At 34.2% G+C, this 109,310-nt stretch overlaps 5 protein-coding genes across 10 annotated transcripts; 3 read left to right on the top strand and 2 right to left on the bottom strand.

Moving 5' to 3' along the window:
* The first annotated feature begins 11,905 nt into the window (after nt 1-11,905).
* LOC120330176 (podocan-like) lies at nt 11,906-19,459 on the top strand. Its single transcript, XM_039397031.2, has 5 exons — nt 11,906-12,342; nt 13,487-13,625; nt 14,609-14,770; nt 16,760-17,056; nt 17,527-19,459. The coding sequence occupies exons 1-5, from the start codon at nt 11,922-11,924 to the stop codon at nt 18,155-18,157; spliced, it is 1,650 nt and encodes a 549-aa protein (XP_039252965.2). The 5' UTR covers nt 11,906-11,921; the 3' UTR covers nt 18,158-19,459.
* A 1,108-nt stretch (nt 19,460-20,567) lies between these two features.
* LOC120330096 (uncharacterized) lies at nt 20,568-23,553 on the bottom strand. Its single transcript, XM_078118784.1, has 3 exons — nt 23,473-23,553; nt 23,112-23,196; nt 20,568-22,396 (listed from the first exon to the last, which is right to left on the bottom strand). Exons 2-3 carry the CDS (start codon nt 23,188-23,190, stop codon nt 21,300-21,302), a joined length of 1,176 nt encoding a protein of 391 aa, XP_077974910.1. The 5' UTR covers nt 23,191-23,196; nt 23,473-23,553; the 3' UTR covers nt 20,568-21,299.
* Nucleotides 23,554-26,192: 2,639 nt separating this feature from the next.
* LOC120330131 (prohibitin 1-like) lies at nt 26,193-29,702 on the top strand. Its single transcript, XM_039396972.2, has 6 exons — nt 26,193-26,360; nt 26,622-26,783; nt 27,030-27,226; nt 27,738-27,896; nt 27,975-28,053; nt 29,309-29,702. The coding sequence occupies exons 1-6, from the start codon at nt 26,276-26,278 to the stop codon at nt 29,446-29,448; spliced, it is 822 nt and encodes a 273-aa protein (XP_039252906.2). The 5' UTR covers nt 26,193-26,275; the 3' UTR covers nt 29,449-29,702.
* Nucleotides 29,703-30,072: 370 nt separating this feature from the next.
* Nucleotides 30,073-31,809, bottom strand: LOC120330132 (U6 snRNA-associated Sm-like protein LSm3). The gene is made up of 2 exons (XM_039396973.2): nt 31,648-31,809; nt 30,073-30,740 (listed from the first exon to the last, which is right to left on the bottom strand). Exons 1-2 carry the CDS (start codon nt 31,666-31,668, stop codon nt 30,447-30,449), a joined length of 315 nt encoding a protein of 104 aa, XP_039252907.1. The 5' UTR covers nt 31,669-31,809; the 3' UTR covers nt 30,073-30,446.
* A 252-nt stretch (nt 31,810-32,061) lies between these two features.
* Nucleotides 32,062-83,257, top strand: LOC120329225 (dmX-like protein 1). 6 transcript variants are annotated; one of them, XM_078118879.1, is made up of 60 exons: nt 32,062-32,269; nt 32,352-32,477; nt 33,084-33,158; nt 33,236-33,317; nt 33,772-33,882; nt 34,414-34,473; nt 34,982-35,190; nt 37,002-37,153; nt 37,697-37,895; nt 38,485-38,611; nt 39,193-39,396; nt 39,960-40,051; nt 40,418-40,525; nt 40,770-40,937; nt 41,374-41,516; nt 42,242-42,418; nt 43,018-43,261; nt 45,357-45,520; nt 46,192-46,300; nt 46,730-46,964; nt 47,702-47,850; nt 48,708-49,755; nt 49,915-50,155; nt 51,625-51,726; nt 52,184-52,313; nt 53,119-53,223; nt 53,961-54,096; nt 54,603-54,806; nt 55,162-55,387; nt 56,307-56,472; nt 57,318-57,678; nt 58,417-58,587; nt 59,245-59,303; nt 60,563-60,776; nt 61,875-61,982; nt 62,175-62,250; nt 62,541-62,610; nt 63,658-63,810; nt 64,235-64,390; nt 64,781-65,076; nt 66,052-66,173; nt 66,980-67,124; nt 67,284-67,375; nt 67,615-67,650; nt 68,396-68,528; nt 69,490-69,674; nt 70,245-70,401; nt 71,374-71,538; nt 72,396-72,510; nt 73,567-73,650; nt 74,423-74,548; nt 75,400-75,480; nt 76,007-76,143; nt 79,196-79,340; nt 79,840-79,900; nt 79,984-80,077; nt 80,647-80,752; nt 80,988-81,132; nt 81,757-81,980; nt 82,359-83,257. In XM_078118879.1, the coding sequence occupies exons 1-60, from the start codon at nt 32,183-32,185 to the stop codon at nt 82,650-82,652; spliced, it is 9,690 nt and encodes a 3,229-aa protein (XP_077975005.1). In that variant the 5' UTR covers nt 32,062-32,182; the 3' UTR covers nt 82,653-83,257. The 6 variants fall into 6 exon arrangements, with proteins under 6 accessions (XP_077975005.1, XP_077975006.1, XP_077975007.1 ...); XM_078118880.1 differs by lacking the exon at nt 67,615-67,650; XM_078118881.1 differs by lacking the exon at nt 73,567-73,650.
* The last annotated feature ends 26,053 nt before the right edge of the window (nt 83,258-109,310 follow it).

The following is a 109,310-nucleotide window of genomic DNA, read 5'->3' as shown; positions in this document are numbered from 1 at the left end:
TAATAATTACTTATATCAATACATACTGTTGGAACATAAGTAGTGTAACTGAAGTATTTATCATGAGAAGAATTGAAAGCTTGTTCCCTTCTGACCTGTGTGTATGTATTTTTCAATTAAATTATCGCCAACTTATTGCCGCTGTCGGTAAATGGAGGCTTGAACGTCAGTGAAAAATTACACAATATTTATGGATACAATTTTTTCTTTTTGCAATCTCCGAATATCAAACACACTAATATTGAATAACGCAAAGAAACAATATTTATTGAAGATTCTGTAAGTAGGCTAAATAAAACATTGAATACTTGAAACTCAGAACTCAGAACTCAGAAGTTTTATTTCGTCGTGCATGAAATATTGTACGCAATTAAACAATTATAATGATATTCATTTTTTCAAATTAAATGGTATTTCGCGGCCTTCCGAGTTCTCCCGGCAAATGATGTGTACTAGACGTCAGATGTTGAAACATCATTTGCGATCAGTTTAGAAGAATTTCTATTTTTTAGGACACACCGTTTCCGGAAATACAAAATTATATCGTAAAACAAAAATGCAATAAATCCAGTGGCGGCGCGTCAATAGGGCCAACCGGGGCAATGCCCCGGTTGTTTTTTCGGTATAATAAAAAATATTCGAAAAATACCTCAATATCGGTTGCACAGACTGTCTACACTAGCCATATTCTCCCGACATGGTTCATTTTTCGCTCGCAAAGCCTTTGCCGAACGTCGACGGGGCGACGCCGATTTTGCCCCGGTTGCTCATTGTATATCGTATTCTCTCTTTTATCTTCCACTCGCCGCGTTTGTCTCGTTTGTTTTCTGTTTCTTTTACTAAATCATCGGGGCTAGCCCCGAAATTATGACGACACAATGCCGACGTTTCTTACAACAACGTGTTGACATATTCACGCATTCCTTCTCGTTCGTTGGTTGCTTGAAGAGTTGATAGTTTCCTCGCCTTCGTTTTTGTCGCTTGTTCCGCTATTTGAATCAGTTAGAGACCTTTAGTCCATTTGCTTTCGATTTTCCACATTCCTTTTGAGCTCCTCACTTTTTTCCGGCTTCGCATTTCTTAGCCTTAGACCTCATAATGAATGAGGTTTATGCACTACTTCGCACTCCGTTTTCGCAGCTGCCGCTGGAACAAAAATTAGAGGTACAACGTCTTGGGCCTTATCAACCAAAAAATTGTTCACTGGAACAATCTCATGACGGAGGAAAGCGTCGGCGTACATTCTGCGCAGAAACTTGGTATAAAAAACACGAATGGTTGTGTTACAGCGAGGACAAAAATGCACTTTTTTGTTTTTATTGCCTACTTTTTGCTACCGCCCGTGACTCACGTTGGTGTAAATTTGGTTTTAGAGATCTTAAACATCTTTCCGAGCGTGCCAGGGATCATCAATCTTCTATGGAGCATCTAGACAATGCAGTAAAATACCGAACATTCGGAAATGTTAATATTGCAGCACAGTTGGTTTCTATTCGTCGGCACAACCAAAACGTCGAGAAAAACCGCCATGTTCTCGGTCGATTGATAGATGTTTTGAAGTTCATTGGTTGTCACGAGCTGTCCCTCCGTGGGTACGATGAATGGGCTGGCTCTTCTAATAGAGGGGTATTTTTGGATATGGTGGAATACACCGCATCCCTAGATACAGTATTGAGAGATCATCTTGATGCCGCAACTGTTTCGAAAGGGACATCTAAGGATATCCAAAATGATTTGCTCGACTCAATGTATAAAATTTATTTACAACATTTGGCTCTGGAAATTGAGAATTGCCAGTTCCTTTCGATTCAGTCTGACGAGACAACTGACATCACGTGCGTTTCCCAACTGGCTGTGATTTTTCGGTTTGTGAAAGATGGTAAACCTACCGAGAGATTTCACAGCTTTGTACCAATCGTTGATCGCACGGCTTGCGGGATATCGGCTGTACTGAAAGAAGTGTTACAGCCTTACAACGCGAAGTCAAAATTGATAGCTCAAACTTATGACGGCGCGGCAGTCATGAGTGGGTCGAAACATGGTGTTCAAGTTTATATAAAAGAAGATTTTCTTCATGCGCATTTTTTACATTGTTATGCACACCAATTTAACCTCGTTATTAAAAATATGTGTCTTGATACCCCTCTCGTCCGTATATTTTTTGCAAATGTTTCGGGGTTTTCTTCAATTTTTTCCGTTTCGCCGAAGCGCTCTGACCTCCTTCGCCAGATATGTAGCCGCCGTCTCCCAGCTTGTGCACCAACACGTTGGAACTTCCAATCACGCGTGGTGCAGGGCGTGTCCGAAATTAGGTCTGAGCTCATTGAGTGTTTCAATGGCATTCAGAGCTCTCCGGTTTGGGACGAACGCTCTGTGAGGGAGGCGGCAGGTCTAAAGCGTCTGCTAGAAGATGGTGAGTTTTCATTTTTTCTCCACAATATTCTATCACGTGGATGTATTATACGGCGCATTGCAGTCAAGGCTAATGGAAGGAGCGTCTGTGCAGTCGTGTATTTCAGACTTCTGCAATGCTGTATCTCGTATCCGGGAAACAATAAAATACGACGACACATGGAGTGCTTCTTTACGCCGCGGGCAAACAACGCAGCGTTTGATTTTGTTTGCAAAGGAATGCTGTGACATTCTGGTGAATCAAATAGGCGATCGCCTGCGCACTGAACACCTTGCCGCGTTCTCTTTGATGAACCCCAAAATTTTTTCAAAATTTGCACGTCAATTTCCCATCCATTTGTTGGCTACTGTCTCCAAATTTTACCCCATGATAAACGTGGGTAAATTGGAAAATGAATTGCGATGTATATACACCAATCAAACTTTTTTGAACATCACATCAACTTGCGCGCTCTATGGGTTCCTCATAGATAACACTCTAGTAACTACCTTTGCGGCGTCTGCAAAATTTCTGGACATCATTTTGACGACGCCTATTTCTTCCGCCGACGCAGAGCGAACATTCAGCACGCTGAAGCGTATTAAAACGTATCTCAGAAACACAATGAAGCAAGATAGATTAAATTCCTTGGCTGTTTATCCATTCACAGAGACGTTATTTCTGAGATGCATGACTTTAATGAGCGCGTTATTGAGCATTTTGCTTCCAAGAAACCGCGGCGTGTTGCATATATGTTCAAGCAGTAGAAGTCTAGCAGCATATATATCTATGAGTGAGCGACGCATGTCCTTATCTTTGCATTACCTTTCCTTTCTTCATAGTAACGTTTTAAACCTTATTTTAGGTTTTGTCTGCTTTCCCGAAGTTTCTGTTAATATGTCATTGTATTTATCTGGGTAAATATTGCCTTTCCTTTTGAAAGAGGTTTCAAAATGAACTATGTCTATATTTATTAATCCCTTGACTTGGACCGGTTTTAGAAACACTTTCTTATCGTTAAAAATTGTCGCTTTTGCCGATTGGTTGTTACCGATGGAATGGTTTTTATACCCATAAAATGATGGGAGAACTTACAGCGCTCATCCTGTCCCCGTAGATGGGGGTGACTTGGTCCCGCTGTAGCTTGCCCCGGTTGTCAAAATGACCACGCGCCGCCACTGAATAAATCCATTCCTATGGTCCAAGCTCAACACACGTTTGGTCGACGATAAATTTAAAGAAGTTGTCACACGTGGAGGGGGAGGCAGTTCTTCTATTCGGCCATTTAAGCAACATTATTATATAGCGATAATAACTGAAAACTTAGATTTTAGTACTAAAAAGTGTATAATACGCGATTTGTTTCAACACAGTATTTAGAGATCAAATAAATTTTGAACAATTCAAGGCAAGAGGCATTCGTTAAATTTCTTATATTCCACTGTTCAGACTGTTTGGTAACAAATAAATCCCAATTTTTTTTTTTAATTATAATCCATCAATATGGTGGGAGAATTTCCAAATTTGAATTACAATAAAAATAGAATAGGATTCGGTATTCTCAGATTCTGGATTTGATCTCAGATTCTAGATAACTGGAATAGTAAATTATTCTATATTGTCCATCCCTACTTATAGGGGTAAAATTAGTGAACAACAGTATTTCCTGATTTCAGATTTTCGCATAACAACAGCATTCAGTTCACGCCACTTTCAGAGTATTCAATACCTGACAATATTTTGGCTAACCTCTCTCATTGTTTTGAACACTATTAACAGATTAACCTTGATTGAAAGTCTTTCCTGTATTAAATCCAAAAATCTTTTCTCTTTAAATGTACTGTTAGGTACTAGTGAAATGCACTTCACTTCTTTGTCACTAAAGAACAATGCAAAATAACATTTGTCAAAATAATCTAAATATATCTAAATGAATGCTGAAATAATCCAGAAAATAATCTAACATCTAAATGAGTATTTCTTACATCTAAATCATACGAAAATAATCTAAATCTAGATTAAAATAATCCAAGTTGGCAACAATTTAATAAGCCACACCGCCGAATTATAAAACTATGGTTTTCCGTTCGTTTATATTTTCAAGTGACCTGGAATTTTATACATTTGCTTTTTTGAAACATACTCAACTTTTAATTCTACCATAGTTATGCAATTTTAATTTGTCGAATTTCAAGTCACTCACAAATTTTATGTAAATTCAGATTGCTCAGACGTCTTGCCAGACTTAAAGACGACTTTCAAGCATTGTTTCTGGTTTTCCAAACTTGTGATTCGAATTTATACTCAACAAAAATAAAATAAAATTGTCACCATTACAATTGAAACTCAATTTTGTGATCGGTAATGTGTGCTCTATTATGCCTTTTGAAGTTTGAGAACATATGGGCTTAAAGAATCTGTAAAATTATCAATCATATATTAGTTATGTTTGACGCAATTCTGTTAATTTTCGGGCGCACTTAGGAAATCGCCGCGGCGCACTAGTGGGTGCCACCTTTGAGAACCGCTTATGAGAAATAACTACAGCAGTTACGAGGCACGTCATTGGTATTCATTAAATTGTATGTATATGCATTCAAATTTTGGAGAATTCATGATAACTCGTAAATTTTTCGTGCGGATGGTTTAATTTTGCCGAAGTCTGGAGAGCAGCACAAATTATTTAGATAGCCGACCCAAATCCAAAAAAATTAGTTAATGAAAGATGCATATAATGAATCTGCAGATAACAATTTCGGATCTACTTTAAAAATAGTTTTATGGGATATCTGAATTTTATATCATTAGCTGCTTGAATGCGTTACTTCACTTCAAATCTACTGAAAATTTCTCAGTCTAACGACATATTGCAATTTGTAAGATAATGATAGAATAAGATAATGTGATGAGTGGTTAAAAAATAATGTCGTATACATTTCAATGCTGTAAAAGAACAAATCCAAGTATTTTATAACTTCATTAAACAATTACTCGCAAAGTTCAAAGTATCAATTAATGTGAATTGCAAAGGGGAAGGGCCTGTCAAATACGCGAGTCTGCGTTTGCTATATGCCCCAATTGGGTATGTGCTACTGTTTGTACCAAAGTACTTACAAACGGCATTACTGAAAAACAGCTTCTTTCGTATCGACGCCCAAAATAGTTATTGCTCAAATATATCTGAATATATTTTAGTTTATGAAAAATCACGCTTATCTAGACATGGCCTAATGTTCAGTGAATAACTCAGTTTGTATATTATTGTCAAGGTCGAATTATAGTTCATGCGACTTGCGCATACAATCTGATATAAACCGTGCAGTGCAGGTAGATAACTATATACAGTTGTGCCTTCAAAATATGGTTATCTACAATAACCTTTCCGAGGGTATGTGATCGCAAGCTAACTAAAGTATGTCGCGAACATGCTTTGTTATATTGTCACCTGTCAGTTTTGAATACAAAGTCTGTCGTCAATTACGTCATAAAATCTATCGTAGCTACCGTAGAATGTGCTAATGACCAACTCGTGCCACCTAAACTTTCTGAAGGTCGACGCGGCAATAATAATTTGATATGAGGTTAGGGTTAGCAATATCGATGCAAACGTGTAGTGCAATTACATTTTCAGCCAAGCAATATTTTACTCAAGAACAGTCAACAATGTAGAGTTGTGTCGAGGTATATCGAATATCGCGTTCACCCACTCAAAAATAACAACGATTCGAATAGATTGAGAATGCAATACTGTAGCGTTCAGTTAATTAGAGTAACTTGCGATCGGGATGTAGCGTGTACCAATATTTAATAATTTATATTTAAAACTAAGCGAAGAAGCAACCATTTTGGCAATCGCTGCTCTCTGAATTACAAAAATCTTTCGCTAAGCTTGACAGGTAGCTTTTTAAAAACATCTCAGAATATTCATCGTCGGTAAAGTGGGGATGGTGAATTTTAAGTGCTGACGATCCTTTTTAGCATTATTTCTACAGCACAGATGGGTAATTCAGGATATTATGACTGGGCTAGCACGGGCTACTGATTATCCGATTTCGTTTGCTTCAAAATATCACAATTAGCATGTGTTTCTTTTTAAAATATTAATGAATATGGTCGCGTAAATGAAAGGAATGTTATGTATATTTTACATCATGCGGTAGGCGAAGCACTCCATTACCCGATTGTGGTGCAGCGCGGGCATGTGGAATGGCGAAGCCCGGAATATACAACAAATAGTTGCAGCGCATGGGATGAAACATCGATTTTTCATTTCAGGCGATGTGAAATCTTATTTTAGTTACCAGTTTAGATCTACTAACGCGTGGATCAGCTTTTGTGGTGTCAATTCTAAATGGTTTAAACTGACTAATTCGTAGAATTTAATTGTTTAACGTTAGCAAAGCTCCTTCAATCTGTTTGTTGGTTGTTGTCATGTTGAGCATTAATAGCAATGAAAAAAAGATGTGTCGTCTGTCGTGTATGGTTACGGTGAAGTATTCAAAAAGATATCAAATCTGAAAAACGCGGCTCGAAATAATGTTGAAAATACCATTGTAGTTGTTCTATGCATCGTTCGTATAATACAGCAAACAATTCAAAGGCTAGCCTCTGATCTATTCGAATGAGAGTTAATCTTAAGAACCATATATCAGTTTGGGTTACTCGATACTATTTTACCTTTTCTTGCTCTGTGCCATTGCGCAAGTTGCAATCAGGAGTTACGGTATTTGTTGTTTTGCATGGTGAAGTTTAGTTCTTGGATACAGTTGCCTTAAAAGCTGAGAACATCAGATTTTGAGGGAATTTAGTTGAAGAGGAAAAATATGCGGAATCCCGTTACCCACCGTTTTAAGTAAAACATCATTATGGGCTTCATTACAGCAATATCTCCAATTTTTATTTTTTTGGGACATTTTTGAAATCCTTTTTATTGACATTCAAAATTTTAATCCTAGCAATTACAGAGTGCCCTAGGAATAAAAGCCTCTCATTTTTTATTCAAAGACACCAAGGGCTTGCAGATTATCTTACAAAATTTATGCGACCCGCTGTTATTTGCATTCGCCACATAATCTACAGTCAATCTCATCTATATTTTATTCCGTGTCACTATAGATAACATCCGTAAAGGTGCATTTGCTGCAATACTATACCATGCCACTAGTTTAGACAACCGTGTACCACAGAAAACCTTTTATAAAAGAAAATTGACATATGGTTCTGGCCTTAAGAATGATATTTAGTGCGGAAATAATTTGTCATAAATATATCATTCACTGTTCTAATATTTTTATCGTACTTTATTAACATCAAGATTTCGAGATATTGCAATGCCCGAGTCCAATAACGCTTATAATTATTACCCGTTAATTTGAAATTTACGATTAAGAGTTATCGTCTATTTCATAGTGGGATAATTCAGGTTAAATACGAGGCGCTCCCGTAGTATGTGCAACAAGATGGCGGACACCTGAACATAGTATGTGTACAAGGTTAGGGTTAGGCCATAATTTTATTTCAATTTGCCTCATTTTAGTTTTATTGCGAGTTCGGGGACTAGCCAAGTGACTCCCGTAGTATTTGTACCTGAAATTATGGCCTAACCCTAACCTGATAACATACTACGTTCCGGTGTCCGCCATCTTGTTGCACATACTACGGAAGTACCAAACATGTAATATCTATGATGTCATAAAAAAACTTCATTTGCTTATTTCAAAATCAATCCCAAACTGATCCCAATCCCGTTTCAGATAGAACGATATCCTATATTGTAAAGATAAAGTCGTCATTCACCCACTTGTAACGATTAGGGTAGCAGCTCCTTACATCAATGGTGAACGCCAATCAAGTGGCCTTATTGTCAAACAGAATATATGATTTTTATTTTAAAACTTTGTAAGCGACATGTGTGCGCGATTTCACTTTTATTTCATAGCTGTATAACATTTTATGTGGAAGAGGGTGCAAGCTGGAACCCAGCCCTTATTTTATCAAATTTATGTTGTATTATTACACAATATTCTAATCCAGGGCCCTTTTTATATGCGAGACCTTCTTCAAAAAATTCTTTCCTGGACTAATTGCTCTTGGACCAAAAGTACAACCAACACCTTATCTGACACCAATGAGTTCTTAAATGTAGCTTTAAAATAAATATTCCGACCGAATATTTTTTCGTAGCAAATTTTTATTCCCATCGGAATTCAATTTTTTGACTCCAAATCAATGGTAGACCTACAACGCATTGTTGATTACAGTCACCGCCATATTGAAATCATTTTCTTTGTCAGAAGTAGTACGTCTCTGGAGCAATTTTACTAATTTGTCGTGACCGTTGTATACCGATCTATCGATTTTGGATTTAAAAAGTGCATCCGGTCGAATCAATCTTATTAAGACTGAAGTTATATTTCCTATTCGCTGATATCGATCGGATGGAATGGAATACACATTTCGTCTTATTCTACGAAGATTTCTTTATAAAGCTTGTCGTATCACATATGGTAGTTATTGAAAATACGATGTCCGGGATTCGGTAAAAGTACCCGGTTGTCAATATCCTGATTCCGACAACGAAATGGAAATAATTGTAAGAAGCCAAATGTCGAGGAAACCCTTGCGAGTGTAATAATTCTGAAGCGTGGTATATATTCAGTGTTGTAGTATTAAAGTTTCCTTTGAACACGGAGTATAAGTTAAGGGATGAAGTCATTATAGAATTTGAAAATAAGTAAACGTTGCTTTCAATTAAAATGGCGCCATGTTCTAATTTTACATTGTAATTAGCAGAGAGGAAAGTTGTGAAAAATCGAGTAAATCTATTGTAGTGGGGGCTAAACGGTAACTAAAACGATTAAGAAAAAAAATCTTTGTTCATAGTGTTTGCAGTTTCTATTACTAGCAGTATAACTGATTCCAATTCATTCAGTTATTTCAGGTTGCTAAGTTCAGCTCGGTGCTAATTTTTAACATGAATCATTGTGACGTTAATGCTTTCTTTGTGCAATGCTATTCGCGTTCAGCGGATTGTCGCTTTTTGTTAAAATATCGTATTATGATGCATAAAAAGGTAAAATATATACAGACATTCTGCTGTTCAGTACGTAAAAACCGAACGCTTTAGATTTAGTACAATTAATGCGTTAGAGAATGCAGTTTGAAGAGTAATATTTACGAATGATTTGTATTCATATAAAAGTTATATGTATAAAATAAATCATGCAATACATGGAAATCGCTATTATGATTATAAATCGTATTATCGAATTGAAATGAATATGGATTGGATGAAATATATGTTCATAAGCGTGTATTAAAACATCAAGTTCAGTATTGAATAGACAGGCTGGGTTTTGTTAAAGGTACTTATCAAGATCTTTTTCCGCTCGATTACCTTATTCAATCCATGTTATAATCGCAAAACTGATTTTCGTTTTAGTACCAGTAAATCAAGCATGGTTTATATGTAAAGTTTTTCAAATAAAGTTATTTATCTATGGGGTATACATGGTTAAATATAATCTGATTTATTGTCCGAATTATCCGTGAAATTATCCTAGTTCCCTGGAGCCCGTTTACCTAAATTATGCAAAAAATCAATAAGTTTGATGGAGCTAAATGTATATGAACATTGAACAAATTGCGGGAGCGGATATAGCGTTTGTATTCATAACTGATGAGGGAAAGTTAAGCGACGTTTGGTAAATGCGTCGTTCTACTGAATGTTTCATGCTCAGTTATTTTGAATAAAGAACGGTTTCTAATTTTTGAAGGTATTGTTTTGTTAATATTCAGCGCTTGTGGACAGGCGTTCAAACGCGTCATTAGATATATCACTGCTATAGGATAAAATGCTAAAATTTGTCACAAAGCAGCTAAAAAATGTACTTTGAGAATTGGAGCAAAATATATGTTGTATTCACTTTTCATAAGAAGTGTTTGGATATTTATGTTGTGACTGAGATACGGAATATAGTCATAGTTACTTCATGACGTAAAAGTAAGCAAAAACTCTTGAATGTTGATCGTTATTGTAGATATTGCCTTTATCATTTGTTGCAAATAATACTTGGTTATCTTATCAAAGCTAGATTTGAATAACTATGAATAAACACTCTGCGAATAAAAATATTTGCATTTAGGCCATGTTTTTGTTTATATTTTCTTCCATGATTCTCCACGTTTTTTGTGCCACCACGTCATTAACGCTTGAAACCTCACCAAAGCAACTCGTTCTTGAAAATATTGTTAGTTTTAAAGATAGCCGCTGTCCTACTGATTTTCAAAACGATAATATCCCAAATTATGCCTCAGTGTTCACAGTCTATGTGGTGGAAGATGATAAACTAATGATGAAACACGCTGATCAGTTCATATCAGATTTTTCAATCTGGTGAGGTTATATATTGCTTTTTATGGCGTTTGCATAAAGCCATTTAGCACAGTATTCCGGGTAGTTGTTTGAATCAGGAAGTTGATTGGAGTACAAATGTTGTGACAAACAATGTCAATCTCTCATATCTCTCGTAAAAAAAAAACTATATAGACATCTGAACGAGTCAGTCAGTGTTCGCTTGCATCTCTTCTATCATCACACGTTTCGCTTTTTAGAGACGTGTAGCTTAATTTTACAAGTAAAAATGTACGTCCACCGCTGGCCGAAATCAGTTGAAGTTATCTCTGCTATTACAATTATTCTCGTTACAGCTGCCGAAAAAAATTGATATTTTTATGAGCAAATGGTTTATTTGGAATCCATAAACTCTCATTAATTCCTGAAACTAATGGTTGACCTACAGCGTAATTCGATAATCAATTTATTACATTGCTACAAATGTGCACTAACGCACGACCTTTCTTTTCTGTGTCGCATTGATTTTATAATTAGTGAAGCTTGATGAAGTCTGTCAGTATAGAAGAGACATAAAGATGAGAAAGATAGGAGGACTCAAGGCGCCCAAAATACCTCTGTCTCTGTCCCACACATTGAAGTATCAGTAGTAAATTAGACACGTCGTCGAGCATAAACACGTCTGGTGAACTCAGATGCGTGTTGGTTGATAAGAACAGAATAAGGTAGTCTCATTCTAAGAGTATTGTTTGCTAAACCCAGGGGCGTGCAACCTGTGGCCAGCGGGCCAAATGCGGCCCTCATGAAAAATTGTGCGGCCCGCGGAGAAGTGCTAATTTTGAATGATGTCCGGCCATCGAAACGAGTTTTTAATTCAATTTGGTACGTGCGGGTAATTCCAATACTTATTCGGCTGTGAATCAGTATCCACTGATGATATATAAGCTAAAATATAGTGTATATCCAGTATCTCTTATCCGATATGTAAACGGTTATCTACAATCTACGATAGGTCCATTGCGGAACACTGGTTCATGACTTATAAATTATTAAATTGCTTTGCGTCGCATATTATATCAACATTAGCATTGTCTTTACATGGATTTTTATTCTCTTTAAATAGAGACTCACGCAATATCGCCTTCATTTTATTTTTGTAGCATTTAATATAAAACTATGATGAAGTGTTCATCGATTAAATTTTGCCAAAAAAGCAAATGTATCATCAGCTGGAAAATACCGGTTTTCATCGATGTTGTTCTACTGACAACCACATTTCTACTCAGCGCGGGATCTTCATGTGGATATTCTTGTTACGAAGTCTGTACTTGTAATATATATTTTGGAAGTGAAATTGACTGTAAAGCAACTGGGATGGTACGTTTACCGAACCTTATTTCTTACCAGCAAGCAGCTCGAACTACTGTACTGGATTTTGGATGGAACGACTTAACTTTTTTACCGGATAAAGCTTTTTCTAATCTTCCCCTCTTACAAAGAGTTTTATTTAACTCGAACTACTTGGATTTTGTACACCAAGGAATATTTAACAGCAGTGGAATTGACTACTCTCCTGTGCAATACGTTGATTTTTCAGGTATGGAGTACGTAGTTTCCTACATCTCAAATTAAAAATCAATAATTTCCGCAATCATTCCAGATATCATTTTTCATAAAGTAATATCAGCATCGCGTTGGTAAAATTCAGTCATTCATTCCTACCTTATTTGATCGAATAAACAGTGCAGAGAGTCAGTATAATAAGTAAGCCGAGGCTAGTGAAGAGGTTAACAGTACCGTTTGATGCTCTAATATTACAAATATTATCATTTTGGCCTGTTTCTGTTTGTTATTTAGTAACCGGGCGGGGATCTAGAACTTGGTTGGTCACGGCGAAGTAAACCAGGCTGATAGTGATTAGTTTTTAATTATTTCCCTTACATATACCCAAAATCACCCTGAAATTTATTTGGAATATCTACTGCGAACTCAAAAGTTGAATCAACCTAACTAATTAACAGTAGGCCTATTACTCATTTAACATGTAACCCATCCGTTCTTCGAAAATAACTGACTCATAATGATGACGTATACATTATAAATAGTATATTCGTTAGTTTATTTTTATCTCTAGCCGAAAGTTACAGCCCTTTATAATTATATGATACTCGGCCTGGCACACACAAACGCCTGCCTAGGCATTTCGTCAAATTATAGCTGATGCCGTTCAGATTTTAAAATGCCGGTAGGATATTATCACACAGTACAAACACTAACGTACTTGTTGAAAACAAGTTCCAAGTATGCCCCTTGGTGAGGCAGTAGGTTTACTGAGACCGGATCTCCCTTACCTTTACTTTACCTCGAGATAGTTTTCTTTTCGCAAGAGCGCGAATGTCTACTAAACTCTAGAGCAGACACGGGCAAACTACGGCCCGTGGGCCAAATCCGGCTCGTTGGATAGTTCGATTTGGCTCGGCTGGTGGTGCCACAACCAAACCAAAACCGAATTTGGATGTTGAGCTAAAAATTGTTCATAAAATGTAACTTTGTAGGTCACACTTACATGGCCCGCTAGTCTGAGTAGGCAAAATTTATGACCCTTGGTCCAAACACCTTTCCCACCTCTGCTTTAGAGTCTAGACAAAACAACTTTAACCCCTGCATTTTGATGAAACTGATTGTAATATCATTATTGAGTTTACAACCCTGTTGCGAATAAGAAGTTTTTCTGCAAACAGACAACCATATATATATGATACCACAATGTTTTCAACAAATGAATGAATATTCTACCAAGCTGGATAATTTGACCGACTTGAATTTGGGAAGGAACGAAATCGGACCAAATATCGAAGAATATGCTTTCAATGGGGTCAGGTATGTTCTGCTGTTGCACATATCCGAATTTTTACTTACCACAATCTAACATAGGATTAAGCAAAATTAAAGAAAACAGACCATGTGTGAATAAAAGAATAGGGGTCTTATTTCAATTAAATTGATTATAATTGTCATGAATATTAATTAAATATTACAATAATCTACAATTTCAACTGTGATATATTTCTATAAGATTAGGTCTTTCGATATGATTTTGTTCGAAAATAGTTATAGTCGATGTACGTTGCTCTATTTGACTGTTTTTCGTTTTGATAGAATTGAAATGGAAGGCGAAACTCGTAACAAATTAACATCACGTTATAAGTTGTTTGCAAGTTGCTTTGACTGGCGACTAGGGTTTTCATGCCTTTCCATCGCTCCATTTTTCTCCCCGGACTGAGCCTACTTCGGGCGCAACACATTTAGGCGCACAATGTTTACGTAGAATATTTGATAAATTTAAAAGCCTATTTCTATGTTTTTGCTTTCGGGTTATGCTTGAAATACTATATATATTATTGCCAAGAGTCACCAATTAAATTTGCGTTGTTCTATTCATGGTAAATGTACAGTAACGACATAGGCCTATTTGAAACGAAATCAACCGCTCCCAGCGAATAACAAAAACCACATGATAAAATACCGATGTAACCCGTCCGTCACTCCCTTACAAAGCAACATAACATGCCACATTACTGAGTTCAACCAAAACACTTTTTTGAATAATACATTTTATTCGATTGATTGGTAAATGGAATGAATAAGATCTAGTTGTCATATTTTTTTATTATTAAAAGTGTCACGTTGGATAAACATATTCAGGACAAGATTAACATTAAAACTTGATTAAAAATGTATAACAAGAAAGCATATATCGTTCCAATTGCTATTTATATAAACTCCACAAAACTCTGCACTTCAGACGTTATGTTTGTTGTCAAAATAGCTATGTTTAAATGTTACTATACTTCTAATTTTAGGTTTCTCGAATCTCTCGATCTGTCTCATAACAGCATTCAAACAACTGAACCACGAACTTTCAAATATATGAGATATCTCAATTATCTGGATTTAAGATTCAATTACATAGAATCTCTTCCATCCAGCTTGTTCGGACGATCATCAGGGTTGAAGACGCTTCGGTAAGCAAGCTTTTGTATTTTGATTGCAATTTTTTGACGTTGATTATTTAAATCGATAGAAAAATGTTGTAAACTTTGTTCTCATGTTAAGGTATAATTTCAACTGCATATTTAATACTTATTGGATACGAGATGTACATATTAATCGTTTTGTTGTTGCTGTTACTGTTGTTAGTCATTATTTTCTTCTTGTAATTGTTATGAAATCATCGCCTTTCTCTTTATATTTTATTTTTGATTGAAATGAACTAGCGTGTGCGTGTATCGTAAAACTGTCTCAAACAGATGAATTATTTTATATTTATTACAAATTTTGTTCCGGACTTGAATGAAATATGAAGTGATTGTTACCGAAATTATTGTAGCTTGAATTCAAGGCAACTATAACTTGCAACGCATCAACCACTAGACGGTGTCACCCAACTTTTCTATTAAACGCCAAATGAGGCCAATCGGAACGTCAATAATTGAATTTCAGATCAAATCGATAAAGTTTTCCACAAGAAAAAAATCAATGCCATTTTGCAGCATTTAAAAGTTGGTGTTGTGTGCATTGTACCGTCGCCCGCCCGTTAACACAGAACAAATTGCCAGCTATGCTTGCAAGTTATATTTTAATCACAAACATAATACTGAATTGTGTAGTAGGATTATAGTGAAGCCTTCAGTTTCACAACTAAAAGTTTAATATGATGCAAGCAAATATCTTAAACTGGTATTATCTGGCAATATTTTCCGGTCATAATTTCAATTTTCCGCATTAAAAGGACATGTATCGATTTTTGGTGAACTTGACATTGCGTGAATAAAATGTTTTTCTGAAAGAGTGCACAACATAAGACGTCAGGGATGTACGTTGGGCAACGTTTTACTGATATTTAACCAGGAAAGAAATGGTAAACACTAATAATTATTTTACCGCGTGTTTGCGCATTTAAGGTTACAAATTGTCATATTTCGATGTAATATAACGTTAATCAGGAATATTCAGGGATATTCTTGAAATGCGGTATATGTTGTATATATAGATATAAAACAACCAACGCCAATTATTCACTTTTTTAATAATAACTACATGGAATTCAAAGCCAAAGGAAACAGCCATATTTCCGTTTTATTATGAAAAAAGAAGTGTTTCATTCCGGTCTTTGTACTCGAAGACAAAGCTTGGTATAAACAAGCATGCTGTTTCAGTACTTAAATTCCAATTCCCACTGGGTTTGTAAATAAATGATTCTTCGTAAAGCGTAGCGTTTCGTTAAAAGGTTTCTTTCATTTCTTTTAATACACACTCTAATACATAAAATTTTTGCTCCGCTGTGATTGATGACTTACGGTAGAGCTTGCCAAACTATTCTTTCAAATTTAGGATTTGATGTTAGTCATATTTCTCGAAATCGAATTTAATATTTTGTTCTTGTCATTTCAACTTTTATATTTAATTTTATAATGATATGAATTCGATTCGCGATTCGGTTTTGTTTATTAGAACCACTGGGAGTTCAAATATTTGTACCGGCGTGACACATTGTTTAGTTAATATTCTCACATCAAATTATTTCTTTAAAATTAAGTTTTCAAAATTAATAATAAAGTGCAGAAAATGCATATACAAATTTTGTCATAATGAAATTGCTTTGCATCAAACACGTTAACTTTAAACTGATCAGATCTCATATACCGGTACATATATATTATACTAATTACAATTAGCTTATACAGATTTCTTTGAAGTGACTGTAATTTAATCTAGTGTCACTATTGTTTTGCATTACTAACTGTCACTTTTTTCCTAATAATTCTTCACGAATCACAGCGTGTACGTTTTTTTGTCACTTTTTCTCTTTAATATTTCCAATCTTACGATATAAAGAAGTTTATCTAATTAACTATCTTTTCACCAGTAAAGTTACAAAAACTCAGACACATTAAATAAAGATGGCGATAATAACAATTAAACTGTTTATTAATACATTTCCTTTCATTCAGGCTGACTGGAAACAAGCTTACCGTGTTACCCGGAGGAATTCCAGCTACTCTAACACTTCTAGAACTGGGAGAGAATCGTATTTTAAACCTCACCATCACAGATGCCCAAAAACTACATAATCTACCAAATATTGAAATGTTAAATTTCAGTCGAAACGGACTTCGAGAAATTGTTCCAAACGCTTTTCAGACGATGTCTGTATTGGAAGTTCTGGATTTATCGAATAATGCGATTCATTTCCTCAATTCTGATACGTTTGCTGGTGCTGACAATTTGGAATATCTATTTCTCAATAGGTAAGTTAAACCTTGTTATTAGTAATGTTTATTCATTGGACACGTCAGTGGACAAAACGATCGTTTCAATATTACGTTTTGTTCTTGTTATTCGTCATGGTCTTCATTAAAAAATCGCTTTTCTCTTCGAATACTAGACCAATTGCTTTGAAATTTTCAGTGGTTAAAGATTGATTTTTTTTCCAGAAGGCTATTACTTTTATTCATTTCTAAATTCCATATGAAATCTGATATTTCGTCCAAAATTTCGCTGTATTATTTTATCCATGGGAACACTGGCTGTCCGGTTGGATTCTGTAAATTTTTGCTATGCGAAACTCGGAAATTTTTTTGAGGGTACCGGTGGCGTCAAAGGTAAGAATTGCTTCGCTCTGGTTAACGTGTCCATATATTTGAGCGTTGCTTTCTTGTTATTTTCAAAATCATAGTCCATAATTTTATTCATGCTTCTATTAATATTTTTATTGCAGAAACCCGTTTCTCAGAACATTACCAAAGGATATTTTTGTCAATTTGACAAAGTTACGATTTCTATTCTTGTACGGATGTGCTCTGAAGACTTTGGAATTTGGAACACCCTCAATTTCACCACTGTCAGTCAGTTTTACATCGTCTGTCACGAGTGATACTGTTCATGTCGATCCACTCTATGCCCCGAATTTAGAAGCGATGTGGCTATTTGGAAATCCTATAAATTGTGATTGTCTTATTTTACCTCTTGTGTGGTTTATAAACGTACGTAACCTCACGTTAGACGCAAATCTGTATGACCTTCCGAGGAATATTGCTGATGACGCAATACTTAAAAACTATTTAACACACGACGGGGCATACGCGAGCGACGTCGCCACAACAGGATCTTTTTGTACGACGCCGTTCAACAGGCACAGTGCTGTCGTTGGAAAACAGTTTTTAAGTGTTCCTGAACGGGATTTAATATGTCCGAATCAACCATTTTTTGTAGCAGTATCCATGTTTTTGGGGATAGTACTTTTTGCAGCTGCGATTCCTGTCGTATTTTTTATTGTGTTTTTATATTTGTGTACTGTAAGAGTTTTGTGTAAAAAGCTAGGTCTTTCATTAAGTGAGGACGAGGATTAACTGTTACGTTGCATTATCGTGATATTGCGATTGCATTATCGATACACATCAGTGATTAACACTAATTGCTGAAATGTTGCAATCGTTATCACATTTAAATACAAGTAAGACAAGTTCGTACTAACACAATCACGCAATGGTATTGAACGTCAATATTGAATGGAGAGGCAATCGTAACTTGACAAATGACATATGGAGAATTTGTCCAGCATTGATATAGATTGGTATAAATTATACCACTTCATTTTCTCAATATACATATATATTTATTACATACATTTATTATTATTATTTCAATTCATTTCCGAGTCAACGCGATATAGAAGCTCAGTTTTTTTTCCTTTAGGTTATTCTTCCCTTTTTTATAGTATGTCAAAATTGACGATTTAGTACCTAGCTCTACCGCGTTTTCCCAATTTCCATTCGAAAAATAACACAAGGGCTTATTTTGGGCTATGTCTTTAATTTTCATTTATTCAAAACAAAATTACAATGTTAAAAATTACGAGATTTTCAAATATACAAAATATGAAACCGATATCCATTTACTTATAAATAACAATTTCTTATTTAAAAAAAACGACTAGGTCCTATTTTATGCGAGGGCTTTTATTAAAATCATTTTTAAAATCCAGGCTAGGTCTTATTTTTTGGGAAAACGGTAGAAGCATATCTTATTTATTTACCTGACATAAAAGGCAGATGCCAACCCAAAAACCTTTTTTTCCACTCATAGCTGAGAAAGTAGACTTGAGTTGCCCTGCCCTGGGTATTATGACTATAAAAAAAATTGAAAAAAAAGAACGTCTATACTAAAATGTTGGAAATACAAACTCGGCCATTTTCAGTCTTTAAAGCTTAACATTTCAGCCTCTAATTGGTAATATTATGTTTGGGCACTGATACAACGCGCCAACCCAGCAATGTTAGAGCATTACTAAGGCGAATATTGAGGTTATGAATGTTCATTTGGTAAGACAGTTATTACGATGGAATGCATATACTCACTCTGTCTACCTGAAATCACTGTGTAACTGTGAAATGTTTTATTCGATATAAAATATATTCGTTTGACCAAGTTTCTTTGAAAGTTCCTTTAAATATATATATGCCATTTTAAATTTATTTGTATGTTCTTTTCTAATGCAAAAAGTTAACGCTACTCGGGGGAGTTATATTTGCTGTGTAATATTATTTTTTACAATATACTAGCGACAAGTCATTTGGTAATTTTGGTCAACAATATTCGAAGTTCCGCGTTGTAAAACTCAAGCAATTTTTGTTGACACCTTCAGTTTCGAATTTCATGTGTCGGATATCTCTACTCCACGGATTCAAAGTCAGAATTTTGGAATTCAGAACAGAATTTTGTTACTCTAGTTCAGGGGTCGGCAAACTATGCGGCGAAAAGTTGACGTTGAGTGCAAATGGTTTAATGGCGCAGAAAATATCTTCTGATATGCGTGGAAAAATTTGATTCATCGGCCATCCTTTCGGTTTTTACCTTTCTAAAAATATGTGCGGCCCGCCAATGACTTGCAACCTTTAATTTTGGCTCGCGAGCGACATAAGTTTGCCGACTCCTGCTCTAATTGAATGAAATTTCCCACTGCTTGGTCTAACATATTCAGCTTAGAACTAAGAAGAGGATAAATAGGCTAACGTTCATCAAAGAAAATCAGACTAAAAAATACTGGGAAATTAGTTACTTGAAAGGAGGCAACATCGAATGGTATTTCTAGACAAAGTATGTTGACGCTTTGCACCACAGATATCAATCATATTATGTGCTGGCAAATGAAAATATTATATTGACTGTAATTTTATCAGTTACCTGAAATGAACGAAAAACATTAGAAAAAATTAGGCCTACCATGCGTTCCGTTTTAGGCGGGACAGTCCCATTTTCAACGTCTTGTCCCGGCGTCCCGACCGGTCAGCCAAATGTTCCGCTTTGGCGTTCAGCCAGTCAGCATAATACACGAACGTTACCCATTAGCATTGTCTCGATACTGTTGTTGCTGTGTAGCGTATCGATAGCCTATTTACTGAAGGTGGATGCGTGGTTTTGTTTGTTAGCGGATAACTGCTACAAATTCTTGCGTGTAAGCCCCGTATCCAAAAGGGTGCACAACGTTAACGTAAATTCCTTTCCAATTTTCGAACTGAAACCGATATTTAGACAGACAGCGCATAAACTCTCGATGATAATATAAAAATTTGATAACCCTATTGATAGTCCCTGTGAGGTTTCGATCGACGGTAAGACTACCAATGCGTTTGTGACATGTGAATCTCATGCTGAGGGGTAAATTTCTAAGTATAGACAAATTTCATTAAAATTTTGAGTTTATTAAAGAAAAAAAGGATAAGTAATTTCATGCAGCAGTTTAAAATATTTCATTAAAAACTTCAGTTAATAAAATTTGAAGCCGAAGGAAAACAAGAGAGCTATGCTCAAATATATGAACACGTAGAGTCACATAATTTTGATGACGTCATAGCGAAAAAAAAAGTAATAGCCTTCTGGAGAATATTTTTCAACCACTGAAAATTTTAGAGCAATTGGTCCAGTGTTCGAAGAGAAAAGCGATTTCTTCAAAACGTGTTGATGGAGACAAATAATAACAATAATAACAAGAGAGCTACGCACAAATATATGGACACGTTAGACCAGAGCGAATCAGTCTTTACCGGTACCTTTGACGCTACCGGTACCCTCAAAAAAGTTCTGAATTTCCAGTAGCAAGAATTTTGCAGAATCAAAACGTACAGCCAGTCATGACACTGACTAAAATCCGTGTTCCCATGGATAAAAAATAATACAGCAAAATTTTAGACGAAATATCAAATTTCATAGAATTCACGCAAAATTTTGAAATAAATAAAAGTAATAGCCTTCTAGCGAAGAAATTAATCTTTAACCACTGAAAATTTCAAAGCAATTGGTCCAGTATTCGAAGAGAAAAGCGATTTTTTAAAAACGTGTCAAAGAACAAGAACAACAACAACAACATAATATTGAAACGATCGTTATGGCCACTAAACGTGTCCAATAACAACAAAATTTTAAAACGATCGTTATGTCCACTACGTGTCCAATAATAAGTAAACCAAACGCTTTGTGGCGGTATTTATGGTATCAATTGATGCCAGATTTCTTGTTAGACTTTCCGCGAAATTTTTTACGAAACGGAAAAAGTCTAACGCGCCAATCTGAGAACATAATAACAACTGTAAAAACTAAAATAGTTAAATTCACATCTACAATGAAAAGTGACTTTTCGTCTATCGGTGTAGATATAAACAATATAATAAAAAGAGATGATATACAGCAGACAACAGCAAAAATGGCAGCCATTAATACTTTCCTTACTAGTCTTATCAACCTATTATTAGGTTCGCCACCTTGTCTGGCCTTATTCCGCTTTAACATCGGATATGTTAGAAGTGCAAGCAACGTAAATTGCATGATAACTGTATTAGCAGCCAAAAGGTACCAAGGTATAGCATCAGAAGACACAGAACAACCATTTGGAGGCAGAGGTTTGTAATGTGAATCCCCTTCCACCATAAAGTAAACCAAGTTTGCAAGATAACCCAAAACCAACACTAACAGTATCCACTTGCTTAAAAAACGAGTCGCTTTGTTGCTCAAATGATTCAGCTGGGGGCTGCTGTAAAATATCCTTTGTCGCACCCAGAAACTCATATACACAGTTAAGTAAACTAAAAATCCCACAAATATCTTTGGTTTTTTCAAATGCAAACATGCCATTTCGGAGCTCCGGCCCCATATTGTGTCCAGGTTAAGCAGTACACGGACTGCCGTAATAACTGCAGATAAAATAGTTAATGTGTTCAAAGCCATGGAATATAGGGCACCACTCTTTTTTGAAAAGAAATAGGAATTCCGGGTCGCCGTACCACGCTTGCGTATATGGTAGACAATAAAACAAAACACCACGTAGCAGTTAAGAAACAGCAATGTATATGAAAAAATTTCACTCAAAACCCACTGAAGGTGTAGTTCATGAGAAAATACTGCATGCGGAGCAGATGACGTTATATTACTAACGTAGTTAATGTCATTACCAGAAGTATTTCCCATTTGTTCTCCGTAGTTCGATCCACTTTTGATATTGAATTCGCCAACATCCAAAAACCTGTTACTTGTAAATTTCGGTACATATGTTACAGCATCATGCGATGTAGTATCCTCTTCAAAATATGATGGGGCTACAGAGAAAATAGTCAATTATACATAAACCAGTATTAGCACTTCATAGGATTGGAACTATTTTGAAATATAGCCTGAATTAGTTAAATCAGTCGTAATATATCAGGAATGAAATGAACAAGTGGGCTTAAAATCGATTATTGTCTACCTGGTCCTCTCGTCCAGGCAACAGAGGTTCAAATTTTCAAGATTTGGTTGAACAAAGGTTTGTTAACTTGGCAGAGATAATCAATCAGGAGACTTAATGAATTTAAACGTCAGAAACCCTAGTCTTTTGGTAAAGTCAGTATAAAATAATGCTTTTATATTTTGGTATGGTCAATACTTCTCGAAATGAGAATCGCCCAGCCACCACATCTCCTGCATGCTAATTTTTGATGTGAACTAAGAACGAGTAAGACGCTGTTCTGAATTTACGAGGTATTTATACTACAATAGTAATTAAATAGGTCTTCAAAAAATTTTATTTTTGAATGGTTGTTTTTAAAGTGCAAAGTAGTCGTAATAATTTAACTTTTTTAAGTTCAAATTCAATTTTACAAAAGAAGTAGAGGAAGAAGCATATTGTCTTGCAATATTTTTCAGACACATTTTTTATGATACCATAAAGATACAAATCTCTAATTTTATTTATTTGAAACTGCAGTCAACAATTTATCTCTGTCACGTATTATGACGTTACATATATTAATATTGTAAAGATCATTCCCATACTTGTAGTAATGTCTGCATAGTCAAAGTCGTGTTTGTGGTCACTTCCGAACCCGTTGTAGTCATAATAGTTATTTTCCATTATCCCCTAAAAAGGAAGCATACAAATGCAATTCAATATAATTTGCACCGAACTTAACATTTCGAAATAAATATGGCCTCAAAAATCGGAATGATAAACGGAAGGGAGCAAACAGAATTTTCTTTATATTAAATAAATGCTCTAATTTAAACTTTTTTTTATATAAAACTTTGATCTAGTCCTGCGCTAAATGATGCATATATATTTAAATCAGCATCAATCCCACCCTGTGGTAGAATAAAATTATTTTCGATTATTATCATTCAAACACAATAAGCTCACCGAAGTCTATGATAATCGAATAATAATAGTCATTTGACGTCGACTTGCACAAAAACCCTAAATTCTAGAAAATTAAGCTCTGGAAATTGGAAAGTGAATTAAATAATATATCATAATACCTAGTACGTTTTTTTTTTTCAGGTACTGACTGAACCTCGTCACAATTTTTTTGAAAAGACCATATATATTTTTATGCGTGGGCTATTACGCCTAATGTCCATATTGCACATGTAAAATAGCCTACACTGTTATACTTTAAAAGCATGCTATAAACTATCCATTCACCAAAAGATTTGTATATAGTGGTTGTACATTATCGCATTAAGATATACTATCACAACCTATAAACACTTTGAGATATGCCTGACAGAATAATTTCTACTACCTCATAACCATTATTCCAGTAATTTCGTCCTGCAATCAAATCTGTCTCTAACCGCACGTTATGGATAGTGCATAACCAGCACCAGCATTTGATGCAAACTGAAAAAATTATGTCAATGAGTTTCAATATAATACTGATTCATCTGTTTATATTGAGACAATTAGATCAACAATAAGTGATGTGACAAGTGTTTCGGTTTTGCAGTTTAGTTATTTTTTATTGCATTACAAAGCCAAGCATGTATCAAATTATTAATGCCTTTATGAGTCAAAACATTTCTTGTCAATTAAATACAACATACATATACAGTATATGAATTTGAATGAAGCAGCTATTTACGAAAATTTTGAAATAAGCAATATGTAAAATTGTAATATGTAAAATTGGAAAGTACCCGAACAATGATGAATATATATAGCATAATATATAAATATGACGAAGAACCAAGCGAAACCATGTAAGGCAGCAGAGGAAATCGAACAACCATAAAAGGCGCGAATGATGCTAACACTAATTGTTAAGCATTTTTCGGCATTTCGAAAACGTCGAACGATATGAAAAAATTAATGAAAGAGTACATTATTGAGCGAGCATTTAGAGAGATTCCGAAGCGATTCGAATCAACACGAATCGAAGCAATTTCAGGGAAGACGACTTGATTCTATTAAAAAGAATATCTATCGATTCAGACAACACGAGGCGATTGCATAACGCAGCGACGTTGTCACAAGATCGATTAAAGGCGTATTTTCGTTTATTTTCCGTGTGCTGGTTACAGATCTTCCCGATTCGTAACAATCCTTGGGTTGTTATATTTGATATGGGTCTAAACTAAAGCAATAGTTTAGCCCAATTTTGTTTGACTACTTAAAATGCTATGAAATTTTACAAGTTATACAATGTGATGTGCTCTTCGTAATCATTACTCCTTTCGAAATCATGGCGCAAACGGTATCGGAACACTAGCGTTTCTTATTCAGATGATTTTTGAAGGTTAAATTTAGAAGAAAACGAACACTATACGTCCGGAATATTTTGCATACAAAAGTTTATGTAATAAAAACAAATATGTAACTAAGTATGTAACTAAGTAAGCTCTATGTAACGAAAACAAATTTTTCCAGCCCTAATATATATATTTCATTCATTCATTAAATTTTTTTCTACTAACATTATTCAATTTCTAGTTCAATAATATTATTCAAGCAGAATTAATACTGTAGCTATTCTAAATTTAAAGAGAGTTAACGGTAAACTGATGGTATATTAAATATTCGAATCGGAACATTCTGATTCGATTCGAAAATAAGATATTCGAAACTTGTATCCCCAATCGCAACCACAAAAGCTGAGGCAATATATTCATTCATTCATATTCATTGGCGTTTTCATTTTATTTTCGAAACTAGAGTCAAGTTATTCCGATCAGCATGATTGATTTACCAGGTTTCATACGCACTCTGCTGTTCATTGTAGTTCGAAAAGTTTTTTTTTCGCCAACTTGATTTTTGGACGCGAAGTGTACATATGAATCGTTTTGTTATTAATTATGTTGTTGTGGTTGCTCTTGTTGATTTCCTTGTTAGGATTTTTATTGTTATGAAAAAATCGCTTTTCTTGTTACTTACTGAACTAATTGCTTACAAATTTTCAGCACCTAAAGACTGTAGTTTGCACTAGAAGGTAATTACTTTTATTAAATTCAAAAAATTCTGTGAGCTCTATGAGATTTGTTTTTGTGTGCTATGACGTCACCACAATTAAAAATTGCGCACCTCGTAGCGCTAGTATACTGTGACAGATTGCACACCCGCACTTTGTTGTTTTAGCCTTTTTATTTCCATATATTTGAGCAACACTCTCTTGTATTTAATTGTGTCATTTTTATTTTTTTCGAGAATATACGTTATTGTTTTTGTTGTAAACGTCATCGTAAATGTAAAATACCATATTGTTTTTAAGGCACTGCTTAAACCTAGGAATGTCATATCATTATTGAGTTTAGCTAAAACACTAATAAAAGAATAACAGTTGTGCGTAGGAATAGCTGAATGACGTTGATACCCTTGAAACATTCGCCCGACGGGCGCATACAAGGAACAAATTGAATTCGTTCAAAATATTCAGGTGGCTTGAGTAGAACAACATGTAGGGCGCGTGAATTTATTAATTACTGGTGATATAATATGCCAAAAACAAATTTCTATTCAATTATTTACATAAAAAATGGCACACGGAAGAAATAAAAAAACATTGAGATAGAAACCGGATTTGAAGCTCATGTATGACTCTGCAACCACCGCAATTTTTCCGATCTGCACCAATGCGATTCACACGTGATCTGGTGCAATCGCATTGTCGAATACCTCAACTTTTTCAAGTTATTGCTGATTTCTGACTCGACTAGACATTTAGAAGATGGAGGTTTTGTTTTCAAGGCTTGCGAAATTTGGTGTTGGTCTCGCTGTAGCTGGAAGCGTTGTGAACTCGGCTCTTTATAATGGTGGGTATGTTGATTGTTACATGCAGGCCTATGACTGTATCTGTATGACAGCGTGAAAAGGTACTGGTACATTATGAAGAATTTTTGAAACGTTGATTGAAAGTTTTTATCTCACAGTTGTAAAACTGAATTAGACTTTTGAGTCATGATGAAAAAAGCTGACTAGTTAGACTACTGGAACAGGAAATTTCTCTTGTCATATCCCTGTATCCTGTTTTTTCTATAATTTAATAACATATGTGAATTCATCTATATTTTCAGTTGATGCTGGATGCAGAGCAGTTATATTTGATAGATTTTCGGGTGTGAAAGAGACTGTGACAGGAGAGGGAACACACTTTCTTATTCCAGTCATTCAAAAACCTATTATTTTTGATATAAAAGCCAGACCAAGAAATATACCGGTGGTGACAGGTTCAAAAGGTATCATATAAAATTAATTCATTTTATCTTTGACTGAGAGAAACTTGAATTTCAATCAAAAATCTTTCATTTCATAATTTGGTTAGATTACATCATCAAAATCTGGGTCTGCAAATCTTATGCATTCTACAACATGACAATTCTCATTTCCAGGTTCTTTTATATAGCATCCATGTTCTGTTCTAGATCAAATTTACCAGATAATAATTATAATCAATACTTTTATCATTTTCATTTATTTTTCAGATTTACAAAATGTCAATATCACATTGCGTATTTTATTTCGTCCAAAGCCATCAATGTTGCCGAATATATTCACAACCGTCGGTGAAGATTATGACGAAAGAATTTTACCTTCAATCACAAATGAAGTTTTAAAGGCAGTAGTTGCTAGATTTGATGCCAGCGAGCTTATTACGCAGAGAGAAATCGTTTCACGACAGGTATGGTGTATTTGATTACCATTTGCAATTTTCTATAGTCGCCTTTGAAGAGTAGGAAGTTCAGTTACCCTGGTTTGGTCTAATAATATATTTGTACTTTCAGCCATTGACTTCCAAATCGTCGTATAAATCGCCATGTTACTTTGTGATTGTTAAAATTATACCACTACACAGTCTTTTTAAATTTGGAACTGATATTTTTACATTGTAGGACTGTATATGCCTCTCATTGTTAACTTTGACTATGCAAATAATACTCTATTGAAAATGTTTATAATGAAATAGTTTGAAAAAGGAAAGTGAACTGATTCAAATACCAATGCATATGGCCTTTGTAAACGCTTTTATTAAATGATAGTTTTAAATAAGCCAAAAAATTCAATTCAAGTTACAGATATTAACAAGTAAAGTTCATCCACTTAAAAGATATTATATCCTGTAGCTTGTTTTGCGGTGGTATAGTTATGTTTGCTTCTATTATAGTAATAACTAACTACACATAAATTATCAGGTCAGTGAAGATCTCGCTGAGAGGGCTGATGCATTCGGTATGATTCTTGATGATGTATCACTGACACATTTAACCTTCGGAAGAGAATTTACACACGCTGTCGAAGCAAAACAAGTCGCCCAGCAAGAAGCAGAACGAGCTAGATTTGTTGTGGAAAAGGTTTGAATTATATTTGGTAGATTAGCGCTTTGTCTCTTTTCGGGTATTTTAGATATTTTTATGTTTTTCTGTATTTAGGCTGAGCAACAGAAAATGGCTGCTGTTACAACGGCAGAAGGAGATGCCAAAGCTGCTCAACTTATCGCCAAAGCAATTGGTATGTTCATTATTTTATTTGCACTAGCTACTTCTGTTAGTGCAAACCCGTTATATGCATTGATGATTGTCGAATCACATAGCTCGGCAGTATGAATAGCTTACATTACAATCACTTAGTGCAGAGCGGGCAGTACACAGGATCACTTCGACTGGCAGCCAATTATCTAGATTCTTTTCATTTGAGTCGGTCATCAGTAGAGCTCGACCAATATCGATATATCGGCCAACTAGCGGCCGATAATCGATATTAATATAAATCATGTTGTGACCCACAAAATGGGCTTTTATGATGTACCTCGTGAGTCTGTAGTTTATTTTAATATTTATTTATTATACGGCTGATATTTTGCATAACCATGTTTCCAGAGTTATAAAGGGAGATCCCATGGTTAGGTGAACTGGTCGAAATATAATTAGTGTTTTGAAAACTGTTGAATGCTGAGAGTTAAAAATTGCACAGACTCTCAATATCTCATTCAGTTGATTAAAATGGATTCATTTATTTTTGTATAACTCTCACTAAAATGATGGCAACCAAGAAATTCAAAATTGCATTCAGGGAGGTCACAAATTTGGAACCAGTTTGATGACATTATTATATGATAACCGTATTGTTATTGTACAACAGCCATTGAAATGCATAAGTGCAATTATTTTTCATGGTAATAGATGAATAAAACAAGTCCCATTGAAAGAAGGTATTGCTATTAAAAGGACCCCAATCAATTTAGTCTTAATTACCTGTACCATGTTTCTGTGATTACTAACTCAACATCTCCAAATCGATTCTATTTATAGAACTAGCGCTTCTTTCAATAAAAAAATTGCCTTTTTCTCTTTGTGTACTCTCTCAAAACGTGATTTTAAATGTTACTCCGGATAATAACTTTTCAATCATCATCATGCATGAAAAGGCTAATCATATGTCACTGGGTATTAGGAGAGACACCTTTTTAATACAAAATGAAAGCAGAGAAAGATTGGGAAAACAGTTAGGAAGAGGCGAGAGTCGTTGAAGCACACAGCCCGACTAATGCGGATGTATATATCGGCAGTTTACCTTTATTCTTTTGTAGCCCACTTCTGTCGCCCATCAACGGTGGTCTAGTATGACTTTATGTAATGGTTTGTCTAGTCATCAGTACGACCTCAAAGACCATGTTTTTCTAATTTTGTTAAGAGGCAGGATGACCATTTTACTATCAGTAACCTTATATGTTAAAAATGTCTCAAATTTAACTTTGTATTAACAGCGGAAGCTGGTGAAGGTCTGATTGAACTTCGTAAGCTGGAGGCAGCAGAGGAAATCGCCCAAGTAATTTCACATTCAAAGAACGTTTCATACCTTCCATCAAATCAACAAGTACTACTGGCGCTTCCTGCTCAACAGTAATCATGGTTGACCAGTGACTATATATCACATCATGTGGTGGAACAATTGTAAATTAAGACTAGCAATTAATTTGTGCTTTTCAAGTTGAATGCGAGTGATAACTGTTCTTGTGGTCTCTGCGCTTTCTGGTATCTCGTCCTTTACAATATAGTGATTGATAAGTGTTCCTGGAAACATGAAGTAAACAACAAAACAGCCTTGATCACTTTGCTCTCATTCGGACCATTAAAATACAGTTTTGATTATAAACCGTGTTTATGACTGTTTGGAATAGCAAAAAAGTGTGGTCAAGGGGAATTCTGGTTTATTTCTGTAATACTGCTGATTAGGTTTATATACTAGCGAAGCAGGACAGGATTCTGTGCATTCGATAAACTTCATGCAAAAATTTGTTCGTGTTTAGCACCATGATTCAGCCTGGAGAAGTTAATATTGGCCATTCAGTAAAGGTGTGGGAGTCTGGAGACACTTGGAGTTCTTCAACCAGTGGGTCGCAAATTTGTTCTGTTGTCAATATTCCAATAAAGCAAATCCCTTTTATTAATTGCAGTTCTGATCCCAGGATCCTCTAAATAGGCATATTTTCTAAATGTACGCAATCATACATACTCAATGATCGTAGTATGCCTTTTTAGTCAGATATTATTGAAGGAAAAGAAAGTCGTGATATCAATGACAATGGATTTCCAAAATCATGGATTTAAGCATAGGTGGTGGAAGAAAAGCACTGATTAACAATAAAAGTATGATTCGAGCAAAGTTTGTGGTACGAAAGTCAACACCATTCACCAATTTTATTAGGAAATTGTACTGTCTTTTTAAAAGAAACTGAGTATATCTTTCAATTTTGTCTCCCCTATTAAATTTCAGCATAACTGCCAGGGTTTTAATGTATTTCCCTGTTTTAAAGGATGCTGCTCATGCAACATATTCCTGACTATGCTGAACAGCATTCAGTTAGTTGTAAAATATTTGTGCAATGGTTAAAAACTTCAGTGTCATGCCATTCCTCGAAGAGGTGGCGACACCAAAATTACTCCATCACCTCGCACAAACAACATTGGAATGTTTCTTTTAGTTTGTTTATAAATTTCTTCATAAGTCTCTTCATCAATTTCAACTGCGGTCACGGTTTCTTCTACTTCTCCGAGAACCATGTTAAGATGTTGGTCGTATGCATGTAGTCGACCACGAAGTTCTCGTTCGTTTCGCATTTTTACATAAACCCTTTCGTCCAAACTCAATCGAATCAGATCAAGAGGCTCTTCTACTGTCTGTGTGACTGGCGGTGGCTGTAAAAGTAAGATTATATGTAAGTTATTTGAGCATTTTTCAGTCGTAAGTCAGTAGGGCACAGTTCTCTAATTCCAAGATGTCTCTGAAACGAGGGCATCTGGCACGACTGCAATGGTTTGCCAATGTAGAGGCCCAGACTGTCTCTTAAAAGAGGGGTTTGCACTCACTGTAATAAATGATATCTTTTGATGTAGGGGCTATCCTTTGAATCTGAGAACTGTGTCGTACTGTAAGTATAAGTCTGTTTCGACTACAGAATCAGGAGAGCAAACAAAACCTTAGATAAGGTTTGAAATTTACAGAATCATTTACATAAGAGTAGGGGTGCGGCGGTGTGGCTCATCGTGCTAAGCGTTAGGAATATGCTTGCCACCGCATCTTTGATTACTCTGCGTGGGTTCGCAAGTTCGAAACCCATGCAGGGATAGTTATGTGCGAGAGGATTGCTCGCCGTCATAGAGTGGTTCACGTAACCGCTGGTCAGTTATGGTTCCCTCCACCATCAAGTCCGTGCTACCGAAAACAAACAACTAATCCTATACCCGACATGGAAACCGGACGAGAGGCCCTGGTTCGCCATATTGTTAAGCTGTCTTAGCGACTTACCTCTCCCCGGGAGATAAATATGTGAATCCTATTTATGTGTGTGAATTAAATTAATAGGCCTACAACCGAAAAGACATAATGCAGTACCGTAATAATTGAAAAACAAACTAGGAACCTAAGATAAACAAAAATGAAAACTAGACAAAGTAATAAAAAGATATTCGCCACACCGTATGAATAATTTTGTAAGGAGTGCTAAATTGAACAGGAAACTCATATCATTGCTGCATGGAGAGAGCTTTTTCATGAAATAAAAATCTATCCTGAAGTTTCATTACCAAATATTAAATTTCTTACCGGCTGCTCATCATCTGCCATTTTGCCGCGATTTAACTCTAGCACAAGTTTTCTAGGTAAGTGACAATTTTTCGAATAGGCTTGACAAATAAATTCCCAAGGCTTCTTAGCTCTTTTGCGCTAAATTACCTGATCCCCGCGTTCCATATCGAAATGTGTTGGAGGCGTGGCATAGGCGGGGATACCAATAGAACTAGTGACCCATGACCGATAACTTTTTTATATTTCCCCTTTTCTACAAAACCATAATTCACGGAATACTGTTTTGAAAGTAAAAATAATAACCTATATTTTCATATTTGTACTTAAAAAATATACATATAAGCCATTAGTAATCAAATATATTAACCCAGATAAAAATTGATTTTTTGTTGTGAAATCTTGATCGACCAAACGTCAATCAATCGACTTTGTTTATGTCTTTCGCTGACTGGTTCCTTAGGTCTGTAGATAGAGTATCTTGGTCTTTGTAATTTGCGACTTTGTTGTATTGTATGGAATTTGTCGTTTAATTGAAACAATTTAATGTACCGGGATGCGGCGACATCAAGTTTTAACTGGAGCTGTTAACCCAGGAAATCACTGTTTCAGTGTAGGCAGCATTGCAAGTTTCACGTTTTGGGTAAGGTAGCAAGATAATATACACAACCATTTGCAGTCGTTTGTAGATTAAGTTCTTATAGCCGAAATTATTTTGTATTCAGGCATATGGATCAGGATGTGATCTGGTAATATTGGGAGTAGATCTTCAACCCATTCACATTATACCTGGTCATGTAAAAGGGTACAAACTTATTACTTGTCTGGATTGCTGTCAATTTGTTGGAAAGGTAGGCTATATTTATATCTATTTCAGTATTTGGCAAACTATATTTTAATTTTGTGGGTATGATATCCTAAGTAGAGGACTGAGTATACTGTCAGTCTGTCACTTTATGTTAGAGATCATGAGATCAAGCCTCGTTTTGTTCAATCTCAATTTATGTCCTCTACTTCATTGTAAAAGTGCCATGGTTTACATAGGTTATTTTTATTGAACCTATGCAGCATGCCACTAATAAGTAGCTTTCTGTACAAAGACTTATTTGGGGAGGTTAGGTGAAATTGTCTTATCAAAATCTTATAAATTTTAGTTGAACATTTTTAGAACTTTAATTTTCTGAAGGTATGTTCAATGAATGGCCACTCCATAAACAGTTTGTGTTGAAGGCCAATTTAGTTTAAATTAGAATATTTGTACAAATACTTTCTGAATTTTAAAAGCTTAGAATGAAATTGAATAGCATTTTCTGCTATTTATGTCACAGAATTATTGTTTACAAGTGTGTTACGAACTACAAAGCATTCACTATGATTATTTTGAATAGATCAATATTTGAAATTGCAACTTGCAGGAATACTTTTATTGTATCATTTACCACCATATTGTTTTCTAGATTGCTGTTTCATATGGACGAGACATTGTTATATATCATCCAAAACTTTTGCGAAACGAAAATGACGATGTACCGGTGAGTATTTGTCTCGCATAACTTCACAGGCAATGATACAAACTGAAACCATTTTTATTAAAATATACATTTTTCAGGTTTTTACATGGATTGAAGAAACAACATTAACATTGAAAGAAAGTGTGGGACGGGCAACTGTTTTGTCCTGGGCATCTACTGGTATGGCATTGACTTTATTAATATATATATATTTATGTTTTAATATTAATTATTTATTATTGCATAAAAATTTTGGGTGCCACTTTGGTATGCGATCTCACTTGCTTAACATGATCTCAATTGTTTAATCTAATGAAGACATTCTCATAGGATTCAGTTCCGAACGCTAACTAATGTGTCTGAAATCACAGAACCGCTGAGATAGCATCCGAAGTAGCACGCAAGTATGTTACTCTACATTTATTTGGTGTGATTAACCAACTTATTTAAATTTGAAATTGGTCGTAAGTAAATCAGTTTTGAGATGTAGATGTTCTAATTTTTCATTCAACAAATATAAGACATTTTTCGGTATATTTAGAGTAGACGCAAAATAAATTTATTTGTCTTATTGTCGCATATTTTCTCTGCTTGTTTTACTATTAATGATATCTTGTCAAATATTATTTTGAAGGTGAAAGACTTCTTGTTGGATGCAATGAGATACTACTGTATGAGATCAAAAAAGAATCTGCAAAAGAACCAAAGAGTCACACTTTAAAAGTGCAATTTTCTATTGAAGAAAGTGAGATTTATTTGTATTTCTAACAAACAAATATTAATCTAAATCTGAAAGGACAATTCAGATGTATTTTCCATCGGAACTCACAACTACGAATTAAGAGTATTTTAGATTCTATTTCCCTACTCCAGTGTAGCATAGTTTTACAAAATTTCAACTCCTGTCTCCTATGGGTTTAAATTTTTTTTGACCTCTGACGTCTAAAATTTTGCAAACTGCAATATCGTTTACGAAATATGATTTATGAAATATCCAGCCTGCGTCTTTACCTCTAGGTCTCAGAATTCACAGCTCTTAAGTTAAGTCAGGCTGTTTGCTTGTGAGGGATAGTACATGCTGGGACATTGAAATAACCAGCACAGAACCAATTTAGTTTTATCACAGTTATCATAATCATTTTTTCCCTCTTGTGATATCAATGAAATCTATCATTCTAGTTATGGAGTTTCATATTTTGACTTTCTCGTATTCGTTTGGCTTATTCACTCTAAATATTACTTATGTTTTATTCAATTTTGTTTTGCAATATTTTAGTTGAGGAAGAAGATGAGACAGAAGACAATTTTACAGCAGAAGAAGAAGCTGTACCTCAAGGTAGACTGATGGTTATATTTCAAAAACAGAAATTTTTTTAATTTCTGTTAAACTTGGATGTGTGAAATTGTGTAGGCTATAAGAAAGCAAAAAAATGGGTGCTCCCGAAGCATGTGAATCAAGATGGTTAGGGTCAGGCGATAATTTCAAGTACAAAGACTGCAGGAGCCACTTGGCTAGTCCCCGAACTCGTGATAACACTAAAATAAGGAAAATTGGAATTAAATTATGGCCTATCCCTAACCTGGTACACATACTACATTTAGGTGTCTGCCATCTTGGTTCACATACTTCGGGAATACCAAAAAGTGTTCTCTTTTCTGCAACCCAGTAGCGTTCTGAGTAGTTGCTGGAATGACCTGTCTTTGGAGTGAAAATATGTAATACTTTATAAAACGGATTTGCAGCCTTTTTTTCATTCAAAAATCGTTGATACATGGTTCCCACTTGTCAATGAATTTTCTATGCCAACATTATATTCACATTTGAAATCCGTAACATTTTTCAGAAGTAAAATGGGAGTTGGCTTGGAGCAGCGGAATAGAAGAAAATCCGCATGATGTTCAATATGCACCTGATGATACTTTGTTTGCTTCTATTTCTTGTGGTGACTCCATGATTAAAGTATGGCATCAACGAAATGCCCTGCCAATGCACCTGTTCAAAGATGCCTCCAGTCCTGGCAAAAAACACACTCAGGATGGGAATATTCAAAATGTAAGGGAATTTTCTGACTTTGTGTTTTATATTCTCAATTCTCTTGTTTTCAATTTATCATTTTTTGTGTCCTTCTCCTTTCAATGTTGATTCCCATGTGTGTGCTCGGATATTGGAATTATGTGTGTTCAAGGGAAATGATGTAGCCTACTCGTTACTATGTAGTTACATTATTCAAGGGGATTGCTGTACTCATTACTGTTGCAAGCCTCACTCCACAGTTTGTGATTTTCAACTGGTTAGTTATTTCACACCAATGTGGACTGGTAAATGGATAGAGCCTCGACCCCTGATATATGTTATTAAAAGGTATCTTTGTTATATGGATAAATATGGAAAATACTATGCTATGTTAAATGCGAGATATGTTGATAAAATTATTATATAACTTCTGTAAGGCTTACTGTAGTTTTCACTTTTCCGGATTTTAATATGTGAAGCAGTGTAGTGGTATTATTTAAATTGCTTTGGACATTTTATCTATTTGTTTGACTCCTAAATACTTAGTCCAAAAACTATTTGTACAAATAAGCTTGGACTTCAGTTTAAAAATCAGTTTTGTGGTCTCCTTCCAATTATCCTAATCCTCCCGGTTTGACGCATGCGCGACGTTTTGCAATGCTGTGTGTATACCATGAGGTCTGGAATGTTTGTTATGGTCTTGCTTGAAAGGAAATCTTATTCCCCACACAACGATATGAGAATGAACCTTATATGACATTTAGAAGTGATAAAATTTCGCTTACATATCACGCGTGTACTTCCCGCTGCGATATAAAAACGTCGCACAACAAGAAAATGATTCCATAAACCTTGGCGTTGCGCGCTAACCAATAACAAAAGCTAGTATGATAAGGTCTTATTTTGAAGGTCATTTTATATGCTACATAACATAGAAGAGTGGACATCTCACAACGTCAGGAAGTTATAAAAATATCGAGTCGTTTGATCGCAGCTGCCTCACCGAAAAAAAGTTAGGCGTTTTATCTCGCAAATTCTCCTTGTCTGACGATTATAAGCTTTTATGATTCATAATAAATGTTTTATTATGACTCACAAAAGCTTTCAACGCGATAAAGCACAAACAAACAACCGATCGATCTATCAAGCTTAGCCTGGCCTGATTCGATGTGGTGACTTCTCAAACGGAAAATTTCCAAAACGCTTCAACAACGCGCGCTATGGAAAAGCGTTTAGTATCATATGAAAGAGAAAACCAATGTGCAGTCAACTGTATAGTCACATTTCAGCTTTACAATAGCTGTAGACGTCTATCAGCTGATAGAATGAGAGAGTGTAAATATTTTTGTTATTTTTTGACGTTACGAGAGACCTCTTGAAAGAGGTGTTTTAGTTTACGGTCCTCCAGTGACATCTAGCGTATAGTACTCTAAAATACCTTTCCAATGGTATATAATTATTGTATATTGGGTAAATTTTGGGGGTCGTATGACATTAATAAAAATGTATTCAAAATTGGGCTCGATTGGGCGTCTGAAACAGGTTATAATAGCTCCTGAAATAGCGTTAGATATCAGTGGATGCTTCTATGGGGCCTTGTTTGGAGTGAGTGACATGAAAAACGTTACTTTCTGATCCTGTTTGTGAAACCAGCGGACAAAGACTTTCCGAGTCTTGATACCTCCTGATATTAAAATTGCATGAATTGATATAAATGAAAATTCTGCCTAAAAAGGGACATATATTCAGAAAAATTGTAATTTTGACCATTATATTTATACAAGGTCTTGAAAAATAAAAGTCAAACACCCAAAAATTAAAAACGATTCAACACATATGCTTATTTTCAGACAATGTCAAGCACAAGTCATATGGATCTTCATGAGCAATACCATACTTCTCTACCTACAACAACTAAATTGGATTTTACGTTCACTTATTTGGTTCATCCTAAACCTGTTGCTGGATTTTCATGGAGAAAAGGAGTTCCATTATTACCAAAGTATGATGCTTAATATTTTTGTGATCATTCAGGTCTGGTATCTGGTATATAGTATCACCTGTCGAAAGGGATGGAGGAAACTGAATACTTTTGCATTATGGATATATTTCAAATTGATTCATTTTTTGGGGATCAATTTTAGAAACATTGTGATTATGGCAAAAATTAAAATACAGTTTGCAGTAATTAATTAAATTTATTTCCAGTACTAGGTGTCTGATATAGGTTTTCCGTCCATGCGTAAGAGGCACTTACTCATAGTCATAAATATTGAAATAGCTCAATTTGGGAGGTGCAGAAATATTTTTATGTTAGCATGTCTTTTGATTTGATTCAGTTATTTTGCTCAAAAAAAGTTGTGAGAAATTACAGTATATAAGATGCACTGGGACAGGATGTGCCGGTATATCAAATATCAAACTAGTTTTGTGTGTCTGGCTGTATTCTTGTCTGCAGTCTAATTGAGAAGGTTACAACTTTATGTGGATGATACATAAAAAGTAACTTGTAGTTTTAATGCTATTTTATTATTTTATATTATAGCGGTTCTGTTCCCAACGTTCTGATAAGCTCATGTCGAGATAACATGTGCAGAATTTGGTGTGAAACTCTGACTCGAGAAACTGATGTTACCAAACTTGCTGCGGCTCATGCAACAACTCAACCTAAGCATCAAATTGGAAAGAAAAGACATCATCTGAATCAGGATAAAGGAACACCAGGAACCGTTCCTGTCAAAAAGGTTGGTAGAAAAGGTTTCATGTGATAAATTTTCTGAGATTTGAGGATTTTAGTGCCATATCTAACCTGGTGTAGAGGTAAATTGATAAGCTTATTTGATTATATTATATACAAAAGACTATTGTCCAATCATCAGTTCAGGATGGGTATAAGAATTGCTAAAGATCTATGGACTTGCCAGTTGTAACTGACCAACGATGACATGACAACTCTGGGACGGCGAGGGGCCAGAAAACTTATTGCACAGAATTACCCTGATGATACAATGGCATTCGAAACTGAAAACAAACACACACAGCGAGGATGACCATATTTTTTTAATGCATGCCTTGCTTACTTTTTTACTCAACTGTTATAAGGTAGTCAACAACCAATTACAGTACATTATCATGTTTCTAATTAGACTTCGATAGCAACATTGTTAAGTTGGTTTCCTGATTTAGAATATTTTTTGTGTTGCACGATACACACATTATTCTTGTAAACTGGGGGACCATAAAAATCCTCCCTCGCTGAAATTAGTTCAATACTTTTGGTTCCGGTTCTGGTAATTCGGAAAAATTAATTCTTAATTTTTACATTTTTTTTAGTCTGTCAGTGCTCCAATGATGAGTCACAACAACGAAGGAAAGATGCCTGATTTTCAAATTCCTAAACAACCAATCAAGAGATTATTTCGGCATTTTCATATTGCTGCAACCATAAACCCAACATCAGGTACTTCAAAAATATTAATTACATCTAATCATATAGTTACCGATACTCACTAGAATGATTTAATGTGTGTGATGATGAAGTATTTTCAATTGAGGTATAGCTGCTATTAATATTCAGTAACTGATAATAATAAATAATTATATACTTTGTGCATTATTGCATCATTTCACAAACACTTGTTAGTGCAAAGGTATGAGTAAAATGGTATAAAGAATGTCTAAAATGATTTAAATCAATTACAAATTAATTATAATTAAATATTATATTTGATAGTTAATTAAATTAACTAATAGAAAAAAAAATTAATAATAATAATTTAGATTATTTTCATTTGAATATTATCATTTTGAGCAAGTAAAGCCGTACCGTATGACTATAAAGGTCTTCTTAATTTCTGATTATAAAAAATTATAAAAAATAGAAACCAGCTATATATCATTTCACCTTTTATCTTAATCTTACCAAATTCAACATTATATTCATTACCTTGTATGTGTGTTTTTTGAAAATGATCCAATTTAGGAGATATTCAACAATATATATGCCTACTCAGATTGATAGATTATTCTTTTGTGCTTTAGATATTCCGCTTCTTCCTTCCATCTCATCAATGGAAACTGGCTTAGATGGAACAAGTGATGACGATGATGAGACTTCAGAACTTTCTGTTTTTACTGTTCATTGGCTCGATAATAAACATCACCATGCTATGGCACATTTAAACAAAATTTTACATGAAACAATGCTGGAGAATAAAACAGAGGACAGTCAATATAAATTAGATGGTAAATAAAGTTCTATCTACACTATGTGAAATTTCATTTAGATAAACCGTAGTTATTTATATAAATTGTACAGTTTACATCCATTTGAGGATGTCCATATTTGAATTGATTTCATTGTGATACATGCCTAATTTTATCAATTATCATTTTTAAAGAAGATAGTAATTTTCATCAACTGCATTTTTAAAAAAATCTATCATTGCTGTTTTTTTGGATTCAAAGAGTTTTATCATTCATTTCAAATTTAAAGGGAAAAGTATAATTCAAATTATTTTAATTTCTAGTAATGCCCTTTTTGAATATAATCTCTTTCAGAAATATTCTATTCATTCAAATTTTTTAATTTACTCTGGAGAGACATGTGTCCGCAACTTTTTTTGTCGGTGGGCCATATAACCGACTTCAGATTTAACGCAGCGACAAGAACAAAAATCCATTATGTATTTCTACCCATGTGAGTGCCTTTCAAACTTAAAACTGTTGGATAAGGATTTTATGCTTTTCCCCCTATTTCTTTCCTATCTTTAAAATATATATAACGGTACTTTCTGTTTTACTGATAGAAGTTGAGGAAGATCGCAAATCTGTCAGCAGCCAAGCAAGTATCTCAACAAATCCTTCGATTAGAAGTTCAAGACCATCATCTCCATTAAAGGTTTGCCATATACCAATAAATCTTGTTTGACATTATCATTTTTTTCCATAGTGGGCCAAGGTTCAACAGTGGATTTACGGTACTGGCTGAACTTGTTGAGATTTGCATGTCTCAGGCTGTCAAAACTTTTCACTTTCATTATTTTTTCTATCATTATTCAAATCCGTTAGACTAAAGGCTAATTAGACTAAAGAAGGTGAAACGAAACCGTCGAACATTTTATATTATATTGTCCCCGCTATGACGTCCCAAGATTACACCCAACGCGTAATTTCATAGTCCTGGGGCACAAAACTATGCCAGTTAAAAGCACCATTGAAAAAAATTATAATACGAAAGCAATTAATAATCATATTTGTTTTTCAGAGACCTTCCGGCTTCACTGCAAAGTTTCCAGTATGGGATAGCACTAAACCAGAATCCGTGGATGCGTACCTATCGTGTTTAGCTTCACCAATTTCACCCGACGTGCAGGTGTATTCTCAAATCTCTGTCTTCAAAATATTACAGATGATATTGTTTTAACTTTTTATATCAGATGAGTCGGTTGACCACAAAATAGCCAAACTATTTTTGTCAGTTTAGAATTCCTCGAGAATAGATTTTCTGGATCATATATGGACGATATTTTTCTTATATAATCCTCAGTCACACTTGCGTTGGGCTTATATAGTTGATCGTTCTCTTTTTATTTCTTATTTTTGAATATATTTTTCAGTCTGATCTTGGACTTTGCCTACCTTCTAATGTTTATGATTTGCTGAGAAGAGCCTGGTTAGAACAGAGTGATGCTTTATTTGCTATTCATCCTACCGATGGTTCACTGCTTGTCTGGCATATTAGTTATCTGGATGAAAACAGATGTGGACAGATCCGTCAGGCTCAGGTAGGTAGTGATAGGTCGGGGCAATTTCTTAAAAAGCTTGCTTAATTGAAAAATAGTGATACCTCGGTGGTCGAACGACTCGATACACGAACAATTCGACAATCGACCATAAAATTCTAGTCAAAAATGCTGCATTAGTTTGGTGCTCGAACACTCGACCGTGCCGCCGAGTGAGATGATATCACCATTCAGTCTGTCACTGTAGACCACCGGTATGGCAATCTTTTCGACTCATGCGAAATTGGTACCACCACAAACTGCGCAATTTTGGATGACCTCATCACACACAAAGTGAATCTCAGCCCACAGAAATTTGTTCCAACGTACAGTAACTAATACAAAATTTTGTATATTTAGTCTTATTATGCGCACATCATTTTGTTATTATATTGGGTATTTTGTGACCTTGGTACAATTAGAATATTTATATTTTTAGGTTTCATTTTCATCTCGAATACCAATGGCGATACCAGCCCGGGATGCATCAACTCTTTGTTCGAGATTGGTCTTATATGCTAATCATTATTCTTCTCATCTCTCTTTCAATGATGCAAACACATCATCTGGAATATTGCCCCAGTATGTATAGTGGGTGGTTGTGAAATGGCAGGCATGAAATAGTGATAAATATTGGGATGTATAATAATCTATATTCTCTACTCCAGTGTTCTTCAAATATTTTTTATCATGGCCCACGGCCACGACCCTCAGGAACTGAAATGAAGTAAAGTTTTATAATACCGAAAATATAAAAAAAATTGTATTGACAATACTTTTAATGAGACTGACGTACTTGCATATATTCTCTCACAACAGATTGAATCTTGGCTCTATTTCGGTGATAGTGGCTCTCAGAATTGGTCCGAAATCTGCCAAATTAGATCAATATTTTGCTTTGACATAAGATGATGTCGAAAAAGATTTTACCTCGACCCGCTTCGGGGTTGGAAACCCCCAGTCTGAAGGGCACTGATTTATACTTTTTGTATAAAAAACTAGACCAGTGTTTTCCAACTAGTTTTGATGCCTATTTTTCCTTGCCTATTTTCAAACTCCACACAAACACATGTTTGTGTTTGTTATTCAATCATTAATGGACAGTTAGCTTGTGAAACGTGCAACGCACAATTTGGCTTTTATACTGTTTTAATAGTTTATAATGTGTGAGAAAGTAATACCAGTCAAAGATATTAGTAATGCTACATAGTATACAAATACTAAGTAAAATTTCCACCTCAAAACAAATTCTTGCCCGGGTAAAAATTCAAGCTCTATACAAAATGTACAAACAGTAATTTTTTTAGAACAAATCAAGACAATGGCAATGGCGATCAACTTGACCAGGACTTTATTGCTTCCAATGGAAATGCAAGTCCATCAATAAGTTTGCTGAGCAAACATTCGGATGGAAGTTTAAATCAGTGGGAAATTGTGTTTTCTGCTAATGCAAGCTATTCAACAGTATCGAGCATTAGTCACAGGTAATTGTTTATATCATTTATGGTTTCAGTGCTTTCGACATATTACAAATTCCACAACAAGGATTTGTCAATTGTATATTATGGCAGCAGGGATACCCAAAAATGAACAATGTACTATTCCAAATAATTAATTTACTAATGCAAGAGAGCAAACAGTAATATGATTGCTATTTTATTTTACTGTGAGACTTCATTTTCTCAAAATGCCAGTTTTTCAGATAAAATTATTCTAAATACTTTATAAATTAAAGAATTTATATTATAGCATAACGCTCATTCTGAAAGTTTACTGTAGACATTTCACATTTACACTCGTTTCCTTTAAAGTAAATAATAAAAAAATAAATGTACCAATTTTTGGAAAAACAGTATATTTGTATTTATATTGAAGAAGTGACGTTTTAATTTGCAATGTTACTATTGTGTTCTTTGCTATGAACAACCACTTTTGAAAATGTACTTATGTGAGCAAAAAATTCAACTCGAAATTTTAAGTTCACTCCAATATGACTCTTTTAAACTTGAGAGTGTTTGTTTGTTCCAGTTTTATATGGAATCTCAATCAAAATATTTCTTGTTGATTAATTTCTTGTTTTTAGATCAAGATTTTGTGGTCATCGTTACCATATGTCTGGTATCTTCTGCCATCCCACTCTACCATTACTACTGACAACATCCAGACACACCACTCAATTGAAAAATACTGAATCTAGTAACAAGGGGTCAAAGGTCAAGAGTGAACTGATATTATGGAGAGTCGATCCTGTGGGTGCTCTATGTCAAACTGGGGGTGTAACAGAGTTAGCTAGATTAAATGGACCATCAGAAGATGACTTCAGCAAGGTGCAGTACTCGGGCCCTTTTTGTTTTTTATATACATTGCTATATTTATGCAGTTGCTTTGGAACTATAGCTTACTCTCGCCTGAACAAAAATTCACTTATACCAATTTTTGAGAATGTGGCTTTCAGCAATTACTGATCAATTTTGTTAACTTAAATCAATTTTGCAAAGAATCAAGTGAATCTACATATCAAAACTTGAAGAAAAAAAATTTGAATAGACAAATGTACTTGTCGCAAACCCAGACTTAGCTTTGCCAGTTTTATAGACAATGTTATATCATATTGTAGAGGATTTTTTTATGGGGGGGGTGGGGCTATTTGAGTAGTTTTTGACATTTGAACCGATGTAAAATCTGAGTGAAATCGATTCTCCGTGAAATTATGGTTTCATTGTAACATTCTGACCCTGTACTTCCTTGCATAACAGTTTGAGTCTTATTCAATGTATTCAAGTCACCTTAAAATGCAATTTTTGGAAGTCAGTATACTCAATTTACCTCATTTTTCGAGGATAATTGAGTATACTGACATCTACCATTTAAATCAAATCTAAGAAAGCCCTAGAACCAAATCAAAGACCTTCATGAGAAACTTGGGTACATATAGTTTATTTTAAAAAATAGTAATTACAAAAACCTTGGAACATAATTATCTGACATCACTTTAAACTTGGTATGATAGATCGCGATTATGGTTTCCATAAACTTTTTACCACAAATAGGCTTTTAGTTTAAATACGAGTTCACTATGGACTAGAAATGGGTGGTTTGACTTGGCCAACAACTTCCTTGATAGAGATACTTTTTATGTTCCTATTTTGGGTTAAATCTAACACAAAATCTTTGAGCTCTTTCATACACTGGTATCATACAAAGTTCATTTTATATACATTGGTGAGGACAACTTGGCCAAGGAATTCCCTTTCCCCGTATTTCAACCAGCCAGTCAAGGTCTTGATATCATTAATGTCAGAATATGCTACTTATAGTTGGTCCTCTGGTATAATCAGCTGTACAATGTGAGAATTCTGTTTCATATTCTGTCTCATCGTCAATAAAGCCCAATCTAATTCTGACTCTGTTACTGCTTTTCTGAACTAATATTATGATCTTTCTCTTTGCTGCTTTTCTTTTTTCTACCAATCATATCCGTTTAAGTCTATCCTATCAGTATAATGGTATATACTTTCAACTGACGTTATATAGTTTTCGCCTGAATTCTTTTTCTGGGGCGGCTGTTTTTTTATTATTACTACATGTTTTCGGAGATGACAGTGAGTGTGATTACGTCAACTAAAGCTATTGTAAATGCACTAAGCTTACTGGTGGAGTAGGACTCTGTGCTTGGCTTGTCCACAGCTTTCTTTTTTACTATTTTTTTTTAGTTACAAGAAAAGAACTGCTTTCTCAAAATCCTACGATTGCCCATTGTGGATTTACACTCATAGTCATGAAAAATAGAAACCTATATTGAAAGATTGACATGATAAAGGCTACAAAAAAGTGTTAGGGCTCAAAATAGTCACACAGAACCTCATAATCCTGTGTTATAGCAGTGGGAGAGGCCATTTATGCATATACCCAATTTACCCCACGGTAAATTTCCGACAGACTCAATTTACCTCGATTTTTTCAAACATCAATGAAACAAATGAGTCAATGAAGTCAATGAGTTACACAAAAATTATCTACTGGGGCAAAGAGAGTCTTTACTAAGGTACTAAAAGGCATCACAAAAAGTTTAAAATATACTATCAGAAAAGTGTCACGTGAAAGTTTCCAAAATAATTTTTTTCGTGAACAAAAAAAATTTCACATACAAACATCTAAAACAATTTTATCATTAGTAGGCAAGTGAGTTATACGCAATGAAATGGAAGCATAAGATATGAACTATTGTTGCTACAAAGTACAAACCATTCACTCAACATACAAAAAAGTTAGCGAGGTTTTTATACCTTGTACTCAATTAACCCCATATGCTCAATATACCCCCCCCCCCCCCCCCCCCCTAGTTATTTAACTGGTTACATATTACTTCATTCTTGTCTTCTACTGTAAATTGACAGTAAAACATATAATATTGTTTGTTAGGTTGCCTGGTTCCCTGTTCTTTTCCCTAGCTGGTGCCTTGGACCTGCAAATACCTCGCCAAGTACCTGTTTTCTATCTCTACATGGATCATCTCTACATATCTACCAAGTTGTTATAGATGCTCAATATCTACTAGATGGTCTGGATGTACCTGGTGATCCTTGGTTAGTAATTTTCAATTAAAAAAGTTCGAACGAATTGAATATTTGAAGCGTTAGTAAATTAATTATAAGAAACTACATAAATTCTTGATTTTAGGAGTCATTTACTGGAGTTTCATTTGAAAGGCTACCAGTTTGAATACAGAAAAAATACTTTGTATTTGGTGTAGTTTACTATTATTGTTTAGTTATTAGTGTTATTGTAATACATATTTATGGGCACATTACAAACTTTTCAAACTGTGTAAAAAACCTAAGTGCAAGTTGTGTTTAACTCTAGCTAAGGATTCTTCAAAGATTGAAAAAAGAATTTTTTGGAGAGGAATGAATAGATCCAAAATAGGCAAGGGGGTGAATGTATCTTAAAAAAGTTGGAAACCACTGTTTTGAGCAATTTAAATTTAGAGTACATCTAAAAAGCTTTCATTGAATGCATTATGAAATTATAGAAAATAATCCGATTTCCAATTTCAAACATAATGAATGTACATTATTTTTTACATAATCACTGTTGAAACATGGTCCAATTTAGATATAATTCATATTCAGAATATCATCCTGGACTGTAATAAAATAGTATTGTAGATTGTTCAGTTATGTCTGTCCCTACATATAACCTTCTTAAATTTGAAAAATATTTTCATTTTGAATATAATTTGTTATATATATTTTAGTGGATTGAACAAAGAAAAAATTGGTTGCATTGCTTCACAACAATCATCTGCACATCCTGGCTGTCTTATCTTACTTGATATTATACCGGTACCTGGTGATATAATCACTGTAAGTAAATTAATAAATCTAATTTTACATTTTCTCTTTTCATAAATTTTTAATGTGGCTGTTCAGAATCAAATTCTAGGTTTTTTATATAAGTGTGCAGAGAGTTATGTATAAAAATTTATACTGCATTTTACAGACCATAAGGTTGAACACTTTATTTCTCAAAAAATCGATTGTGCGTTTTTTAAGCCAATATGTCTAATGTAAAGTAGTGCCTTATGCTTCATCGCCTACATCCTCACACTCTAAAACCAGTACTGGCGCCGTTTGCGTCCTATAATCCGGTGAGCCTTAGGTATGGACAAAACTTCAATCTAATCAATTTATTTATAACCCAGTGCACCTCATGGTCTGTAAAAGAAGGTATTATTATAAGACTTGCAAAATAATCTATACTCCATAAATATTGAGTAATCTTCTTTTCTCAAGGCGTCTGGTGAAATTCTGCTTTTGACTGTTTTTCCTGAAGACCAGTTCTCAAAGTCACATGATTTGGAAAAAGAAACCGATGGCTCACAACAGACACCGAAGAGAGGGCATGGAATTTCCGAAAGGTTTTATGTTGTTTTAATATTGAAGACAAAAGCTGCTTTTGGAACATCAAATATCGTTGCTAGGACTTGGAAAATTTCTTTTACAGCTCATTTGAGTTCAGTATCAGGATGTAAGTCATATTTTCATCGTTATTTTTAAATTGATTCGTAAAATTTCAAGTGCTCAGAATAATAATATTTCAAATCTGTCAGTTACGCATAATTTTTTTGTTGGGTCGTGGTAATTGCAAGTGTTCGCAGAAATATCAAAAAATTTTCTATGTTGAAATCTCGTAAATGCTGATTGACTATTAACTTTTTTAGTCAAAAAACTTATTCGCTAACAATTTTAAATAAAACATGATCCATTTTATATTTTACTAATAAAAATTCCATCCCTAATAAAGCAGATACTAAAAAGAATTTTCTTTTTATCACAACTATTTTTTCTTCACTGTTTATTGCACGCTAAAAGATGTCTTCCAACTTGTCATGAATTCTCAATTTGAAAATTGACATTTATTCATGATTACCGAGGGTTCGATCTAAGTGCCGAACCCTATATAAAATGTTTATCGCAGTGGTTTTCAAATGGGGGAGGCCTTCCCCACAGGGGGGGGCGTAGACAATTTTTTATCTAATTAAAAATAAGAATGTTTGTTGGATTTGATCTTGCCCGCCTGTTATTTTACTATCTGTTATTTGTAGCTTATTGTTAGATAGTTATTTTTGAAGTGAGGAACAAGACTTATAAAATTCTTAAAAAGGGGTCTTGCTCAAAAAGTTTAAAAACCACCAGTCTATAGATAAGATATAACTCGTGTTTCTTTTTTATACCTATCCAATTATCCTTTATATATTTCTCCAGCTCGTTCTCATCGCAATACAGCTACAGCAGTGTCTACCGATTCATCTGATGATTCATCAGATAATGATAGTATGACAGATGATGCCTCGGACATGTTTTTTCAGAAATTATCATTTTTAAATGTTTCATCGAAAGAACTGAAATCTCAGGTATGTTAAAAAACTTACATTTGAATTATGTTTAATAGTGAAAAAAAAATATTGTTATAATTTGTCTTTTTTTATATAGTTTGTAACAGGTGCTCCAGAAGTATGTGTACCAATATGGAGGTGACTAATTTTGTTCGCCTATTTAACATCAAGTTGTGTAAAAGGACTGAAACCTATGGTCAGGGGGATATTCACTTGGCTAACACAGACAGTCCTGAACTCGTAATAGAACTAAAATAAGGAAAATCGGAATAAAATTATGGCCCAACCCTAACCTTGTAGTTGGTAAACACACCATGGGAGTACCCCAAAAACATTGTCAAAATATGTCTTTTCTCGTATGGTTTGTTCTTCGTTATCATAAAAAATTCCTTTTTCCTATTTATCTTTTTACCAGACGGTGCTGACTTGAATTGTTTTGAGACTCCTGTTAACCGATAACTCTGTCAAACATAAACCTATTTTTAGCTCATTGCAATTCAGTGATTGCGCACAACTCCTCTATCACTATACTATATTCAACTTATTTTTAGACTAAGTTCAGGGCTTTGGCCCATTATTCGAGCAAACTTATATACCAAAAAATGTGTGTGAGTCAATTTAATGCATTTTTAGTTTCCGCAAGAAATTTTGACTTTGTTTTTCTTCTAAGAAGTTTGAAATTTTTACTCAAATCTTTGAAGAATTTGAAATTATATCTTTTTGTTCAATTTCTTAGTTTGAGAAGTACTAAAAATACTACTTTAACTAAAATATCAGTAAAAGCATGCTAAACTCTTCAGAGCCCTGATTATCAACACCCTTTCCTTAGTATTGTAAATATGACAATCACTCATTTATAAATTTTCCTTATTCAGAATCTCAAGCATCCACCTGGAGAAAACATATCCCTCGCAACTGCTGCTTCAGATCCATTTTCTCTCTCCGTATTTCATCGCATTCAAGAATTGCCGTATTCAATTTTAACTACAAGCGATAATGGAAAAGTCTATTTCTGGCGAGGCATGGCTTCAATTTTTCGGGGTCTAGAGGAAATGGAAAACGTAACATGGGAACCATGGGATTCTAATTCTCCAGAAAATGCTGAAAAAGATGAGTCTAATATCATCCAGTCGCAGATTTCTATTACCGGAATGCCGCTTGTGATTAAAATGGCTCATTGTTGTTTATTAGCTTGTCTTTCTACTGATGATAGCGATGGACGAAGCCTGTGTTTCGTATCAATTTTTGAGTCTGTGTCAAGCGGTGGGTCTATATGGCGTCTTCAAGATAAAATTTTAGTCGGAAAAGTTGATTTTATTGCTTCACAACGTGTTCATTTAGACTGGCTTTCTCGTGGTGACGGTACATTTTTGCTGACGGTTAATATCGGACGGAAAGTGAAAATTTATGCTCAGTCACCAATAGGTATGCAGTGGGAAGATGTCGCCGTTTCAGAGGCCGTTGAAAACGATAAACGTACGCCATCGATTCGACCTTTACTGAAAAGACAAAGCACGCTTGATGCAATGACACGCCAAAAATTACTCGGATCTTACAAAGCTGGAAAAAGAAAAAGTTTCGAAAAAAATCAGGAGGGGCAATGTTCGCCTGAATGTGACCACTTGCTCCATTGGTCACTTCTTTCTGAAATCGCTCTTGGCAACTCAGCAGGACTCTCTGCGTCAAATCTCGCTCGACCAATGGTGTCCGATCCTCAACCAGTTATGGTTTCATGGGTTAGAGATGGTCTGTTGCTAATAGCAACTGAAACAGAAATGCATGTTTTCTGCCACTGGATGGAGCAAAGTGACACGATCAAGCCCTCCCAACCAACTTCTGGAGTTCTCTACGGAAGTGCTTCACTGAGTCAGTCAACACCTGAAGGATTATGTCAATATTTAATGCAAGAACCTGATTCGCAAGGTATGTGGGATGATTGCTTTATTGTTAACACAGTGAATTTCAAAATACAGTGATAACTCGGTACCGGTAGTCGAACGATTTGACAGTGTTTTGCCTGTCCAAAGTCTGACAATATTTTCAGTAAAAATGTTTATCCAACTGCGAAGCTTTATATTTCAGGTTTCTCTGAATTATCTACCAATGCTCCAGTGGTCAGTCTGATGACCGTTGCAGATGTTTTGAGTCCTTGTCTGCCTCAATATCATCCTCTTGTTTTGTCTGAACTGACCAATGGTGGACATTTGGACACTGTCAAACACATTTTAATCAACCTAACCATGATGATCAATGGACAACTGGAATCAAAAAATGATGTCATCCAAGTAGAACCAATTAAATTGAAAAAATTTCGACTTGATGTGTGAGTATCATTGTAACATTATAATAGATTGCTTGGGTTAAAAAGCAGGGGTGTGCAACCTTTAATACTGGAGGGCCAGATACAAATGACGGGGTGAAACCGTGGGCCGTACCTTTATTTATTATGGACTTTCTAGCAGTTGTAGGCACAACAATTTTAATTATTAGCTGTTAGGGCATTGTAATCTAATAGCCATAGATTGGACTCATTTAGACACTGCGACACGAATTTTTAGAGTTAGAACCGGATTGAACTGAGGCACCTTTGCTGTTTTTTTAGAGACTGCGAAATCGCCATGTTTTTCGTTTTTAAAAGGAAAAATTCTATAAAGTTGAAAAATGTTTGCGTTCTGGTATAAATAAAGTTGACAAATAAGCTGCGTGCGAGTAATTTTATAACCCAAGTTTGCATTACATAACAATATCTGGATTTTTCCGGTTCAGCTAGTTTGATCTAGTTAAATCTGGATTTTTCAAGTTTGAGCTGGTTTGATCTTGTAAAAACTGAATTTCGCCAGTTTGATCTGGATTTTTCAGTTTAAACCATCTGGATTTAGCCAATTTGATCCGGTTAGATCTGGATTTTGCCAGTTTGATCCGGTTGGATTTGGATTTTTCCAGATTAAACCGGTTTGGATCTAATAAAATCTGGAATTTTCTGGTTTGATCCAGTTGGATCTAGATTCTTCCAGTTTCAATCAGTTTGATCTGAACTGAGGCACTTTCTGGCTGTTTTTTAGAGACTGCAAAATCATTTTTGTTTTCGTTTTTGAGGGGAAAAAATTTAAAAGTTGAAAAATGATTTGCATGGTGGTATAAAATTGGCAAATAAGCTGCGCACAAGTAATTTTAAAATGATATTTGGCAAAGGTGTTAGGATAAATTCGACATAAAAGTTTTTTGAAAAAACTGAATAGAATGATCACATTATTGTGTCTCTGTGAAATTCTCCTATAATATGCAGGGTGTTGGAGTATGTTGGACTCCTAGCCCTCCGAAAACCCAGCTCAGCTCCACCTTCTACTCTGACAGGTCGGAAAATAAGTTTTGACCCTCGACCCCATCTCGACATTACTTCAATAAAACAGGGGAAATTCAAAGATATAATTCTGATTTCTAAATCTGTCCCCTCTGCAGATAAAAAAAATTTGGTGCTCCCGAAGTATGCGAACCAAGATGGCGGACATCGGAACGTAACATGGGTAACAGGTTAGGGTTAGGCGATAATTTTTTTCCAATTTTCCTTATTTTAGTCCTATTATCAGTTCAAAGACTAGCCAAGAGCCTCCCGTAGTATTTATACCTAAAATTATGGCCTAACCCTAACCTAGTACACATATTACATTCCGATGTCCGCCATCTTGGTTCGCATACTTCGGGAGCCCCAAAAATTTGAAATATTCTACAATAATGTGGAGCAAAATTCAAAATAATTTATTGGTCCTTATTTCACCGATTCTTTTTTTTCAGGGAGGATTCAACTAACGATGAGTCACAAAAATATCATCTTGCTCCTGTTCTACTTCACGATTTATTAGATGATGACGGCAGAATTAATGAGAGAATGGCATAGTAAGTTATTATGATTTTTCGGTATTTGATTCCGTCCATATTTATGAAATCTGGAGAAATATTGAAATATCAAGAATATAAGAGAACAGAAATATCTGTGCAGAAATATCTGTGCGTAGGACAACCAGGAAAATTTAAAAGAATAAAAGAAAAATCCCAAAAAGTTAGGAAAGAAAAAAAACGAATAGAAATGAACTTCCATCTTGAAATATTGGTTATATTAGTTAACTAGTCTTGAAAAGTAGTCACAATTTCAATAACAACATTTAAAAAATAAATAAATTGGTCTTTCCATGTTCAATTATTTGAGCAGGGGTTCAGAAGCTTCAAGTCATTAGATTATAGTCAATATGAAAACTATTTTGAAATTGTACAAAATTTCTTTGACATACAAAGTTTCTATTTAACACATGAGAAATGTGGATAATTTTCAAAAATGGCTAAATATATATTTTAGCGTATCTACATCGGAAAAAACAAAAGGTTCTGTTGCAATTCCATCAAATACTAAATTGAACCAAAACAACAAAGAAGCTGATAATGATTATGGTGAATTGTTCTCTACTTCTCTAATGGATGATGATGAGGTAGGTTGGTTTTTTACTCAGCTAAAAACAATGAAGAAAAATTATAAAATTCATGGTAAATTGATAGAATTCAGGATAGGATTTACGGACCTCCTGAAGTATGCGCATCAAGATGGCGCACAACCTGAACTCAGGTTGTGTACTAGGTTAGGGTTCAGGTTATGCACATCTTGGTGCGCATACTTCAGGAGTACCGGAATGGCTGTATCATATGACGAACGGCGGCCTCTTGTTTGATTACCAGTCCATGTCGGGTATGGGATTAGTTAGCATGTTTTTTTGTTTTCTGTACTACTTGGCCAATTTTGAAAAACAATGACAAACAAAATTTCTGTAGTAATTTAACGAAAGAAAATATCATCATCATTACTTATCTTTAGGGAGAGATAACCTAATCATATGGTGGTGACATGCTGCCTATTGTCTATTTACCAGTTACATATCCTGATTTATGTTTAGGAGAGGTTTACTAGATATACAGATGTTATCAGCATTGCAAAAATTCAGAATTTGGCATGAGTTCGAAAAAAGTATGAAGAAAATTTTTAATATGTACAGAACCTTATTCTGGAAGAAATTCCTATTATATTCATTCTTGATGCATTTTTAATTTATCGTATGAACCCTAAAAATCTCATCCACGCTTGTTTATCTCTTCTTCAAAATTTTCATTTAGAAACCAAAATTGAAACCTCACTAATAAGGCAATTTTTTCATGTTTTTCAGTATTATATCGAGAGAATTAGGTGTCAATATTTACCGTATATTGACCTCAAACTGATATTTTTTACTGTTCTTTACTCAGGATGGATTAAATCTGATGCTGGATAATGAACCAAAACAAGAATCAACTGACCTGATTGATTTGTCTCAATTTGAACCTGGATATCTGGGACAAGAACATTGTCAAGTGAGCACATTATATTTTTGAAACTAGTAATTGTCTTGAAAAAAATTTTTTTTTTTATAATCGCGAATCTCTACTGATCGAACTCATTGTAACCTAATATTTGACTAAATGCCGTAATATAATCATGATATTGCTGTATAATTAAACAACTCTTGAATTTGCCAAAATGTCCTAAATATTTAAAGTGTTTAGATATAAATATATACTGTATGGTCTCACATATAAGCCGAGCTTAAAAAATAAAAAAAATTGACAAATTAAGAGGTCGACTTATACCATGCTAAGTTCTCACGATAGCAGCGAGCATGCGCACACACGAAGCAGCGCTTGGTGCGCTATAGCAGTGATAACATTCTGTGATTGGTTGTCATACAAATTATAGCTTGTGGGTTTTGTAGGGTCAGCTTATGTGCAAATTTTTATGAAGTCACCGTTTTAGGGGGGTCGGCTTATCGTTTTATATGCCAAGGTATATGTATATATTGACTGTTTTGTGCTTTTCTTTCTTTTCAACTTTTCCCCCAATTTAATGTAGCAAACCTCAATAGCCATATTGCATTCCTTTTATTTGAGTTTGATACAAAATTGCTATTTACTTGTCAATTCTGTCATAAATTACTATAATCAATGCAATGGGACTAATAAACTATGACTAAGTACTTTCTGGTCATTTGATTTTTGTCATCTTCAACATAAAATAGATTTTTCCATAACACTATATTGCTATTTTGTATTAGGTTCTACATAACTACTTGTCAAGAAATTTGCTACCTGGTTTGAGTAGTCTTGATCAGATGGAATTAATGGCAATTGCTGATACTGTTGCTAATGCAGTTCATTCACAAGTTACATCTGAAGTGGAAGGAGCTGGAGGTAATTTCTTTATTATTTTTTTTTTTGACTCGTCTGTCACTTTAAAAATTACATGTGCAACGAGAATAAGACTATGTTATATTCTAATAGTGTGCTATTGTAAAATTCCAATTTCTTTCAATTTGAATTTAAATAATCTAAAATGTTTTATCTCACAACAAGATGACAAATTTCACAGAAAACTTTGAGTGACAGACATGGCCCAAATAATTAATACTAGTATCCAGTATTTCACGTATATTTTAAATATAAATACAGTTTATAAAAAAACGTACATATATGTATACAATACATTCAATATATTTAATTTCAAATAATCTATTGGATTCAGACATCCCTGCCTGATGAGAGTAATATTCAATTTTTAAATAACAGATTTTTTGAAATATATAACTTTGAAATTATTGAACCAATTTTTTTTATTCATTCTCAAATTGAACGCCTCTGTTTTTTCACGTTGTAAAACTACTTATCAAATTTTTGAAGTTTTTGAACTTGCTTTGTAGGTATAGGAGTTGCTGCTGGTGGACGAGGTTATGCTTCCTCTGGCAATACTGCTACGGAATCTATGGATTCTTGTGGATTGAGATTTGTATTTGCAATGCATAATCATCTATGTTTACTGAGATCATTGCCTGCACCACAACGAGCTAAATTACTTAGACAAGGACTCGGATCATGTCATTTTGCATGGGCTTTTCACTCTGATGGTGAGTCTGTTAGACATTGGATGGTCGAATGTTTTCGCAACCCCCTGGAACTAAGATAAAAATAAAGTAAAATTTAATAATTTTGAAAAAAAATAACAAAATCGACGATATCTTTAATAAGACCGATGTAATTGTATATTCTCACACATTGAGATTGAATCTTGACTCTATTTCGTTGTACTAGTAAATTTTCATTTATGCGTCTATTAATTGCTCTGTACCAGAACACTAGTTGCTAGGCTAAGTTTTAATTTTTTTATTTTTGTGATTTAAAATGCTCTTATGACGATATTTTTTTCATAGTTATCGTGAGTGGTATAACTATAATATAATCATAATAACGTCTTAATCTCAGCTGAAGAAGAAATCCTCTCACTCATTTCGAGTGTACAACGAGGAGCACCTGAGTGGGAAGAACTTCGATCATTTGGTGCAGGATGGTGGATACGGAGTACTCCTACATTGCGGAGACTTATTGAACAAACTGCCAGAGCTGCCTTCCAGAAAGAAAGCAATCCCCTCGATGCAGCAATATTTTATATGGCACTAAATAAGAAGAATATTATCAAAGGACTCTTCAAGTATGATCTGTATTAATTTTCCGGGAAAGTATGTCACTTGTAATGTCTGTATTTATATTGTAGGCCTATGCAATTGTTTCTCTGTTTTTATTTTTATTTAAAAATAGCCATTATTGTATTGACGTATTTAAATACTGTATTTTCCGAATAATACGCAGACTCTGTGAATAAGTCGAGTCCAGTTTTCGAAAACCGAATTCAAAGCAAAGCGTGTTGTTTCCATGATTTACTACACATGACGGTATCGGTAATTACATTCGCTTTTGATGCACATTCAAATGCAGCAACTACAAATATAATAATCACATTGGAGATATTCCAGATTCACAGTGTGAGAATGCTGATTCACGAAAACTGGCAGGAAGACACATTATTGTCCCCCTTTTTCTGGTATTTTCTGGTCGGAAGCTAATAATAAGTCGCCTCACAAAAGTAAAATAATCTGAGCCACCCCAATAAGCCAATGCCAAAAATTAATTTCCAAAAATCAGCTTATTAGCCGGATAATGTAACAAATTTTTGCATACATCTACAGATCAAATTATTCAGAATATTCCAAATCAAAATTAAATACATATTAGAATTCTATAATACATCTTATCTTGGTAGAAAGTGTCTGAAATATTCTGCCCTTCGCATTTTTTATATACTCCACTAATACTGTAACAATTTGCAGTAAAGGTTGTAATATATGTGATTCATTTTACATTCTATTGGGTAAAAATTGTAATTTCATTGCAAAAAAAGGTCAAATTTTTCATGTAAAATAGTAAATGAAAAAAGAAGTTTTACTAAATACCCTTTAAATGGCCTAAATTCTGAATTTTGTATCAACATAAATTTTTGGATGTACCTTTCTGCAGGCGAAGGTGAAAAACCTGATTACCTGTAAAATTTACATTTATCATTTCTATTTCAGGTCCACACATGATGACAGGATGACACATTTTTTTTCTCAAGATTTTTCAGAAGAACGTTGGCATAGAGCTGCATTGAAGAATGCTTTTGCATTGATGGGAAAACAGAGATTTCAAGAAGCAGCTGCTTTCTTTTTACTTGCCAATTCAGTTCAAGATGCGGTGGAGGTAATTTCAGATTTAATTTCTGTTAGTATGGTTACAAGTTAATGATTATGCCATAGTGATGATTTATTTTGATTGAGAATTTTGCAGATGTTAGTTTTTATACTATCTGGTTAATATTTCGATATTCATAAACTTAAAACTTACTACTATAATTAAACTACCTTTTTAAATACTGTGATACCGAGAAATTCCACCATTATTATACTCCGGCCCATCGAAGTGTTTCATCCACCCATGAAAATAACGTCATAATGACCTCGATTAGTACATTGTGCTTCTTAATATTATATAAATGTTCGCCTAACTGTTTTTCATTCATATCTTTTTATTTTAAGTTTTGAGTTTCTGGCCAAGCTTCTGTAATTGGCCCACTCAGAAAAGTAATTGCCCATTCCTGCATTAATGGGTATAATGGTTAAACATAATAGCTTAGAAAAGTGTTGTCAGCCTTAAAGACCCTAGGTTTGAGACCGACCCAATCTAGTGGTTCTTTTCAAGTAAAATAAGTTGAGCTTATCTTTAAAGTGTCACTTTATACCAGTGGGACTGATTTAGTATGGCCTGCCGAACTTGACTGAAATAGTTAGGAAATAGTTTAACACACTGCCAATTGTTATGTTATTATTACAGTTTAGGCAGGTGTATATTTGTAACAATCTTAATTATATGTACCAGTCCGTCCCTTGTGTTGGCGCTTTCTCCTCCCGGCCCACAAATATCCTTCCGCTTCTCATCTTGGCCCCGGGTTCATCAAATATGGGAACCACTGCTTTTCACACACTGCTTCCTTCATCTTATTGACTGACTTATTTTATCGGACATTTAGATGTTACATTACTTTTTAGGTTTGTATTGAAAAGATGGGGGATTTACAGCTCGCTTCAATTATTGTACGTTTATATGATCAAGAAAAATCATCATCTGCCTATTCTGAATTTCTTCAAAATTACGTCCTCGGAGGCAAACAAGAGGAAGCAGCGACAAAAAATAAGAAGATTCTACCGGATCCTTTCATCCGAAGCATGGCAAATTGGCAACTAGGATCTTACGACGAATCATTGAAAACGTTGCTCGATAATCGTCGACGTAGCTTGGACGAAACAGATTTATCTCATGTCAACATCACGGATATTTTCAATTTTTATAATTTCTTAAGAACTCATCCTCTCATCATGAGACAAAAGAAGATTGATCAATCTCAAGCAGGTATTTAAAACTTCTTCAATATACATTAGTCATTCAGAACACATCCCACGCTGATAAAATGAAAGCGACATAACAATTTTAACATTGGCGCTCATGTGGACTGTGTTCATGCAGAAATTTGATTTTTCACATAGTTTTTATGAACCATGTTTATCATGTTAAAAACATGGAAAAGTACCCAAAAAATTATTTATTAATAGGACCCAAGTACACGATGAACGACAACCCGAAAAATACAAAAAAAGCAAATTCTTGCTCTGGTAAACACTGTTTACATAAGAGCTAATGTTAAAATTGTTTTGGTTATGCCACTTTTATTTTAAACGCATAGGATGGGATTCGAATGAATAAGGTCTATTGAGTAAAGATCTCCATGCTAAATATTTTTATCTATATCTCCCATTTTGTCTGATGTCTTTCAACCATTACCTACTGTTATTTTATTGCAAAACTAGGTCTATTTCTATAGCTTATGCTATGTTAACGATGTTTTCAAGTCTTCTATCAATACACTTTCAACTGTGTCTAAGAACTCACAATCCTTGCTCTGTGCAAATTTTTATAAAAAACTTGTTTAATACAGTGTTTCCTAACTTTTTTTGTTAAATTCCTCCTTTCGATTATTTCGGAACTCTTTATTCCACCCCATCTATACATAAAAACTAATTTCATTCTTCTGTATATTAATAATTCTTAGATATAAATACAATACATGTATGGATTTTTTCTGATTGACAGTATCCAGTGCAGACCAACAAGTAGACGACAGTATAACACATGAAGAAAGGATGCTTTTCTTTGCTACTGCAGCAACTCATCTAGATGCAGGATGTCCGTTACTTACTCTAGATGTTCTATCTTCTCTACCTCCTCTCATACAAGAGGAGAATGGACATAGTGAAGACAAAGGTATATAATAGGAGTATATAAAGTGATGGTTGATGACTATTGATTAGCAGTGGACCTTTTCATCAATTTCCTTTGTTTTTGTTTAACTAACAGACCAGTTGTGTTCAAATTTTTTTTTAGTTAATAATTGAAATCACACACAAGACTATTATTTTCATATGATCTCAGGTTCAAATCCCATCCCTCCCACCTCACCTAGATCGTAATAAATTGGGTAAGCAATGATAAATAGGTAAAATAACAGTTCTTCCAAATAATGGTATCTCAGTACATATCGTCAGAGACCAGTGGCAGCTTGTACGAGGCATTGTTTTGAGCAAACGGCATACTGCTGAGGGGGCCATTTCCACATACCTGTACACTTTTCTTTCTTATCCTATGGTACATGATATATTCAAGATAGGTTGAGTGAATTGAGTGTTCTAGATTTTTCTAGTTTAGTTAGAAAACAGTACATATACTGGAGCTCCAGAAGTGGCTGAAGATGGCGCACAACCTTAACATAGTATGTCTACCAGTTCATGGTTCAGGCTGTGCGCTATCTTGGTGCACATACTTCGGGAGCGCCCATATATGTTTTTGTATGGCTTCTTTACTATTTTCTATCGATACTGTTTCTATGAAAAATTGAAAAATGTTTTTAATATTCAATTTTAGGTACTAACTCTCAGCAAGATGTAGCATCTGACTTATTCGACACTCGACCTGTTGCTAAGGTAATACAACTTAATTTAGATAGCTGGTGTCATAAATATCTACATTTTATACCAAAGACATTGTGTGTATGTAACTCTTTGTGTTGTGTGTATGTAACTGTAACTTTTAGCGTGATATGGATTATGATTTGACTATAAATTTACATTAGGGATGGGCCGGGATTCGAATCTGGACTCGGATTCGAATCGAATCCAGGCATTTTTTGGACTCTGATTTGATTTCGAGTCCACGTCGTTTTTACCGAGTTTATAATCAATTCTGTTTTTACTAACTTACGCCTATGTTCGTACTTTTACCCCTATGAATCTCACTACATACCTTAACTAGTTGAAATTCAAGGTTAGATATGTAACAATATCACTCGTGTGTATTATAAACACTCCTAATAAAAACGACGACAGATATCCAGATAATATAACGCAAGTTAAAAACTATTGATAGCTTATAACAATGATGCGCCAGTCGCCTTCAAACTATCTATTCTTTTTGGTATACCTGTGGTACACGATAAAATATGTGTTAACGCAATATTTTTGAGTTTTCGATTTGCGTAAATAAATATGAAACATGCTCGGGAGCAACCCAAGGGGGAATCTCATCAATACCTCTTTTAAATCGAGTTCATTACGTGCAATCCTTTCTCTAAAAAGGGAGCAATGGAAAGCATGGAGCGTTTTAGAACGTTTACATGAACTACTAAATTGCAAGCATTGTATTGACGACGAGTGGCATCTCTCTACAATTTGCGCACGCGACATAGTATTTTTAGGGCTAGAAATATCTGAAATTACGGCAAAACATTGTAGTCAAAAGCTTCTTACTTTTCATATTGCCATGTAAGAATTTCTAAATAGCTGCCCAGAATTGACGCAAGGTGGTGAGCTGGAAATTCAGTTCACAGCCAAGGCGCACATCGACCCACGTTTACGTTTGTATTATGGCCGCCAAAAAAGAAGAAAAATCTATTTTTAAATTGATTTAACAGCTATCTGCGGAACCATTAGGCAAAAAATATGATCTACGACGTATGTTTGTGAGCGCACAATGCTGTAGTATGGTCAAAAACGAGTTTTCTACTTTTACATTGTGACGTCACGGACTCGGAGGATTCGATTCGAGTCCTTGACCTATTACTCGGATTCGTCGAATCTGTGCAATGCCGGGCTCTATTACAACTTACAATTTCTGTTATTTGAGGTATTTATATAATTGTCCTGAAATTTACAACAGTGAATTGCAACCTGTTATGATATCTTAGGCTAACACTTTTGCTTCGTCAAATGACTGGAATGTGCCAACTATTATGGAGACAAGTTATGATGCGGGGATAAAAGATGAACTTGAACTCGACTGGAGTGAGGAAGAGGAGGATAATGAGAGTTTGAGTGAGGAAGATAGACCTAAAGTTAACATAATCGCTCCTACACCAATCAAAAAAGAAATTGAAGAGAAAAAAATGGAAACTCCAAAAAGTGAGAGTATTTTTTAACAATGTAGATCTTTTATCAATTCACAGGAATTGTTTGAAACAAAATCTCACTCACTCAAGAGTTACATGAGTGAGTAATTTTGCACTCAAAAGTGCTACGAGGTAAATTGATGCATATCTATAAGCTACATTTTATGTGTAGAAAATTCGAATTATGATCAGAAGAAATTCTTTTTTGCACATGAACCTAAATCAGGTGTGCACATTCAAATGAGGACATGTGCCAAATTTTTCAAAATATTCTTGTCGCCTGCCACGCACAATCGTTGGTATGGACCATTCCCCGACCTCTGACCCCTGTAAAATTCTTCCTATACTTTACCATTGCAAAATTTTCGGTGCTTATTTTAAGAGTGGTTACGCAAGTTGCCGCCTGTAAGATGGGATATTTGTTTCAAGCCATCATTCTGATCATAGCATTCAACAATCTGATTTTTAAAAGTACCGGTAAAGAATTTTAGCCTAGTCTTTCACAGCTATATATATCTACACTAATTTTTTATTACTGCAATTAAACTGAAACTCCTAAGAAGACAAAGTGATTATTGAATTATTTTATATATATTTACATATCCGAAACACAACTGAAAACTAACGAATAGAATTCAAAAACGCGAAAACGAGGTAATGTTTACGAACAACGCCTTAAAAATCTGTCTGAGCGAGAAAAGTGTCTGAGCGTCACTTTTTGCATCTTGCTGATTGGCCAATGTCACGAAGTAACCAAGGAAGTCGATGCTCGGGGAAACAACCTTTGTAAATGAATTCCCGTAAAACACACATCAAACAGCTTTCAATAATAATACAAAATAACGAATATCTATTTATTGAAACAATTCAATAATGTCCTGAAAAACTGCTGATTTTGATATACCGCAAACGTGATATTTTTATGTATATCAATATTTTTTTTTTTACGAAACCGTTCACGTACCACGTTTGAGCGTATGGCGTGCCAAATTTGGCACGTGTGCCTCGTGTTGTGCACCCCTGACCTAAATCATTGAGTGTAGTAACTCAGTTTCATTATACCATTTTTTGTTTTTTATGTGCAAAAAAACATACGATATTATATATACAGGTGAACCTAAGAAAAGCAAAGCCTTGTATTCAGATATGTATGCTCACCAGTTGAGACTCATGGCTTGTTTGAAAATTTTCGTATCAGAGTTGAAGTCATTGGCGATGAGTGAGTATTAATATTTTATTCCTGAATTTTATATTCATAGTGATTATGTTTTGTTATTCTTGTAATGTTATTATACTTTTTTGGATAAGAAGTGGTCCTACTAAACGTTCTGTTATTAATTAATGTTTGATGATTAACATTTAATATCATTCTTTTATGATATAATCATACATAATCCTAATATATTTTCAGCATATCATTCTGATGGAGGACAAATCAGAGATCAGCTCAGTTCATGGCTTGAAAAAGAAACCGAAGTACTCCATAGGTTTGTGTTTTTTTATCATTTTTTTCAATACTTTATTATTGAAGAGTTTGATTGTCAAATTATATTGAATTATACAAGCTATATTGTCAAAAATAATATTTATCCATATTTTTCAAATGAAAAAATAAAAATTTTGGACTGTTATAGTTTTACTCAAGAAATACTAACTGTATTTCGTTCTGGCCTTCGTGTCCATATATTTGGGCATCGCATTCTTATTTTTACCAAGAATTGTCTTTACGCAATGATGCCAATTTTTCCATACTTTAACAACCTCCTCTTGCATTCAGATTGTCACCTCATTCTCATATAAAATCTCCGACAGCAAAACTAGCAGATGTTCAACAAGGTCATGATACCGTAAGTAATTTTTTGGATTAGAACAAGTCTATTTAGTCAAAATCAACATCAAAAATTACCAGTGCAAGAGTATTATAAAGTTACGGATTACTCTTCTCGGTTTTAAATCCCATGCCCTCACCTCAAATAAGAGTAACTTCTCACATATCGCGAGAGGGTCCCCAGGGGTTCACGAGAAGATTTCCAGGGGTACTTGGACGGCAGTTGAGTTTTTGTGTGTTGCTGTTTTTTAATATCCTTTATTACTATCAGAGGAAAATGCGTGTCGATTGAAACTAAATGCCAATTGGTACGTAGATTTTCCACGATGTTGCGTTGTTGTGATTGTGATGCAACAATGTGAAATTCACGATTTTGCAGGCAAACTGTGAAATCTTGTAAGACAGCATGCTGCGAGCATCAGATAAAGTGATTATGCTTATTAGAACTTGGGAGAGATTTTAAGAATTCGGAGGACAAGGGCAATAACATCAACACGAAGATTTAATTTAGTTACATCTGGTCAATAAATTGTTGTGAATATTGTCACAACTTTGTCTGATTACCGGGGGTTCCCGTAGATTTTGTCATGACTCGGGGGGGGGGGGGGGGGTACTTAACAGAAAAAAGGTTGAGAACCCTTGGTTTAGAATCATGTGCTTTTAAGTGTTCAGTGTAGTTGTTTTCAACTGGGGGTTCCGCTTCACCCTAGGGTTCCACCAGCACAGTCGAGGAGTTCCGCAAGTTTCCATTTAAATTCGAGAGTCCATATTAATATTTTTTTATGCTTCAGTAATAAACTTGTTACACTCTATTAAAAAGCATTTTGATTTGCCAGTGTTTGGTTTGCTTTTATATATTTTCATAGTCTAACAAACTCATGATACAATAAAACCATTGCACAAGAGTTCCTTTTGCGACTGAAATGTTTAATTGAGTTTCCGCTTCCCTGAGAGGTTGAAAACCGCTGTATAATTGCAAAGTATTTTTGCATGAATTTCAGATTTGTGTTGGTATAACCATCGCTGTAATTCATTTTAATTTAGTATTTTTACTTCTACGTACTAGGACCGAAGTCAAAAAAGCGACTTCTCAAGTGGATCAGAATCTGAAGAGGAACACAAAATGAGTTACTCCAGAAAAACAGAAGGAGATTCTCCAGCAGGAGGAACTCTGATGCCTGCACCGTCCTTACACGAGTTATATCTTGCAGAAAAACAGGCAAGTTAAATTCCATTCCATAACTAATAACATTATATTTGTTACATGAAAATACTTAAGGATTTATAGAAGAATATAATAGATAAGAATTCGCTCTTTTTGTTATTTTGAAATGACCTTTGAAATTCAATAGCTATGGCTTTTGCTCAGAATAAGTCTCCAGACAAGCTTTATTATACAACTTTTGTTCATTCATTTTGCTTTGATCAAGGCCCAGTATAAGCAGGTTGCACACTCCTGCGTTAGCACACTAATTGACTTCATTGACATGAGTAAGTTTTAAAGATTAAATGTCATTGGATTTCTCACCTATGGTTAAAATGGTTGAAATTGACTCCTATGCACAACAATGATATTTCAACTTGAAGACTCAGCTTGAATAACAGTTGGACTTTCTACGAAACAATCAAATTGCTTTTTTTAGGATTGGAAAATCCGACGTGAAATGGCATGTCATCGTAGAAGATGGTTGAGACAATATAGAAGATTTTTACGAACGTTGTTGTCATATTGTGGATTGCATGATGATGCCCAAGGATCATTGTCTCCTCTGAGAATGGAATTACTATTGTTATTACAGGTAATGTATGGGTATTTTGATTTGCAGAATTGAAGCATTTTAGAAGTCTTCTAGATAGCTCGGCTTTTTCAGCTTGACAGTGCATCGTGCTAAGCAAGGGCAATACGCTTGCCAGCGCATCTCTGATTACCCTGCATGGGTTCACTGGTTTGAATCCTGTAGGGAAAAATTATTTGCGAGATGATTGCTGGGCTGTTCACGCTGGTTGGTTACAGCTTCCTCCACTATCACGTCTAGGCATCCAAAACAAACAACTGGATAACTAATCCTGTACCTGACATGGACTGGTAATCGAACAGGAGGCCAAATATACCAAAGCATATTTTTTCGTTTTGTGGCCGAAATATGTGACAATTTCGGAAAAAACTTTTTATTTCATCTATATTTCAGGAATCACTACAAGAACGAACACCCCAACAGCTTTCGTCACCCGTTCCCAACCCCACGTCCATACCCCTTCTATCATCCAGTGTTGTGGCATGTCGTACCGTTGTAGCTGAACCCACAGCCAGATTGTCACATATGGCACAAGATATTTTAGCCAACTTACTCAATTTCACTTATCCACCACCTTATAACACATGGACAGCAACCCAGTCAGCTACCGTTGTCTTATGCAGACAAGCAGAATCTCTGTCTTCATGTATTTATCAAAGTCTTTGTGATACTAATTCGAAGACATACAGGTAGGTGTTTTTATGTTCTTTATCATTTCAGTATATTCTCGCATATAAGCCGACCCCCTAAAAACGACCGCAAAATGGTAAATTTATTAAAAATTGCACATCAGCTGACTCTATAAATCGTAACACGCTCTATCACAAAGAATTAGTGTGATCAGAGTTTTGTGCTTATATTCCGAATTTTTAGTTCGATCAGAGGTATGTGCGTATAATTTGAGTATTTAGTGTGATCAGAGTTATGTGTGTATAAGCCGACCCCCTCAGTTTGGCACCTGTTTTTTCGAGTTCAAACTCTCCTTATATGCGAGGAATTGACGAACCGTATTCATTGTTTGTAAATCACTTACGCTGGAATAAAAAATTTCGTCAAGGGTGCAATTCACGACTCTATAAGGTGTCCTCGTGTTTAAACAGCTAAAAATTGCGTGTCGCTCACCTCCCATTGGGCATAACTCCTTATGAGAGTATCTTTCCTATTTCAAATATTCACTAATCGACGTCCATTTCTTCGTAGTCGACAGTAACCATATTGCATTATTCGTTTTTTCGTATCATGAATGAGCTACCTGTTATGTATTTGCTGTAAGAAAATGAATGCATTAGTATGTGTATCCTTGTGAATGTTGCAATTTTGTATCAAAATTTGGTTCTCCAACGAAGATTTCTTCTTAAATTTCTGTTAATCTGGAATCGGGGGTCAAATATTTTTGTCAAGTTGGGGCTAGAACCGACTGTGAAAATGTATTCAAATGTTCTGGGTTCAATATGTTGTTGCTTGATAAGTCCTATTCATACTAGTATCTTCTGCCTATTTGGTCAAAACAGTCAGCCTGAGTTAACCAATTCATCCAAAGTGTAACAAAATTACAATTTCTATGCGTTAGAAATTATTTCAATGTTCTAATTCCTTTTAATGTATAGAGTGATGTTGCACAAATACAGCGAAGCAACAAATAAAAAATATCTTTTATTTGTCAGGGCCCGTTTACTTGATAATGACAGAACGCACATACCAGATACCCTGCATCTACCTGGATCTGTGGGCAGTGGATTCGAACAAAAATATGTACCACCTGGTACTCAACCATCACAATGGCCAGGTAACGTGCTTTGTTTGACACAAATGGAACCTATTGTTATTGAAACAAAAAAAATTTTTTTTATTTGCATGACCAACAACTATCATATTTTCAGTAATAACAGTAGAAGATTTCATAGGAATGCTATTCTTCCTACTTCTCCGCAAATATTCTCTGGGCTTACTGGGGTCCATGGCTTATATTGGCCCAAATTTTGTTGAATAATGCCAACAAATTTGTTTTGGTATGAGATGGGTATAATCCACGAGAGAGAAGGTTTTTGGAAGAAAATATGTTTTTTCAAAGGGTTGCATTGAGAAAAGTACATAATTTTTTCAAAAGCCCATATCATGGCGGCTGGCATTGTTGAACCAGAAATGAAAAAATATAATATTATATAACAATTTATGGTTTGAATATTTTAAACAAATTTTATATGTAGTTGTAAGAAATTTCTAACAAAACCTGTTGTGCAAGAGCAAGGCACGAAATGAAATGCGGACAACAGTTTGGAAAACCCTGATCTAGGACGTTTCACACGGTGACCGAACATTTGAACCCATGCGTATATCCACGGGTTCAATCTATATGCGGGTGCTAAAACCCATGGGTTAGGGTTAGTATGGGTTTAACTATCCGTGAAACAAAAAAAATTCCATAGGTGCAATAGCATACAGGTGTAATTGTCATGGGTTCAAATGTACGTGGGTTCAAATGTAATGGAACCGTTTCACACAAATGTTCTCCATGGAATATATGTTTCAAATGACATGAGTTGTTCTGTTTTATTGGGTCACCCTGTTTTATCTTTATAATCTATGTTACAGGTGTTGTATCTCTGAAGGCATTGTTAAGTTCGGAATCAGACAGCCGTCCAAAATTGATTGTACTCTTATGTGAATCTTTGGTGGCTGTGTATATCAGTTTATTGGTTCATGGATTGCAGACTTGTAACTCGTTGTTATTGTACAGGTACTCAGCTTTTATGTATTTATATGCAACTGTTTAAATTAACCATTTTCATTAACTGGCTAACTAATTCCATACCCGACATGGACTGGTAACCGGACGAGAGGTCGTGCTTTGCCATATGATTAACCCTCTCATGGGCTTTCCTGTTATTATTTTCAGACTTGTGAGCAATTCAATCTCTGAAAAAACATGGAATGCAGTATTTGGTGGAGGTGCAAGAGTTATTGTGAAATATACAAAACCAATATCAGGTAATATGTTGGAATTTGTTAACAATACCTTAAAATTGCTAATAAAATAATCATAGACGAAATATATAACCTATTAACTTCTAAAAAATACTGAAAAATGTTAAAATAGACTTGCTTTATTAATTGACAATTAATTGACATTTTTTTTATTTGTAGCTGATTTAAACTAACTGAATGACAAAGTTTAAATTTTCGTTTAAAGTTTAAATTTTTATATTTATTTTTATTAAATAATATAGGACAGATTGTCCGACGTTCTTATAGTCGTGAACATAGTAAGTATATGTAGATTTATGTACAATCATCAATTTAATTAACATTCATCCTCATTTAATTTTTTAATTTATACTTTGCTTTTTTCCAACAAAGCAGTTTTTTAGTATTCCGCTAGCGCTAACATTCAGTTAATTTTAGTTCATTTAATTTTTTACCATTTTTTGTTATTTTTATCTTTGCTTTGTATTTATGTTTTGTTTTGTCAAACCTTCTTTATCGCTTTTTTAATTTTTTTTCAATATTACGGTAATTTTTTTGTTTAACTCCAATATCTCATTGCTTATTATTTATATAGCCGTTATGGCTTGGAATAATAAATTACATAATTTTTAGAAAAACAAAAAATTAGGTTTTATTGTTTACTTATCCAATGATGTCATGGCTATCAGAATTCTTGAAATCTCTTTTTTAATTAATACACTCCATTTAATATTTCAAGCACATATCTGAACAATGTTTCATTGTAAAAAAATATCACAACTCATTAACAAAATAACACACAGGTATACAGTATTTTCAATTTTTTATGCATAGCAGAATTATTACATGCCCAAGCTCAAAAATAAGATAGATTCATTTATGAACAAAATTACAGACAATCTAAATACCAAGATCTTCTGAGAGAAGGATTATGGTGGCGTCATGCACACCAAAAAAGGCTGATTTATTCTACGCTTTCTTGTATATTTTTCCTTCTTATGTTTATTGCTATTAATATCAACCTATAAACATAACTTATTTTAGTCGGATCACCAAATCGTGCTATTGATGGCAGCAAAGTGCGAGATAAATTAAATCGAAAAGTTTTATCTTATTCTTTGGAAAGAAAAGGAAGTTTCTCTGAGAGTTTTCATAGCAATGATGCAACTTCTTACAGGTAATAATCACAATGTTTTATTCATTTTTGTGCGCAATCTTTTTTATATGATATTTTTACATCTCCACTCTGAAAAAGGCTGCGAACAAGTATCCACTATTACGTAACTATGATGACATCACAGGTTACACACCCACATCTCACCCAGGGTCTAATTCAGTGTTTCCCAACCTATGGGTCGCAACCCCAAAACTGGGTCGCCTAAAAAAATTTTCATGAGTCGCTTGTTTTTTATCAACAATAATCTAAAAGTTACTAATTTTATTTAAGTGTTGCTCAATAGTAATCGTATATATGGAAAGTATCACAGCCTAAAAACTTTCATTTATTTTTCAAGTAAAGCCATGCCACGATTTCAATACTTCGATGAGGGCAAACAATCGCAGCTTTTTCACTTGAGTGTGAATTTCATTCTACCATCTTTCTGGAATGCTGTATTTTTAATTGTGTACTCAATATCTCAATAAAACACCTGGATATATGGTCACTCTGGTGCGATGCCATAGTTTTGCTCCATGTTTTAAGTTTCAGATATATAGGACTTATCTTTAAATTTACACTTTGGATATTAGGACTATCGAACAAGAGAGCTATGCTCAAATATATGGACACTAAGGCCAAGACTAAGTAGTATCAAATCTTTAACAGTATCGGTAGTCTGACCACCTGATCACTGAGATATGATCACAAACCACAGCACACAATTTTTAATTTTGACGATGTCATCATACAAAACTTGGAAGTGATTAACGAATTCCATAAAGCTCACAGATATTTTTGAAATAAATAAGAGTAATGACCTCCTAGCAACAACAACAAGCTTTAACCACTGAAAAATTTCAAGCCAATTGGTCCCGTAGTTGAAGATAAAAAAACATTTTTCCACAACAACAACATAATAACAACAAAATGATTCATATGTCCACTTTGTGTCCAATAACAAAACAACATTTGTCTTTAGGGAGAAATTTGTTGCTCCTGAAACCACATTATGGGATTGGTTTCTTTCTAAACCACTGATAACGTTCTCTGGTGCTGAAGATATAAGCTTTGAATCTGACAGTGATAATGATGATGATGATAATGATAGTATCAGTATAACTGATGATGAAGATGAATTTGGTGAATTGAAAACAGAAGTCAAAGGTCAGATTTTTTCTCATTCAACTACTGATATCTTGTATAATGTCTTGTTCAGAGAGATTACAGACTTTTGGCTCATGCGCGCTCGGCTCACGTAGACTAATAAAAGATAAAACAATTTGGTTGGTTTCTTTTCCCCAGAGTACATTTTCTGTTTTTCTTCAATTAGAAATAGTCCTTGCTAGATGTTATAAGTTTAAATTTTGTCTGTAGGTAGGAACATATGGAAAGACATTTACAATATTAGACATATATTATATACAGGAGCACAGCCAGAATTATGAAACCGCAATGTGCTAAAACGGTGCTGTTACTTTTGAGTAAAATATAGAAATTTTGCATCAAAATTTTTTTCGAAATGGGGTGTTATGATCACCGTAACCCCCCGCTGGCTACACCCCTGATAATTTATATAAAAATCATGGGAGGCATTTCCATGTTTATTGCTAGATTAACATTTTTTAATTTGTGATCATGAAATTTTGTTATACATTGGTTAACTAACGAACCAATATTAGTCGAAAATACTGTAAATTTAATGATCAAAATCACAGTTATATTTGTTTATTTCAGTAACGGAACATGGGAATCCAAATTCTTATAGTTGGCATATTCTCAGATTGACCGTAGTAAGATCTGTTTTACAAAACTTGAAATCGTTTTTACCAACGACTGGATTAGAACTTTCAGAACTTGGAATTTCATCTCCTATGTTAAACAATGTTATGCAGTAAGTAGAGTTTGTTTAATAGCTAGAATTTGTTAATTATTTCATTAATTATTAAAACTAATATACTTACATTGCTGTTATAAGTCTGATGAAAAAATTTATGATTCGTTCGATATGTGCACTGAATACACTAAACTCTCAAGTGTTTGATAGAAGTGTCTAAATGCTAAGCCATGAGTCAAGCGTCATCTGAGTAGAGGAAGGAATCATTTCATTTAGATAGCTGAAGTCACTTCAAATACTTATAAATAGTAATTTGAGTTCATCTCTAGCTGTGTCGATGACTTGAATTTAGCAGTATTGAAATAAGGCAAAGGTATATTTAATTGCTAAAGTAGAAATTTTGTAGCGTTCAGAATCTGAATTTTAAATCATAGTAACCAAAGTCGAAATCTGAGGTAGAAACTAAAAAAGCATTCGCAAACTACAATTAAAAAACTTGCATATGCCAAACTTTTTGCGTTCAAGATTTGGTTTTCTGGGAGACACCAAGGGAGTACAACACGACTTAAACATATTTAGACAAATTGAAATTGATTGTGATACAGAACGCAAAATATCAAAACTTTGAATATGCATATTAACATGCTCACATGTTCAAAACTATCAATTTTATTCAAAACATTAAACCATGTGCTGCTTACAGGTACTGATAGGCATAGCTAATTTATGGCTAGTGTATCGTAGTCTATTTTGATTATTTCAACTAAACCAAAGGGACTTGGAAGACAAAATGACAATTTAGTTATTTGGTTTACAACTATTTTCTCGAAACACAACTAAATACTGACAAATAGCATGCAAACTACCAAAAAGAGGCAATATTTACGACCACGCTTGAATATTTGTCTGAGCGATGGCATAAATTGCAATTGTTACGTCATTGTTGACTTATTGTTGATTTGTAATCGCTGCGAAAATTAACCAAGGAAATCAATGCTTGGGGAAACATCTATTATTCCCATATTTCAGATTACTTGGACACTGGCAAATTTCTCTTGCTAAAGAATTAGAATCTTTCACAAATCCTCCAGATGATTATATAAAAGGAATTCAAGATGTCGGTACATCATTACGTGGAAGACCAGCAATTCTTAAACACCAGGCTATGTTGGACCCAAATAATACTCCATTCAGGTAAAAAAACTATTTAATATTAAGCCATTGAAAGACTGTTTGCTTTTTGCTCTGAATAAGTCCCTGTACAAGCAGCTACGGCTAACTAAGGAGCCAATATATAATGATTGGACGGAATTTTTCCGATTTACGAGATTTTAACTTGCAAGGCCATCATATTTGTAGCTTTTTGACCACAAGGTCAGTGGTTACCAACCTTTTTTCAAGCGACTCAAATTTAAAAAAAAATTCATTTTGTAAAATCCTGTGACGCAAGGATATTCTTCCATACTGATCGGTATGTAGTGCTTTTAATCTTTTATGACCGCAAAATTAAATGGCAACTACAAAACAGTCATTTTTACATTCTAGTTATTTCAACAGAAATAACTGCTTGTTAGTGAGTTGCTTTTGTTTGCCATCAGCGGGTTTTTGAAATCCTGGCATGGGTTCACTTAGAGTCTTGGACAAAACAGATGCTGTATCCTTTTTATGCTGTGATATTTTCCACGTACAAAATTACGATTGAGCAATACCAAATATAAAATAAACAAAAAAATTTACTAAATATATTATTGTCAAAAAAACAGATGACCCAAGAAGTTTTTCAGGCGACCCAGTTTTGGGTCGTGACCCATAGGTTGAGAAACTAAACTCTTCACTAGGCCACTGCTCCCACATAAAAAATAAAAATTTTCGTTGTTTTGAAAATTAGTAACCTTTTGGACATGAATCAAACTATAATTGTTTTGAAACTTTTTTTTTCATTAATCAATAGTTAGTGTAGTTTTCTGGTAACAGAACCCTGTTCGTTTTCATGTTTTGATTATTTCTCTCATGGTATTCCTTTCATTTTCTATAAATTCTGTTCTATTCAGTGGTTCATCCATTGATGTTCTGGGTGCAAGACGTCTCTGGCATTGCTTGGTTCGCAAAGAAAATTTACAAGATCTTTTCATCCGGTACATTTTCAAGAAAAAAGTACCTGTGGAGGTATGTTTTGAATGTTTTTTTATGTGCTAATTTTAGCATGGATGTGTCTTGGAATTGGCGGTCTGTTTGTAGTTGCTTAGCAATGTAGTAAAATGAAGTTGATTAGTTATGTGTTAATGTTCAATAACAATAAAATTCACATAATGTCTGTGTGAGTGTGTGTCTTAACGATATGTGTGCAATATTAGCTGATTAAATCAAAATTTAAACTAAATTGTCCATTTTTTGTGTGATAATGAACACATTTTTTGATTGTGTGCCTGCTATGTGGAAAAATACTATTAAGGCTAATATTTACAATCTTGATTGTGTGTGCAATACTGAATAATTAGGGCAAAATTTCACATATTTTGATTATGTGTGGTATATCTGGTAATTGGCAAAATTTCACATATTGTGAGTATGTATCTGGTAATTAAGCAAAACTTCACATATAATGAGTATGTATCTGGTAATTAGGCAAAATTTCACATAATATGAGTATGTGTGTTGTAAATGGTAATTGGGCAAAATTGCACATACGTGTATTGTAACGAGTAATTGAGCAAAATTTCACATATAGTGTGGATGTGTATTTTAGTCATGTAAATACATGAAAGCAACTACATGGCTGATTTGATAAAGAATTTGCAATTTTTTTAGCCGACGTGCAATCACATTAGGAGCACCGTAAATCTTGTAACAGAAATTTATTAAATGATTGTAATAAATAAAATATCTAAATTTTAACATTTGAGGCAATGAAAGATAAAATAATTTTCACTGTTCAACTATTAATAGCTTCATGAGCATTGATCCAATCTTCCTTCATTAAAACTTACAATTCGGCCAAAATGTTGATGCTAACTATTTTTACTAACTATCAGCTGTAAATCATTTTGCCATTTGCATTGCATGTTCTTTACTAGCCAGCAATGTTGCATGCTTAAATCATTCTTGTTGGATATGTGACCTTGGATTTAATTTCACATAAAACAAGTATATGAACCATACATGTGCTTGGTTATGTGTGATCCAATTTCACATATACAACAAACAACAACATACATATAATAGACAAAGAAACATCCAAAACATTTGGAACGAAGAGACACAGTAAATACAAATCTTGGTTCACCAATTCATACCAATCAACAAAAGGTAGGTACCAACCAGATTTGGTATTTTTACCAGTGTACCATTTCGTTTTAAACTAACCAACCCCAAACTTAGAACCAAGCTAAATTTAGTTAATGGTAGTTATTTTGGTATTTTCATCTTCAAAAATCCTTAATTCTGGTATTTTTGCTAATATGGTATAAGCATGGTAGCATTGGTTAAATTGATTGGTTTTACCAGTTCATTAATTAGCATGGTTTTAATATAGTTTAGTATGTTAACTTGATTGACTAATTAATTTGTTTAATGATTATTCTTTCATTTTTCTAAATCAATTATTATCATGATATTTTATAATCAAACTGCATTATTTCCTGGATATTATTGATATTCAAATTATTCAAAATTATCTCTTTTAGTTATCATGTAATTATATATGTAATGAATTTTGTTTTAAATAACAGTTTTCTTTTGAAGATTCCGAAACACTGAATTGAATAGAAACATACATTCATAAATAAAATTAAAATATATTCCACAAATTGTCTCCCAAAATAGTAAATTCCTATCGCTCAGAAGATGCTTATACAATGCCTTGTTTGGAGAGACAACATAAAACGAATAAAAATGATTTATCTTTTGACTCTGAGATCTTTATACATAACTCACAGCACAGGAATGTAGGCCTATGTAATTTGCATGAAACCCTGATTCAATTACTTGTAAATCACAGTTAAATTGTAAATTTTTTGTTGCATTTTTGTTGTATTTATGTTGTTTCGTGTTTGTTTTTGTTGTCTTGCTTGCAACATAGGCTGATCTACCGTCACCTGCGTCCACTAAAAAACTAGGGGCTCGTCGAGCCACTATTGCTGTTATGTCTCCTGGTGCTGATAACAGCAATCAACAATTTCGTTTTGGAGATCAAAAACACAAACTGGTAGGTTCACGTTAATGAAAGAAGTTTGTTTTGAACAGAAAGAATTTCTGTTTTTGTCGTACAGTTTTGTGATAAGTTGCATCACTAAAATTTTAAAATATAGATAGTTTAGGAAGGAATTTTTAAAGTGATTTCATATATTTTATTAAAAAAACAACCTATTCAAAATTCCTGCTTTTCAGTAAAATTAGCCATTTTTACAATGAATTTGTGATTCTAGAGCAAAACTTGGCATATTTTACGAGCTTGTGAAAATTACCAGTATCACAAATAGGGATGGAAATATAATTTTTTGATATCTCACCCAGGGTATAAAAAATTGAGGCGATGTCCAATTAGAAAGATTCCAGTTCAAAATTCACAGTTCAAAATTATTGTAAATAAAACAACATTTTTTTCAGCTATTTCAAGTCATTTTGTTTCAACAAAATCAAATTTATTTTAATCAGATGCTGTTGGTGATTCAATATTATTTAGCTTTATTTTTGTTTTTTTTAACTACTAAAAACTATGCCTTTGTGGTAGATTTATATGGTACATATTTACATGAAGAGCAAATTAATTATGTGCATTTGCATTGTTTTTAAATTTCACTGCCCACAAAAGGACTTAAAATATCAAAATCACGCAACAACAAAATCACTGTAGATTCACACGTTGTTTGTATCTTCCCGCATTTGCATTAATCTCAATAAGTAGTATAGATGAGTTGTATTGTTATCTGGGTTCAGTGACAGTTATCAGTGGAATCGTTAAAAATATTGGGGAAGTTTTACTGTTAAATGTCATGCAACCAGCTAATATATTTAGCAATGCTTACTAGTTATTTACTTTGTATCTACATATTATAGGGCTCGACAGACAGAGGTGTCGGTAAAGTCAAGATATTACACAAGGAAACAGAAATTATAAGCTCGTTCTGCATCAATAATGTAAGTTTTAATAACAATTTTTCTGTGATGTTCTCTTTAGTCAAGGCTATAAACAACCATTAACTCAATGCAACTGAATTTTTGTATCTGGACGACAGACGTCATTGCAATTTAAGATAGATAACGTTAGTTTGTGCTGATATTATATTCATATTTCGGAAACTAAGCGGGAAAAATTTGTATTTTCTGTTGTTTTTTTGTGGTATTTCACTGCATTCTTTTGCTCAAAATCGATCTTAACAGTAAGTCACTTGAAACACGAGCTTTTTTTTCTAATTAGATAGTTTTTCATTAGAATATGATATACAATAGCTTTATCTTTAACTTGAAAAACTATTTTACATTCAAACCTTTTTGTCTGCATATTATACAGGACGGCCCAGCAATAGATTAACAGTTTTGAAAATATTGTTCAAATGTTCTGTAACTTTTTGACCTTATTCCAACACAGCTTTATAGAAATAGTAATTGTTTTCTAATAAATATCAGTAAATTTTAAATATGCATTCTCAATGCATTATGACAGGCTAATCCAAATTGTGTTGTTCTGGCAACAAATCGTGATGTTCAAGAACTGGATATATCAACATTACTTGCTTCTGATACATGGTCATGGGTGGAAGAAGATATATCAACTAGTCTAGAGGATGTACAGAAACCAATGTAAGAATTTTTCAGATATTATTCATCGTTTAGCAAAGGTTTACATTGTATGCTGATTATTGTTACCAATTACAATGGCAGCTCTGGATTTTGTAAAAAGATTGGTGACCAATGGGTAAAATTATCAGATTACCATAATCAAGTTTGCTTTAGTTTGTTTTTGGACATGGTGGCCTGATAGTTGGGGCATCCCCCATAACATGATATATTGGCTAAGCAAGGCCAATGATAGTTACATATTAGTGAATAGTATTAGTGATCCTTGTTTGAAGTGAAGGACTCAATGAAAGGATAGGATTTACATATTTATCCTGAAGGAGAGGAAAGCTGATAAAACAGCTTAGTGATATGGCAAACCACGACTCCTGTCTGGTTACCAGACCATATCGGGTATAGGATTAGTTCAGCCAGTTATTTGTTTCATGGACTTGGATGCAAGGACTTGAGGGTGGAGTAAACCATAATTGTCCTGTAGTTATGTAAACCACACTACGATGGCGAGGAGTCCAATAATCTTCTGGCACATAATTATCCCTCACAGGATTTGAACTTGCAAATTTACCAGAGATGCACTGACGAGCGTATTCCTAATGAGTCGTATTAAACATTTAAACTTGTTGAACAATCTGTCATTGTCCTTTTTAAACAGGCTACATTACAGGGGCGGACACTTTCCATAATTTTGGGGGGGCGAACTTGGATCGCCTACCGAAAAACACCGCGCCGTGTATCGTCACGTAACAATAACCTGTCGATGTCATTCTCTAAGTATTAGCATGTCATTTTGCTACTCATATATCGAGTACCTAGGCTGCTTTGATCGGACACGGAACTTGCGCGTCACTGAACCAATTTCTTGAATTCCGCGAGAATTAGCCCACGGCTCTTGCTAACAAACAGAAAATAACATATTTGAGGAGTCTTATTAGGTTATTGTTTCAATTGCTAGTTCTGCATAAAGCGCACTAACGCCGTTTCGTAAAATTAGAAATCCAAAACAAGGTAACAAGCTATTGTGCGAATTTTTTTCCTAAATTTTACCAAGGAATTATCATTTGACTAGTAGAATTGCCATTATTGCCGATTTATTAAATCATCATTTGAACTCGAAATAACATTCAGGATTCGACTTTGCAGGGTTTTTATTTATAATTTTATACGAAAATAAACAGGCACAAGTTCAGGCGCGAGGCCAGGATTTAAAAAAAGGCGGAGGGGGTCAAAGTCGGAACTTCCCATTGCCGTCTGCAACAAGCACCGCGATTATGCGCTCGTTAAAAGAGCCGCCTATTTAAGCGTATAATGATTTTTCTGTCGATCCATGACAGCCACGAGATTCTAAAATGTCCTTATATATTAATTTAATAATGTGCAACGGAACTCGCGGTTGCGACTTCTTACGTCAAAAAAAAATATTACTAAACTAAAGTACCACGGCGATATGTGGACATAAAAATATGAGATAAGCTGCCTGATGTATTTAATTTTTATACCTATTTTTGCAATCTTCCGAACTCGTTATCGCCGTTACAAAAATCTCGATATCTGATATAAAATCCCATATAGTACAATTTTAATTTATACAATGAAAATAATTATAAAGTATACTAGTAAATCAAAAATACAAATTCATCGCCTCGAAATCCACGCGGAACAGTCGCCGCGATTATGCCACTTGTTAAAAGAGCAGACTTTATCAACGAAAAATGATTTTTCACTTGTGCAAAGTAATCAATCAAAGACCGATACGGGCATATTCAAAATGTCTTGATTTATTAATTTAATTGTCTTCAATTTAAACTGCGGTTGAGTCGACAAAACAAAAGCCATCTTAAAACACGACGGTAATCCGCGAGCATAAAAATGTGTGGTAAACTGCCTGTTTATATATTGTTTTGATCCGTATTTTTGCTATTTTGCGAATTCGATAAATTTGAGATGTACTTGTCACACATTTTTAAAGATAACCCCTTTCGAAAAATCCGTAAATTTTCTGTCAATTCTCACGTAGTAAAAGTTATTTCAGTACAATAAAAATACATAAATAAATACAAAAAGTGATCGAATATACTTTATCTTATATATCATCAAAAACCGGGGAAAAGTCGCGTTCTCAGCTTTGTTTGTTAACACGAAAATTTTCGACGTCAATTTAAAAGTAATGGATAAAAAGGCAAATCCCGCTCACAATTGACCGTGTTTCGAATTTAGTAACGAAATGTTTTTAAGGGTCAAGCAAACATAATTTGTGCCGTAAGCACACGAAATTTTGCGATTTTCGATGCCTAGAAAAGCGTTTTTAGACTGTCGCGGGCCTCAACAAAACTTATATTATTTACAGTTTTTATTTTTAGTATTTTATATTGCCGCTTTTCAACTTTTCGACATAGTAAATGCTTTGATCTTTGCCCGCAAATTATGCTGGGCCTTGCACAAAATCCATAACGAGAAAAGATACGTCCAGCGGTGAAAATTGTTTATATTAACTTTAGATCTAGTTAATTTTTTAGCGATAATAATTGATTGTTGTAATGAAACACAGTTTGTCTCTTTCACTTCTCTCGCAAGTGCGAACAATAACACTATTGAAAGATTTTGACAATGAGAAAATCATATTTAATTGTACAAAAATGAATTAGTTGTGCAAGACCGTGGGGCGTGGTCGGCGGTGCGTTTGAAGACGGAGTATTACCCATGCGGACGCGCATGTTTCACGAAAATGTGAGGTGCTCCGAAGGCGCTCTGGTCCACATTATTGTAAGAAAACAGTTATAATATTGCTAACTATTAACCGTTTAATTGCTCTTGACTATCGCACTCTTCGGAAATGATAATTTTGTAAGGCGGAAACAACATGTATTAAATTTTTTACGAAATTATTGGGGGGGCGACCGCCCCCCCTCGCCCCCCCCGGGTGTCCGCCCCTGGGCTACAACTATATCAAATTACCAATGTAAATATAGTAATTGGTTAGGCTCAAACCAGGGTTAGCTATATCAATTTTTTAAGAATTTTCCAACTTAATCTTATCAAGTAAATACTAATATTTCAGTTCCCATAAAGAAGAAGATTTTCTAATGGTTTCAAGAAAACAATCAATGTTTGTTAGTCCAACGACATCACAACAGTTGTTACCTGCTCCACCTTCCTCAATACCATGGAATGGTTCTACGCAAACTGGACAAGGAGCTTCTGTTGTAAGTGATAATAAACAGTTAATAGCTCTTTTATTGAACATCAGCGGCAGCAGGGATTGTTTTGCAAAATTTGTGTTGTTGGGGCATGCTTATACCTATGCTTTCAATCTTTGAGTATTTGAAGATCTTGTTAAAGTGCTCTATTGCTGCTATCCTTTTCAACACCAGAATCTGTTATTCTAAACTTTTATTGCTGGGTTTTTGAGAAAACTTCTGCGAACTTTTGGAATTGCCATCGATGTTTTTTAGTAACGTTTAAAAAGTGTGTATGTTTTGAGGAATGTCACAAGCACACTTTGTTCATAATTTGTACATTGGTATATTTTGTAAATAATTTTAAAACAGCATGTATTGGTTTCGACAATGGTCGAACTTGGAAAAATTGAAGAAAATTTCATATTGCCAAACTGCTTTGATATGAGACTTGCTTCATGATTTGTTGACATATTCAGTCTCATCTTGCGATACACTCACAAACCTAGTTTCTATTTTATTTCAGCTGTTAAAAAGATCATTTTCTGGAGTACGAAGAATGTCATCACATCCTACATTACCATACTGTGAGTTGTGCATTTTGTATTTCTTTGTTGTTTGTTTTATCTCAATTGTAAGATATTAACTCTTTGCAACCATTTCTCTCTAGATTTAACTGGCCATCATGATGGAAGCATAAGAATGTGGGAATGGGGTCATCAACAACAAATATCTTTATTTAGAGCTACAGGACAGTTTCCAAAGTAAGTTTTGATTTTATAGCTTTGAATCATAACAATAGGGCAGCGGTTCCTGAATGAGGTCACGCAGCAATTTACTTTTCTATGTCGTTTACTTTCTGTTACGAAGTGTCTGCTTCTATTGTTGCTTCTATTGATAGACACTACTTGCTGCAATTTTGCGAACTGCTGTTCATTTATCTTCTGAACCGAGTTTAGCGAACATAGTTGGATTTTTTTCAGTATTTTAAAAGAAAATCATGCAGAGATGAGGAAGAAGAGTTGACATTACCTTCATTCTTCAGGCATACATGTTTACAAATTTCAAAAGGCATGAAGTACACATTAACGATCACTAAATTGAGTTTTAATCATAACGGCAGCAATTTTTTCGGTGCAAGTGTGCCGTGTGTTTTTTCTCTGATAATTTAGTGTTGCACAAACAAATAATTTGGGTACCGCTGCCATAGCAGATTCTTATTATGCAGCTATTGCGACTCCTTGCTATTTTGTTTTGAATTGCATTATGGGTATACTTTCTATTTCATCAACTTGTGCATCTTGCCATACAGTAAAATAATTTGAAATTTCAGAGTTACTAATCTACATTTTTCATCGCTGGGAAACAAGATAGCAGCAGTAGATGCAGATGGATATCTAGCATCTTGGCAAGTTAGTTCACCTAAGAAACCGTTTTTGGTGAGTTTTACCAGTTCATTTCTCAATTTTTGCAAGATGTGTTGGAATTTATTTATGCTATTAATTTGAAATGATGTCCACTTTTGGTGTATATGCACGAGAGAGACAGAAGATCTATTTCTGAATACAATTTGTACATATTAATGTACTGAATATACTAATTCAAATTAAATTATACTCTGCAGGCTATATATGTATTAGAAGAATTTCTGTTTTGAATGTTTTCTTCTTTCAGTATCATCAATGCCATGATAGAAATGCCACAGATTGTTGTTTCATGTCATCAACAAGTGTATTAGCAACAACTGGTTTATCACATAATAATAGGAATGTTGCTATTTGGGATACTCTACTGCCACCTAGAGCAATGTTGGTGAAAGGTATGATTTTAGTAGTGCTTTGATGTTATTTTTAAGTTTGAAGGTGTAATTCTGAACTTTTATTTCAATGAGTGGTAATTCATATTAAACACCTGAGTCATACAGATTTGATCAAAGCAAGGTTATAGCATCCTAGTTGAAATTCTCGGTGGTGTGTGCATGGTACTGCATTACAAACAAGATTGCCACATCACAGCTGTTTGGTTTGCATAGGTTAATTGAGTGCGAGAGGATTGCTGGACTTCTTGCATCATAGGTGGTAAACATAGCCATTGATCAGTTTTGGCTTCCTCTACTACTATAGTTCATGTTTATGTAACAATTGACAGTCTCCTTAGCGGGTTTCCTCTCTTCTGTAAAAATAATTTATATTGGTAAATTGTAATCATATTTAAAGTTGAAACCATAGTATGGGGTACTATGAGATGATCATAATCTACACTGTGTAGGTAAGAATAGCATCTATTGCTATGTCAATACAATCATACATCCATGTTTTTGCAGTAGGCATTGACATGGGAGTCACCTTTTATTCGACTTTTACTAGGAGGCTTTGGCATATCAATAATGTTCATTCTTACAAAATATACGTGTGATAATTGTCTTATGTTCAATGTTTATTAGATTTTCTGGTTCATGAGGGCGTGGGTGCAACATGTGTCAATTACTCTGCTCAACATCGCACTCTGGTGGTTGGTGCTAGGGATGGAAAAATTTCTGTTTTTGACTTGCGTCGTCCTGATGATCCTTTACACTGTTTTGCTGCTCATGAAGCTCATATCAAATGCATTGGATTGAGTCCGGATGAAAAACTTTTTGTTACCGGATCGGTATCTGGAGACGTAAGGGTGAGAACAATTGTCTAAAGCCTTTTTTCATAAATTATATTGTCTTCTTGTACATGAAATGTACTTATGAATTGTTTGGTATGGTCATGAAAAAATTGCTTTTTGAAATTATAAAGCAAATGATTTTGGAACTTATTTTTTCAATTTTTAAGGATCCTTAGCTGAGTTACTTGCTAGTCGTACTCTGGCTTCTGTACAGTTTATTAGTAATACAGCACATCCTCTAGTCATATTTCATTTTCCAAAACAACAAAATGCCTCCCTGCAGAAGTATTCCTACCCAGTTAGGAAATGCTGGTCCAGTCTATGGTGCCCACGTTCTTTTACTGGTTCATATTATGTTCTTCATTTATAATAAATCTTCTCATTTTTATCAAGGTTTGGGACATTAATTCTCACTTATTGACTTACAATCTAAGTGGAGAACATGCCAGGACATCAATTTTCCGCAACTTTGGTTCTGGAACCATGAAGGTACAAATCGCGCAACCAGGAAACCGAGTGTTCTCTTGCGGAGCTGACGGAACTCTCAAACTCCGAATCTTACCTCATGATCCGCAAGAAGATTTTGCACTGGGAAATTCAATTGGAAGTCGTATTCAAAAATTAACCCTGCAGCGACAAGTTGTTAAACTCGCTAATGCGATTAGACAGCAATGTCTTGCTTATTAAACTATGCTAGATGGGTGAAAGGGATAGGATTTTATTTTATACCAGAGGGAACTATGTAATTCATATGGCAAATTAGGCCCTATTGTATGATTCTCACTCTGGCTTAGGAATATGAATACCTAACCAGTTTAACATTCCATGGAGGGAAATAATTGTGACTGACTAATGGTTATGTGAACCAACCTTTAAGGTGAGCGGGCCAGAAATAAAATGATTATAATGTAATAAGTCTTTTTTTTGTTTTTGTGGTCCTTGTTACTTCACATTACCATACGATATATTATACTACATATATATGATATAAGAATGTCTCCCAGAAGTTCCGTTTATCATATGCCACTATCATGTTGATAAGTTGTTTAGTAGCAGTGGATGATATAAATTCAATAATTCTTTGTGAATTTTCTATTATGTGAGCATTCATAATTGAAGGTGAAGGGCATTTTATATGTTATCCAGCGCCAGCAACTGATCATTTAAGCATTGGCTCTGTTATTCTATAAGATTTCCAACTCCAATGTTCAATTAAATATTTCTGTGCATTATTGTTTTGTGTTGTTGTAGTGATGTTATAACTTTCAGTGCAATACAATATATATCATGTGTTTGATGTTGGGTTGTAAAAGTCTTTCAAATATTTATCATGGGTAGGTATTCGTTTATCCATAAAAGTTGGCCGTCAGCAGTCAATATTGCAACTCTGCTGGGCCCGTATTGCCTCTGTATCCCACAGTGATTTTCCCTACAATCGGCTGATCGCTAACGACTGGTGAACTTTAATATGATATGATATCGCAAAATTCAGATTTTAATAATGTGACTTTAGACTATTTACGGTATGTTTTTCACTGACTAAAATTTGATGCAAATTTCCGTATGAACTGTCTGTGTTTATAAATATATACGCATAATGCCATGAAGGAAGTATTTTCGGTTGGTTCAAAAGTTAGTCCATGAGTAACAAATTGCATCAGACATGCGACGTGAGATTCGTGATTTGCATCGCGCTTGAATCTCGATCAACAAGATAGTGCACAGTAAAAAGTTTCAAAGATCTTTTGGTTTTTAGATCAAGAGTGTTTCGTCATTATCTGACTTTCACATATTGCCAACAATTCAATAAATATTTGTATGCAATGTTCCCTCTAATTTTTTGTAGTATGTGTGCGCACTTTTTTGAAAATGACTAATATTTGTGCAAAAACCAATGAAGAAATTTTGGCGTTCTAACCGGGTAATGGGTGGGGCAACAACAAACTCAACCTGCTAACCGAGGATATTGTTACAATACATCGAAATACGTCTGTGCGCAGTAAATCTATGCGTGTGCGCAGCCTCTGGAAGCTGTGTGCGCGCGCACACTTAAGAGGGAACACTGTTTGTATGTGTCGGTTGTTTTGTTTAATCCTGTTCTGGTCGGTTCCAATGATATCGTAAAACAGCGCGTCACATATTATACCATTTTATGTGAGCAGAGAGTCTCATGATTAGTCTGCATGAAAACAGTTTTTATACTACAACATAGACAAAATATAGTTAAAGTGTCATCTGTTCTAGTCAGTCCTGGTTTAGGATCGAACAACTGAACAATTTTGGTTATGAGAAGCCGAATTGTGTTCAGAAGATGAAGATGTAATCGACTACGAGAAGCTACAGAGTCTCAGGTATGCGCCAGAATTTGTCATAGTCTGTGATTATCCGTGATCGGCGAGACTCGGTCGTGAGCGAACAAGTTCCGTTAGATGGCACTCTAGATTAGCAGAAACGCGATTACTCGTTGAAACATATACAGTGGCTCGTGTAGATCAAATTATAGTCACTTTTGTGTAGATGAAATCCTAAAATGCCATCTCATTTTGCCATAAGATGTAGAATCCCGAAGAATGCAGAGTTTGCAACGAGGTTACCTTCAAGTTCAACTATATCCATCTTGTTTATTTATTGTTATACATACTTTTCCGTCTCTGTTCAAAAGTCAGTATTTCATTAGAATCAGTATATATATATTCCCCTCACACAGGTAATTCAAATTGGATGATCATCTCACACCAAGAAAATGATCTTTACAAAAAATAATGAGAACTGAAATGCTCTCCCAAAAGTCAATACAGAGGAAAATAGTTACCAATTGCAAAACGTTAGTTGGTGAGTTATCAAGCGATTACTCGTGAAACATGTACGGTGGCTGGTGTAGATCAAATTATAGTCACTTTGGTGTAGATAAAATTCTAAAATGTCATCTTATTTGGCCATAAGATGTAGAATCCCGAAGAAGAAAGAGTTTGCAACAAGGTTATCTTTAAGTTCAACCATATCCATCTTGTTTATTTATTGTTATACATACTTTTCCATCTCAGTTCAAAAGTTAGTATTTCATTAGAATCAATATATATATATATATATATGTATATTCCCCTCACCCGGGTGATTCAAATTGGATGAACTCACACCAAGAAAATGATCTTTACAAAAAAATAATGAGAACTCAAATGCTCTCCCAAAAGTCAATACAGAGGAAAATAGTTACCAATTGCAAAACGTTAGTTGGTGAGTTATCAAACGTATTGGAATGTTTCATTTTCCTATAAGCCCTTATTCATATCCGGTTTTGCACATACAATTTGATGTCGTTTTGTGATGCTATGAGTCCTATTCCCATCATATTAAAAATCTTAATCCTCAACAGTAAAGAAATTTGAAATACACTTTCACTTAGTGCATGTCTTGGTGCGCGCAGTTTGATAATTTGCAATTAGCTCTAATTACATTACTGCCGCTCAGATCAACAGCAATTTGTATAATTCCGCAGAACCTGGTTAGTGAATTTGATTACTAGTGTTGGCAACCCGGATTAAAGTACTCATTCAAAACTTGAAGCTCGGACGACCTTGGTAGTACATGGTTTAATTGAACCAAGCTCAATCATCGGATCAATCAAGATCCGATTTTCAATTTACCTTTGTGATGATAAAGCTTGTATCTTTTTTGCCGATAATTTAATGATTCACCATTTCTATTTTTGTCTACCCTCCGGCGATAAAGTAGTTTTTATCAAGTTCATCGCCAGTCTTTGTTTCATTCTCAATCGTTGTTTTCGAAGTCATTTTGATCTTTTTAAGTCCACTTTAATAAAAAGGTCTCCTGCTTTTTTGTTTTGACGTCTGATTCCACTAAAAATGCATTTAATCAGGTCTCTCTCAAACACAACTAATAGCCTCGCTTTTATACGAATAAGTATATATAAATAGAGATGGACCGATATTCAATAATGATGTGTTAAGTATTGTTATTCACTTGCCTTTTTAGTCATCTAGAGTGGTTAAATAAGATAAGGCTGAAGCACAATTTAAACTAATTATTTACAGTCATGACAGATACAGAATTTCTCAAAGTGTGCCTTCGGCCCTCGAAACGGGCCACAGAGAGTTATTTTACGGTCACGATCAAAGGTTTCACAAGATATCATTCGCGATGACTACTCTAATTAGCTGGGATTTGTTTACGTCTCTGATTTCAATGTAATTACCCTTTCACTTTCGCAAACGTGACGATTAAAAGAACTGATGGAACCCCGCTTGAGCAAAACCAGATATTTTTATATATTCAAAGCAGAAAAGGCCACAAATCATTAAAGTTTGACAACTACTAGTCCTATAACAATTCATTTCTAACTGTATTACTACTATTTCGTGTAACAGTTCTTTCCTACATTTTCGTAGCGTTCTCATTTAACTCCTTGATATGAAATATTTGGCAATAAAAACTTCAATATCGTCAGTCGAAAATTTTCAGTTAGGGTTAATATCTTGAAAGAGTGATTTGATATTCAGATTTTCCTCAAATAGAAAAAAAACCCATATATATCAAAGAAATTGACCATGTCTTCAGGTCACAATATTAAAACTTTGAAAATCATCGTGATTCGTAACTTAATTCAGCGTTTCCAACTACTGGAATATTTGCATTTTATTTGTTTTGTTGCTATCAGCAATGCAAAAAATAACGTGTCACCTCAAATATTCAAATAAATAGTTAATATTTCCAGCGGAAAAAGCGGACCTCAAAAGTTTTGTTTTATGAGAGACCGGGCTGAGTGAGTTTTGTGTAAAGTTTTATCGTTCCTATCATGTACAGATTTCATTATTGCCAATTCTAAATAATTTTCACAATGTATTAACTCTAGTATATATTTACGATTAACTACATGTAAATTCTTAATTGCAGTATTAGCATGATACGTTTAAAAATAGCTATGTGTAATGTCATGATGATACCGTCTTTGATACATTTCATTAGGTTCAAAGGTTAGTTATTATTACGCAATAATGGCGTTAATTACGGAATTGAACCCGATATCAAGCCTCGCTCAACAAGATGATGAAAGAGAATGTCGTGACCAAGTTGTCAGTTGCGCAATGTAAATGATCACGCAACGGGCGGAACTTCCTATGGGGCAACTATTTCTATTGTTTGCATAGAAAATATGTATCACTACGTGTGGTTTTAATACACCATTATATATATATGCGGTTCCGTGGCGTAGCAAGACTCTCGTGCCCCCCTAACCCCGCAAAAATATTTCGTGGAGATGACCCTAAAAACTCTCGGACATAAGCTAAAACAACGCTTTTTTATTTCGTCAAAAAGCATAACATGTCGCTATTAGAAAGCAATGGTAACCTAAAATTTTCCGTTTATCTTGGTTACTTCAATTTTTTTCATACGTGCTTTCTCTTCTGCTTTTTATTGTGTTTCTGTGCGCCACTGGGAGGTTTTGCTTTCGACATCATTCTGACAGCCTTCGTAATTTTGCCGGTGCGATTAAACCACAAGACGCCGAAAATCGACGACTCCCTGACATTGTTACGTAACAAAACGATTTGAGCAGAACTAACATCAACGTTATAAGATGTGCATTACTGGTTTTGCAATGCAACGTTTGGTTTTGCGGCTTAAATTTCTAAATTCTAACCGCTTGGGCCCCTTTGCGCTGTCGGCCCTCCCGCGACCGCGGGGGTGGATGCTACGCCACTGATGCGGTTACGTACAACACTAACGTTTGAGTTTATAGAAAAACACTAATCACTGAATGTACCATTATTGAACACGAAGTGAACCTATGGATCGTTTTGTTTAATTGTTGTTGTTAGTATTCATCATTTCCCTCTTCTTGTTATGGTGAAAAAAATCGCTTTTGTCTTCAACAACTGGGCCAGATGACTTGAAATTTTCAGTGGTTAACGATTGTTGTTGTCGAGAAAATGCTATTAATTTACAAAAAATCTTCGTTTTCCACTTTGAAGTTTTGTATGATGGCACTATCAAAATTAAAAACTGCGCGCCATGTGACGGTTCCGCGATTGTATTTCAGCGACTTGGTGGTCAGCGAAGTCGGAAGGTTTATGTTGAGACTACCGGTACTGTAAAAGATTTGATACTTCTATTTAGCCGCGTGTCCATATATGGAGCATTACTCTCTTGTTTATTACGTTACGATGTTATCTAATCACAATACAATTTCCTTAGCCTTTGATTGTACAAGTGTGCATGTAGCGCTCTCGAAAAACTTCAGGTATAAGAAACCTTACCCAATTTGGCTTGAAATCCTGCCCCGAGAAAAAGTACATGAAAATGAATGTAAATGATCTGAAATGGTTACTCATTTATTCAAACTTGCGATGGCAAAATTTCGGGCTGCTAACCTGCTATTTGTCTTATCCATTTGGAAAGTTTTTGCGAAAAGATGGAGGCTGAATGTTGTTTTAAATTATTACAATACGTAATATGCCCAACTCAAAATGTGTTTGTGTCGAAAAAAAAATAAAAAAAATGCGATACACAAGACACTTGTTGCTCTTTTCAGAAACAAATTGATTCATCGTCATATTCTGATTCTTCATACTATTCAAACAAATACTTCTAATTACTCACGTCATTCTAATTTCAAAGAAAAATCTGGCGAACGACCTTCGACCGAGGCCACTCTTGTGTAGTCATATGGACTTAATCATGCGTAGATATTGCCAGTGTGACGTCACATAGTGTGCCGGCGAAAGAAAAACAATGAAGGGGGGCCGGTTCAGTCTTGTGATTAAGATATGATCCTAATATAAAGCTGTATAAAATGAGGCATATACATTCTACTTTTATTGATAAAAGTCAATGAAAATATATTAAAGCAAAGCTGAAACATTGCTCTTTGGTTTTATAACTTAACAAAGACGTTTTGTTCCAACAGACAAACAATAAACATAAGTCAAAAAGGAAGATCTCTTGCACATTGACTTATGATGATAATAGAAGATCCATTGTCTAAAAATGGGTCAACTTCGTTTTCAATCAGGAAAGTCCAAAAGTCGTTGGAGAGCTTTCCGTCAGGATTAAACAAAGAAATGTTTTCCTCATTTTATGATTGAGAACCCGTTACTAACCAAAAAAAATCAGAAATCAAATCTTTGTTAATATTGACACTAACGTATTCTCCTTACTGGATATGTGAAAGAGAAAAAAATGGATAGTCATAATCGCAAAACATGTCCACACTTGCCCCCAAACTTCTGGAATACGGGAACCACGTAATGCATTGGCGGATGACAACAAATCAAAGTACAAATGTTTTACTAGTAATTACTATTTTTGTTGGCCGAGGAAATTAATTTCTGAATTGAGATGTTCTGAACTCTGCTATGCTACAAAAATACAATAAACACGAAAACTTTGCAGGATGGCAGGCTAATTCAGTGAAGTTGCCAAACATGAGACTTCCCATTAAATCATCCATATACATTATTTTCAAGTTGCATCACTTTTATCAGAAAAACTTCTTGCGCAATGCTAACCCACTCGCATTCCATTAATTCATGGGTGGCATTTGCGTTCTATCTGTGTCTGTACTCTGTAGGCCTGTGTTTCGTCAACAACTAGAAATAATATTATTAGATCTTACGTTATTGAATTCGGAGCTGTCAACAACGAGATAATTTTGCAATATAATGGCAGCGGAAATATAATTTTGAGATCAAAGTTTCCTAGTGAGTGTTTGATCGTTGCCGATATACTATGAACCACACATATAGAGAGGAGCCAATGATTTTCCATGCTTGATATTGGAAGAATATAAATGTTTGTTTACTGGTTCCAAATTATATTTTCAGACTGATAAATTTGGATATTATTTAATTAATTCTATACATGTCATAGGCTAGTTTTGGTCGTATTGTTCACCTTACACTTTTTCGGTATATCTGCTACTTCTATTTTCATGAGGTATATGATGCAGAGCGAATTGTTTTTCTGGCGTGCGACGAACATTCCATTTTTAAATCATTCGGCTGTTTAAAATAATATAAATGTTTTGCATGAACTTGATTTACGTCAGCCGTCACGTTTGTCCTGTGTTAGGTTACAAACAAATTTAATGGTCGTTACACGAGCATCGCTTTCGTCGTAAAATGTGGTGAATAGAGTCAATATTTTTATTTTCGAAATGTGAATAATATTGCGCCATTTTACTGCTCTCGATGCCTGTTTATTTCGATTTTAGTGCTTCAGGTGCGCAGAAAACAGGTCATACGCATTCTCTTCTTACAAACAAACAAGGGCCAGTTTAGACAGATAGTTTGCCTCCACTACAGAAACGCGTCGAAGGTTTCAAAAATCTCTCCAAATCTCAAGATCTGTTGTTTTTAAATCCACTCGAGCATTACTGAGACCATTACGTCATTTCACAAAGTGGTTCCCAGTTTTTAAGATACGTATGGTATGGCCCCTTTTGACGAATAATATAATAAATAACATTCTTGCACAAATCATTTCAGCTTATTGTAAGAGGTATCCACAGTCTTCATTTAAAATTTTACAGGCCGATCTTCTAAACTAGTGTTTCCCAATGAGGGTCCTGAGAATGTTTGAACTGAGCCTGGATTTTTTATTGGGCCCACAGTAGGGTCCAAGGAAGCACCGTCAATCCCAAACTGAAACGGGAGGAGCTTGAGGCCGAACCAAGGTTTCGAAGATCAACTTGATATTCTGATGAATATACACAAAAATTTGTTTGACACTTTTACTGCTTTGTTTTTTGTTTTCTTAACATTTTTAGGATGTTTTTATTAAAGGCTTTTTAAAGCATCCGGTACCAGATATCAATACCTTTAATCATAATTCGGCCTTTCCCCCGGAGTAAGAACCTCAAATCTGGAATCAGAGATCATCGTTCATTGTCAAAGTGGATTGAAGCTGTTGAATTGGGTCTTGTTCACGCCTTGTGAGTGGGCTTGCTTAAAACCTTGTAGGCCTTGTAGACTAAATGTGTCACTTCACTAGCCTTTGTATTTGTTTGTATACGTCTCGAAAATGGCTCACATACAAAATTATTGAATTTGGTCAATATATTGAAAAAATTCTTTGTAGTGCTAACGAGCTGCTACAAAGGAGGTTTTATTTAAGCGTGGGAAGATAGCGTACACAATGCACAAATTATGATAAACTGCAATGCGGTTGGTTTAATGACTTCGTTAAATGTACCGCCCGCCATCATTTACGAAAACTACTAACATCGAAGTGTTATGAATATAAATCAAATATGCAAAATGCATTATTGGGTAATAAAGATGATTTCTGAGGACAATATGGCTTTACATAACAAATACTTATTTGCAAATCATGCTGAGGGCAACATTAGCATATGACTTAGAATATTAGTTAAATTATTATATATTTCATAATCTTTATAATGCACTTGAATCCACTCTTCTGAAGCTTTTGTCTGTCGTCAAGAGAGTGTTGTCGAGCGTCGTGTATACCATGTTGGACTCGTTTGCCTTCCTGTTTACACAAGATAACCCGAGTTGTTAACTGTGATCAACCTATATTTACACTGTGATAAAACACGATAAATTTACATGCATCACGAATAGCTTTCATTGGGACCAATTTGTTCAAGTTCTATATTTACAAAGAAATAAAGCATATTAGTGATATTCTCAATATGCTTATTATTTTTCTAAAAGCATCAGGTGACGTCTGTGATGGCGGGTTGTACTCGAATGCCTCCAGGTTGTTTATTACCTTTTCTCACATTTATATTTGCTTTCGGAAGAGGGGGTTTCGGTGCCACATCGAACATAACATTTATACGGAAGAGTTGACTCAAGGTTATGATAATGCAGTGGTATGTTTCCATCGGAGCGAGTCAAGCGCGGTCAAGAATTGCCAGTTTCAGTTGCTTCAAATGCGTTCAGCAATTTCCATCTGTCATTTCGATTTAATTGCATGAAATTTATCTTCAATCCTTCTCGCCGAAACAAAAGCTGACGCTTTCAGCAGTGCACGAATATTTTTCTTTTTTTAGGTTTCGAAATCTTTAGCATTTTCGCTCCAAACAGCAAAAGGTACAGTGTTTACAAGGGTCTGGATATCATCTGTTCGGCAAGTCGAAATCATAATACATATCATATACATTTTGACTGATTTATATTTCAAGCCCCAACAATAAGTTGCGCATCATGTAGAAGCATTTTTGCCCTGGTTTCGCATAAATTCAAAAAATGATTTATTGTAGCGCAAAGTCCCACCAAAATTTTATCAATTTTCAGAATTGTATTTTTATCGTTTATATTTTGCACACAGTCTCTTCAGCTCATTTCTGTGATATTTCACTCTAGCTTGTGTGCATTCCGAATAATAGATTACGACGCAAATGGGGACGAAAAACAACATGATATCTGTCTGAATAAAACAGTCCCAAAATCTCTATTTCCTAATGAAGTCAGCTAGAAATAAGATACTAAGTAAATCGAATCAACAAACACCAGATATGGTTGTTAACTTGCCGTATATTTTAATGGGTAAATTGCTTTTCTCTGTGTGGCCCCATTAGATATAGTTGTTTACCGTTTATTCATAGGAGGTAAAAAGATTCATTCAAGCGTTGGTAATTATTCACGATAGTGTATATAATAGAACGCGACAAAGCGTGCCATTACTACCGCTCCATGATTCATTTATTTGTTAGATTAACACCCCAGGTCGTCTTTATATCAAAGAGTTTATCAGAAACGAGAATGGATAATTTCTAATTTTTTACGAAATATTTTTCGCTTAAAAGGAAGGGGATGTCCTTCTCATGTGGTGCAACTTCCACAGTGTAGACAAATTTAGAAACATTACTGTGCTTTTCAATGTATTTATTTGTCACACCACTTTCATTCCTTTGCTTGAAATTAAATATCGTCTAATTATACGATTAAATTCACTAATGTATCCGAGTTTTTTCAATTACAAAAACTCTACAGGCCACGTTACATTTTTACCTTTAAATTAACTTAATTGCATAAATTGACCTAAATTGTGGTACATAATAGTAAAATTGAAGATTATTGACCATTTGCATAAACCCTATCTTGTTATGTTCAATAAATTTCCGATTGCAATACGAATTTGCTTCCCCAAATAGGTTATTAGGCAGTCATTTACAATAGACCTACCTTCAAGGAAAACAAGTTCCGTATCATATTTTCATAACTGAAAACTTGAAACATGGTTGTATTAAAATATAAAATAATAGAATTAAAATATTGTGTAAAATGTAAGAAATCGCATAAATACTTTAAAATTTCAATGTCACCGGAGAGCTTGGAGAAAAATAAATTTACCAGATAGGTATTGCCTTGCGAACAATAATGCATTCACACATTGGGTACCAGAAGGATTCGCTAATTAGAATTTAGTTTATTCTTCTTGTCCATACAGCCCTTTTTTCTGTGTAGTTGAGTATTTTTTGTGTATTTTATTTTATTCAGATCAACGTTAATAATAGGATACGGTTGTTGTTCCACACGTAATAAAATTTACTTGGTTTTAAAATGAAGTGAGTAATAACGATTGTTTTGTTCGTCGCCTGTTATCAAAATATGTAAAAGCGTGACATGGCGTTTGAGTGCTGATCAAAATATATGTTTCAGATTCTCCGGGCACTGATTAATATAGAAATCAGTCCATACCCATTATCTCATCACAAACATGTTAAATTCGATATACCATATCGGACAGACAATCTGCCTTTTTTCATGTGCCTAGATGTCTATGGCCTTTTTAGTTTATTATTGAGCAAAATTATATCCGAAATAAATTAATCAACTTACTAAATATGTGTACGATATTTAAGTTCGCTGCTCGCAATCCATATTTGGTTGAAAAACTACTTACGCCGACGCTACATGACGTTAAGATGTTTTCATTCCCATACATTAGTGCGATTTACGTACAGTGACGTCACTAGTTCTTCCACTTAAATGAACTGAAGGAATCTCAAATCTTACATGGCTCGTATATAAAAAAGAATGCCCATATGCCGCACATACATGATCGCAGTCAAATTTCAACTGAGCTCGCATAGACAGACTGTTTATTATCAACAATTTTTGCCGCTGGAGCTAAATTAACGTATAATGTATAGGATTTCATTAAATCAGAAAAATGATGCCCCGAGGATGCACGTTATCAGAAAAATACGGTCATAGATTATTTTTAAAAACACGATTGTAGGGAGTGGAGTGGGCGTTATCAGAAAGTTAAAAAATACACCGTAAAACATTTTATTTGCAATTTTCCCAAAATATCCCAACGGTTTATTTGCCTTATAAAATTGAGCGCCAAAAAGATTTTATTAGGATTCATGAAAATATTTTATTTTATAGATTATGGAAACAATTTCCCTCATATGCAAGTTTTATTAAAGCATTCGCTCGGCCTTAACTCATGGGAAAAGATTTCTTATAAAAGAGTTAAAACGGCCACTAACACACAAAGGGTCATATAAATCACCAAAAATGAAGTCTTTTTTTTTCAATTTGAATTAAATTATTACAAAGTCAAACAATCGAATTATTTTTAGCTCATAGGCCATGACGTGTTATGATGTGCATGAAAATTCCAAGATCAAAATGTTATTTTTTTCTTAAATATCTTAAACTGAACAAATATGCTTGAATTTTGTTTCTCTTTCTAGAAAACCACGCAGACACCGAGAGCCGTAAACGACAGCTGTTCCCCCCTTATTAGATATTATATTTAATGATAATAAAATGTCATATTTATTGATATTTCCGTTTGAACGGAAACAGCGGCTTACCAGATGTCACATTTGACCGGGAAAATCGAATGGTAGGATGTTAGCTCTATGAAATGAACACATGTTATTGTACAATCAAAGATAGGAGTGCTATCGCAAATTCTGTGATTAATGAAAACTGAGAAGAGAACTAAAATGTACTTTGTGTACAATCAAAGATACGGGTGCTATTGCAAATTTAGTTTGGAATAAAAACTTATCCATTAACTTAAAAGTACTTTCTGTACTGTCAAAGATACGGGTGCTATCACAAATTCAGTTAGGAAAAAAAACTGAGGAAAGAAATAAAATGTGGTCTCTGTACAAGCAAAGATGCGAGTGCTATCGCAAATTCTGTTAGGAATATAAGCAGAAGAGTGTAATTAAATGTAGATAGTGTAAAAGCATAGCCGTGAAGTGGGTGATCACAATACGGGTAAAGATGAGGGGTCCTAATTTACAAAAAGAAATGAAATAACTAATGAACTGATTTTTGATATTTAAAGTTCGACAAAGACGGACGTTTTTTGTTCTTGGTACATCGCTAATTCAAACTAATTAATTTTATTAACTGATACATGCCAGTCAGTTGGCCAAAAATATTTTACAGTGCCTGTATTGAAACCACTCAACGATAATTTATGTTATTATTTTTTTTAAATACGTATCTATTTGAAAATCAGTGAATCTGCTCAATTTACCAATGTTTTGACAACATTTTCAATTCCAACTGAAACCACAATAGGTTCATTCATTGCGAATATGCAATTTAGCCATGTATTACGCGACCACAAGATATGTTATCACTGGTTATCATCAAAACATAAAACCATACCATGATTCGTGTTTGAGATAGAATTGATATAATGGTTAACCTGATCTGTTTTTTTTCTTCTAATTTTGTTTATCCCTGGTTAAGCTATAGGACAAGTTTAGTTATTGCCTATCTTCCTTTATTCATCTCAGAAAAGGTCGGGAAATAACCTCTTCTAACCTAAGACAGGGGGTATGGCATTAATATGATAGTAACCTCAAAAAGGTACCTCGAAAGCATTTCTAGTAAAAATTCAGTTTTTTTCAGTCGTGTACAATAAAAAATGGACATTACTATCTATCTAGTGGCAAATACATTGTGCTTAACTCGAAGCAGTTAATTTAAATGCTATGATTTCATTTTTGTTTTCCAGTTATTCAATTTGTCATCACAAATACCGAGATTCTTTCTTTCGTCATTTTGTGTTTTTATGCCTCACGCCACTGTTGAGAACAACCACAACTAAACCAGTTTCACATTTGATGGTGTATCATTATATAATATTTAATCAGTACTGTAAGTTTACTAAGTAATAATTACAAAGCCAACGGCTCTGTTTCTTAGTGTTTAATTACCTAATTACTCATACCATGTTTAATTATGATAAGAATATGGTGTGATTAGTTCAATGTACATACATACTCGAATTTGTATACTTTTTTCTTTCTCTCCCTTTTCTCATTGTTTTCTCGTTTATTCTTCTCTCACTCACTCACACCATGAGAACAAACAATTCTATGGTTGTGTTGGAAATACCGACTACAATGAGGTTCATTGTCGATCCAGATTTAAAATGAAAGGAAACTTTCTACTACTTTCACATCCTTGTCATTGGAAATTCCCAATCACAGTATGTAAAGAAGGGTAGAACAAAGCGCTCCCCGATTTCTGAATGAAAATTTTATCAATATATTACCTGCCTACTTGCATTGGTTTCTTTTGTAAATATTATACCGCTGATATATTCATCCGTATGAGCAAAGCTCTATACGCAGAGGGTCACTAATATAAAGATCTTTTCTATTCAGCATTCCCAACTTACTGCATCCCAGGCGAGGCTGCTGAGCTCAATGTCATTATCCCTCGATTTATAGACGTAAATAAGTCTTGAGAATTTCGTTTAAAAGATATGCAATATAAAGCTATAAAATTACAATGATAAAAATAAATAAAAAACGACCAAATAGCAATGTCGGTTCAAAAATTTGTCCTAAGCCATCAATGTTTTACAGATCTCATAGATACCTTGTTTAAAATACTAATAGGGTATGTCGGATGCCATGCAAGCCCACTAACAAATTTAACTTTGTAGACTGTAAATGAAATATTTACAAGACTTTGAATATATTTCAAAATGCATTTGGTTTTTGTAAGACAAATTGTCTTCTCATTTTCATATACAATTATTTCTCATAATATTCAATTCAAGAAGAAATGACGTAAGATGGAAACTACCAAAATCGAGTCATTTATGGTGATTCGTATACAATCCGGAAGTAATAAAAAAGTATTGATTTCTTACACTTGAACGAATTTCCCTTTACCGGTCAAAATAAATAATAAATCTCTTATTTAACGTAAATTATGATAATCTAATCCTGATCATAAAAATAAATTCTAAATACGAAATGTGTTAACAGTTCGAATCAGTGAATACAATTACTACAAAATTGTTTTGAATTTACGCAATATTTTTAATACACTGCAACGGGAGGATTCATTACATCATATTTTAGGGTTAAACAAGCGCGAATTTTGCCAACTTCATCAAAAATAATATTCCTGGAGTGGTCGAAAGCTGGATTTTCGTATCGGCAGAGCAAAATTTGGATTTTGTAAATGACTAACGTCTTTTTTCTAGTCAATCGAACCAGAAATGGTATTATTACTGTTTCAATCGTGATGTGACTGATCAATGATCATTTGATTCGCCAGTGGGCGTGACAAAAGTTTTTTACATATTGTATCGTAATCCTCATGATTAATTATTCGATTAATGCAATCGCTTGATTTTTCAAAATTTCCACGTGACTATCTATCCTGCATACTATTTGATTATATCAATCCTATCAAGCTAAAATCGTAGTTAAATGACGCTTAATTCATGTTTGATTTATACTTAACTTCAGAATGACTGCGTAAATTTTGCTACAAAATCATCAAAAACATGGTGCAATCGACAATATTAAATTTTGAAGTCAATAGATATGAAGTTTTACATCGCTCAAATAAGAGGTTAGCGAGTTCGTTGTGCTGTAATCCTCTTCATGATATTCACTACGCATGAAATTAGAACTATGTTTCATGTTTTCGCAACTCGAAACTTTTTCGTCTAACTCAGTAACTCAGGAATAATTACAATTCCACACGCATAAAATAGAAATGACGGGTGTAATTTTTAAATTCCATTCAGATCACAATGAAAAGTTTGTAAAGCTCGTTTAAATTTACAACCAATCATAAACTATTAAATGTATCTTATGAGCCAATTGTAAACCAGATGGAACATGATAACACAAAGAAAAATTATTCACTACAAAGCTAAGAATTGCGCCATTCCCTATTTTTTCTTGTCGTAAAATTCTGAAACCTTCTATTGCAATGGAACAAAAAATATAAATGCTTTGTTCTTTTTCACCTGAAAAAACTAATATACTTTTTTATTATATATTTTTGATGTGTACAAAGAATATAGGGATAATCTGGCTAAAATGAAATACAAAAAGTGATCTCTGAGCCATACAACCACAAAAATTGGTCGATGAATATGAGCACATAATGGTGTGAAACCTTGGAAGAATTTTCCTTCAATTCGTTAAACTTCAAATAATTGTATTTATTTTATATGACTCTTCATTTTGTAACAAATATACAAATGTTAACCAAAAAAATGTTTGTTTAAAAAAGCAAATGTAAAAGTTTATATGATATAGAAATACTTTTAAATTTAGAATGAATGCTAATATTTTATTGTATCATCGTTTCGAATGTCACCCATCCCAAGGAGCAGTCTTTAAGTTGGTCGAAAACTCTGTAGTAAATGCAATTGTACGGCATATGATTAAAATTTGAGTATAGCATGCCATAAATAGGGTAACAACAATCAGGTATTTTGTGAGATAATATTTTTAGTGCCTACTTTAGTTATGTATGATTATGTTTTCACAAATTTGATCCAAATTGTTTTCAGCTGGGTATGTGAGAAAGAATTAATCACTGCTTGGTTATGGTTTGAGGCATACCCTTTGACTCTGGGGCGTGGACTCGAGACTGGGCGTGGACTCAGCGCTCTTCTAACACCCGATATACGAATGATTACTTCTTCTTCCAAATATGTATTCCTAATAACTAATGTATGCAAATTATTTACATCGGTTATACTTTGAGTATATCAATAACAATAGTATTGACTTAAACCGAAATAAACCTTTCCAATTTGTTTTGTACCATTGTAACCTAATATTATTTTTGTGTCATTGATATTTTTACATGAGGGGAAATACCATGAATGCTATAAATAAGTTCGGTTTCGTTGGAAATACCCACGACAAAATTATCCCTCAAGTTCAATATTCTCGCTGGTTTGGTAAATCAGGAAATCCCCCCGCGACTACTGTTTACATCGTTTACATACAGCGTCATTGAAGCAATGGGTCGATCTCGGCGAACGCCGCGTCGCGTCGCATCCAGTGTAAACGCACCTAAACCATCGTCCGCTTTTGTATAACTGGAAATTCCCGGTTTCGCGATTACAACGGCACACATTTTCAGCATAGTTTAGGCGAGGATAAAAATCGTAGTCACTCAGTCCACAGAAATTGTATCACAAAATAATTTTTTTTCTCAGAATACTGGGGAAAACGTAGCCTGAAAATAAAAATATTTTTTTTGAATGTTATTACTCTGCTATCATATTCTAATTTTGATATGTTATTTTTTTCAATCACTTTTAAATAGGACAATTGTACTACAAGTAACATCGTAAGTAATGGATTGTATAAATAATTCATACATATCGTTGATGAATAAAACCAGGGAAAACTAGCTACGTCGTAGCTTTCCTTTGGTCGTTTACATAGATCGTCCAAGAAAGAGATGATTTTGAATATGATGAACACATTATTTTATTGCTAGAATTGCAATTTACACAAATCAGCCATACGCAGTAATTGTTTGATCTTTCAGGGCATTTATCGGTTTTTATTACAATGACACACAATACATAAGTAACAAAAACACAAACAAAGACACACAACACACACTAACTAACACATAGTTTAGAAACACGCACCTGCATGCACACTATTTTGTTATTTGGTTCAACAATTTTATGATCTGAATTTCTCGTAAAATTTGCAATACTATATTAGTATGCTTTTTAAATTTATGAATCTGTCTGAAATATTTCACTCTGAAATACATTCGCCCGAGTAATAATGTTTGATATTATTTTGATGAAAGATTTGAGAAGAGATAATGCAAATTCTTAAGAAATAGAAATTTTGATTCATATTCATTTTCAATATATTTTTGTCGCTTTTATACAACATTGTCAATAACTTATCAATCGGGATCAAAACACAATAATTTACTTCCGTGGCATTTCTTTCGGTGACCTACCAGACAATTATGTAGCGAATTATTAAATTAAAATTAAAAATAACTGAAGAGAGTCAAACCTAAAAATATATTATTTCGAGGAAATTTCCTATTTTGGGTTGCTATCACGTAAAATTTACAATTGTGCAATTCAACTGAATTTTCCATTAATTCATTTTCATGTATGGTGATAGAGATTTTTTCCTTGTACAAACTTTATGATTATTATTCATATTTACAATTTATGCCGTATATGTTCTGGCAAACTTTTTCTGATTATCAATCAGTATTTAGAAGGTACCGAATTGGCTCAAATTTCTCTTATCTAACGGGTAGACCATTTTAAGTTTAATAGATGGAGTTGTCAACTAACGTCATAAAAATAGCAATTTGGAAGCTTTTGGCGCCAGAATTGTCGTCACATATGATCGTGGAGAAAGTTTACGGGTCTGTTATTTTTAAGCGTATGCATTTCTAATTCGCAAACAAAAATAGCACAACACTTTTAATTCTCTTTATAACGTTTTTATTTAAACTCATTCGCTTTTTTTGAATTAATGTGTACCGTCAAGATTAACCAATAAAATTAAGAACGAACTGATTCAGGGACAATTTTATTTTGTTCACAAAACAATCTGCGCTATGTATGTAGTATTCGTATCAAACAACGACGAGTGACGTTATATTATGACGTAACACCGACGTATAATTGGATTTTTTATTCTCAAAAAAGCCCACTATTATTAGATTTTTTATAACACTGAACACAACCTGGTAAATGACAAGGTGTTCACAACGATAAGTGACATAATAATTCTGTCATTTCTTGTCAGTACCGTCAACGGTGACGACATAAAAATCCAAATAACGTACACTTTTGGGTACAAAGTACACTTTGTGTGAATACCGATTGTACGATTTTACGGAACTGAGAAAATCTACGAAAAGATAAAGAAAACGTAAACACTGCATTGTGACATCAATGGTCGTGACGTACCAATACGCTTATCTACTTTTATTCCTTTTATTAACTCAAGGTTCAAGATTAGGACACAACCAGCCCCTAAAAGATTTTCTAGAAAATCACTTCATTTTTTCAATCTGCAAATATTTATGTTGTCAAACGTGCTAAAATCGTGATGAAATGTTTCGTACGAGATTAAAATAGTTTAAATATCGTGATATAAACAGAACAAGGGTATTATTTTCAGGGGAAAATCAATATGTAGCTGATATGCTTGTGGATGCCTCATGGATACAATATGTGCGCGATGTCTGGAAAATGTGAGATAAGTCACACAAGTTGGACACGTGAAACACGTGAAGTGGAGCAAATGGTACACGTGTGACAAGAAGGAAATGTGGTACACGAGAGGCAAGTGAGACACGACCTTTTTGAGACACCCCAGTATGTGAATGTATACACTCACAAGAAATTTTCACGGAGGTTATCGCAATAAATGGGTTTGTTCGGTTGCGAGTGAACTGCTTAAAAAATAATCAAAATTACCAAGTGAAGACGACAATTAGATGTCTTCTCATGATCTTCAACTTTTTTTCTCATTTTGTATTAATTGTTTCAATTTTTAGATACGAGTTTCGACTTTTTCTTGTGTAAACCTCTCAAAAACTCCAAAATTATTCTAAATACAAAATGTGTTAACAGTTCGAATCAGTAAATACAATTACTACAAAGTTGTTTTGAATTTACGCAATATTACACTGCAACGGGAGGATTCATTACATCATATTTTAGGGTTCAACAAGCGCGAATTTTGCCAACTTCATAAAAAATAATATTCCTGGAGTGGTCGAAAGCTGGATTTTCGTATCGGCAGAGCAAAATTTGGATTTTGTGAATGACTAACGTCTTATATCTAGTTAATCGAACCAGATATGGTATTATTACTGTTTCAATCGTGATGTGACTAATCAGTGATCATTTAATTCGCCAGTGGGTGTGACAAGTTTTTCACAATATTGTATCGTAATCCTTATGATTAATTATTCGATTAATGCAAAATCATTGCTTGATTTTTCAAAATTTCCACGTGACTATCTATCCTGCATACTATTTGATTATATCAATCCTATCAAGCTAAAATCGTAGTTAAATGACGCTTAATTCATGTTTGATTTATACTTAACTTCAGAATGACTGCGTAAATTTTGCTACAAAATCATCAAAAACATGGTGCAATCGACAATATTAAATTTTGAAGTCAATAGATATGAAGTTTTACATCGCCCAAATAAGAGGTTAGCGAGTTCGTTGTGCTGTAATCCTCTTCATGATATTCACTACGCATGAAATTAGAACTGGGTTTCATGTTTTCGCAACTCGAAACTTTTTCGTCTAACTCAGTAACTCAGGAATAATTACAATTCCACACGCATAAAATAGAAATGACGGGTGTAATTTTTAAATTCCATTCAGATCACAATGAAAAGTTTGTAAAGCTCGTTTAAATTTACAACCAATCATAAACTATTAAATGTATCTTATGAGCCAATTGTAAACCAGATGGAACATGATAACACAAAGAAAAATTATTCACTACAAAGCTAAGAATTGCGCCATACCCTATTTTTTCTTGTCGTAAAATTCTGAAACCTTCTATTGCAATGGAACAAAAAATATAAATGCTTTGTTCTTTTTCACCTGAAAAAACTAATATACTTTTTTTATTATATATTTTTGATGTGTACAAAGAATATAGGGATAATCTGGCTAAAATGAAATACAAAAAGTGATCTCTGAGCCATACAACCACAAAAATTGGTCGATGAATATGAGCACATAATGGTGTGAAACCTTGGAAGAATTTTCCTTCAATTCGTTAAACTTCAAATAATTGTATTTATTTTATATGACTCTTCATTTTGTAACTAATATACAAATGTTAACCAAAAAAATGTTTGTTAAAAAAAGCAAATGTAAAAGTTTATATGATATAGAAATACTTTTAAATTTAGAATGAATGCTAATATTTTATTGCATCAACGTTTCGAATGTCACCCATCACAAGGAACAGTCTTTAAGTTGGTCGAAAACTCTGTAGTAAATGCAATTGTACGGCATATGATTAAAATTTGAGTATAGCATGCCATAGATAGAGTTACAACAATCAATTATTTTGTAAGATAATATTTTAGTGCTTACTTTAGTTATGTTAATTATGGTGATCACAAATTTGATCCAAATTGTTGCATTTTGAAAGGTCACCCCCTTTTCAGCTGGGTATGTGAGAAAGAATTAATCACTGCTTGGTTATGGTTTGAGGTATACCCTTTGCTTCTGGGTTGTGAACCCGAGACTGGGCGTGGACTCAGCGTTCTTCTAACACCCGATACACGAATGATAGCTTCTTCTACCAAATTTTTAATCTTAATAACTAATGTATGTCAATTATTTACATCGGTTATACTTTGAGTATATCAATAACAATAGTATTGACTAAAACCGAAATAAACCTTTCCAATTTGTTTTGTACCATTGTAACCTAATATTATTTTTGTGTCATTGATATTTTTACATGAGGGGAAAATACCATGAATGCTATACATAAGTTCGGTTTCGTTGGAAATACCCACGACAAAATTATCCCCCAAGTTCAATATTCTCGCTGGTTTGGTAAATCAGGAAATCCCCCCGCGACTACTGTTTATGCCGTTTACATACACGTCATTTGAAGCAATTGGTCGATCTCGGGCGAACGCCGCGTCGCATCTAGTGTAAACGCACCTAAACCGTCGTCCGCTTTTGTATAACTGGAAATTCCCGGTTTCGTGCTTACAACGGCACACATTTTCGGCATAGTTTAGCAAGGATAAAAATCGTAGTCACTCAGTCCACAGAAATTTTTTTTCATTTCCACTTATATATCTTTCTTTTTTTTAATCGATAAACATTTTGTGATAGATAAAATTCGTCAATTTGTGCAATCTTCGTATAATTGAATCCGTTATCGCGTTGATACCCTCATGATCAAGTTCATTTTGGTGTTCACAGTTTTTGTATTTGATACTATTACTTGTTTATTTTAATATTTTTTTTCAGAAAATTTTCGTTGTGAAACTTTGCCTTGTCTTTACAGGCAAATATTTATTTATTTAGGAATGAGTCAAGTCTAATAAATAGCGACCTGTTTTTCAGTAAATTTAAGAAGGGATTTTTCCTAACGTTATATTCACTCACTCAAACGTTTGCTTAATGAATGCTTTCATTGATTGTCTAACAGAGTATTTCCATTTTTTTTATAATATCTTCCTCTCCCATCCGCTTCTCTCACACACTGACACACACCCACATCATAGAACCAATAAACCGATTATGGTCAGTTTCGTGGGAAATTCCAACCACATCAAAGTTCAATATCATTGGCGGTGTAACGAGGAAACGTTTATTACTTCTTCAATTTTTATCAATTGTATCACAAAATGATTTTTTTTTCTCAGAATACTGGGGAAAACGTAGCCTGGAAATAAAAATTTTTTTTTTGAATGTTATTACTCTGCTATCATATTCTAATTTTTATGTTATTTCTTTCAATCACTTTTAAATAGGACAATTGTATTAAAAGTAACTTCGTAACTAATGGATTAATTAAATTCATACGTATCATTGATGAATGGACCCAGGGAAAACTAGCTACGTCGTATTTTTCCTTTGGTCGTCTACATAAATCGTCCAAGAAAGAGATGATTTTGAATATGATGAACACATTATTTTATTGCTAGAATTACAATTTACACGAATCAGCCATACGCAGTAATTGTTTGATCTTTCAGGGCATTTATCGGTTTTTATTACAATGACACACAATACATAAGTAACAAAAACACAAACAAAGACACACAACACACACTAACTAACACATAGTTTAGAAACACGCACCTGCATGCACACTATTTTGTTATTTGGTTCAACAATTTTATGATCTGAATTTCTCGTAAAATTTGCACTACTATATTAGTATGGTTTTCGAATTTATGAATCTGTCTGGAATATTTCACTCTTAAATACACTCGCCCGAGTAATAATGTTTGATATTATTTTGATGAAAGATTTGAAAAGAAATAATGCAAATTCCTAAGAAATAGAAATTTAGATTTTATATTCATTTTCAATATATTTTTGTCGCTTTAATACAACATTGTCAATAATTTATCAATCGCGATCAAAACACAATAATTCACTTTCATGGCGTTTCTTTCGGTGATCTACCAGACAATGATTCAGCCAATTATTAAATTAAAAGTAAAAATAACTGAAGAGAGTCAAGCCTAAAAATATATTATTTCGAGGAAATTTCCCTTTTTTGGGTTGCTATCACGTAAAATTTACAATTGTGCAATTCAACTGAATTTTCCAATAATTCATTTTCATGTATGGTGATAGAGATTTTTGCCTTGTACAAACTTTATGATTATTATTCATATTTACAATTTATGCCGTATATGTTCTGGCAAACTTTTTCTGATTATCAATCAGTATTTAGAAGGTACCGAATTGGCTCAAATTTCTCTTATCTAACGGGTAGACCATTTTAAGTTTAATAGATGGAGTTGTCAACTAACGTCATAAAAATAGCAATTTGGAAGCTTTTGGCGCCAGAAATGTCGTCACATATGATCGTGGAGAAAGTTTACGGACGGGTCTGTTATTTTTAAGCGTATGCATTTCTAATGCGCAGACAAAAATAGCACAACACTTTTAATTCTCTTTATAACGTTTTTGTTTAAACTCGTTCGCTTTTTTTAAATTAATGTGTACCGTCAAAATCAACCAATAAAATTAGGAACGAACTGATTCAGGGAAACTTTTATTTTGTTCGCAAAACAATCTGCGCTATGTGACGACATAGTGACGTTATATTATGACATAACATCGACGTACAATTGGGAATTTTATTCTCAAATAAAGCCACTATTATTAGATTGTAGATAACACAGAACATAACCTGGTAAATGACAAGGTGTTCACAACGATAAGTGACATAATAATTCTGTCATTTCTTGTCAGTACCGTCAACGGTGACGACATAAAAATCCAAATAACGTACACTTTTGGGTACAAAGTACACTTTGTGTGAATACCGATTGTACGATTTTACGGAACAGAGAAAATCTACGAAAAGATAAAGAAAACGTAAACACTGCGTGTGACATCAATGGTCGTGACGTACCAATACGCTTATCTACTTTTATTCCTTTTATTAACTCAAGATTCAAGATTAGGACACAACCAGCCCCTAAAAGATTATCTAGAAAATCACTTCATTTTTTCAATCTGCAAATATTTATGTTGTCAAACGTGCTAAAATCGTGATGAAATATTTCGTACGAGATTAAAATAGTTTAAATATCGTGATATAAACAGAACAAGGGTATTATTTTCAGGGGAAAATCAATATGTAGCTGATATGCTTGTGGATGCCTCATGGCTACAATATGTGCGCGATGTCTGGAAAATGTGAGATAAGTGACACAAGTTGGACACGTGAAACACGTGGGACATATGGGGAAAGTGGAGCAAATGGTACACGTATGACAAGAAGGAAATGTGGTACACGAGAGGCAAGTGAGACACGACCTTTTTGAGACACCCCAGTATGTGAATATATACACTCACAAGAAATTTTCACGGAGGTTATCGCAATAAATGGGTTTGTTCGGTTGCGAGTGAACTGCTTAAAAAATAATCAAAATTACCAAGTGAAGACGACAATTAGGTGTCTTCTCATGATCTTCAACTTTTTTTCTCATTTTGTAGTAATTGTTTCAATTTTTAGACGCGAGTTTCGACTTTTTCTTGTGTAAACCTCTCAAAAAACTCCAAAATTATTCTAAATACAAAATGTGTAAACAGTTCGAATCAGTGAATACAATAACTACAAAATTGTTTTGAATTTACGCAATATTTTTAATACACTGCAGCGGGAGGATTCATTACGTCATATTTTAGGGTTAAACAAGTGAGAATTTTGCCAACTTCATCAGAAATAATATTCCTGGAGTGGTCGAAAGCTGTATTTTCGTATCAGAAGAGCAAAATTGGGATGTGTAGTAAATCGAACCAGATATGGTGTTATTACAGTTTCAATTGTGATGTGACTGATCAGTGGTCATTTGAGTTGCCAGGGGACGTGACAAAAGTTTTGTTGCATCGTAATTCTTATGATTCATTATTCGATTAATGCAAAATCATCGCTTGATATTTCAAAATTTCCCCGTGACTATATATCCGGCATACTATTTGATTATATTAATCCTAGCTAAAATCGTTGTTAAAAAACGTTTAATTTATGTTTGATTTATAGTTAACTTCAGAATGACTGCTTGAATTTTGCTACAAAATCATTAAAAACATGGTGCAATCGACAATAATAAATTTTGAAGTCAATAGATATGAATTTTTACATCACCCAAAAAAGAGGTTATCGAGTTTGTTGTGCTGTAATCATCTTCATGATATCCACTCCGCATGAAGTTGGAATTATGTTCCATGTCTAACTCAGGAATTATAATTCCACACGCATAAAATAGAAATGACGGGTGTAATTTTTAAATTCCATTCAGATCATAATGAAAAGTTTGTAAAGCTCGTTTAAAATTACAACCAATCATAAACTATTAAATGTATCTTATGAGCCAATTGCAAACCAGATGGAACATGATAACACAAAGAAAAATTATTCACTACAAAGCTAAGAATTGCGCCATACCCTACTTTTTCTTGTCGTAAAATTCTGAAACCTTTCATTGCAATGGAACAAAAAATATAAATGCTTTGTTCTTTTTCACCTGAAAAAACTAATATCTTTTTTTATTATATATTTTTGATGTGCACAAATAATATAGGGATAATCTGGCTAAAATGAACTACAAAAAGTGATCTCTAGGCTCTAATTGGTCGAGGAATCTGAGCACATAATGGTGTGAAACATTTGAAGAATTTTTCTTCACAATTCGTATAAAAAACTTCAAATAATTGTATTTATTTTATGTGAATCTTCAATTCGTAACTAATATACAAATATTAACCAAAAAAATGTTTGTTAAGGAAGAAAATGTAAAAGTTTATATAATATGGAAATACTTTCAAATTTAGAGTGAATGCTAATATTTTATTGCATCATCGTTTCGAATTTCACCCATCACAACAAAGCATTCTTTAAGTTGGTCGAAAATTCTGTAGTAAATGCAATTGTACGGCATATGATTAAAATTTGAGTAGAGCATGCCATGGTTGAAGTTACAGCAATCAATTATTTTGTAAGATAATATTTTAGTGCTTACTTTAGTTATGTTAATTATGGTGATCACAAATTTGATCCAAATTGTTGGCTTCTGAAAGTTTACCCCCTTTTCAGCTGGGTATGTGCAAAAATAATCACTGCTTGGTTATGGTTTGAGGCATACCCTTTGACTCTGGGGCGTGGACTCGAGACTGGGCGTGGACTCAGCGCTCTTCTAACCCCCCGTATACGAATGATTACTTCTTCTTCCAAATTTGTATTCCTAATAACTAATGTATGCAAATTATTTACATCGGTTATACTTTGTGTATATCAATAACAATAGTATTGACTTGAACCGATATATCAGTATAATAAGTTAATAACCTTTTCAATTTGTTTTGTACCCTTGTAACCTAATATTATTTTTGTGTCATTGATATTTTTACATGAGGGGAAATACCATGAATGCTATAAATAAGTTCGGTTTCGTTGGAAATACCCACGACAAAATTATCCCCCAAGTTCAATATTCTTGCTGGTTTGGTAAATCAGGAAATCCCCCCGCGACTACTGTTTACGCAGTTTACATACGGCGCCATTGAAGCAATGGGTCGATCTCGGGCGAACGCCGCGTCGCGTCGCATCCAGTGTAAACACACCTAAACCGTCGTCCGCTTTTGTATAACTGGAAATTCCCGGTTCCGTGATTACAACGGCACACATTTTCAGCATAGTTTGGCGAGGATAAAAAGTCGTAGTCGCTCAGTCGACAGAATTTTTTTTCATTTACACTTATATATCTTTCTTTTTTTAATCGATAAACATTTTGTAATAGATAAAATTCGTCAATTTGTGCAATCTTCGTATAATTGAACCCGTTACTTTATCGCGTT

Source organism: Styela clava, chromosome 12, assembly GCF_964204865.1.
Source record: "Styela clava chromosome 12, kaStyClav1.hap1.2, whole genome shotgun sequence".
NCBI classification, from domain to species: Eukaryota; Metazoa; Chordata; class Ascidiacea; order Stolidobranchia; family Styelidae; genus Styela; species Styela clava.
Note: the sequence above shows the minus strand (reverse complement) of the source record. Positions and strands in the feature narration are given on the sequence as shown.

What these genes read in the sequence shown, in the direction of transcription:
- LOC120330176 (XM_039397031.2), top strand. Translation starts at nt 11,922, where the DNA reads ATGATGAAGTGTTCATCGATTAAATTTTGCCAAAAAAGCAAATGTATC. An exon ending in TATGCTTTCAATGGGGTCAG is followed by an intron (nt 13,626 to 14,608) that starts GTATGTTCTGCT and finishes TTCTAATTTTAG; the next exon opens with GTTTCTCGAATCTCTCGATC. An exon ending in GAATATCTATTTCTCAATAG is followed by an intron (nt 17,057 to 17,526) that starts GTAAGTTAAACC and finishes TTTTTATTGCAG; the next exon opens with AAACCCGTTTCTCAGAACAT.
- LOC120330096 (XM_078118784.1), bottom strand. Translation starts at nt 23,190, where the DNA reads ATGGAAAATAACTATTATGACTACAACGGGTTCGGAAGTGACCACAAA. An exon ending in CTATGCAGACATTACTACAA is followed by an intron (nt 22,397 to 23,111) that starts GTATGGGAATGA and finishes TTTTCTCTGTAG; the next exon opens with CCCCATCATATTTTGAAGAG.
- LOC120330131 (XM_039396972.2), top strand. Translation starts at nt 26,276, where the DNA reads ATGGAGGTTTTGTTTTCAAGGCTTGCGAAATTTGGTGTTGGTCTCGCT. An exon ending in GAACTCGGCTCTTTATAATG is followed by an intron (nt 26,361 to 26,621) that starts GTGGGTATGTTG and finishes CTATATTTTCAG; the next exon opens with TTGATGCTGGATGCAGAGCA. An exon ending in GGTGGTGACAGGTTCAAAAG is followed by an intron (nt 26,784 to 27,029) that starts GTATCATATAAA and finishes TTTATTTTTCAG; the next exon opens with ATTTACAAAATGTCAATATC.
- LOC120330132 (XM_039396973.2), bottom strand. Translation starts at nt 31,668, where the DNA reads ATGGCAGATGATGAGCAGCCG. An exon ending in TGGCAGATGATGAGCAGCCG is followed by an intron (nt 30,741 to 31,647) that starts GTAAGAAATTTA and finishes TTACTTTTACAG; the next exon opens with CCACCGCCAGTCACACAGAC.
- LOC120329225 (XM_078118879.1), top strand. Translation starts at nt 32,183, where the DNA reads ATGCGGCGACATCAAGTTTTAACTGGAGCTGTTAACCCAGGAAATCAC. An exon ending in ATGGGCTTTTCACTCTGATG is followed by an intron (nt 54,807 to 55,161) that starts GTGAGTCTGTTA and finishes TCTTAATCTCAG; the next exon opens with CTGAAGAAGAAATCCTCTCA. An exon ending in AACTCGTTGTTATTGTACAG is followed by an intron (nt 67,125 to 67,283) that starts GTACTCAGCTTT and finishes TATTATTTTCAG; the next exon opens with ACTTGTGAGCAATTCAATCT.